General features: G+C 45.1%; 3 protein-coding genes and 1 long non-coding RNA gene across 4 annotated transcripts; 2 read left to right on the top strand and 2 right to left on the bottom strand.

Moving 5' to 3' along the window:
- The first annotated feature begins 59552 nt into the window (after positions 1-59552).
- LOC136481417 (ankyrin repeat-containing protein At5g02620-like) lies at positions 59553-62810 on the top strand. Its single transcript, XM_066478764.1, has 2 exons — positions 59553-60166; positions 61724-62810. Exons 1-2 carry the CDS (start codon positions 59569-59571, stop codon positions 62800-62802), a joined length of 1677 nt encoding a protein of 558 aa, XP_066334861.1. The 5' UTR covers positions 59553-59568; the 3' UTR covers positions 62803-62810.
- Positions 62811-66052: 3242 nt separating this feature from the next.
- On the bottom strand, positions 66053-68856 carry LOC136481416 (uncharacterized). Its single transcript, XR_010764711.1, has 5 exons — positions 68492-68856; positions 67715-67826; positions 67432-67483; positions 66910-67020; positions 66053-66266 (listed from the first exon to the last, which is right to left on the bottom strand). It is a non-coding gene; the product is annotated as an uncharacterized lncRNA (long non-coding RNA).
- Positions 68857-82408: 13552 nt separating this feature from the next.
- Positions 82409-83557, bottom strand: LOC136479317 (uncharacterized). Its single transcript, XM_066477223.1, has 2 exons — positions 82813-83557; positions 82409-82470 (listed from the first exon to the last, which is right to left on the bottom strand). Exons 1-2 carry the CDS (start codon positions 83555-83557, stop codon positions 82409-82411), a joined length of 807 nt encoding a protein of 268 aa, XP_066333320.1.
- Positions 83558-101728: 18171 nt separating this feature from the next.
- LOC136479316 (uncharacterized) lies at positions 101729-102118 on the top strand. Its single transcript, XM_066477222.1, has one exon. It carries the CDS (start codon positions 101729-101731, stop codon positions 102116-102118), a length of 390 nt encoding a protein of 129 aa, XP_066333319.1.
- Positions 102119-144179: the final 42061 nt, after the last annotated feature.

Genomic DNA, 144179 nt, shown 5'->3' with positions numbered 1-144179 from the left:
AGGAATAGTGTGCATAGTAGTCGTATTAATCTCTGAAAGCTCAGGGGCTTTTCTACAAAGCCACCGCCACGCGTGGGCCTCCAGGCCTTGGGCCGTGTAGGGCCATCGCGTCCCACGTGAGGCTACACCTGCATTGGGCTGCCGGGCCAGAATGGGTTGCTATCGGCCCTTTTCCTTTTTCTAAGTGTAAGGGACCGTGACGCCTAAGAGGGGGGGGGGGGGTGAATTATGCAACTTAAAACTCTAACTCTAAACTATGGCCTCTTTTTCTAACCTTTGCAAAACCTATGCAAAAGATAAACTATCTAAATGTGCAACTATGGTTTTGCTAGTGTGTTGCTATCTCTACCGCAAAAAGGAGTTATGTAAACAATGTAAATACGGAAGCTAAAGAGTAAGGTAGAGATATGCAAACTCCCATTGATGACTTTGGTATTTTTACTGAGATATCGAGAAACACGCAAGCTTCCCCCTAGTCCTTGTTGGAGGCCCTCACAAGGAATCCCTCACAAGGGCCAAGCTCCTAGTCGGGTAACTCTGTGGATAGCCCTGGGCCTTCCCCACACGCAAGTGGGTCTCTGGTGTGCCTCTCCCGGACCGCTCCCTACCGTCTTCACTATCAAGCTTCTGGCCCAACCACCGCGGGCCTTGTTCCCTTTGGTACACGGTGGCGGCCACACCACAAATGCGGTTGGTGTGATCTTGCAAGACTATAAGCCCCTCCGATGTACAATAATGGTGCGTGCAAGCAACAAGTGGTAAGAGGTATGCAAACCTCACTAAACACTAGGCCTAAACCTAGAGCAAGCGCATAAGTGGTGGTCTAATAAACCTAAGTACTTCACAAAGTACCTACGCTAATCACCTAATAAATCACTAAGCACTATGCAACTGGAGATCACTAAAATAGTGTATCAACACCCTTGGTATGTTTCCTCAGCTACACACCTCTAAGTGGTCGGTTGGGGGTCTATTTATAAGCCCCACTGAGAAAGTAGTCATTGGGATGAAATCCCGCTTTTCTGCTACTGACCGGACGCTGCTTTTGTCCTGACCGGACGTGTCCGATCGACCCAACCATTAGAGCGCGCGATCAACTAATCAAATGTTGATGGCGTCCGGTCACATGCCACCGGACGCGTCCGATCACAACTTTGCCGCTTTGGAACCTTTCTATACTTGATCGGAGGCTGCAGTTCCTGCATCCAATTGATTAGCCACCAACGTCCGGTCAGTGCTGAGTGTGTTGCCGGGATGATGAACAGTGCATCGGTGTGTCCGATCACTTTCACTCCTCAGCGTTCGGTCGCTACTGCTGACGCCTGCTATTGCTAAGCCTCTTGATCGGAGCATCCGGTCGCTATGCCGCCTGTGTCCGATCACTGCGTCTGGTCACCTCTATGAGCTCGTTTCTTCGCGATCTTGCGTCCAGCTTGGTTTCATTCTTTGTGCTTGGACTTTACTTGATATCTTGGGTCTTCTCTTGTGCTTCTAAGGTCTTGCTTATGGTGTTGATTGTGGGATCACCATGTCACCTTCGTCCAAGTCATGTCTTGCACCTTATTGAACTATAAAACAATCACTTGCAAATTCATTAGTCCAATTTGGTTGTGTTGGTCATCAAACACCAAAATCCAAAGTAAATGGGCCTAGGGTCCATTTTCCTTAAAATCTCCCCTTTTTGGTGATTGATGACAACACAACCAAAACAAGCAAATAAAAATTTTGGAATTTAAAAATTATTTACTTGCTAGGATGCAATGCAAAGGGCAATGTTATATGATGCTAAAAGATACCAATTGTAAAGCAAAAAAGTACCATATGTAAACATCTTTGGAAAATTATCTTGCCCTTGCAAATGTCCCCATGTGGCATTATGGATTTAAGCCTTGCTTTTTGGTCCTACAAATTCTCCCCATTACATAGATTCATCCATAATCCACTATCCTCCATTTCTCGGACCATTACTACTTGTAAATTATTATGATTGGGCTTGCATTTGGTCCTACAAATTCTCCCCCTTTGGAATCAAACACCGAAAAGGAAGACATTAGTAGCACAAGGGAGGGTAAAACTTTGTGATCCTTTGTATGTGGAGTGGAATAAGTCACAAAATTTGACTCTCACATTACATAGACTAAGCTCCCCCTAAATATATGCATACATATAATGAAGAATGTAGTTTATGCATAATTGGCAAATTAATGCTTCAAGGAAGTTTAATCTATATAATGCATGGAGAAAGCATATAAATACCAAAGTGAAATCAACATGATGATATCAGTTTAGAAATACCACATGTGCAAACCAATTTGATTTATACCACTTGCAATAGGTGGTTGATATTTGAAGTATGATGCTTAACTCCAGGGACTCCATTTTCCTTGCAATGAGACTACTACACACATGATAAGCTTGAAAAGGTGTTAGTCTCAAAGCATCCAACTTATAGAGTAACCTCCCCCTAAATTTATGCACACAAGTATAGAATACTTGTAGGAGACATGCACATTGATTTTAGAAAAAATACCACTTGAAAGATGACATCACATGAATGTGAGAATCATTTTCGAAGGTGATATTCAGGAGAAATTATCTACAATTTGGACTTTGGTACATATTAGATGAATAATTATAAAACAAGCTATGTACCATGCTCCTAAACAATTTAAACCATGTAGGTTTGCTCCAAGGGTCAAGAGTGAAACCGAGCAAGCCTACCATATGATTTACCTAGTGTATGCATGACAAAAGATTAAACATGCAAATGCAAACCTAGGCATGAAAAGGAACTAGATGCTAATTGAGATCACAAGAATTGAATCTTGATACCAATTGTAAGGAATTACATCTAGTTACCTAACATGGGAAGGAGAATTTGGGTCCCTAGTATTCACTAACCCACTTGGCAATTACTTTGTCCATAATGATGCACCCCATGAAATTCATCCATACTTTGCCAAGTCTCTAAATTCCCCGAAGTCCATTGGACTTCTCACTTCCCTTTTGGGATCCAAACCTTCTTGGTGCTCTTCATATTTGAAATTATCTCTTTTGGCACCCAAAAGCGTTTGACCCCATTGTTGGCTTGCTTGTTCACCTTGATGGCCACCACCTTGTCATTTTTCTTCTTCTTTAACAAGTATGGTGTGGAGGCCTTCTTGTCCACCTTGTTGGTGTAGGTGTTGGAGAGCTTGCTTGTTTGCTTTTTCTCTTCCTTCTTTGCTCCTCCCCCATTCTTCACCTTGCACTCATAGGACTTGTGACCTTCCTTGTGGTACACGTAGCAAACCACGATTTATCCTTCATCAAGCTTCTTCACTCCCTTGATGGTGTTATCTTGATGAAGTTGGCCTTGCTCCGTCTTGCCTTTCACTTGAGTCAAGTCCTTGGTGAGGCGAGCCACTTCTTGCTTGAGTTGCTCATTCTCCATTGCAATCTCTTGTGTGCATGTTTCTACAACAATTTTCTCAACACAAACTTGGTTGCACAAGGATTAGTCTAAACATAAATCATTGCAAGAAGTAGAGGCATCCTTTTTAGGCATGTCAAAGATAGAACTTTCTTTTAGGTGCCTCAGTGGGGGTAGAACCGATGACTTCAAGATTAGCAACTTTATTAGTTTGCTCATCACAATGTTTGCACATAGTTTCCATTTTTGCAAGCATCTTGTGAGTTAGCTAACTTTTTCTTTAATTTTTCATTTTTCTTTACAAGTTGCTCATCATTGATTGTGCAATCATTTGTGTTTGCACTAGTCTCAAGTTGCTCAATTTTAGTAGATCGCTCCATATTAAGATTGACAAAAGTTTCATATTGTTCAAGCAAAGTAGCATAAGCTTGTTGTGCGCTATCTAGTTTTTCTTTTAATTTTTCAAGCTTCTTTTGTTGACTAGTGTAAACTTTAGCAAAGTTAAGATTTTCTTGCACAATTCCATCATAAGAAGATAGCTCATCATCACTATCACTATTGTTGTCACTATCACTAGGGATAGACTTTTTGTTACCCTCGTGCCTTAAGGCACACACGTGAGGTGCTTGATGATGAGTGCTTGCACCCTCGTCTCTTGTGATGGTCTTCTTCTTCACTTAAAGAATCATCCCATGACCTTATTGATGTGAGGGCTTTGTCCTTGCACACCTTCTTCTTTGTCTTGGGTATGGGCTTGTTTGGACAAACTTCCACAAAGTGCCCCAACTTCGCCGCATCCATAGCATTCTTTCTTTCTTTGCTCATTTCTTTAATTGGTGAAGATGAAATCTTGAATTTGGATGGACACACCATGATATTAAGCCTTTGGATCATCTTCTCCACCTTGTTGCTCACTGTAATTTTTGTAGCTCCATAAGAATTAGTTGCAAAGGTATCTAAATGAGCCCTAGTACGAATATATGTATTTAATCAATAAAATGCCAAAACACCTTGGGGTTGTAAAACAAAAACATTTTTCAGAAACGAAGCCTTACTTAACAACGCGGATACGTAGCCTAGTGTGTTAGTCATTAGAGCTAGCCTGTTAGCTGCGAAGCATAATAGTGCTTTTAGAGTGCGGTTGCCATTGGTTAATTACGTTTTCTGCACTGCATCTGCGAATATCATAATAGGAAAATGATGGATCTTGAGTCGATCGGAGTAGCAGGAGGATGGTGTCTTGGTGATTGTGTTGCCATGGTGGAATGCAAATCCTTGGTTATATCTTACCTAGGCAAGCCCCAGTGCATAACCTCTATTATTCTAAACTTTATCTTATGCTTGTGCATTAAGTTTTAAGGAGTTGAATGAAATCCACTTGCATATATACATCCTTATCCTATGAGTCCTACTAGTATGTCAGGATTATGTAGATTGCTATGCTAAAGGATTCTGGTAGAAGTCAAGTGATTACCTATCACTCACGAGAGATAGGAAAGACATTGTTCTTATTATCACATAACTATCACATGGAATATATATGGATGATAATTGGAGACCGGGTGGGACTGTGCTTTAGATTTGGATTTGGACTTGGTTAGGCAACCGAGCGAGACTCCAGTTGCATTTGTCCCACCTGTGTCGATTGAGGACCATCCATTGCTATGGATGGTAGTGAGGCCACAGACTTATTATCCTAAGCACATACTTGCTTATGAGAGCAGGAAGGCTCGTTATGCTCTTGTCGTGGGTTTTGGCTCTTTCTGGACCAACTGATTGGAGGCGGGGAAAGGTAGACGTCTAAGCACCATGTTGAGACCGGGTCTCAAGTGTGGAGGCTTGGAGTCCAAGTTTGGATGGGGACCTAGACCCCTTGACAGGAGTGGAACGGGTTGGTCTTGTTTGTGCCTGGGGTACAAGCGAGGCGTGTGTTTTGGGGTACCCAGCTATGATACATTAGTTCACAAATCGTCATTTCTATGAGACGATATGACTTGGCTATGGTCTAGCATCGTAGTAAGAACTGGAATATGAAAGATGGTAAAATGGTTCTGATTGCTCACCACCCTGCTTGAAAGTAGCATATGTGCTTTCATAGAATGGATAGTTAATGAACTAATGATGACTGCTCATAAAATTTAATATAAGGACGCATGTTTAGTAATGCTTCCACATATGCAATAACCCACAAGCTAAATAAGCATTATATATCCTTGGAGTCTTTTATTTTCTTCCTATCGGGTAAGTCTTGCTGAGTACAATCGAGTACTCAGGGTTTTATTCCCCCTGTTGCAGGTGAGCGATGTATGGTAGATGACTTTTGTGTGTGGAAACCTCCTAGTGGGCTCAGAGAGGATTTCTTTCATGCTACGACCGTAGTGTTTATTTATAACCCTCACTAAAAGTTTTAGAAGAAAAGTTTTATGATTCACCATTAATCTTTATTTTCGCTGTAATTCTGATCATATGTTGTTCTCCGCTGCAAGATAAAAATGTAAACCTAAAATGTATAAACTCTTTAGAGGTAAAACTGTCTTAATTCCGCTATTGCATTCAACTTGTTTAAGTACTCTAACGTTGTAATAAAGTGATGTAAGAAATGGTTAAGAATGTTGTAAGCTTTATTCTCTTATTTATGATCCCGATGGAAAAAATATGGATTTTTGAGTTCTCCCTTAGGGTGTGCTCGACAGAACAGCACAATTTAGTGCAGTCTCTTGGGTACTTAGTGTCTAATGGAAGACAAGTACTTTTGAGAGGGCATTAGATTAGTTGGTTCTGCCACAACCATTAATTTGGTGTATTGCTTACAAAATATGTTGTGGTTGCATTGAAAGGCTTACGAGAGTATGTTAGTTTCCTTCAGAGTTTTGTATCTTGTGCTTATAGGCTGCTATAATTCAGATACTTTGTCTCTAATTGCCTTGGTGTGCTAGCTTTGCGTGGCTATTTACATTCATGGAGGTCTATGTGTACGGGCTGCTGAAGCATTGTCATTTTCATAGCTCATGTTGTCGCTTGACTTATGCAACAGAACATGCTCTTCCTACGTTCTGCTAAAGTTTTAAGCTATATCGCCATTCCTATTGCCAAAACTGGACTAAAACCTCAGATATCTGATTAGCAGTGCCATTTAACCCTACAAAGCGGTTGGGGTTGTCGGCTTTCGAGGCTATCCAAATAGAAACTGGGTATATATAAACTGTTGTCTCACATGTAATACATGTATAAACTACCAAACAAAAAATTCTTCAGATGTGCCTTTTAACAATAGTAATTGTCTTCATTTTTTGTTGTTGTACTGTTATCTCAAATGGATTTTGTTCTCAGCACACTCCTATATATGGCTCACAATTTTTATAATTTGACGTCACTAATCTCATTAGCACCAGCTTTATACACTCTGAATGTTGTTTTTTTACTTACAGATCGATCTGAAAAATATGTCACTTCATGAAGTGTAGATAGCTAACGTTGGGGAACACATCATTTACCAGGTGCATGGTTGTACCATGCTTGCCGGAAGAACAACAACACCTGATTTCAATTTCAAGGTTCGCTGCAATAAGGTAATGACCTGAACATTGTCAGTTGTTATTTTTGTGGCTTATTAGTGAATAGAGGGGCAAAGAAACTAAATATTTTTTTACTAAAATGTCAACTTATTGTATAAGAACAGGCTTTTGTCATAGTATACACGTTTTAACATGCCATTTATCTTCCGGCATTTGATATGCTAATTTCCCGTAGGTTGTCTTTTGCCTATGCATATCCTGTTTATTAATGCTACAAGACTTCTGAGCTCAACAAACCAGAGATTGAGCTACTCATATTTTGGTGTCACTATTCTAAGGTGTTTCAGTAAATTATGTGGTTGCAATATTGACTTCCATGAACAATCTGCCATATTTTAGTTTTGTTTGTTGTGCCTATGATTTTAGTTGCCCTGTTGACATTTTTGAAGAGATTTTACAAGCTGCCACTGCGTAAGGTTGTGATTTCCTATAGATCATTGACGAGACTCTTAGCATTGTGTGTCCTCTTATTGCAGGCTACCGTTTTACTCGGAAGCAAAGCTGACATTCTCTGTATAATTGTGGTACCCTAAGACAAAGGTGCTTAGTTTGTCCTTTGCTTCTATCTTATAGTTTCTTTTAAGCACAGGACTCATGCGTGCTTTCGGTATAGGGAACTACATCTGTTTATGGGATTTCCTATATCAGCATGACAATGAAATCGACTGGGACCTCCTTCAGTTGATAGCTCGAGCCACTGATATGGTCATCATTTATTTCCAGAAGGCTGCTTTCGTACGACAGAAACACTCTTTTTATCGTTTTAGAATCCTTTACATATACAACATATTTTGCAAGCAGACAGACAGGCTTTTCCTAAATTTTAATATCCCATTACAAGTAGGTCACAAAAAAATGTTGAGCGCGCCCGCACAGAGCAATTTGAAGATAATACTGACACTAGCAAGGTAAACCAATGTCCTATCCCTATTCAACTGTATTCATTGTCTTTGCAGGATTTGAGAACTCACTATTGTTGACACGGTTTAATGTAGACGGGGATCCCGATCTTCCGTCAGGTAATGGTAACTATCGTTGTGGTGGAGAATGACACACCGATCTGGCTTCAGATCGAAAGATCGAACCCTATAATCTTAGCACCACAGCTCCTCTGGTTATCAACCAAGTCATGGACCAGGTTGACCTCGCCAAGAAGGCTAATCCCTGCCTGCGCAACGAAGAACACAAGCAAGAACAAGAAAGAACGCAACCAAATTGCAGATGAAAGATTAATCTCACGAGTTGGGGTCTCACAAACCGATGAACGGCGAAACTGTTCTTGACAGAATAATCTAAGCAAAACCCAAAACCTAATGATGGTGGTGGCATATGATTATAAAGGTCTTAGGGTCGTCGCCTACCCTGGACACGCCCCCTAATGGGCCCAAACACGATACACGGTCCAATGGACCAAAAGAAGGTGTCGCAGCACCCTGGCAGATTCTGGACGCTGACTTGTTTCGACGATTTCCATTGATTCCGAAGAGGTTTTGACGTGAAACCACTTGGATTGGTTTCCTTATCAAATTATCTTTCCATCCATATGTGGATCATTGAAAATGGAGTCCGGATGCGTCCAGGGTGACCAGTTTAAGGCAGACTGGTCTTGGATTCTGAGGCAGACTCGAACTTGAGTTGCTTTAGGCCTCCACCTCGGGGACTCGAACCGAATTAGCCTCGGGCCTCCTTCTTGACTTGGACACCCTTGCTGGCCTCCTTCTCCTCCATCCCATGCACCAAACATGGTCATATGCATGGGTGTCATGTCCTCACCATCCTCCCCTTCTTGATGAAAAGCCGTCCTCGGCGTCAATTGTGCTTGAAACTGATCCTGCACAACATAAAGGAGAACGGGGTTGCGAGGACAAATAAAACTAAAATAATTATGAGAAGGAATGTGACCATGTTTCCAAGTTTCTAGCATGTCATCTCGCATAAAAATTTTAGCAAGCATGTAGACTCCATGATCCTAATGCACATGATGTATGTCAACACTATTCTGCAAAAGATTAGAACTAACCAAAGACAATGCAGGAATAGATGGTTGAGCAGACATAGGTAGCAACCAACAATGCTCCCCTTCTTGGAAGTGAACTTGTTTCTTTAAGGAACATGAGAAAATGTTTGTATTATTATGGCTGCCCTCTAAACGATCATAGTCTTGTACAACAAAAGGAGAATTCATATTATTATGAATGTATACTCGATGTATCATATATTGTGATGCATATTGTCTCTTGTTGTTATATCTGCCAATAACATGATATGTGTGTTTAGAAAACCAAGGGAAATCAGCATATTTAAAAAGGCTCTCTTCCAAATAATCTAGGTTACACAAAACATCAAATTCAATGTAACCCAAAGTATGTAAAGAAGACAACAGTTTGAACTCATCAATTTTAGTAGCAATATGAATAACATGTTTATTTTCAGCACAAGTCACTGGTTCCAAAACATGTAAAACTGAAGCATCTTCAACCAATTCATCTTTGTCATAAGGAACATCAAGCAAATTATCATGGGACAAAGATAAATCAAGGGAGGGTTCCACTAACAATTGCTCTATGACAGCATGGTTTGTGGAAAAATTTAGTACATTAAGACAATTTTCACCTTCCATGAGTGTAGGACCATGGGCATTACCTGTGTTCTCAGCAGAAGTAATAGGTGCATGGTGAAGTGATGGTTCTGAATTTGCATATGAGGTTGTGAGCTCCTCATTTTCTTCCACGTCATCCTCTCGCTTATGTACATTATTCTGCAGAAGGTTAGTCATAGCAAGAGGAATAACAATAGACTCTTCCTCTAAATGGTGCACCTCAGCATACGAAGTCAAAACAGGAGGTGGATTAACAAAGGTTTCTCGCATAAGAAGTTTCATATCATTCCAAGTTTGAGGTTTATCAGAAGGATTTAAAGACTCCCACCAAGATAAAGCAGAATGTCGTAAAACACTAGCTGCATTTTTTAGCTTCCTCCTTGGACACATAAAGCGAGTAGCAAATATGTTATCGATGGCAATTTCCCACTCCATGTACTCATCAGCACCTATACCATCATAAGTCGGTGGATACAAACAACCTATCATTGTAAACACAAAAACAAGGAACAAACGGTGAAAGTTATCCCTACCAAATAACTACGTGGTTGCAATGGTGTCACTTTTCACAGCAAGTGGAAACGTCTTACCAAGCTCTTATAAAGTTCTTACCAATGCAAGCAATGGCGGTACAACCGGCGGCTGGTTTGTGATACCTGTGAGGCAGTGGTACCGAGATTTCAAAGGTCTTTTTCTGTACCGATCTGAAGTATATGTGGAGCTTGGGAGGCACGAAAAAGAACAAATATATATATGTGGCACACAAGTCAGTGACAGACAGCAATATTGAATAAATGTCCAGAGCACTTATCCTAGTTGCTGGCCTATACGTGTTTCTATCACTAGTTGTGATAAACAAGAGAGGAAACAAGGATGAAAGAAAACAAGTATTAAAGGTAGCAACAGATATGAACAAGGCAAAAGATACCACAAACAATAGAGCTATTGAGTGTTCCTTATGTGCTCCTTTTCGATATCTTCTATTCTCTTTTACTATTTTTTTCTTTTATTTTTTGTCCAATCTTTTTTTCTTGCTTTTGCTCTTTTGATATTTTTTCTCAGCAAGGAGCACACAAGAATAAACCACAAAAAATTTGAGCTCAATTGAATAAAAGATGTGGCCTATAGAAAATTAGGACTCTAAAAAGCATACCAAAACTTGTGGGCCCAGAAACTCAATTTTCCTAATCGAATTTTGCAAATCTAATTTTTGCAAACCCAGCTATGCTAGGATGAAATAGATCTAAAATTTTCTAGCGTTCTCCATAGATATAAAATTTTTCCCGTTTCGAGTTCGGATGCAAAAGTTATGACTGTTTTAAGGAAGCTGCTCGAATCTGGGATTTAGTGGACACAAGATGCAAACCGATGGTGATACGGAATAGCGGCGGGTGAAGAGATCAACACAAACTAGAAAAGAACACAATCTAAACCAGCAACAAGACTTTGACCTAGGACACAAACTCAACAAAGCTGACTCTGAAACTGAATCATGCAAAGGCTATGGCGCGGATGGTTATAGGACAGGAAACAAATATGGCATTGGACTATGGGATAAAAGAAAAAACACTCGAACTAAAGTAAGACGCGAACTTGATGGTATACCTGAAGCTCTGATTACCACTTAATGGAGACGAGGGTCCCGATCTTCCGTCAGGTTTAAGATAAACAACGATTTGTTCGGAGAATGACACACCAATCCAGCTTCAGATCGAAAGATCGAACCCTGCAATCTTAGCACCATAGCTCCTCTGGTTATCAACCGAGTCACAGACCAGGTTGACCTCGCCAAGAAGGCTAATCCCTGCCTGTGCAACGAAGAACATAAGCAAGAACAAGAAAGAACGCAACCAAATTGCAGATAAAAGATTAATCTCACGAGTTGGGGTCTCACAAACCGATGAACGGCGAAACTGTTCTTGACAGAATAATTTAAGCAAAACCCAAAACCTAATGACGGTGGTGGCATATGATTATAAAGGTCTTAGGGTCGTCACCTACCCTAGACATGCCCCCTAATGGGCCCAAACACGATACACGGTCCAACGGACCAAAAGAAGGTATCGCAGCACCCTGGCAGATTCTGGACACTGACTTGTTTCGACGATTTCTGTTGATTCCGAAGAGCTTTTGATGTGAAACCACTTGGATTGGTTTCCTTATAAAATTATCTTTCCATCCATATGTGGATCATCGAAAATAGAGTGCGGATGCGTCCAAGGTGACCAGTTTAAGGCAGACTGGTCTTGGATTCCGAGGCAGACTCGAACTTGAGTTGCTTTAGGCCTCCACCTCGGGGACTCGAACCGAATTAGCCTCGGGCCTCCTTCTTGACTTGGACACCCTTGCTAGCCTCCTTCTCCTCCATCCTATGCACCAAACATGGTCATATACATGGGTGTCATGTCCTCATCACGGTTGAGACCATACATCCAACATATAATTCAGTCTTTAAACTAAAGCAAAAATAAATGATTTTCTAGCCCAAACTTACTTCCTCATGTTTCATTTTATTTTTTAACAAACAGATCTATTTGCTTCGTGCACTTTGGGTTTTCTTACATAAATAAAATTGTCCTTGTTAGTTGCACTACCCTTTTTACTTTTTCCACTATCAGTGCAAAACATGTAGCGCCGATCACTTCAGTCAAAAACTTTTAGAATTTGTTGATAGAAGCAGTCCATTTCAGATATGTTCAGAGGCCTGGTCATTTATCTAAACCCATACTACCTATGATACCAAATCTTTTTTCTGCTACCATGACAGATTTAATAAGTGTCTTGCATACTCCTCATGCTACTAACCATTTTCCTTATCCTACAGATATATGAAACAGTGACATGGATCTGGCATTCTGTGATATGAACAAGTTTATGCTCAGTGCATACAACAAGTTCCTGTTCACTTTTCTATATCTAGCCTATGTATGTAATAGTGCCTCTTGGATGGCAGCCCGTTTACATACTTCGAGACACTACTGTCCACTTATATTATGTGCTAAGTTAGATGCTTAGAACTACCTATACTCAGCTATATAGACCTATCTTTTGCGCATCTAACATAGAAAATGCTAAAGTTTCTGCTTCAGGAGCACAATCTATAATGTTTAGTTGTTTTGTTACCAGAATTTATGTTGTCTAAACAGACTACGTCTAACGAACGGCTTCCTATTGCTGACTACCTTGTGTTTTTTCTCTTGCACGATCTCCAATATTTGGCAAAAGGTATGGCGGCTTGTTCCAACCATTTATAGCCAGCTCAGGTTAGTGTCCGTTTTTACGCTCCTCTTATCTATGTTTTGACCTTGCCTATTCTGGGTTTGCCTTTTAGCTTACATGACGACTGAGTTTGTTTACTGATGAAATTAGCATACTTAGTGATTCATGCTTCTCCCTACCATTGCATGTTCTATGGAGTGAATTTAGCTACTGCTAAAATTTGTGCCACCATGTCTGCAGTTAGGTTGCCTCCTATTGTCATCTATAGTCTTTAGACCTTCTAGACTATGATTTGTGATTTTTATAAAAAATTCTGGTTACAGCGTTGTTCATACCGTCCTATGGCCCTGGACGGTTGTTGGTATTTATTAACGTGTCACTTATTTTAAGTAGTCACCCTATGTTGTTTACATTCCTTAGCATCTTTTATTAAGTTGTCATCCCTAGTGTTGGTGCCAGAAATACTTGTTGGTACTACCTAGTGCCACTTCTAGAATGACACTAAGAAATACTTTAATATTTCATTTGACTAGAAAGAATATATATAAATGAAAGGAATCTGCAAGCGCACAGATAATATACCATTATAGCACTTTACCCGAGAGTATTATAGGTATCGTTATTTATATTTTTACCATAGGAAAGGTCTGGCACAAACATGTATTGATAACTTATACTATTGATGGAGAAGTAAACCATAACCAATATTCTACTCACAACAGGAGTAAGTCAGATAAATTATGTATATGATAAGTATGGATCAATGATAAATCACTCAGAGTACTCATTTCTATGGCATTAGCATGGTTAAGTAGAATATTAGAGAAATAATTCCAAAGTCATTCTTAATTATAAGTCAAAACATACATTGATTAGTAAATGACACCTAATAGTCATGTCTAAGGTCATCTTTATATCTACACATAAGGGACATTACTAAGGAAGATTAAGAACATAGCTTGTTCTTCCTTCATAACCGGACCCTACTTGCACCTATATTCAGGGAGTGGACTACAAATGACTTAACGGTAGTGTCACATTCGCGATCTACTACATGACCTAGAATATAGGGTGTATCTATAGGTAAACAATGTATAAGCACCACACTTACACAATGTTGACCACTCACCCCGTGTATACCAGAGCGAGCGCTATACGAACTTATGCATAAACATAATGATAAACTAGCTATACTAAGTATATAATCAAAGTAGGAGGTGGTGGAGAATCGACATAACAACGAGAGGCGGAAAGGTGGCCCTAGGGGACTGGGTGGCCTACAGGTGGTGGTGTCTCACCCCTCGCTTCGGTATGGAGTCCTCTCGAGTCTTCTAGAACCTTATGGGATCATTTTCGATGTGGATAAGCGCGATTAAATCTGATATGTAGGTCCACCATGACGGTTTTCTGGATAGACCCTGTAGAAAATACAGATTCACCAAAACTCATGGAATTTGTTAGTTTAAACCTCTAGACCTTTGTTGGTGATCATATTTATGCCCTTATGCATGTTATATTGATGGTTTTATAATGTTTGTTATCTATCATCAACAAACTCCCCTAAACTTAACCTTTGCTAGTCCCTAGCAAAGCTAAACTTAGTAAATGGATCAGGAGTTGCTATAATGCTTTCACTCCTCAAAAGTACACATGTGTTCAAACAAGAATTCTTCTTCGGATTAGAATAAAATGATCTGACTTTTAAACTTACCCATATTACCTTCAACCATGGCACTTCTTAGCATTCACTTGTGTGGGGGGTACGACCCTGGATACCCACGGTAGACTACATGGGCTCGGTGTGTACTGCAAGACATCAAGGGCGATATCGTAAAGATGCTACGAGATCTGTTAGGATATGTTCGATCCCATGATTCTTGTAATCTGTTATTACTTACCGGTTATCTCCTAGATCTAACCGACTTGTAACCCTACCCCCGGCTATATAAGACAAGTATGGGACCCCCTCAAAACACACGCAATATCATACGATAGCCAATACAAACCAATAGAAAATAGGAGTAGAGTATTATGTCACGCAGATAGCCCGAACCTATCTAACTCTTATGTCTCTGTTACCTTCTTGTTCTTGATTACATGCACCACTGTCGATCAATCTACCTTCGTGGGATATCCCTCGGAGGACTGCCGAGCATCTTTTAACGACAGTTGGCACTCCAGGTAGGGGTGTGCGTGCTATTTCCATGATGAACAAGATGGTACATCTTGCAGGCTCTTCGTCCTCTCCGAAGCCCAGCCAGATCTTCATGGTCGGATCGATCTCCTGGGTCATCAATGCTGACGGAGATGGAGAAATCATCGAGCTAGTGCAGATCGATTCTGCATCGACCACACCAGCATCTGCAACAGCAGATCTAATCTCGGAACTGCCTCTGAGGTCGTCTTCACCAACAACTCGCCGCCTGCTCCCCCGCTATCCGAGGAAGCAGGTCGACAACAATGATTTGATTGCATCCATCAATCAGGTCAGCTAGAAACTCACTGACTGCCTATCTCTCGTGGAATCAGCTCTGACCACTCTGGTTTAGGGCCAACCACCCTCCTATTTTGATCTATCGGAGGCTGATCAGGAAACTCTAAGGGTTACGGCCACCATCCATCAGGATGCCCGAAGGGGCAAATTCGTCGACCAAGTGGGAGACATCTATCCTCTCACCGACCCAATCGCCAACTAGCTCTCGCCGACTATCAATATGCTACAAATCAGCCCATGTCCTGAAGCATCCCTCCACACCATCCTAGAGGAAAATCTAGACTTTGAGTCCCAGGGCTCTATGGAGACTGTTGCTGAAACCGCCGCCATCCAACCTCCTTTCCCACCCTTCCATGGAGGTGAGATTTTTAATGTCAGCATCGATAGCCCTCCGTGGGATGGAGAAACTGATGAGGACCATGCAGCTCGTGTCAATAGAAATGCCAACCATGTGCAGCACTAAGCAAATGAGGCTACCATAATGCTAGCCGAGGCTACTCGCAATAGAGAACAACTCGACTCGCAAGGGAGACCACGTCCACTCCACCGCAACCTTGACGATGAATTCGTCCGTGTCGATGGCCACAATGTCTACAAGACCCCAAGCGCCAACTTGGCCGTGGCTGCAAATGAGCTCACTCGACTCAAGCAAACGCCAGAGGTCGCCAAGGTTGTCGCAATGCTTAAAGCTACGCACTGCCAGGTCAATGAGATCGACCAGGATCAGGGACCTTCCTACTCGTCAAGCTCAAATCGCGGATCCACCGCACCAAGATCCCATCGCCACCTCGACAGAAGCCGTTTCGCCAACCAGCATCGTGATGATGGACGACCCCTCTAGGGGGAGCTAGGGGGAACCATATCGACTACCCTCGCCAACATAACCAAGATGTCTGGGCACACATCAACTATCTCCAGGTTGTGTGACGTCATATCGATGGGCGCCATTTCTCTCGCCATGAAGAGGAAGTATGCCAGCGTCAAGAATATGAGCAAGTGTTTGGTAATCTAGATGCAGCCCTCCAGCCACTTAACATTGGCAATGCCGCCAATCATGACAGTGGTGATCTCGAAGGGCCCCAAGCATTCATGTGAGCACTTCAAACACTCTAGTGGCCCCGTGGTTTAAAAATCACCGAGGTTGAGGGGCGGATGAACCCCACACAGTGGCTACAAGCTTATACCACTGCTGTGCGCGCCACTGGGGGAGATACTAGTGTCATGGCAAACTATCTTCTCATCATGCTCACACCAGCTGCAATGAACTGGCTCACGAGCCTCACCTCAAATTCCATCAAATCTTAGGAATAGTTGAAGAAGGTCTTCACCGACAATTACATGGCTACGTGTACTCGACAGTATGAGGTGACCGTTGTCCCCTTGGTCTTTATAGGGTTAGTGCAGCATGACTGCTTCTATCAGAGCAGGCATGCTTGGTCAGATTCGATCTCTCCTTGTTCCTCCTAAGAGTCAGGATGGTGGAGTGGTCATGAGTCTTCGTGTGTTGTGCGACTAAGGTAGATGGAGGGGTCATGGCGACCTTCGGCCTTAGTGTTTGGCCCGGTCCGCCGAGCTTAGCTAGGCCTTGATCGTTTGGGCTTATACTAGCTAGCATACCATGGGCCGCCCGAGCGGCTATCTAATCAGTGCCTTGAGATACCCAAGGTATCATTACCCTCACAGTAGCCCCCGAGCATTTTTATGATCATGAAAGCATTGAGATGCGTGTGTGTGGAGTGCAGGTTCATAGTTGTGGCTTGTTCGAGCTTCATCGCTCGACCCCTTGCGGGCTAGTGCGTTCAATGAGGTAGGTGGCACATGACTGCTAAGCCCTGCCATGCTAGTGTGCTGTGTGTCAATGTTTGTAATCTAGGCAGGGACAAGTGGTCTTGTCAATGCTGTACTGGCTCTGCCTTTAGGAGGATCTCGATTTCCATGACCTTACGTAGGCATCTGACATTGGTTGTGGCCTCCCATGTTGTGCCATGTGGCGTGGGTGCCTTAGGCTGCTTAGTCCACCCTTGGGCCTATTAATAGGTGCCTTCTTACCATTCGAACCACCTTCGATCGTGTCTACGTATCGCTTTTAGCTCCCTTTGAGAAGCTGAGTTTGAAGAGAGGCGAGGGAGAGAAATTTGAAGAGAACCATGAAGATCCAAACATGGGACCTATTGGGGGTCATTTGTGGTGGTCGGAGGTCGGTGCTGTCCCTTCCAATAGCTGGTGCTAGAAGGAGACTTGCGAGCGGGGGAGGATTGAGGCGGTGTTCAGGCCAACTATAGGCCCTTGTGATTCTAGCGCTTCCCTGAACCCATATGTTTGGGGTCACTGAAACACGAGCACCAAGGACTGCAACCATCTTCCCCTAGAGCCCATAGGTTGCCCCTAGAAGCTGCCTGTGGTTTAGGGGAGACGTTGCCATCCCTTGGTGTCCCTAGCATGCTTTTTGAAGCATGATGGTGGTGGCCTATGGGCTTGGTCTCACCCCGTCCTCTCCTCCCCGCGCCTTTCTACCCTGGAGGCTGTGGTGCTACAAGAAGGGATGCAAGGCGATTTCTCTTATCTTCCTTTCCACACTTGTAGCAAGCGCCTCTGGGGACCTTGACGTCGCTGCCTAGGTGACAGCGTCATCATTCATTAGTTTTTCAAGTGGTTCAGCCGCTCTTGTACTTTCAAGGATTAAGTGAAAAGAACACTATTTTCTGTGTGTTTGAGTTTCCCTTGTCTTTGTAGCCCCCAAGCCCTAAGGTTGGGGTCATGTTTTCTATACTAGGGCCACTGGGAGGCCTTTCTTGCCTCGATGATGTGAGGGAGCACCTCCTCACCCTCTTTCTACGCAGTCATGAGGTTTTCTGTGATCATGCGGTGGCTCGTAGATCTTGGACCGAGCCATGACCACATTTTGGATTTTATGTTGCGCCACGAGGGAGGCATTGCTGCGCTATGCTAGCTATTTGCTTTGTTGATCTCTCCTAGAGAGGTCATGGACCTCTAATGGTTTGTGAGTCTCTAGAGCTAGCCTTAGGTCTTGGACCTAGGACATAAGGAGGAGTTGGTCGTCGCTTGGCCTTGACTTCTTATGGGGTCACGGGGACCCAACTCTATTTTTCCCTAGCGTCCTTGCTAACGTCAAGAGGTCGTGTCACCTTGTGATAGGCAGGTTTAGTTTCACCCCACGCGGGGAGTGCCTTATCCACCGTAACCACGTGGTTGGAGTGGTACGCCTCGTCGGGGTCGATGGGTAATTTGAGCGAGACCTGATATCCTCCCAGATCGACATGGAGTTTGGCTGCGCCTTATTGAGAGATGTCCTATAAATCATCGGCCATCAAACCCATCATTCCCTAATCACCTATACAGCAGTCAGAGGGTAAGATGCTTCCCCGCCTAGAGGGGGCCAACTTGGGTGACTTCAAAGCGAATGACTCAAACACATAGAGAGATGGTCGTGTGACTTCACACCACTGATTAAAGCCATAGAGGCTCATCTCACCCTACCCCAATCCCTTTGTGGCCTCGAGCCCTTCAAAGGACCAGCCTAATAGTGGGTTCCCTAAGCACTACGTAGGGTCGTGATTGTGGTGGGTCATTCTGCGCATGGATTCGAGGGGCGGTTGGCCTCCCTAGTCACATCATGGCATAATGGCACCCACTCACATGCAGTCATGCGCCATGGAACATGGGCGCGTTAATCAAAATGATATGGAAAGAGTGGGAATGTGTAAGGCTTAGTTGGTTCTCTCTACTATGAGGGCAACTGCCGCTTCGCGCTACCTCCAATCGCTCCTCCTATGCTATGGGATTTTCAAGATGGTTAGTAAATGCGAGCGAGCATGTGTGCGACCGATCTCAGTGGCTATAAATAAGGAGAGGTGGTACAGTGGCAGAGTCATCTGCTCCTGGGTGCCTGTTCCGTTACTTCTTCCTCCTCGTGCTTGTGCACTCTTAGCTTCTCCTTCCTGCCAAGCTGATGGATCATGGCAAGCGCCCATAGGAGGAGTCACCCGAGGCCAGTAGGGCACCACCATGCCTCTAAGCTTGTCTGCATGAACAGGGGTGAGTGTTCAAATGATGCTTGAGTTTAAGTTGGACCTACATTGCTCGCATGCGCTTCTAGACCACCTTCCACAACATGGCGGTAACTAGAGGGTCGTCCCATGCTTGTCGTGCTATGACCCCACCCACGGAGGGGTTAGGCTCATCATCCTCATCATCATCGTCTTTAGATGATTAGTAGGAGTTCCATTAGCTCATCTGCACGTCGGATGAGGCCCAATAGTGATACCCCAACACCACCCATGAGGTGAGTCGACTAGAGCGCTACCTTGATGCCGTCAAGGTGGCCCTCAAGGCTTCAGAGATGGAGACCACCACAACATAGGCGGCAACCACCGATGCCCAGGCCCATGCCTTAGGTAATAGCACTCTTTGTCTTGTTATCTTGTTGCCAGCGCTGGAGGAGCAGCTGGTGGCCTCCCACCATGAGATAGAGGAAGCCCACCTCCGAGAGGTTCTCCTAATGGAGGACCATGAGCTGGTGTCACCCTTGCCACCATGCAACTCTATACTGGCCAGTACTTCCACTAGGTGGAGCATGGGTTCCTGGCCCATGCCATGCTGGTGGAGCGGGCAGAGCTGGTCGGCAACTTTGCCATGGCCGCCATCATGGCTATTGTGAACATGGAGGACATCCTTTGTGGCACCGGCCAAGGGCCTTAGGTTGTACCTAGGGCCTTTTTTAATAAAGTGGTCTTTTTAGCTTGTGTCCTCTACTTCTTGATTTTGTCCCTTTTTGGCGCATCATCATCTAAACCATGGTTGCTAATGATTTTATTATTCGAATGTTGTAGTCACGTAGCCTTGCCCGAGGATTGACCCATGGGGTTTAGCCTAGTATGACTCCATTTTCGTGACTGTGGCATCTGTATGATAGGCCTAGCAGCACTGTTCCTTTCTTCAACCTCCTTTCTTTAGGTCGTGAGGATGCTTCCCTTTCCTTTCCTTTCATGCGGGAGCTCAGCCTCGCCTAGAGCCAGCTCTGAGGGTTTTGCTTCACGCGGCTCATGGATGCATGATACACTATGGTGTGGCCCCTGCAAGTGGGCCATGTCATCTGACACACGCCGATCGACACGGGTCACTCAGGATGGAACACATCGCCATAGTGTCGCTTCAATGTGCACTCCTTGACGTGTTGTGTCAACTGCACTGCGATCTCTAGGCGTAGAAAAAGATTCACATGAATGATATGTATAAGAGTCTAGCTAGGGTGACTCAAGTTTTGGAGTGACTTTGATGTGAACATTGGGTGCTCACATGGCTGATCATGGCCCTTTGATCCCCACGGTGTTTGGCACGGCAAGGCTTGGAACATGTGCTCATCGATACAAGGAATGCATTGTGCCGCAAACCCTCTGGGGCTCATCAATTGCATCATCCTTGTGCCAGCTCATTGTAGGTCTCATCGCACACCACTGTTGAGGTCGCTGGGCATGACCTCCGCATGCTCCCCTACCGCGTAGGGGAGTCATGTTCGGGCCCAGCCCTCGGGGGTTGGCATGCGGCTATCGTGATGTCGTAATTCTCCTGTTTGGAGAGGTTGTCCTATTGAAGGTCGCCTCCTATGGTGATGATCTTATGAGGACCGGGCATCTTAAGCTTAAGGTAACTATAGTTGGGGACGACCATGAATTGGCATAATATGGTCGGCCCAGGATGGCGTGGTAGGCGCCAGGGAAGTCCGCTATCTCAAAGGTGAGCATTTCTGTGTGGAAGTTGGCTCGATCTCCGAATGTCACGGGCAAGTTGACCTGCCCGAGAGGAATGGCTTGAAGCCTAGGTATGACTTAGTGGAATGGAGCACCGGATGGCTAGATCACCGCTTGCGATAGCCCCATTGTGTTGTAGGTCTAGGCATATAGGAGGTTGAGGTCGCTCCCACCATCCTTGAGGACACGAGATAGGTGGGTCTTGCCGATGATCGAGTCAATGACTAGGGGGAAGCATCCTAGTTACGGAATGTGATCGGGGTGATCCTTTATATCAAAACTGATCACAGCTTCTGACCATTTCAAGGAAACTAAGACAGCTTTGCCCAGAGTGGCCGCATTGACCTCCCTGGCCATGAGCTTTCACCGGCGCTTGGATTTGTACGTTGCTGGTCCACCAAAGATCATGACGCACCATTTTAGGTCGGGATACACATCCCCCTTCTCTTCATTGCTAGCAGATCCAGACAGCACGTTGATAGGCCCTAATATGGCTAGAGGGGATGAATAGCCTATTTAAAAATCTATAAGATCACTAGAGCAATTTGATTAGTATGACAAATAGCAAAATGCAAACTTGCTCTAGCTCTACAAGGGATGAAAGCCACCTATCCAACAATTCTAGTCACTATAATCACTAGGCACATAATTAGCAAGTCACTACTCACTCAGAGCTCTCACACTTGCTACACTAAAGAGCTCCACTAGATGAACTTAAGCAACAAATCAAGCTCTCAATTCTAGCTACACTAAAGAACTTGCTACAACTAGTTTGCGGGAAAGTAAATAAGTGAGTAGGGTGATTATATCGCCACATAGAGGAATGAACCAATCGCAATGTGGAGACAACCAATCACCAGGAGAAATCCAATCACACAAGAGACACAAGATTTTTCTCCCAAGGTTCACGTGTTTGTCAGCATGCTAGTCCCTGTTGTGTCGACCAACACTTGGTGGTTTGGTGGCTAAGAGGTGTTGCACGAACCTTGTCCACACAATTGGACACCATAAGAACCTACCCCCAAGTGAGGTAGCTCAATGACACAAGCAATGCACTAGAGTTGCCTTTGGTGCTCCACCGGGGAAGGCACAAGACCCCTCACAAGCAACCGCTCGAGGCCAGAGACAATCACCAACTCCGCTCAATGATCCTCCAACCATCGGGCCATCTAGGTGTTAGGAAACACCAAGAGTAACAAGCTCACAAGCAGCTCAAATCACCCAACTAGTGCCACAAAATGAAGCAACTCAGTGCAACGCACTAGAGGCTTTCCAATCTCACTCAAGATGATGAAATCAAGTGAACAAGTGAGTGGAGTGTGTTTCTCAGCTTCCAAAGGGTGTGCACAAGTGTATGAGGTTCCAAGAGAGTGGCCAAGGCTGGCCACACCCTCTATTTATAGCCACATAAGCAAATAGAGTTGTTTCCCCTTGGAGTTGATTTCTACGAGGGCACCGGACAGGGCGGTGCTTTCATCGGATAGGGGGTGATGATGCCCCAATGGTCAAATTCCGACGGTCGACCAACGGCTAGTTGGTCAATGGATAGGGGTGATGGTGGCACTGGACAAGGGGTGGTGGTGTCACCCTGGTCGAGCCCTAAAAACACCCCTCTCTGGATAATTAGGGCGGTGCACCGCCATCCCATGGCGATGACCAAGGCGGTGCCCTCTCAGCCCTAACTCCTTCAAGTCCTAGCCTCGGTTAAAAAACAGCGACGGCACCGGACAGCCAGTGATGGTGCACCGCTGTGCTAGGGGTGGTGCACATAGTCTCATCCAGTGACCACCCCAGCACTGCTGCTCTCTGCCATGTTTGGCCTATCACTGGATAGGCTAGGGCGGTGCACCACCGCACCCATGGCGGTGACCACTCGAGGCAAAAAACCTCCGTTAGCTACCTTTTTTATTCTCGATTCGATCCACAAGTAGTCTAACACTACTTTGCAAGCGATGCTAACTCTCAAAGTGTTTTCTCAAGAACATGTTAGAGCCAAGTTAGCATTTCTCAAAACATTTTCCATAAATATTTTTGCTTGCTCTCCGATGTGGACTAGGCCTAAATACAATGCATGAAGTCCAACACCTAGTGGCACTAGAAGACCGAAATGTCTAGTTAAGAACCCCTCTTAATAGTATGGCTATCTATCCTAAATGTGATCACACTCTCTACAGTGTCTTGATCACTAAAACAAAATCCCTAATTATACCTTTGCCTTGATCTCCATAGAGTTTTGTTTTTCTCTTTCTTCTTTTCTAAGTTGAGCACTTGATCATCATCACATGTGGTTGTCAACATAGAATTTTCGTCCCGTGCCGAGGACACACGTAGCAAGTTAGAAGGGTCTACTCGATGGAGCTATAGATCCGCCTAGCTTCAACGCAGGGATGGTCGATCCTACACACTCCTCCCGAGACAAGCCAGTCAATTTGACCCTATAATTGACAAGGAGAGAAAGCTTATCAATAATTAAGGGCAGAACTTATTGGTGTTGCTAGATAGTCCCGAATGTGCAGCTCTAAGAGCTGATATAAAAGGAGATCGACTAAATAGTCAATTCCAGCATATTCATGAGAATAAATCGGTTAAAGCTCATTGGGTTGTATAAGAAGAATCAGTTATCATTCAAGATAAATGTCGTTATTTGAGCAGATATTAATCAATGGCAATAAGATGTCAACAAGGATTGGTTTATGCTGAGCCAATGATTACAAGCAACCGAACCCCTTTTTATATAAAGAAACAATTCAACACCAATTAACCGTTTAATAAAGATAAATCTAATGAACATATTAGATCTCATCTATCGTTATGACCAGTGGAGCATAAGGCAGAATCATGCAGGCCGTAGAAATAACAATAGACTCGACGACCCTAACTCATTACTAATATCAGTAGGGCATGAGGCAGAATCATATAGGCCATAATACAATAATAAGATCATGGGGCTAACACATCTTTCAACCTATCTTTACTTCAACGGTCTCATGATGCGAACTGCTCATGAAAGCACTCAATATCGGCTAAAACAGTCGATTCAGGCATAGCGCACAGTTAAAGTCACGCCTTATCCGGAATAGACCTACCGAATAATGATCCTCACTCCACGGGGCTAACAGTGGGGTGTGAGGCAGAATCACATAGGTCATAATAATGAGTCATAGAATGGTTTTTGCTAGCCAATAAATCTACTCAAGACGCAATATGCTTCAACCGCACGCTATGCATGATCAAGATTGATGTAAAACAGCCGATAAAACGTAACTCATCGTTTAATGTACAGATTATATCAGTTTTAGATTAACAAACGATGGGCTAAATAGGATATAAGGCCGATCTAGATCAATCCCAATTGGATAGAGTTATATTGTTGCAATTTAGATGAATAATGAAAGTGTTAACACTGGATTTTGGTCGACTCTGGAGGATGACAGGTGGACCCGCATGCGGGAAGAAGGATATTCGGCAAACAAAACGAGCGGTCGGCTAAATGCTTGTGCAGTCGGTTACTTCAGAAGGTGGTGACTCCATTCGGGAAAGCAGAAGATGGCAGGCAAAGCCGACCGAAAAGATGAAAGTTGTAATAATAAAGGACTCTGAGAGTTTAGGGCAAGGAATCGTAGTTTCCAAGTTTATTTAAGAGTTCCTTTGTAAATCGTAGTCTTTTAGGACTCGGGTTTTGTCTAGGGTATAAATATTGACCCTCGACCATTGTAATAGGTGTTCACAACCAAATCAATACAACCGGCCCCATGCTAACTTTCGAGTCCTTTTGTCGTGTCGTCGAGTTCTTCGAGAGGAGTCATCGATCCGTCGACCTCCGTAAGTTTCGACAACCTTGTTATCATGTCTAGTATCATGCGGTGGATTTAGATGTGATGCAAGTAGTCTTGTTTGTTTTCAATGATCGTGCGGCGGATCTTTGCTTGACAATCAAGAAGTCTTTGCTTATGCTTTGTTTATGAGTAGATACCATGCGGCAGGCGTTTGCTCAATATGCTTAGTGAAAGCAAGACAGTTATCGGCTCTATTAGATACGGCAAAATCTAAATAGATTCATTAAGTTATCCTATGCTGCATGTTTTAAATATTTTATATATTTGTAACACACTTCTGCCCAATCTAGATTGATATTGTTCGGCCCTCTCTTATGGTTTTATTCGTGCTTCAATGATCATTGCTTTTCATATTACCTTTACAAATAGATAACATGCTCATAATGGCTAAATTATTTTAATCTAGATTGTCACATGTCGTGGGTTCATGCATGTTAATTACGTTTAAGCTTTAACGAAACTAGGTGTCGTGCGGCAGATGCAGGTTTTAGATTAGTTTAGTCATGTTTATTTGCATGTTCCTTCTTCATGGACCCCAACTCGACTGGACTGCTGAGCTTGGTTATGCATTAACTCATAATTAATTTCACTTGTTCAAACATGTCTTCCCATGCACATGCATTCGGCAATCGGATCTTTACGTGTGTTCATCTTACGATTAGTTGAATGGTTTATAAACTTGTTGGCAGACAGCTTCCTATAGCTGTATGTCGTTGTAAGTGGCTTCAGGGCTGTATATATGGAACTGTCTGGTCTCACCTGACATGTTCCGGTTTGGCATTTAACTATTTTATCCCTTGTTAGTTGTTTTCAGGTCAAACTGACTGGTATGTTTCAGATCACGAAGCACCCGGGGACCCGATTGAAGCCACGCTTTCCGGCTTGCTGTGTGTGAGGCACAGTGTGTCACATTTTGTGTCAACACACTTTTTGGCACGCCCAGTGGGACCATCTGTCAGTTCTAGATGGCGTCTGAGATCAACAATGATCATGTTCTGGATGTGAGCATGGCAGAATTGCTAGATAATTACAGGGATTTAGTGCTACAAGCATGTGAGCAATACCAACGGAAGTGTTTGATGTCTTTTTCCAAAAACAAGAGCAACAAAGTGTTTCAAAAGCAGTCAATGCCAAGGGTTCTTCTTCCACATCAAACTGATTACACTGAAGAGGATGATGCTCAGAAGATGGCAGCCCTGGTTTATAAAGCTATGGGAGAAACCATGACAAACCATCACACAACTTTTCTGAATACCTTTCGGGCAATCATGATCAGTACTTTTGGTCCAATGGTTGATAAATACTTTGAAGAAAATGTTGGCCCACTCAGTGGACCGACACTTTTCAATGTTCCAAAGCATCAAGAGAAGCCTGTTGGAAAAGAAGTAGCGTCGACTTCAAATATAGGTGGATTGACTCACACTGAAAAGCAATCACATCCCACCTATGGCCAGGTGACATTTGGTACCATAGGAGAAGTGCCACCTTCAGCTTATAGAGTTTCTCCAGCATCAAACAGATTGCAGAAGAATATGTATGGAGATGGGTATCAAGAATTTACTGATTACAATGCTATCAATGTTGTGCTAAATCCAGGGTATAGGAGTGTTTCAGGATTGCCTTCTAGAGTGCAAGTACAAGGGAATCAGGATTTAGGCATTGATGTTTTGATGCACAGGATGGCTGATATGATGCAAAATCAGTTCGGCTTGAAGCCAAAAAATCAATCCTATTCATACAAGTCTCCTTATCCAGAGTGGTACAACAGAGTGGCGTTACCTCCAAGGGTGAAGCCTCCAACAGATTTGACCAAGTTTTCTGGTCAAGATGATACTAGTACCATAGAGCACGTCAGTCGGTACTTAATGCAGCTTGGAGAAGCTGCTTCAGATGAAGCTTGGAGGATTTGATATTTTCCTTTGTCTCTTACAGGACTAGCTTTCACGTGGTTCACGTCTTTACCAACTCATTCCATTGGTACGTGGGTAGAGCTAGAGCAGAAGTTTCATTCATATTTCTACACGGGTACTAATGAGAAGAAGTTGGTCGATCTCATGAGTCTGAGGATGAGAACAAATGAGACACCATTGGAATATCTTCGTAGATTTAGGGAGACCAAGAATATGTGTTATTCTCTGAATTTACCAGATGATCAACTACTTGGAATAGCTATAGCAGGAATGTTGCCGAATATCAGGGAGAAGTTGTTCGGCATGGAGTTTGATGATCTTGGCCAACTTGCACAGCGTTTAGCAGCTATGAGTAATCAGGCCCAAGGATTCAGGAGAGATAATCGCTTTCAGAAGAACAATGCCACTAATGAGGTGTATCAAGGTTTTCTGGAGGAAGCGACTGAGTATATTGATGAAGATGAGATAGCTGCAGCTGAGTTGAATTGGGCAAAGGAGCCTACTCAAATTAGTCAACGCTGGTTGAAACAACAAAAGGGAACCTATGATTTTGATGTTACTAAGGCAGACAGGCTTTTTGCATTATTGATGAAGGAAGGACGCATCAAGCTGCCAGAAGGACATCCCATGCTACGTCCTAAAGGAGTGAAAGACAAAAGGTATTGTGACTTCCATAACACTAATTCTCACTCTATCAATGATTGTCGAGTGTTCAGAATACAAATCCAGAAAGCTATCCAAGAGGGACATTTGAAGTTTGATGGCAAGATGAGAATTGATGATCAGCCTTTTCCACAAAATATGATTTCTTTCTCTGTGAATATGGTCTCTGCCAATGATCTCAAAGGTAAAGGCAAGATGAAGGTGTTGACTTCTGATAGAGCAAAGAAAAGTGGTGCTGTTGACCCAGATCGGCAAGTCACCAGTAGAGAGCTGCAGCAACGAGTTCGGTTTCAGAATAGCCAAACCGAGAAAGGTCAAACTTTTAAACCCAGAGTTACATCACGTATTTTGCTAAACAAGTGGCAGAGAGAGCAAGAGAAGGAATACTATAAGAAGCAATGGTTTATGGAAGAATGCCAGAAGTATGAGGAAGAGGTATACCGAAGGGAGCAAGAAGAATACATGACAGAACAGGAGCAGTCTCATTGGGGTTGTTCATTCTTTAGGCATTGTTGGAATGAAGGCTTGAGGTTGCCTACTAGAAATAATTGTCCGGAGTGTAGTGCTCAGTACTCCGAGTATAGGCAATCTTGAGTCAACCGCCGTCCTGTCTATGAAAGACTTGGAACGAAGGTTCCTGAAGATGATCGGCGCTTAAAAATAGATGATTTTGAGAATCAGCAAAGGAAAAGATTTGCAGGTCAAGGTTGGATTCATGATAGGGTGCGTGATGAAGAAGCTGATTCCTATAGATACGTATGGCAAAAAGGACAGTGGTGTCCTCCAAGCCTGAGGAAAAGTCAGAAAAGAAGAGTTCAATGGTTGAGGAATAGGGAGTTGAAGCAGGAAGTTACCGAAACAAAGCAAATATGGCATCCTAAGAAGAAGCCTGATGGATGTGGTCCTTCAGCTGATGCTTGCATGGCTTTCTTCCTCCCATCAGAGTTTATAGCTCCCAAAAGCCAAGATGTCCAAGAAGAGGTGTACTATGATTTTGATGAAAGTGAATGTCAAGATTTGATGGCTCAGCTTGTATTAACACAGCAGGCTGTTTTTGACAAACCAATCAAGAATCGTCACTTGAGACCACTCTATTTAAAGGGATATGTCAATGGCAAGCCTTTAACTAAGATGTTTGTTGATGGAGGGGCTGCTATCAATATCATGCCTTATACTACCTTCAGAAAGCTTGGGATGACTAATGAAGAATTGTTGAAAACTGACATGGTGCTTAGGGACTTTGCTGGCAACCCTTCCGATACCCGAGGTGCTATCCATGTCGAGCTGACTATTGGGTCAAAAACTCTGATTACTACCTTTTTTGTCATTGATGGCAAGGGGGCATATAGTCTACTCTTGGGCAAAGATTGGATCCATGCTAATTGCTGCATTCCTTCAACCATGCATCAAATTCTCATTCAATGGATTGGAGATGACGTTGAAGTTGTACATGCTGATGATTCGGTAAGTGTTGCTACCACAGAATCTACCTACTAGGAATATGAAGGCATCGATTGTTTCTCTGGAAAAGTGTGGAAAGAAGGTCCTATAAATGTTTTCAGCGAGAGCCAACAGCCGATCCAAGCAATCGGCTCTCGTAGTAATTTTTAATGGGAAATCCTGTCGATGGCAACAAAGGAAAGTTGGGACGTGGTTTTATGTTGGCTGATAAGTTGGAAGAAATTGATGTTGGTGATGGTTCTAAGCCAAGGCCGATGTATATTAGTGCAAAGTTAGACCCAGAATATAAATCAAAGTTGATAGATCTATTGAAAGAGTTCAAAGATTGTTTTGCTTGGGATTACACGGAAATGCCTGGATTGAATCATTCCATTGTTGAGCATCGATTACCCATTAAACCTGGATTTCATCCTTACAAACAACCTCCATGGAAGATATACAAAGAGGAGGTATTGGCCGATGTGAAGAAGGAGGTTGAAAGATTAATAGAAGCAAACTTCATTCGGCCATGCAAGTATGCAGAGTGGATTTCAAATATAGTACCGGTATACAAGAAAAATGGAAAAATGAGGGTTTGCATAGATTTCAGAAATCTTAATAAGGCCACTCCCATGGATGGTTACCCAATGCCAGTTGCCAATTTACTAGTAGATGCAGCAGCAGGTTATGAAGTCATTAGTTTTATGGATGGTAATGCTGGCTATAATCAAATTTTTATGGCAATGGAAGATATTTCAAAAACAGCCTTCAGATGTCCTGGTCATATTGGTTTGTTTGAATGGATAGTCATGACATTTGGGTTAAAGAATGCCGGTGCAACTTATCAAAGAGCTATGAATTATATTTTTCACGAGCTGATCGGCAAGATTGTAGAGATCTACATCGATGATGTAGTGGTCAAGTCTAGAAATCATGAAGGACATTTAGCCGATTTAAGAAAGACTCTGGAGTGCACAAGAAAGCATGGCTTGAAGATGAATCCAAACAAATGTGCCTTGGAGTTTCGGCTGGTGAGTTTTTGGGATTTTTAGTTCATAAAGGAGGAATTGAAGTTGGGAAAAAGAGCATGGAAGCAATAGACAAAGTTGTGCCGCCAACCAATCTCACAGAATTATAATCATTGTTAGGCAAAATCAACTTTATAAGAAGATTCATATCCAATCTATCAGAGAGAGTTTTACCCTTTTCTCCTTTATTAAAGCTCAAGAAGGATCAAAAATTTATATGGGGTGACATACAACAAAAGGCTTTTGATGAGATCAAGCAATATATGAAGGCACCACCTGTGCTGGTACCTCACAACTTGACAAGCCTTTTAAGTTGTATGTGGCGGCCGATAGCCTAACAATAGGATCGGCCCTTATGCAAGAATTTGAAGGAAAAGAAAGAGTCATAGCTTATCTTAGCCGAAAGCTGCTAGACCCGGAAACAAGGTATTCGGCTACAGAAAAACTTTGCTTGTGTGTGTATTACTCATGTACCAAATTTCAGCACTATTTGTTGAATGCTGAATGCGTGGTAGTTTCTAGTTTTGATGTAATCAAACATATGCTATCAATGCCAATTTTGAATGGAAGAATTGGCAAATGGATTTTAGCATTGTCAGAATTTAATTTAAGGTACGAATCGGCAAAGGCGGTAAAGGGTCAAATTATTGCTGATTTTATTACCCAACATCGGGATCTTTCTGTTGAGGCGATAAGCATTGTGCCTTGGGCCTTGTTCTTCGATGGATCATCTTGTAACAAAGGTGGTGGTGCTGGTATTCTCTTGATTTCCCCACAAGGAAAAACTTTTGAGTATGCGGTTCCTATTGAATTTCATGTTACTAATAATCAGGCAGAGTATGAAGCGTTGCTTAGAGGGCTTCAGCTTCTTATAGAAGTAAAGACCATTGCTGTTGAAATCTTTGGGGATTCTGAGTTGGTGATTAATCAACTGAGTGGTCAGTATGAATGCAAGAACAATGTGTTAAGAGAATATTATGAGGAGTGTAGAGAACTTTTGAAGAATTTTCTGGTAGTAACCTTGCATCATATCCCTAGAGAGTACAATGAAGAAGCAAATAAGTTAGCTCAAGCTGCTTCTGGATATCGAGAGAGTCGGGAAGTTTTTGCTATAGAAGAAGGTGTTTTAAATACTGATCAAGTAGATGGTGATTGGAGATACGAAATTACCAATTATCTGAAAGGTCCATCTCAAAAAGTTTCCCAAAAACTCAGGTACAAAGCTCTCAAATTTGTGTTCCTTGATGATCAATTATATTACAAGTCCATCGATGGAGTATTGCTCAAATGTTTAAGTCAAGAAGAGGCCAAGAAAGTGATGTATGAGGTTCACGAAGGATTGTGTGGTGCACACCAGTCAGCTTATCGGATGAAGTGGATAATTAGGAGAACTGGTTATTTTTGGCCGACTATGTTGGAGGATTGTTTTGAATATTACAAAGGGTGTCACAATTGTCAAAAATTCGGCAATATTCAAAAAGTTCTAGCATCTGCTATGAATCCCATAATCAAGCCTTGGCCGTTCAGAGGATGGGGTATAGATTTAATTGGTCAGATCAATCCTCCTTCTAGTAAGGGACACAAATTTGTACTCTTGGCCACAGATTATTTCACCAAGTGGGTTGAAGCTATCCCTTTGAAGATGGTAACGTCAAAAAATATGATTAGTTTTATTAAGGAACATATAATTCACAGATTCGGGATTCCTCAAACTATAACAACGGATCAAGGAACTCAGTTTACTTCTTCAGAATTTTGTGATTTTGCCAAAGATATGGGGATTAAGTTGTATAATTCATCTCCTTACTATGCACAAGCTAATGGTCAGGCAGAAGCATCAAATAAGATTATGATTAAAATCATCCAGAAGAAGATTGATGAAAAACCAAGGAGATGGCACTTGGTTCTTAATGAAGCATTGTGGGCTTACCGAATGGCTTGTCATGGGTCCACTCAAACATCTCCCTATGAACTGGTTTATGGGCATCATGTTGTATTACCATGGGAATTACGGTCAGGTTCAAGGCGAGTTGTGTTACAGAAAGAATTGGTAGAAGAAGATTATAAGAATCTGATGATGGATGAATTGGAAAATTTACATTTGATTCGTCTCAAGGCATTGGAAAATATTGAGAAAAATAAAATACGCGTTGCCAAGTATTATAACAAAAGGGTTAGGCTGAAGCAATTCGCAGAAGGAGACTTGGTTTGGAAAACTATATTGCCAGTTAGAACAAAGGATAGAGCGTTCGGTAAATGGTCTCCAAATTGGGAAGGTCCTTTCCGAATAGTAGAATGTGTACCTGGCAATGCATACATATTGAAGACTTTATTTGGGGAGGAGTTTACCAGAGCTATCAGTGGAAGATTTCTTAAGAAATATTACTCCAGTGTTGAGGTTGGTTCATGAATGTAGATCAGAAAAGCCGATAAAGGGAAAATGGCCGATTGCTTTTTCAAACGAATAAAAATATGTAAACATAAAGTTGATTGATCAAGGGACAGAGGATATCACACTTAAGTTTATTACAAGCCCAATGTCTACTTATTCAGAAGCTGATTGATTGCCTCTATGGCTTCAGTCCTGATTCAGCTAACATTATCTAGCACTTTCTGATCCTCATCTTCAGAACTCTAGATGCTGGATAACTTAGTTTTGATTTGCTGATCTTCTTTGATGGTCGAAGTTATCTTTAGTGAAGCTGCTTCTATGTTCTTCGGCAAATTAGCTATATGGGCCTTGTGAGACTGAATTGTGGCATTCAGTTCGGCTAGTTGAGCTTCTAGTCTGCTTTTTTCATCCTCCATGGCTTTCAGTTCAGGCTCCAAGGTTGTCAAGGAATTTCTTGTAGTCTGGATATGAGAGTGAAGATCTTTAATCTCCAGCTTCTTCAAAGATCTATCCTTCTGCAAAGCAACCCTCGAAGATATGTTCTTGGTTGCCCTTCTCACCATGGCAAAGTGGTCATCAAGATGGGCTGCAGATTCTAGGGGGGGCCTTGAGAGCAGAAGGGATATCTTGATCAATGAGTTCAAGGAGGTCTCTTATCTGATCTGCATCCTGAACCAGACTAATGGTATCCTTGTTCAGTAGAATGATCACCTCTTTTAGCCAAGCCTGATTTTCCAGCGATAAGGTTTGTTGAGAAGTAATCTCTTCACCTTTCTCAATGATGTAGTCCTCAATAGAGAAGGAGTAGCTGGTGGTCGGTTTAGTGATGTTCTTCTAAAAGAAAAGAGAAGAAAGGAGGTGTTAGCCGATTGGGTGAATTTGCTAAAATATAGTGTAAGACAAGGCATTACCTGCTGAACTGATTGATCATCAGGATGGGTTATACCCTGGCTTGCTGGAGGACTTGGCTGAATGTTCAGAAGGGACGGGTTTGGAGCTTGATCAGGAGAAGTTTCCCTTACTAGTTCATCTAAGATTTCATCTATTCTCAATAAAGTAAATGATAATGAGCATAAGGGATAGATGTTATTTAAAAAAGAAAAAAAGAGAAAAAAAAGAATTGGTTGAACGATGTTACCTATAGTCTCATTAGATTTATGAGCCTTTGAACCTTCAGCTTCATGAGTCTCTGAAGCTTCACTGTCATGGATTTCTTCATGTTCGGTAGAAACTTCAGGGGTTGGTTTTACAGCTGCTGAGGTACTGCCTAGTCTGGGAATTTCGATTTGTGGCTGCAATGGAAGTAATAAATATAGAGGTGGTCAGGTTTACTGCTAAGTGGGGTTGTTAACCTGATAGAGAATAAAAGGTTCATACCTTAAGAGATAATTTGACTTTCTTGGTCCTTGGTTTCTTGGGTAAGAGAAAACTTTTAGGTGTTTTCCTTTTGCTTTTTCCTCTTGAAGATGCAACAGCTGAAGTAGCAGGAGTTCTCATGAGTGCCTTTAAAGGTACTGAATCCAAAGTTGCAGGAATTTTCATGAATTCCTTTAATTTTGGGGCATCAAACCCCAGAGCAGGCTTGGGACCAGCCGAATAGTACTGGATTGCTTTGGCTGGGGGAGTAGACTCAAGATCCTATGCATAACCAGATGTTAAAATAAGAAGTGAATTCAAGAACAGGAAATGATGAGCATAATGAAATTACCTCACTATCAGAAGTAAAATCGGGCTGCAAGTTTTTGCATAAAGGATGAACTGATATATTGAAGATATGAGCATGCCATTCTTGCCATCAAGAGACAAAGAAGGGATGAGCAACATCTATTTGCCCAAATGGAGATAGTTCGTATGTTGGCAATTCCCATCCTAATTCAAAGATTTTCTTGGCTTCCATTCTTTCTGTTATTACTTTCCTTGACTTTATGATTGTTGAGAAGAGGAATCTTGGGGGCAGCTGGCCACATCCTAATTATCTGGCCACCATATTTGGATAGTAGAATTCATAGGTGGACTGCACTAACCTCCCATGATGAAATTTGGCTGGCAGAGTGCAAGGTTTGATAAAGGAGTTGAAGATCTCCGTGGATTCTTGACCTGAACAACTAGTTTCATAGCTAAACTTGCAGGGCAAAGTCAAATTTTCATTTTCTCTGTAAGGAAACCAGAGCACATTGCCGAATCCTTTGAAAAACAGCTTGAAGAAATGACCAATGTCTATGTCAATGCTGATAGATGATGCTGCTTCCCCATAAGTCTGACAAGCCTTAACCTTTGATGTACTGCCTTCAGCATAGTTAACTGAAGGAAAACTTAGATTGAAGAGGCTCATAGAGGTTATCTAATGCATGTATAGCTGGAACCACATTTGAATTAGCCACCAGGGACCATTTACACAAGAGATTTTTCCACCTTGGCACATCTGAAGAGTAATCTGATGCATCATATGATAAACAGACCCTAAGAGATATTTGCCTAGTGGGATCTAAGTGCCTGCAGCTAAGTCTTCAGCCATCACCATGTGATTCAGGGTTGGTTCATTGGATTTTCCACAGAAGATGAATCTGCATAGCCACATATTCATGAAGGCTTTCAACTCTTTGTCAGAGATGGTGCCAGATGCATTCATGTAGTTCTAGATGTATTTGACCCATCCACATCCAGAGCTGACGGCTCTTTGATTACTTTTGCTCTTGTACTTATAAGGGTATACTGGTAGTGACACGTTCAAGCCAGTCATCATGAACACGTCGGCTAGAGTGATGGTCATCATACCATGGCCGAAAATGAAGGCATTAATGGTGTCAGACCAAAAATGGGAAGCTGCTATCAAAAGGGAATCGTTTCTGGGTGTTTCTGCTAAGGATAATTCTAGACAATGACTGATGTCTTGACTTTCCCAGTGGCTACTGCTTTTCTCCAGCATTCTCCTGTACCAATTCCGCCATCCAGCGATTGGGGGAAATGGCCAATTCTTGAACGTGTTTGGCCATTGGTTTGGCAAGGTGATCCCAGATTTGAAAGGGATTCTTTGGGTTTCCTTCTCGATAATTTCAAAAGGGTCAGGATTTCCCATTGGACCGAGGAAATAGGAATCGGGGTTGGCAGCATAGAGGATCAAAATCTGATTCTTGTATTCCTTTAAAGGGTGATTGAAATCAAAGAGGAATAAGCTAAAAGAAGAACGGGAAGATCAAGTGGAAATTGCCGAATATAAGTGAAGTTTACCTCTGGAATTTCATCCTGGGTTGCCATTGAAGATTCGAAGTGGGTCCGAGGTTGCGCTGAAAGCTTGAATTTTTGGACAGCAGCTGCGGTGTTGAACGGTGCTGACCTAGAAGGAAGAAGGAGCTTGTGGTCAATTTCAGAATAAAACAACTTTTATCCCGAAATTGAGGGGGCATGTGTTAACACTGGATTTTGGTCGACTCTGGAGGATGACAGGTGGACCCGCATGTGGGAAGAAGGATATTCGTCAAACAAAACGAGCGGTCGGCTAAATGCTTGTGCAGTCGGTTACTTTAGAAGGTGGTGACTTCATTCGGGAAAGCAGAAGATGGCAGGCAAAGCTGATCGAAAAGATGAAAGTTGTAATAATAAAGGACTCTGAGAGTTTAGGGCAAGGAATCATAGTTTCCAAGTTTATTTAAGAGTTCCTTTGTAAATCGTAGTCTTTTAGGACTCGGGTTTTGTCTAGGGTATAAATATTGACCCTCGACCATTGTAATAGGTGTTCACAACTAAATCAATACAACCGGCCCCATGCCAACTTTCGAGTCCTTTTGTCGTGTCGTCGAGTTCTTCGAGAGGAGTCATTGATCCGTCGACCTCCATAAGTTCCGACAACCTTGTTATCATGTCTAGTATCATGCGGTGGATTTAGACGTGATGCAAGTAGTCTTGTTTGTTTTCAATGATCGTGCGGCGGATCTTTGCTTGACAATCAAGAAGTCTTTGCTTATGCTTTGTTTATGAGTAGATACCATGCGGCAGGCGTTTGCTCAATATGCTTAGTGAAAGCAAGATAGTTATCGGCTCTATTAGATACGGCAAAATCTAAATAGATTCATTAAGTTATTCTGTGTTGCATGTTTTAAATATTTTATATATTTGTAACACACTTCTGCCCAATCTAGATTGATATTGTTCGGCCCTCTCTTATGGTTTTATTCGTGCTTCAATGATCATTGCTTTTCATATTACCTTTGCAAATAGATAACATGCTCATAATGGCTGAATTATTTTAATCTAGATTGTCACATGTCGTGGGTTCATGCATGTTAATTACGTTTAAGCTTTAACGAAACTAGGTGTCGTGCGGCAGATGCAGGTTTTAGATTAGTTTAGTCGTGTTTATTTGCATGTTCCTTCTTCATGGACCCCAACTCGGCTAGACTGCTGAGCTTGGTTATGCATTAACTCATAATTAATTTCACTTGTTCAAACATGTCTTCCCATGCACATGCATTCGGCAATCGGATATTTACGTGTGTTCATCTTACGATTAGTTGAATGGTTTATAAACTTGTTGGCAGACAGCTTCCTATAGCTGTATGTCGTTGTAAGTGGCTTCAGGGCCGTATATATGGAACTGTCTGGTCTCACCCGATATGTTCTGGTTTGGCATTTAACTATTTTATCCCTTGTTAGTTGTTTTCAGATCAAACTGACTGGCACGTTTCCGGATCACGAAGCACCCGGGGACCCGATTGAAGCCACGCTTTCCGGCTTGCTGTGTGTGAGGCACAGTGTGTCACATTTTGTGTCAACAGAAAGCAATAAGCAATATCGGTAACTTAATGAATCTACCAAAGACTGCCATTCTAAGGTAGAGCCAATAACTTGACCTTAATCTAGTTCATGCAGTGGGGGTCAACTGGATCGATATAGCCATACTTGAACTAGGCAAGAATCGATAACTAACTTATATCAGAGTCACAGTGGAGGACGACCGGATCGATGCAGCCATACGAACAGAGGTATAAGCCATGACGATACTTACAATAAGCAGTGGAGGTCGACCGGATCGATGGAGCCGTACTTGCTGAAGAACTCGCCGGGATCTACTCTACTCCTACTCCTAAGGGGTGGCTGGAGCCAAAAAAGTAAATGACTTGTATATTGGATTGATTGTTGTCTTTTACGATAGCTGGGGTTCGGTATTTATACCTAGAGCCTAAAAACGAATCCTACTCGAGTATGACTCAGTACAATTTTTGGTACGAAGAGAGCATTCTTATTTTAAGGTAACTTGGACTCTAATCTTTCCCTTTTTATAGAGTCCGATATATATCTTCTCGATGCCAATCGTATCTCATCATCGTTATCTACTGACGTCATTTGGAGAGAACTGATCCCAGCGTCGCATTCGACCCGGCAGATATCAATCCCTACTCAATCGATTTCTTGATTAGCACAATCTTGGAAGCCTATGAGTTCCCGCGTTCTTCTCCCTAATTTTGGTGTAAACACATGCCCCCTAATTTTGGGATAAAATGATTTTATCCCAAAATTCTAGTTCATCGGTTCACCATGCCACAACTATATTATCCCGAGATAAACATGCGTCTCCTGATTTTCCTGCCTGACTTTTATATAATCATCCCAACAGTATCCTTTGTAACCTACTTGGCCTGCTCGCTTTCTCCTTCTTCCTTAAGCCAACTTTAACAGCCGACGCTGTCATCGCCAAGGCCCCAAACCCTCTCAAACCACCTGTTCTAACAAGCCATCATCCAAGCGATCCTCGCCAGATTTAAACCAATTTTCGACCGTGATGGCGACCATCTACCATGTGCCTGAGATATGTCTCCAAGTTTCCATTCTCCAATTATCAGCCGCTACTTTGTATTTCTTTTTTCCTTGAACTTATTTTGTCCAATTTCTTAGGAAATGAGGAACGAAATTTTGATTCCATCAGCCATTTCCCCCAACATCTATTTTCTTAGGCCTATGGGTGATCCTGGCCCATCTAATTTCATTTGCCAAGAAACCAACCAAATCCCCTTCAAACATTCTACAGTGGATTTGTCTTCTTGGAATACCAAAACTCTCTTCAAAAATTGGCCAAAGACACCTAAGGGATGGAGAAATTAGTTCCGCAGGATGTCCGAGAAAAAGGGTGTAGATTGGAAACTTTATGATCTGAATCAATGCTTGACTCTTTCATTGTCCAAGATGGAGAGGAACGACTCACTTCTGATTGTTGCATCTTATTTCTGGTCCAATGCCCTGAATGCTTTCATCTTTGGTCATGGCCCAATGACTATTACCCTGGCCGATGTTTACATATTGACCGGCCTCAGAATAACCGGACCAATGCAGTCTTACGAGTACTTGAGTGTTGGCTCCAAGAAATTAGCCAAAATAATAGACTACACAGGATGGGCCGGTTACATTCTAAACCATGTTGAAGATAGATCAGCTATCAGCGAAAGGGAATACATGACTTTTCTGAACATGTGGTTGGAAAATTTTATTTTATGCGAGTCATCTTGTGGTCCAACCTATAATCACAAACTCATGGCGGAGCACCTAGCATTAGGCAAGGATGTCCCTCTTGGAAAATATCTGCTAGGGGCTACTTATCATCTAATGTACCAGGTGGCTGCTCAATTACTAAAGAATGAACCAGTGCATACTGTCGGCGGCCCCTAGTGGCAAATACAACTATGGCCTAACTTGTATATGCATAAGTTTGTGAGGCCTGATCTCAAAAGCCTGAGTTTCCCTTCTTCCAATTTTGATGAAGAATATAGGTGAAGAAGGAAGAACTCGGCAATGCATGAGCTATGGTGAAGCCGTATCGGCCATAACAATTGATTTCGATATTGGCCACCTCTTCAAGCAGTTTTACAGAGGATTTGGTGTAGACTTCTAGATTTGGTTACCGTATGATGATGAGAATGATGAGCTGGCTTTCCCATTCAAGTTTTGATTTGAGTCGGGTTGTTCGGACGATGTAGCAGCTGCAATCTTCAATTCTTTCTTCAAGCCATGTGTTCTTCTAGCCGAGTTTCGTCATGACCGTGGTAAAATGGCCACAGGCTCTTTTATTCCAGGCAATCTTCCAACATATGAGTTTTACAACCCATTCTTTGTGGCTTGTCAGTTTAGTTTTGGTCAATTGCCTCCTCAGCTATTCTTCAAGGACATACTAAGGCCTCGAGAAGATATCAGTGAAGTGCTGGAAGTCAGTATAGTTTTTCAACTAGGATCAGATCTCCCTTCACTCTATTTGCATGATTGGATTAGAGTCAGCCTTTCTTCTACTCCCTTCGACTCTTGGTGGTGAGAAAGGCGCTCCCATCTTTTCTGTGGATCAGTCCATCCTTTGTGTATATCCCTAGATGGAAAATTTACTTCTGACGGAGAGGTAATTTGCTATTTCTCTTCAAGAAAACTGCTTGACGAATTCCTCTATTAACCATCCTAATCAACCTTTTTTAGGATGTTGAATTTGATCCTCCAAACTTGGATTGGAAGGGGCATCCTATAGCTTACCAGCCACCGTGCCCGGTTTCGAGAATGGGATCGGCTGCACCTTCACTGAAGAAATTGATGAAAACTCATGTTGCCCCCATAATTATGACATATCAATCTTCTAAGTGCAAGGTGGCCCAAGGGGCAACCCAGAAAACCACTACTAGGAAGAGACTCCATAGAACGAGACCATTAGCAGCTCAGGTAAATAGTTTATCTTCTTCTCAAAAAATGATATTTACTTGCTGACCTCGTCCCTTCACAGCTATCGAGCATTGCATCCCAACCTGTTCTGGGTGTGGAACTACCATCCCAGGCGTTCGACTTAGCACCAACTAAAATCCCATCGTCTGTTCCACGAAGGGAGCCAATCCCGGTTGAAATAACCGATACTTCCACAACAACAGAAAATGTGAGTTTTGACTTCGATGCTTACCGGGGTATTTTCTTTTCATTCAGTCTTTTACCCTTCAACTGATTTCCTGCTGCGCCAGATACTTCCTAACAAAACACTTGTGCAAGATCAGGAGCCTGACAGTCTGCTCAATGATCCTATCGACGTTGAAGGTGGTTTTGCCGCCACCAACACTCAGACTGTTGATTCCCCAGACCGGCAAACAACTGATGGTGAGGGAGTTATTTGTTCAATTTATCTCTCTACAGTAAACATGAACTAAAAATCTTCCAATCTTTGTAGATGCCGATGTTGAGATTTCTGAGCCGACTCAACCAGATATCACTGGTGTTTTGTCACTCGTTCCTTCCCTTCAAATAGAGGCTACTACAGAAAAGGTGTTGTACCTCATCTTGCCTTGTTCATTCTATTATAAAGTGATCTAATCCTCCTAATCAAGTCTTCCCTACATAGGCATTCGATCCCCCAGCCCGGAGCTACTCTCTCAATCTTGAGGAATATCTTAATGAAGATGAGATCAGATCGTCAGCTACTTCCTCTAGCGAAGCTCTATCGAAGGAGACCAGAAATCGGCTAAGACACATATTGCCAATGCTTGAGAAGAATGTTGTCGATTTGGTCCAAGATATTGATTCAATGTAGAGAGTCTTCTTGGCTATAAAGGGCGATCCATCTCCAGCCATCTCCAGAGTTTTATCATATTTGTCTACTTTTGAAGATCAAGCCCTGAAGGTGAAAAAACTTAGAGGAATCTATCCAATCGTGAAGCTTTGATGGCCAAGGATAACTCTAACAGGCAAGAGGCTAAAGAGTTGATGCGGCTGATTATGATTTGAAAAATTCTTCCCTCAAGACCAATCCAGAGCTTTCCCAACTAGAAATCAGGCGTGCTAAACTTGAGAAGGAACTAGAAAATGTGAAGGCTGCTATTGATCGTCGTAAGTCTACTCTGGCCCAAATACCTGATGTCATCAAACAGAAGAAACAGGAACTGTTGGCCAAAGTGAAAGGAAGTAGAGCCATCTGTCGTAGTCTTGAGAACACTCCTAGAACAGCCGAAGAATACGAGCAAAAGATTGCGGAAGCTGATGTTGTTCGACTTGAAATATTGAAAATTATCCAGGATGTTTTGAACTCATAACCCGTAGGTTAACACATGTATCTTGTCTAAAACTAACAATAACCATACTTTCCTGTTGTCTCATTATATCTCTTGTTTCGGCTAAAGAGCCGATTTAAAATAGCTGATCCTAGACTTCTGATCTCAATCCAATTGAGCCTGAAAACATGGCTTTCATTAAGAGAACCCTCTGATTTTCTGCCTTCAGTCACCCAACATCATATTCTCTTTGACATTAGTGAGGCAACGATTCACCTTCTATTAATTGCGGTTGTCTACCGCACTTCCCAAGGCGTTCACCTCTTCACTTCGTGGCTTCAAATACTAGCCGATGGTTTTGGCCTCGAACACATCTCCACTCGCAACTGTTCCTTTGCACTTCTCTGCCTTCCAAAACCCTATAGTGGTTCCCTTCCCTTCTTGTAGATCCAGTCAAATCCATGGCCAGTGAGGATAACCGCGGCAAGCAAGCGATGGAGGAGATCCCGGAGGGGAATATGCCGATGAACCAGCGTCTTTGACGCATGAGGTGAGGTTGACATTTCCCGTTTATGATGTTGAACTATTCTGACTCACCTATAGGTTTGTTGTGAATGACAGTCTCCGTCCTCTCCCCAGGGCTAGTGGGCCTTCTGACGCCGCATCTTCTGTGCCGACCTCATCGTCGGATTCTTCTGACTCCTACAATGGCGACGACACCCGGCGCTACCTTTATGAGTGGAGGATGGCTCAGAATTGTTATTCTGAGGCGACTTGCGAGAACGACCAACTAGAGATTCGCCTCGGGGTCTCTCAGGCCACCCTTCACGCGACTGAGGAGGAGGCCAGCACTGTCCGAGCATGGCTGGCTGAGTCTGACGCCATGGTGGTGGGTAAGACAAATTCCAAGAACACCTCATTCTAATTTCTATTATCTTTATCTTGATAATCTTTTTTTTCCTATGACTATCAGCCCTGACGGTGCAATTAGAGTCTCTCCAACTGGCGACGAACGTGGCCACGAATGCTATCAATGCGTGGGGTTCCCCTATTGACACTTGTCTCCAAGACATCCCAGTCCACATTTGGGAGATCACCCTCCACGACATTCGTCATGGTGCGGCGGTGGCGCTAACCGTGGCACAAGTCCAAACTAGGTACGAGCTCTACGCCATGGAGACTAGTTTCCCAATGGGTGACGGCCCTGTGGAGCATGAGGACCTGCTCAAAGAATTCATCATGGCAGCAGAGGCCATAGTAGACATTACATCCGCTTAGGATGTGGTGAACAAGGTCTTTGATTAGTCTATACTTAGGGTAATCTGATGAACAAAGACTCATGTTCTTTCATGTATGCGCCTCAGTGCAATGCCCTTATGTATGACTGTTTTTTGCTTTTTGTTTTTGCTCTATAGGTGATACATATCGTATCGGCTTTCATTGTCTTTGAAGATTTTCATTTTTTGAACTAGAGGTGATACCCTCCTGGTGTCGGCTATTAGAGCCGAGAACGAATCGGCTATCAAGCACTGATCAAATGTTAGGATAACACCCCATAGAACTTTTTAGGTCAAAGGTCAAATGATTAATCAACCTAGGCCAAGCGTCCTATTAAGTGAAATAGAACTTCTTTAAGAAATCCATTAACTCTAAATCATGCTTACACTTTGACTCAGCATTCACATACGTTGGCCTAAATCCATCTCCAAGGCTCAATGCTTATATTTCCTTTAATCTTACGGCCGACGTGAAGCCGTGACTTTTCTACTAAAACAAACTCTTAGAGCCGATCGCTTGCATCGACTGTTGGCTTTCATTGCTGATCTTAATGAAGCCTTCTTCCCATGACTTGCCAGAAAAACATTTAAAGTCTCCTAGTTCCTAAAAGACTGGATCGGCTGTTGTGATGCTCATAGACTCATCAGCACGAACTAGTTTGACATCATCTCTATGCCATTGAATCAAACACTGATGCATGGTCGATGGTATACAGTAGTTCGCATGAATCCAATCGCGACCGTGGAGCGAACTATACGACCCTTTTCCATAGATAATGAAGAATGTTGTGAGCAGAGTCTTGCTTCCGATTGTTAATTCAACGTTTATTGCCCCTCGGGTCTTAGACGTATTACCTCCGAAGTCTTTAAGCATCATGTCAGTCTCCATCAGATCTTCTGCTCCTTTGTCAAGTTTATGAAAAGTAGTGTAAGGCATAAGATTGACAGAAGCACCTCCATCCAACAACATCTTGTTCATCAGCTTCCCATCAACAAGACCTTTTATATATAAAGCTTTTAAATGCTGATGTTTGACTGGTTTGTCAAATATTGCTTCTTGTACAACCATTAACTTGGCAACTATTTCCTCATACTCTGATTCATCAAAATCCGAATAAACTTCTTGATCTGCCAGAGCTCTAAATTCTGATGGCAACAAAAAAGCCATTTGGATATTAGCCAATGGTTGCTTTCTATCGGCTGTCTGCTTGGTATGCCATACTTGAGGTTTACCGGATGCCTGAGCCTATTCCATCTCTTTATTCCTTAGGTGTTGCACCCTTCTCTTCTGGCTTCTTGTTAAACCTCCTAGACACCATTGGCCCTCCTACCAAACATATTTTCTTTTGTTACCTTTCTCTTCATGATCAGCCTAGTCTTGGTCAACAACTCTTTTTCCAAGTCGATCATGAACACTTTTATTTTTTAAGCGCCAATCCATGTTATTACGATGATATGCATCTTGAGCATGGATAGACCGACGGCTGGTTTGAGATTGCCTATACTCCCGATATTGATTGCTACATTCTGAATAGTCATGTTAGGTAGGCAACTTCAAATCTTTCATTTCAACAATATCTGAAGAAAGGACAATTCCAATATAATTCGGATTGTTTCCTTTCATACCTCGCTTCTTTCAGTTGATGCTGGTACGTTTGATCCCTTAACCAACGCTGATAATCCTTTTCTTTCTGCCGCTGCCACTTATTCAATAGAATCTGAGATGTAACCCACGACTTTGTTGTCTCTGCTTTTGTTGTCTCTCCCTACTCGTATCGGCTCTATTGCTTGGCACGACATCTCCTAATCTCTCTGTACTCGTCAGCCGATATTTGCATCTTGGGATCGACTGCTCCAGCTTCTTTTGATTTGGTTGATGTTAGGACCTTAGTTTTCCCTTTCAATAGCCTAGCATCAACCATGTTTAGATCTCCTAGGAAAGGATTATCATCAACTTTCATTTTCTGAGGCATATCAAATTTGAGCCTCCCCTGCTGAAAAGCCCTCTGTATATGCTGCCGGAAGATTCTGCATTCGTTGGTGAAATGAGAAGTAGCATCATGGAATTTGTAGAACTTCTTATTCTTTAATTGATTAGGGGGCAACATGACATGACCATCGGACAACTTGATCTGCCCTTTCTTAAGTAAGAAATCGAAGAGCTTGTCTGATTTGGTGACATCAAAGTCATATTTCTCCTCAACTCCTCTTCCCTATGGATTTGGCACCATCAGTGTCTTCTTGCCCCAATTCCACTCAGCTGCAACAACCTCTTCTTCTTCGTCTTCATAGCTATCATCAACTAAGTATGGATCATAAGCTTCGGCTACTGTGGTACTCTTCTAGAACCGGGTATCTTTGCGTATATTTTGGAATTGGCTATTGAGTGTGTTTACACAAAAATTTGGAAGGAGTCACAGGGACCCAAAAGCTCTCAGGATTGTATCATCAAAGGATCAGTTGCGGGCGGATCAGAAATAGCTGATTCAGACGCAAAATCTAGGAATCATCTTTCTTTGGACAGCGCCAGCAGATAACGATGGAGGCTACGCTCAACGCCAGGACAAAAATGTGTTGGACTCTACAAAAAGGGAAAGATTAGAGTCCAAGTTATCTTAAATTAGGAATGTTTTTATTATGCCAAAGATTGTATTAAGTCGTACTCGAGTAGGGTTTGTTTTAGGCTCTGGGTATAAATACCAAACTGCGGCTATTATAGAAAGGGAACCAATCAATCAAATACAAGTCAATTACTTTTTTGGCTCTAGCCACCCCTTAGGAGTAGGAGTAGAGTAGATCTCGGCGAGTTCTTCGGCAAGTATGGCTGCATCGATCCGGTCGACCTCCACTGCTTGTTGTAAGTACCGTCATGGTTTATACCTCTGTTCGAATGACTGCATCAATCTGGTCACCCCCCACTGCGGCTCTAGTATAAGCTAGTTATCGACTCTTGTCTAATTCAAGTATGGCTTGTGTGATTCTGTCTCACACCCCACTGCTTGAATTGGATCAAGGTCAAGTTATCGGCTCTATCTTAGAGTGGCAGTCTTTCATATATTCATTAAGTTACCGATATTGCTTATTGCTTTCATTGTTTATCTAATTACAACAATATCACTCTGCCCGATTGAGATTGATCTGGATCGGCCTTATATCTTGTTTAACTCATCATTTGCTAATCTAGAACTAATCTAATCTGCATCTTAAGTGATGAGTTATGTTTTTATCGGCTGTTTTGTGTCAATCTTAATCGTGCATAGTGTGCAGTTAAGGCATGTTCGATCTTGAGTAGATCTATCGGTTAGCAAGAACCGTTTTATGGCCCGTCATCACGGCCTGTGGGATTCTGCCTCTCACCCCACTGTTGGCACCGTGGAGTGGGGATCGTTGGTTGATTGACCCATTTCTAAGAAGGCATGACCTTAACTGTGCGCTATGCCTGAATTGACTGTTTAGCCGATATCAGATGCTTTTATGAACAGTTCACATCACGAGATCGTTGAAGTAGGGATAAGTTGAAAGATGTGTTAGCCCCATGATCTTGTTATTGTATTACAGCCTGCATGATTCTGCCTCATGCCCCACTGATATTAGTAATGAGTTAGGGTCGTCGAGTCTATTGTTGTTTCTTTGGCCTACATGATTCTACCTCATGCCCCACTGGTCATGGTGATATATGAGATCTAACATATTTATTAGATTTATCTTTATTAAATGATTAAGTGATGTTGAATTGTTTCTTTATAAGGAGTTCGGTTACTCATAATCATTGGCTCAGTATGGACCGATCATCATTGATATCTTATTGCCATTGATTAATATTCGTTTAAATAATGCTTATCCTGAATGATAACCGATTCTCTTCACACGACCCCATGAGTTATAACTGACTTATTCTCATAAATACACTGGAATCGGCTATTTAGCCGATTTTCTCTCATATCGGCTCTCACAGCCGTACATTCAGAACTGTCTGGCAAAACCAGCAAGTTCCACCCTTAATTACTGATGAACTTTCTCTCCTTGTCAATTACAGGGTCAAATTTACTGGCATGTCTCGGGAGGATTGTGCAGGATCGACCACCCCTACACTGAAGCTAGGTGGATCTGCTCCATCGAGCGGACCCTTTTGGCTTGCTGCGTGTGTCCTCGGCACAAGACAAAATTCTGTGTCGACAGAGTGCTACTATTCATTGAGCCAATTGACCCAAGTTGTCAAATTCTTGTCCCAGCAGCTTTTCTTTCCACATCGGTAGCATTCCTTGAACAGCTAAAGTAGCTAGTTGATCATCGGCCAAGTTTAAGGAGAAGCACAAGATCCTAGTTTCTCGGAATCTCTGAAGAAATTCAGTGCCCGATTCATTAGTCTTTTGTCTTATAGTTGTAAGATCGGTAATCTTCTTTTCTCTAGTCCTAGTGTAAAAATATGTATAAAATTTCTTCTCTAGGTCAGCCCAATTGGCAATGGAATCGACTGGCAATGATGAAAACCAAGTGAAGGCTAACCCTGATAAGGATAAGGAGAAGAAACGAACTTGATGGGCATCCTCAACTGATGCTTTGCCTAATTATATAAGATACCGACTGACTCACTCACATGTTCTATCATGCTTGTACTATCTTGGCCAATAAACTTAACAAACTCTAGGAGCCTGTAATTTGTGGGAAGAGCGACCAAATCATACAATTCTAAATATGGGTATTTGTATGAAAAAGTCGGCCCTTTTGGCTTTAGACCGAACTAATTCTTCATCATCTCGGTCACCCTCAGCAGTAATTCATCAGGTTGCGGATTTGGATTTCTTTGCACTTGCTGACCCATCTATGGATTGAAATCTCGTGTGCCTTGGTATCCTGGATTTGGCATCATGTGAAGGGTGTTATAATTTGTGCCATAGTGATACCCTTGTGGAATCTCAATCTGTTGGGCCCTTTGCTGGCTTGCTGCTTGAAGTCTCTGATTGTAGACATAAGGATATATATATCTACGGATCCTTTGAATTGATGGTGCTATTTTTTGAGCCGACGACGGTATGTGGCCTGATGTGCCAAAATTGATCACCTAGTTCTGACTTTGCCTCGCTGACTGTTGCACAAGCTGTACTGATGGTCCAGGATTGTACTGTATCTGATTTGTAGTAGTTCCTTGAGCCTGTTCAGATGAACCCTGCACTATCTAGACATCACCATTACCAGCTGGTGCTGCTTCTTGATGGCTGGTACTGACTTGATTAGTCCCTTGGGTCGACGGATCTGGAATGTTGTAATAAGCTGGTCCGCCTTGACCAACTGGAAATCCATGAATCGCCTCTCTCATGGCATGTGGAATATGTCCCCAAAAGCTTCGTTATGGCTTGATATGGTATCACGAATAGATTTGTCTACAACTTCCTTAAAGAAACACCTGTCTTCATCTTCAGTTGTATCTATCTACCCGTGTAATAGAACTCTTGGTAGTGGAAATTTCTGAACAATTGTATTGTCATGTGTTTTGGTGTAGGACAACAAACATTTATTCTGAAACTCTTCTGTAGCTTTGCTGATGATACCCTTATCCCCATCAGGTAGAGCTTCATAATGCAGCATAAGGATGTCGTTGTTGTTATGAACCGCCATGACGATTGTGGGGTCCCACTGGGCGTGCCAGAAATGTGTGTCAACATAGAATTTTTGTCCCATGCCGAGGACACACGCAGCAAGCCGGAAGGGTCTGCTCGATGGAGCTATAGATCCACCTAGCTTTAGCGCAGGGATGGTCGATCCTACACACTCCTCCCAAGACATGCCAGTCAATTTGACCCTATAATTAATAATGAGAGAAAGCTTATCAGTAATTAAGGGTGGAACTTACCGGTGTTGTCAGACAGTCCCGAATGTGCGGCTCTGAGAGCTGATATGAAAGGAGATCGACTAAATAGTTGATTCCAGCATATTCATGAGAATAAATCGATTAAAGCTCATTGGGTTGTATAAGAAGAATCGGTTATCATTCAAGATGAATGTCATTGTTTGAGCAGATATTAATCAATGACAATAAGATGTCAACAATGATTGGTTTATGCTGAGCCAATGATTACAAGCAACCGAATCCCTTTTTATATAAAGAAACAATTCAACACCATTTAACCATTTAATAAAGATAAATCTAATGAACATATTAGATCTCATCTATCGCTATGACTAGTGGGGCATGAGGCAGAATCATGTAGGCCATAGAAATAACAATAGACTCGACGACCCTAACTCATTACTAATATTAGTGGGGCATGAGGCAGAATCATGTAGGCCATAATACAATAATAAGATCATGGGGCTAACACATCTTTCAACCTATCTTTACTTCAATGGTCTTGTGATGTGAACTGCTCATGAAAGCACTCGATATCGGCTAAAACAGTAGATGCAGGCATAGCGCACAGTTAAAGTCACGCCTTATCCAGAATAGACCTACCGAATAGCGATCCCACTCCACGGTGCTAATAGTGGGGTGTGAGGCAGAATCACAAAGGCCATGATAACGGGCCATGGAACGGTTTTCGCTAGCTAATAAATCTACTCAAGACGCAACATACTTCAATCGCACGCTATGCACGATCAAGATTGATGTAAAACAGCCAATAAAACGTAACTGATCGTTTAATGTATAAATTAGATTAGTTTTAGATTAACAAATGATGGGCTAAACAAGATATAAGGCCGATCTAGATAAATTCCAATTGGACAGAGTGATATTGTTGTAATTTAGATGAATAATAAAAGCAATAAGCAATATCGGTAACTTAATGAATCTACCAAAGACTACCATTCTAAGGTAGAACCGATAACTTGACCTTGATCTAGTTCATGTAGTGGGGGTCGACCGGATCGATGCAGCCATACTTGAACTAGGCAAGAATCGATAACTAACTTATACTAGAGTCGCAGTGGAGGTTGACCGAATTGATGCAGCCATACGAACAGAGGTATAAGCCATGACGGTACTTACAACAAGCAGTGGAGGTTGACTAGATCGATGCAGCCGTACTTGCTGAAGAACTCACCAAGATCTACTCTACTCCTACTCCTAAGGGGTGGCTGGAGCTAAAAAAGTAAATGACTTGTATATTGGATTGATTGTTGTCTTTTACAATAGCCGGGGTTTGGTATTTATAATCAGAGCCTAAAAATGAATCCTACTCGAGTACGACTCAGTATAATTTTTGGTACGAAGAGAACATTCCTATTTTTAGGTAACTTGGACTCTAATCTTTCCCTTTTTGTAGAGTTCGATATGTATCTTCTCGATGCCAATCATATCTCGTCATCATTATCTGCTGATGTCATTTGGAGAGAACCAATCCCAGCGTCGCATTCGACCCGACAGATATCAATCCCTACTCAATCAATTTCTTGATTAGCACAATCTTGGAAGCCTACGAGTTCCCACGTTCTTCTCCCAAATTTTGGTATAAACAGTGGCCATCTTAGCATTTCATGTGATCAACATCACCATTTGAGTGCCACCATGCTCCTCAGTTGGATTGCACCAACCTAGCTCATATCATCACTCATGACAAAGGTTAGTGCTTAGGTTTCATCAATTATCCAAAACCAACCTATTTACAAAGATATTTAATGAAATATTTTTGGATTCATGCTGCTTGCCCAAGCATATTACCATGTGTTAAGATTATGGACAAGTTTCATAAACCCAAAATTGGTAGTATTAGCTCCCTCTACATATGTGCTAAGATTTTGGATTTGAAAGCTTGCACATATGCATGGATTAGAGGTTTGGGAGAGTAATAGCTACCAAATAATGCTAAGGTGTAAAGAATGGACCTTTGAAGTGTGATACCAATCAGAGTTGCCAATATACACCATCCTTAGCACCATTAGTAACTAGACATTCACAAAAACTAGAAAACCCCGTGAGATCAACATTATATGAAAAGGGTCTAGTTTTTACATGACAAGCACAAGTCTAGTTACCTTCCTATGCATGCTAGTTTTCATTTCATCAATCATTTTATATGATCTAGCATACATCACACAAGCATGGATATAGAATTTAAAACTTGTGCATGCAAGCAAATATATGTAAATACACATACAAATGCAACATACAAGTTTATGAGCTTGCTCCCCCTACTTGTGTGCTTCAAATTTTAATTGATCCCCTTAGAATGCCATTTCATTTGTTTGCTCCCCCTATCTTTACTATCTTTGAGAATTTCTCTCCCCCTTTGTCAACAATTAGCACTAAAGGTGAGCTCAAATTTTAGATAGGTTGTGAAACCATGTGAAGTGAGGATCATTTTCCCAATTTGGTTCAATCTAGATCACTTGTAAAAGATATTTAACTCAGTTTGATCCAACGACAAGCTTCTTCACACCTTCAAAAAAGGGTTATCATGCATCATGTTGAGTTAAACACTTATAGCTCATTTTCTAGATTAAACACTAGGTTCACAAGCCCACAAACATGTCATATGCTACCACTAGATCATTTTAAGCATACAAGCAATAGTGGTACCATACAAGCATCAAATTCATTTGATTTTCATAAATGAGCCTAAGAGATGTGAGGAATGACTAGATGCACTAAACAAGTCCTTAGCAATGGATGAATGACATGTAAATCAACCCGTACCTTGCTTTTGCTTGAAGGAGAGGCATGTCCTATAGTGGGGTGCATCAACACATATTTGAGAAGTCAAGTAGGTTCAATTTATTTCTTAGCTTGCAAAACCTCTTCTCATCAAGTGACTAGGTGAAGATATCGGCAAGTTGATCATCGGTGCCCACACTCTCAATGCAAATGTCCCATTTTTGTTGGTGATCTCTTATGAAATGATGGCGGACATCAATGTGATTTGTTCTTGCATGTTGAACCAGATTGTTCATGAGCTTGATTGCACTCTCATTGTCACATAGCAATGGCACTTGCTTGAACTTGATTCCAAAATTACTCAAAGTAGCCTTCATCATAGTAATTGTGCACAACAACTACCGGTCGAAATGTACTCTGCTTCGGCGGTTGAAACTACTACACTATTTTGCTTCTTTGATGACCAAGACACAAGTGATCTTCCCAATAGTTGACGTGTGCACAATGTGCTCTTTCTCTTAACTTTGCATCCCGCATAATCGGAGTCTGAATATTCAATCAACTCAAATCTTGCTCCTTCAGGATACCACAATCCAACATTTTGTGTATGCTTCAAGTACCTCAATATTCTCTTTTTTGCCTTCAAATGACTCTCTCTTGGTGAGGCTTGAAATCTAGCACACATGCATACACTAAACATTACATCCGGTCTTGATACGATCACATAGAGTAGACTTCTAATCATAGACCAATACAATCTTTTGATCCACCATGTTGCCAATAGCACCACTATCCAAGTATCCATTTGTCCCCATTGGTGTACTAATTGCTTTAGCATCATCCATTCCAAACTTCTTGAGCATGTCTTTGATGTACTTGCCTTGACTCACAAATGTGCCATTCTTCATTTGCTTGATTTGAAGACCAAGGAAGTAATTAAGTTCTCCAATCATGGACATCTCAAACTCACTTGCCATCATCTTTCCAAACTCCTCAAAAATATCTTGATTGGTTGATCCAAATATGATATCATGAACATAGATTTGCAAAACAAACAAGTCATTGACAAGCTTCTTGGTGAAGAGAGTGGTGTCAACCTTTCCCATCTTGAACACCCCCACGCTATTCAATATTAACACGGCCACTTTGCGCACTATTCTTACTAGCAGCACTTATGCAAGGAAGCCCTCGCATTAACCCGTATTCGCATCAGGGAGGTTCCTAGGACTCCCTGAGCTCGTCGGCGCGGCATTGGCCGGCACTGGACAGTTACTCTAGCCAACTGGTGACCCCTACGGCATGTCTATAGGGCCGATGCTCACCTGTGGGCCCACACACAATAATGGGCAGCGATTAGGAGACTAGAGATGAACTAGAGCGGCTCCTTCACGTCGGCGGGCAGTCTGCAACTATGATGGCGGCGTTTTGGTGAGCTATGGCCCTGACCGAGGTGATGGTTCGACCAGGGACTACCCAAGCAGGGCTGGCCACAGGGCTGGCCACACGTGACCGAGCGGTGCGGCGGCGCATCATGGCGGACATGACCGCATTAGCAGTGCTAGGGTAGCGGTAGAGGTAGTACCCTCGGCTAGGGTAGATAGCGGTGTAGAGCCACAGGGGGTGCAGATGCGACGATAAGGTGATAGGAGCATAGCGTGGCCACTGCGGCAGTTGTTAATGGCAGCGCGAGGTAGGGGAGTAGGGGCATAGAGGCCAGTGGCTCGCTGTGGCCAGCCTCAGCCAAGCCAAGGCAGGCTCGGTCGACTTAGCATAGAGGCATGGCGCGCAGGACGCGATCATGTGCGCTGCGCTGGGTGGCCACACGCACAACACCATGCAGCCCGAGGCTGTGTCATGCATGAATTTTAAAGCGACAATAAAAACTAAACTATTGAAGTTGAAACTAAAGAAGTCCTATTAGCCAACCAACTAGAGCTAAAACATGACACCACCTCTTAACTCAATTTTACAAGATTAATTCCCAAACAAAGTCCTGTCAAACTATCTTTAGACTTGAGGAATTTTCTAAGTCTTGAGCTGGATTCAATTTCAAGTTCCATTTCTAAGCTATTAGAAATACTAACTAGCAATGTTATTTTTCTACAGCAAGAGTTGCATTGTCATCTACAAAGTTTGTACTTCAAACTTTATTTAGGTGTCACACACAAGTTCTATAATATTTTTGCTCAATAAAAATTTGTTTCCAACCCTACTTGACATAACATGAGCTCTTGAATCAATTTTCATTTAACATTTTTATTATTCATTTTAGATTACAAGAAATTTATCTACACACTCTATCACAAGCATTATCACATAAACATGATGCTCATGACATGATTTAGTAGTTTGTTTAGGCCGTAACACTAAGGGTGCTACATAGGACAGCTAGTGATGGTGCACTGCCATGCTAGGGGCGGTGCACATAGTCACGTCCGGTGACCACCCTGCCTCTGCCATGTTCAAAGGATAGGCCAGTGCGGTGGGCATGGTATGGAGGGGTAGGAGGCCAGCAAGGGTGTCCAAGTCAAGAAGGAGGTCCGAGCCTAATTCGGTTTGAATCCCCGAGGTGGAGGCCCAAAGCAACTCAAGTTTGAGTTTGTCTCGGCCTCCAGGACCAGTCTGCCTTAAACTGATCACCCAGGACACATCTGGACTCCATTTTCAACGATCCATATATGGTTGGAAAGATCATTTGATAAGGAAGACAATCCAAGTGGTCTCACATCAAAAGACCTTCGGAATCAATGGGAATCATCGAAACAAGTCAGCGTCCAGAATCTGCCAGGGTGCTGCGACACCGCCTTTTGCTCCGTTGGACCGTGTATCGTGTTTGGGCCCATTAGGGGGCGTGTCCAGGGGGTGACGCCCAAGACTCTATAAATAGCAGTCATTGCTCTCCTTAGGGTTTGGGTTTTGTTTAGTTCTTGATTTTCTCATGAAATAGACATCGTTTTGCTGTAGCTGTGCCGCCAAGGCTGCTTGTTGTGAACCAAGGCCCCAGTTCTTGATCTTGTTTGCCTGTGGCGATTAGTCCTTTTGAATAAAGACTTGAACTCCTTCTTGTTTTCATAAGCCTCATATTTATTTACAATTTTAGATTGCGTTCATCCCGTTCTTGCTTGTGTTCTCGATTCCCTTATAGGAAAGCCTTCTCGGCGAGGTCAATCGCGTTCGCGTGGTTGATAACCAATAGAGCAGTGGTGTAACGGTTGTGGGGGTCCAAATCAATCTTGGTTCGAAGCCTAGATCGTGAACATCGAGTCTCCACCAATCGATGCTATCATACCTATCAGAAGATCGGGCCTAGTCTACATCAGAGTCTCACCTGCCTTTTGCTTGCAGGCCTTCTAAGTGCACGTATGTGCCCTAAAAATTCCCTACAAAGATGCACTTGAAGTCTGCCCATGAGTGGATGTTGTCCATAGGGAGATGCTCGAGCCATGCTCGGGTGCTTTTCGTGAGGTAGAGTGGCAAGTATTGGATGATGAAGAGATCATTGTCTGCCTTGTCTACTTGACAGGCGAGGCAGAAACCCTCTAGCCATACGGCAGGGTTGGTGTCCCCGGAGTACTTGACGATGTTCGGCGACACGTAGAAACACACCAGGAATAGCGTCTGTCGGATCTTCTTCGCGAACGCCTATAGGTCGTAAGCATCCAGGCTTGGATTGCATCGAACGTCTTTGGATCCTAGGGTGTTGGCCATGGTTGTCTGGGTCACTATCATCATAGTATGGTAGATTCTTGCCCGCTAGGTCTGGCCCCAAGCATCGGTGCCTTGGGCCGGGCGGGCATTGTGGTTTTTGATGTAACGGCTGTGCGCCAGGGAAGGCTCCTGCCTACACGTGGCCATGTCATCGCTGGGTCAGAGCATGCTCAGTGCATAGCGCCCCTCAGGGGCGTCATGCGCAGAAGAGATGTGCACGAGGCTAGTCTTGGGATGCCCGCATGATCATGGTGGTCGTTGCGATGTTCTGGCTAGCCTGAGAGAAGACAGGAGTCTCCCTTCTACCCTGCTGGATTTGGTCATACACATGATGTGCCCACGCCCGTGTGCCCTCAACATCAAGGTGTTGCAGGCTAGGGCATCCGTCGTCGCATCGCTCGTTAGCCTACAAGGCTATGCGAGCCCTAGCTCATTCCAGGCGCTCCTAGTCATACTCCGCCTGTTCCCCGAGGGTGCATGGAATCGGATAGGCGTCGTCCTTCATGCCTTCTACCGCCACTGCCCCATCCTCACAGAGGTGAAACATGTTGCATTCTCTCATTGGATGAGCCCTAGCTCGTTCTAGGTGCTCCTAGTCATAATTCGCCTGTTCCCTGAGGGTGCGTGGAATTGGATAGGCATCGTCCTTCATGCCTTCTATCGCTGCTGCCCCATCCTCACAGAGGTGAAACATGTTGCATTCTCTCATTGGATGACAGCTCCCCACAGAATCAGACTTGGAGTTTGTGTTCCTTGGGGTCACCGATAGGAGATCATAGACGAACTCTGAATCTCGCTCCGTCATCCTGACAAACCTAGAAGAACCTAGCGTCATCACATGACCGTTGCGCCTAGCCAGCTCTTGCTCAAAGAGCGTGATCGCGTCCCTCATTCCAGAGGGCAGTGCGGTGTTGGGGTTCCAGAATTCGGCCTCTAGCGGCATGGGTCCACTCCCTGAGAGCTAGGCGAAAGCATTCGCCAACACATAGAAAATGCATTGGCTTAGCTCCGGCTCTGGATTCGCCTCGAGATAGGCATCAATCCTGCATGCTAGCGCATCAGGATTGGTGATTGTGGGACAGGCGAGGGCCAGTCCGTGATTAGGCGTCGAGATGTGCGGTGGGGCCGCATTTCCTTCACTAAGGCATAGCTAACCCATGTGGTCAGCCATGAAGTCTAGGTCCCTGAAGCACAAGGCTTGGCCGAGGAGAAGACTGTCAATGGGTGCTGGCCCGTCGATGTTGGCGAACTCGAGGCTTTCAAAGTGGATGCGGCCACCGAGGGCTACGCCAAGAGCAAGTCCGACGTAGATGTAGGGTGCCATCACTTCCTTCAACAATCGAGAGTGCGCGACTGTCCCTTACCTGGCGTGCCAACTGTAGGTGTTTTGTACACCGGACTAGTAAATTTTATACAAATGTCGTGCTACTCCAGAAAGATGATGATAGCATCCAAAAGACACGAGGATTTATACTGGTTTAGGCCAGAGCCCTACGTCTAGTCTCAGAGATCGAGTGCAAGTTCCTCGCTTAAATGCTCTATAGTTCTTACAATGGGAGGTGCAAGAATGGTGGAAGAAGTAGGAGAGCTAGAGCTAGGAGATGGACTGCCCGAAGGAAAGCTTCGAGAGCCCAGAGAGAATGGAGATGATCTAGATGCCCTAAAAGGGGGCCTTGGTTGCCCTTATATAGAGTCCAGGGCCAGGTTACAAAGAAGGAGGTTCTCCCAACCGAGGGGTCGTGAGACTGAGAGAGGAAACCTAGCTAACTTGGCTTGCAAGTAACGTCATCTTGTGCTGCATGTCTAGATGTGGTTGTCATCATGGTCTTGTGCCCATGTCGCGGCATGGTGTGGCGTGATGCTACTGTGGTGGCACTGTAGGCACAGTGGTGGTTCGCCAACCATCCTATGCGACATGGTCTTCGTCGTGGCCTTCATCATCGCCTGATCTCCTAGGGGTGCCATATAGGAGTTGGTAGCTGCCCCTAGGTCATCGATCGTCTCGTTAGCTTAAGGGGTTGGTGGCCTCGTTCTCGGGCTCCGGGGTCGTGGTTCCCGTTGGCTTGGATGGCCTCCTAAGTCAAGGCCATCATCGTGGATCCCATCCCATAGTTGGTGGGATCATACATATGTCTCGTCGGGCTGTATTTAGATAGCGGGTCTCCGTACTAGCCATCATCGCTTGGTGGTGTTGTCTTGTCTACACTGCATGGTGTAGGGGTGGCGTCTGACCGGGCCGAGGTGACCATTGTCCCCTCGATCCTTGCAGGGTCAGTGCGGCATGCCTGCTTCTGTTAGAGCAGGCACGCTTGGCCAGACTCGATCTCTCCCCGTTCCTCCCAAGGGTCAGGATGGTGGAGTGGTCGTGAGTCCTCATGTGTTGTGAGGCTAAGGCAGATGGAGGGGTCGTGGCGACCTCCGGACTTTGTGTTTGGCTCAGTCCGCTTAGCTTAGCTGGGCCTTGATCGTTTGGGCGTATACTAGCTGGCGTACCGTGGGCCGCCCGAGCGGCTATCTAATCGGTGCTTTGAGATACCCGGGGTATCATAACCCCGACAGTTAGTAAAGTTAAGTTATTAATTGTTAGTTTTATTATTAGCTAGATAGGTATAGTTAGTAAAGTTAGTTAGTATAGGTATTAATATTAGATTAGTTAGTGTAGTTTGTTAGTATAGTTAGTTAGAATTGTTGGTATAGGTATATTATATTAGTTAGTATAGTTAGTTGGTATAGGTGTAGTTAGTATTTTCATCCAAACCCTAGCTACCCATAGTTCCCAAATATACTTTTCCTCCTAACCCTAGCTACCAATCCTAATATTTGAATCACGATTCAAACAACAAATAAGAGCATCAATACCTTCACCGAGGGCGACGAGAAGCTTGGGGGAAGGGGAGTGAGGGAGGCAGCCGGAGAGGGCCGGCCGGCTGCCGGCCACTGGGGAGGTGGAAGGCGATTGCATGGGCGCCTGGAGCTTCCTTCGGCTCTGTTCGAAGTATGGTAGAGAGAGGGAGGGAGCCTCCGGCGCGACACTAAATCGGCCTAGCCACGCCGTGCGGGCTGGCGCGGCAGTGCCGACCACGTCAGCCGCCAGCAGGACACGTAGGTGGCCTTGACGCGCCGCCATGCACACGGTAATAGACGCGGCCAAATGTGTTAGATTTGAAAAAAAAATATAAACAGTGTCAAATTTAGAAATAGTTTTAAAAAATATGAAAAAAAAAATCACGGCCGTGGCAAAACCAACTTTCAACCTTTGCCGTGCCCAGCACCAAAGCCTGGAAAAAAAATTACGTGGACCCTGGGTCCATTCGACGTCCAATGCGCCCCTATGCTCAACGGCTCACGCGTGGCAGAGGATTAAATCGAGCGGTGGTGGGCTGGTGGCTCCTCCGCACGCACACCTCGGCTTCCCCGTGTAGCGGCTCGGCTCGAAGCGCAGCGCCACGTCGAGACATGCGATTTGGTCCCGCGACACGCGTCAGCTATCCGGGCTGGGGTCGCACGGGCGCCGGCATGGACCCAACGTCCACCCAATTTGGGCTAAGTTGTGTGGCCATCAGAATTTGAGTTTTCTATATTTTTTCTTGGAAAATATCTCGTGGACAAGACACAGTTGGATGTATCTGCAAGGTATGTCTTTTGCAAGTTTGGTCATATGCTTATCAGTCATCATTACTATCTCATCTTGTGGTTCATATGTGTATATTTCTCCACAAGTTATGGGATCCTAGTATTCAGAAGTACAGGGATATATCTACAAGTGGCACAAATGTGTGTTGTCCATCAGATACAGTGATTTCAGCTTGTCAATCTATGTCAAATATATGAATCAAGCATGGCTGATTTAAGTTTGGAAGCCCCTAGAATATCTGGGCCTATCCTCGATCAATTAGTGCTTGACACCATGATAGAAGAAGTGTTGTTTCTGCAAGTACTTTACTGTAAGCAATGACATGTGCAGTTCCACAAAGTTGCCAATTCTGTCATTGCAATTTTCTCATGAGGGCTTGGGATCTTGGTATTCAGGTCCTCGACTATGTATGTATGTGGGAAATTAGTGTAGCTTGTCAAATGACAATGGCTGCAATGAAGTGGTGGCAAGAACATTTCAGTCCACGGAAATCTAATTCAGCATCGTTATGACAAAATGCCAGTGTCACCTTGGAATATGAATGCATTCCGACCTGGAGATGACGTGCAGCAGCACTTTATTAGAATAAGCTTTGGTGTCATTAATTGCTCGTGTCTAATAGGTAGGAGTACAGCAAAAGCTTTGGAATAAAGGTACACGAACAAATACTAAACTTGGCGGGGTTTGGCGATCGAATTCCCCGGCCGAGCAGGTGCCGGCAAGCTGGAACATATACCCAGGCGCATTTGCCAAGTTACTAGACTCCACATGTAGGATTAGGAAGGGCGATTCAAAACATTGGCAGAGAGAGAGAGAGAGAGAAGCAAGGTATCGACCAAACCAAATCTCATCCACAGCAGCATCAACTTCTTCCACTTCCACATGTTGTAGTATTTCACTGGCATCGTCGTTTCAACTCTTGTATTCCTTTCCGGGCTTTCTTGACTTGGAATTGGAACTCCTATAGGACTATAGCTAGCGTCGTCAGACAAGATCAGAGCCATCAGCCATTGCACCGGCGTCACTTATGGATCCCGCGTTGTACAAGGCCGCGACACTAGGGAATGTGTCGACTCTAAGGAAGCTGGTGGCGTTCGACGTCAAGATCCTCAACTCCAAGACGCCCCAGGGGCACACCGCCCTCCACCTCGCCGCCTTGCACGGCCACGCTCGCTTTGCAGGAGAAGTCCTCAGCGTGAGTGAGGAGCTGCTCTTCACCGGTAATGTCGACTGGGACACCCCGGTGCACTTGGCGGCCAAGATGGGCAAGCTCAAGGTATTGGAGCTGCTCGTTGGCCTAGCACAGGCTTGGCCTGATGAGTACCCCGATGGTAGTGAAGACACCCTGCTGAGCCCTCTGACCATGAGGAACCGCGCGGGCAACACCCCGCTGCACGAGGCGGTGGGGAACCGCAGGAGCGCCGTAGCACTGGCGCTGATAGATGCCAACCTCCGCATGATCACCGTCGTCAACGAGCGCCACGAGTCGCCATTGGAAATCGCCTCCCGCGAGGGCCTCGTCGACGTCGTGCGGAAGATCGTCGACTTTGCTTGGGTCGACGCCGAGTTCGTGGAACCCTTCGGCGGCACGGCTCTTCACCAAGTCGTGTTGGGTGGTCACCCCAGTAAGTAAACATATCTATCTTCCTCTATTTCTCTTCGCTACTCTCTACCTAATATAAAGCTGTTTTTGGCTGAGCTTCTGAAAAATGTTTTTCAGATAAAACATGAAGAAGCAGCTATTTTTGTAAAGTACTCCCTCCATCCCAAAATAGAAGATGTTTTAGGATTCAAATTTTGTCCTAAAATATTTGACACTCACTTTCCAATACATCTTTCTCTTCTCTTAATACATATTTTTCTTTTCTCGATACATCTCTATCTTTATTTCTCTGTATCTCTCCCCTTGTTTTCTGTGCACAACACTTTTTTACCTTTTCTTAGTTCGCGTGCCCAAACCTAAAACGTCCTCTATTTTAAGACGGAGGGAGCACAATTTTAGAAACACTTTAGATCCTGCTTTTGCCTTTTTGCCTTTCTGCTTTTCAAAATAGATAGAAATAGAGAGTTATTTCACACCTATATAAAGGGGAGAAAATTTACAATGGTTGAAAAAAAAGGACCATCCATCAGGAAAAATCAAACTGTGCAAAAATAATAGTTACCAACGCCAAAGTAGTGAGAAGTACTAAAAAAAGTGGGGACGGTACCAAAAATAGATGGGGCTAGTACCTAATATTAAAGCTGCTTTTGGTTGAAATAACTCTATTTTATCTCTTCGCTACTCTCTACCTAATATTAAAGCTGCTTTTGGTTGAACCTCTGAAAAGTGTTTTCCACGTAAAACCTGAAGAAGCAGCTATTTTCGTGCACTACAGTTTTAGAAACACTTTAGACTCTGCTTTTGCCTTTTGACTTGCTGCTTTTCGAAATAGATAGAAATAGAGTTATTTCACACCTATTTAAAGGGGAGAAAATTTACAATTGTTGGAAAAAAAAGGACCATCCATCGAGAGAAATCGAACGGTGCAAAAATAAGAGGTACCAATGCGAAAGTAATTATAGAAGTACTAAAAAGGTGAGGACGGTACCAAAAATAGGTGGGGCTAGTACTAAAATAGGTGGGCCAAATCTTGATTTTTATTATTTATCTTTTTTTTATTAAGGAAAAAACTATAATTCAATAGGTTCACGGTGGGGTAAAATTGGGATATCCCTCCACCGGTTGAGAGGGCAGCAGCAGTGCGCCGGCGAGTTGACCATGGCCATGAGGGAGGTGAGAGATAAGAGATAGAGCTGACGTGTGGACTCAGACTTGTTTGGATGAATATGAGACCCAAACAGAGTTTAAGAACCGGAATGACATACTTTCTGAGTTCGAAGACCGAGATGACACGCCACCACAAGTTCAAGGACCAAGATATAAAGAATCTCTTGGAGTTCCTCTTATGGTTCACCGCACCGCCTTTAGGGCAATCTATATGTAAACCTCCAACCCTGTTACCATTGTGGTCATGTCTGTAGCCCGGCAATCATTCCACACAATTTTGATTCTCCACATTTTGTAGGTAAATGTCCAAAATTTTGCATAACACGCGGCCTTGAAATGTTTGAAATTTGAATTGGTTTTGAATTGTGTGACCGCCTCTAGCTAACTGTACGTGCCATTTGATGCGCTACAGGGATCATGGAGATTTTGCTGGAGAAGCGCTCTGATCTGATCAGCCTTACTGACTCTAGCGGCAATAACGCCCTGCATTACGCGGTGCAGAAGAATGACGCACGCGCAGTGGACATGCTACTTGACAGGAAGGTGAGCCTGGCCTACGAGCGCAACCACGTGCAGCAGACCCCGCTCCATGTCGCTGCGCGCTACGGCTCGCCGGAGGCCATCAAAGCTCTGCTCCGTCGGTGTCCCGACGTGGCAGAGATGGTGGACGACAAAGGCCGCAACGCCTTCCACGCTGCCGTCGTCAGCGGCAAGCTAGACGCGCTCAGGTGCCTGCTCAGCCGCGTCCGCGCTGCAGAGTTGCTAAACCAGGTTGACAGGGACGGCAACACGCCGCTGCACCTCTCTGCCAGCATGTTACACGTCCCTTGCGCGTTGATGCTCCTCGAGGACCGCCGCGTCGACCCCTGCATCCTCAACGGGGACGGCCAGACGGCGCGTAGCCTCGTCCAGGCCAACGCAGCCGGCGGCGAGAATGCGATGGATGCGTACGAGATGTACCTGTGGAAGCAGCTCAAGCGGCAGGAGTCCAAGAGGTGCCGCAAGCACCAGCTCCCGCCCGTCACCCTGCCCCGCCACAAGGGCTCCGGCAAGGAGGCCATTAAGCAGAGTGTCGGCATCCACCTCGTCATCGCCACCCTCGTCGCCACCGTCACCTTCGCCGCCACCATCACCATGCCCGGTGGCTATAGCCAGATTGATGGCACGGCCATGCATGCCCACCGCGGCGCCTTCAAGATCTTCGTCATCTCCGACACGGTTGCCATGTGTTGCTCCATCATTGTGCTCCTGTGCTTTCTTTGGGCCTGGCAAGACCCCTCCAGGTTCCGGATGAGCCTGTTCGTGCTGGGCCACCGGCTCAACATCGTCTCATGCCTCGCTATGCTCAGCTCACTAATGGCCGCCGTCTACGTCACTGTAGCGCCCATAGTACCGTGGCTCGCCTACTTTGTCATAGCCATAGGTGCCGCCACTCCAGTCTTCGTCTTCCTGGTAGCCGGCAGGCAAATATTCTATCCAGTTGAAGTATAACTAGCAAGTTTGACCCGCGCAATTGCACTGCAAATATACCTTTTTTTTTTTTTTGGTAACTTGTATTATTGGACTCTCTATCTAGTTTTACTATGTCCTATTATAAATCAATGGCTTCAATTCATTACCGTTTACTGTTGCCAGATAGTTGTTGTTGCTTAAGCTTCGTTTGGTAATTTAGCAAGGATCCATTCATTACCGGCGCGCTCACGGTCCGGGTTATCGTGGAATACATCCGTGTCTGGGAGATCACAGCTGATGTTCACTTGTCGCCAGGAGTGCCGGATCGGATTTTCTGGCGCTGGTCCAATGACGGCTTGTACTCCGCAGCCTCCGCCTATGCGGCCATGTTTGTCGGCTCCTCTCGGCCGCTCGGGGCAAGACAGCTATGGAAGACCAGTGCACCGCCACTCGTGAAGTACTTCTACTGGCTAGCTATGCACGGAAGGTGCTGGACAGCAGAGAGACGCCGCCGGCATGGTCTGCAAGCTTCTGATGACTGCATCCTTCGTGCCCAGCAACCTGAAACGTTGGAACACCTAGTCCTTGGGTGTGTTTACAGCAGAGAGCTGTGGTCAGCAGTGCTGAGGAAACTACATTTGGACACCGTAATCATGTTACGTGAGGAACACATCTTCTCTTGGTGGATTCGAGAGAGGAAAGCGGTTACCAAGGCAGCAAGACCGGGCTTTGATTCACTGTTCTTCCTCATCGGCTGGTCGATTTGGAAAGAACGCAACGCAAGAACTTTTGGGGGGACCGAGCGCACAACCTTTGGAACTACTGTCCAAGATCATAGAGGAAGCGAGGGACTGGTCGCAAGCTGGCGACAGGAAGCTAGCGTCGTTGCTCCAGCTGCTTTAGCTTGAGCATGCAAGTTAGTCGCAAAATTATTGTTTGTAATATCTCCTTAAAGGTTACCTGCTAAAGGCAACAGGAAGGTAATCCTCATTACCGATCCTGTTGCTAAGCGTGTGTCCTGTAACAAACTTTCTACTTCCTCTTAGTGTTAGTGAAATACGTGCCAAAGCACGGTCGTGAAAAAAAAACATCAATCGACTTTATTCGGGTATGTTTCGCACGGCTCCGGCTTCGGCTGCGACAACAGCTTCTATAGGATCCAGCGGAGCCTTACCAAATACTTTAGGATAAAGTGTCATTTTCTGATGAACGGTAGAGGAGCCAGAGCGTTTTTAAAACCTAGAGCAAGAACTAGAAAAAATGGATCCTCTTAAAGTGCTTCAGCTCCTCCAGAGGAGTATTTAGAGAAGGAGCCTTGTCAAACGGGTGCCATTAGAATCAGTGCTGAGAGGGCCACGGACGTATAGTAGTACTCCGGGGTTTAGTTCGATTTAGTGTATTCAGTTGTTGTATATATATTGTTTATTGGTCATGTATTCAACAACATAACCATTAGTTTTATTGATTAACTCTATAACTTTGGTGCATTACTTTCCATGTGGAAATAATGACATTTAAAAAAAAATAAATGAGACCCATGGGAGTTTTGTCCCAGGCTATTGAAAGATTTCTGAACGTTCATTTTTATTTCCGGACTCATGTTGTTGTCAATTCGCCAAAAGATTGTATTGTATAAAATTAGACGAAGCTTGTCAATGTCATGAGCAAAATTGTTCAAAGTCATATGGTTGCAACACTTGATCCCTTCCATTCGTGGGATATGTGGGTACAAGTGAAGTGATGCATTGTATTGCATCTTTGCATATGCATTATGAAGTAATTGGTATTTTATTCATAACCTTGCAATTATTAATTTGACAATCAAATTACGGTTTAAATAACTTTGTTGAAGCAGTTTACTTGCTGAGGTTTTCCATAAACCTCATATGCTTTGTGTTTTCTCGAGTGCTTGATTTGAAGCATTACGGGATGGGAATAGCAACATGTGTGCATATTCACGATATGTACAAATTTTTTGGATATGTGTTGTAATAATGTTAAAGTTTGAATGTTGGAGTTTCCTTTGTTATATGATCTTGAAGTTTGTAGATGTGGTTATCTTTTTCATCTATTTTGGATCTTAGACCTTTCTCTTATCATTTAATCTCAAATAATTCTTGCTTCCGTGTTATCTGTTTTATCCTTGTTCTTGTTGTAGAGTACTGTGGTAACACACCGGAAGGTTGTTGTGTTTCTGGGGTGTTACATTTAAACACTAATTTCCCTTTAACAATTTGAATTGTGAAAATGACTGGTATACTATGAGTAGTTGAGGCACAAATCACTAATGCTTACATGTTTAAGGATATGTGAGTATTTATTTGTGCACCAAGACTCAGTCAATTAATTGATCCTAAAACATAATTCTAAAAATCACAAGATTAGTTTCATTAATTTTTGTGTCTACTAGCTCAACAGGTCATGTATACGCATTTATTTTGTTTCCTGAAGTATCGCATGTCCGTTCAAAGATTTGTAACCATTTAATGTGTCATCCTTTAAGCCCCTCACTTATTGTTGCATGATAAGTTATTGGATACTTAGGCATTAATTATAATGAATCACTTATTCTCATATGCTATAAATAGCCATGTGCAAAAAGCACAATATTCCTTATATTTGCAAGTAGCATTGTAGCAACACTCAGTGCTAGCATCTTCAACACGGAACTAGACGAAGATGGCCAACATAAATTTCTACTCGTGGTATTTGCATTAGTTTTTGTCATGTTTACATCACATCAAGCTTGGAGTGAGCAGGACTGCCATGAGGATAAAGAAAAACTTCTTATTACAATATGTTGGGATACAGTCAAAATTGATGGTGCTTACGTCCCTCCAACTAACTTCTGTCATCACTTTGTCGAAAAAGTTGATATGGCTTGTGTATGCCGTTTACCCAGTCGATGAAGTTACAATAAGTGCGGTTAACACTACAAGAAACCTGTTAATACATGACTGTTAAATTCCATCACAGATCACAGAAAAATCGTCACCAAACAGCATTTGTGATGGTTTCAGAGATCGTCATGTATTGAGCGTCATGGATTGACAAGCGTGACGATCGTTTGAAAACCATCACAGGTTAACACAATCCATTGACGATTTCAGACCATCATAGATCAGCCCAAAGCCCACTTAGTCCAGCCCAAGCCCAATGTTCGTGACAGAAAATAACCGTCATGGAATAGATAGCCACACCATTATTACCTGACTTGGATGCTGACATCACAACTAGCTGCCACGTGTTTGGCACATCATTAATGCAATAAAATTTATCTTTAAGACACACCAATCATACGATGGACATTTATTTATTCACATAATAATGAGCTGATATATATGATGGATTCAACATATACAAACTTATATGCTTAAAATACAATATACATGATCCAATACAACTACGGTGGAAACAAGACATATTTTATGTTTATAAACTTCAAATCAGGCATCCATTAGCATCTTGATGAGCTCAGGCTGCTCACTAACATCTCCGAGTTCCTGAAAACAAAATTGGCACCGTGCTTTGTTAATATGTCAGACTTACCAATCAGACTACTTACACGGGCTGTGAATCAGCTTTAGTTTTAGACAAAAAAAAAAACTAAAGCTAATTCACAGCCTATGTAAGTACTGAAATTAGTACACGGACAACTAAAAACTAAAGCAGATTCAGAGTTGTGCAAGTACTGAAATTAGAAAATGGACAGCAGTATAGTGCAGCTTGGTTCTTCACAAAACTAAGCAGTAAATTGAATGCAACAGTAGCTAATTTACAACATTGTAGTGTCTAGCCATTAGCTAATTTCAATTTACAATAGATGCAAGAGCACATTGTTAAAATTAAGCTTGCTGATAAACTAAAGGAAATAATCATCTGCAACAAGAATAAAATTTGGATTGCAGCAGGTGCTAGGAGATATATTCCTGTTAGCATCAAACAAACAATCTGTACATATTATCTATCTAGATTGCAGCAGATGTATTTATGTAATCCAGAAGTAATGTCTTCAGTATCATGTGAGTGTATATTGTCCAAAGTTTAATAGAAGGTCATAGAAGGGCAAAGGTTGAGAAATACATTGATTCATAGCAAACATTCACAGATGTGTGCAGGGCTCTAGAGCAGTATTTGAATGCTTACAATGGCAAACTGTAGAGCAGAGGTGTATCCTTATTTTCTTGCTGTAGTAGCACACTAGCTGTTCTTGAATAAACTTGGTGCATTTGGTTCTTGATTTTTTGTACATGTCTCCTGAAAATGGCATGCATACAGCAAGCTTAGATACTGCAGCAAGGACTACTGGTATGTAACACAAATAAACAATACAATAACGATATGTAAGGCACACGCTCCATATTTGCATGTACACTGAATATTATGGTCTAAGTCTAGAGGAACCAACACATGGCAAACCTGTGTCAAGTGATGCACTAACAGAACTGAACTAACTCCACAAAATTCAGAAACTAAAACTCTGAATATTGATTGAACTATCTGCTAAAATCCTGAAACCTATAACAAACTGCAGAACAAGAATTCACTCACTGAAGACAAACCATAGCTGCTACCGAGAACTGAAAACTGCAGTGAGCTGCAGTTCATGTCAACATGCAAAGAACAGGAAAACTATCGGCTTACTAAAAACAATATGAGCTGTTGTACCTCTGCTGCCGGCCAGCTAATCTGAAGATCAAATGTAATTGCTTCCTGTAGCCTGAAAATTTGGTACGCAACTAATTAAAGTGATGCTCGATCTAGTCATGAAACACCTAACTCCTATTCCCCTCAGTTTATAAGTGGGTCTCCTGTATAATTTGGTACGCAACTAATTGAAGTGATGCTCGATCTAGTGAGGCAAATTTGGTAGAAACTAATTAAAGAAGTTGATCTGTAAATTGCACAGCACAAACAATCATTTTTTTTGTCGGTGTAAAGAGCACTGAACCTGATTCAGCAGTGCAAGAATCTTCTCTGGAGATGGTTGTCAGTCTATGCTGCTGCTCGTGCTGTTAGCAGAATGCTGGATAAAGTGAAGCCCGTGCTGCTCATTGCAAATCCTGTAATTTAATTGATTTATTAACTGAATGTCTGAATGCCCTTTGCAGAAAAGTAATACCCATTCAATGGTAGAAATGCGGCCATCTCTATAATTGGACATCACAGATTAAATGAAACTAGAATGGTTATTCTTGTTTCTAGCAGCAGTAATCTTCTCTCTTTCATACATTTAGTTCACTGGACTTGACCATATTGATTGGGAAATTTATACAGTCAAACATATGCATGCAGACATGAAGCAAACATTTGCTTTTCATAGATAAATTACTTGCTGCCTTAACGCAAACAACAATAGCCTACGTTTATCACTCCAGTACACTAAGTACCTACAGCTAAGAGCCATGAACAAATACTAACCACCTTTTCTAATGTAAAACACACAGGCTCTAACCAAATTACTTCAAACCTAGCACCATTTTCATATAGACCTTCTGTGCTAAAATCTACTCTCATGTAATCTCAACTCTTCCTGAAAAACAAAAGAACAAGTTGGATAAGTATTAAATAATTGGCACCTAACAGCCAGCACCAACATGCCTTTTCGATTCCACCTCCTATGGTGCTCCTGCAACAAATCCAACCTAGCCCCAAGCACCACTGCTCAAATCTAACCCAAAAAAATGGATTGCAAGAGAAGCAGAAGGGAGTGCTGGGTGCTACTCACCTGGGAGCCGATGGCGTAGAGGAGGGATGCAGGGGCCAGCCAGGGCAAAATTAGATCAGAGCCGCCGCCGTCACCAGAGGTATCCCCATGGTCGTAGTCCCAGTTAGATCCAGCTAAGCGTGTCGCTGCTGCACTTCCATTGGCTCTCGCCTAGGGTTTTGGTGCTAGCGACCTTGGGCATGGATGTGAGGGCACGAAGGTGGACGAAGACAGAGGAGGGAAGAGGAGCTGGGGTGCGGCACCGCCACCGGCCTCCTCCACATGCCACGCGCCGGCCTCCTCCCTCCGAGGGCTGGCCTGGGGCGCCGCCCTCGGCCTCCTCCATGCTGCGCACTGGCCTCTTCTGCGCTGAGCCCTGAGGTAGGGTCGAGGGCACCGGACGGGATGGGGACCGAATTTTTTACTATTTTAGTCCTTTTTCGAAAGTTTCTCACAAATAGACCCCTGATGGAAAGAATTAAGAAAATAGACCCTTAGCTCGGCGCCAGCATCTGATGGAAAGAATTAATAAAATAGACCCTTAGCTCGGCGCCATTGATGCTGGCGCCGAGCTCTTAGGCACGGTGGATGACCTGCCAGAGGGCTCGGCGCCATTCACTCTAACGCCGAGGCTTTAATACCTATTGGGCCCGCGCCTTTCTTCTCTTCCTCTCCCTCTCTCGTCCTAGGTTAGCCGAGCTCCGCCGCCGCCGCCCACGCCCTTGCCTCCACCGGCCGCCCTCGCCCACGCCGCGCCGCGCCCCAGCGGACAGCCCATGCCCCGCGGCCGCGCCGCCCTCCACCGCCGTCCTCGCCTTAGCCTCGCCTTGGCCTCCACCATCGGCCTCGGCCGCGGCCCGCCTTGCTGCCCTCCACCGCCGGCCTCGCCCCGCCTTACCGCCGTGCACCGCCGGCATGCCTCCCGCGCCTGTCGAGCCAGACTCGCCGCGCGGAGCCCCAGGCATCACGCGCCCGTCGCGCACCACCGCTATTGTCGGCCGCGCCACCGCCGACCTCGCCACCTACAACGACCGGCCGTGCCACCACCGACCTGGATCGTCGGCCTGACCCACGCCTATTGTACGTTAGCCCGGAAAGGTAAAAATTATGAATATGCAATGTACCTACTTAGTTGGTGAAAGGATCAAGATGCCCAAAAGGGGAGGTGAATTGGGCTAATTTTAAATTTTCTTGCAATAATCAAATCCTACGGATAGCCCAATTAACCAATTGTGCCTAGAAAAGTGTTTCTATCAAACTAACGCACAACGGACTTACAACCTATGTTCCAAACTTACTCTAGCATGACAATTCTATGAATGTAAAAATAAGTATTGAATTGCTCAAAGTAAATACTCAAAGTAAATGCTCGAAGTAAATAGAGAGAGAAGAACGCGGCGATGTTTTGCCGAGGTATCGGAGAGTCGCCACTCCCCACTAGTCCTCGTTGGAGCATCCGCGCAAGGGTGTATCTCCCCCTTGATCCGTGTAAAGATCAAGTGCTCTCTACAGGTTGATTCTTCGACACTCTGTCACGGCGAATCACCCAAAGCCGCTCACAACTTGAGTTGGGTCACCCACAAGCTCCACCGGGTGATCACCAAGCTCCCAATCACCACCAAGCCGTCTAGGTTATGGCGATCACCAAGAGTAACAAGCACGAACTCTCACTTGACCACGCGAAGCCTAATGAGAAGATGGATGCACACTTGACTACTCTTGATTCACTAATGAGGCTACTCTCTTGGATTCTCAAATCTCAATCACCTCACTAGGACCTTGCTCTTCTTGGCACTCACAAACATGTTTCTCAACTGTTGGAATGAGCAAAAGTGACTCCACACACGAGTGGAGCTTCTATTTATAAGGCAGCCTGAAAAACGAATCGTTATGAGCTTCTGCGGGGTGACCGGACGCTCCAGTCGTGTTGACCGGATGCTCCGGTCAGTTCAACCTGTGATCTAATGAAAATGTGTTGACCGAACGCTGGCAGGGTCCGGTCACCACTGACCGGACGCGTCCGATCGCATTAAACCCTTACTGGAACCTTACTGTACTCGACCGGACGCTGAACCCCCAAGGTCCAGTCAGTACTGACCGGACACGTCCGGTCGTAGATTCCCTTCTCTGGAACCTTACTGGAGTCGACCGAACGCTGCCTCTCAGCGTCCGGTCACTTGACCTCTCCAACGTCCGGTCACACCGAACGCAGTCAATTGATCAAATGAACTGACCGGACCCTGAGGCCAGCGTCCGGTCACACCGGAGCCAGCGTTCAGTCAGCATTTGACCCTCCATTCACTTCCAACTCTCGATCATATGTGAATGAAGTTTGCTCCAAAGGATCTTAGGCATTCGTAGGAGCTACCTAGAGCTAGTTTTAACAAGTGTGCACCACACCTAACTCACTAGACTCGCCTAGGTCAAGCTACTCGTCCATATCCCCCTTAATAGTACGGCCAAAGAAAAACAAAGTCCTAAACTACTCTAAGTGTCTCCAACTTCAATCGACACTTAGAACTAGTCATCCTTAACTTTGTCGTCCATCCTTTAAAAACCGAAACGATTTCCATCATAGGGGCATGACAACCTTGATTGCCCAATTGATCTCCATTACCATGACCTAACTTAATTGCCTCTGCAAAATACACGTTAGTCATAGTAATCTTGTATTGTCATTAATCACTGAAACCCAACTAGGGGCCTAGATGCTTTCAGTTGGCATTTGTTATTTACTAGTTAATGTGATGACTCAGGTAGTTGATTTAGTTAGTGATCTAGTGAGATATATATGTAGACAAATAAAAACATAGATACATAGGTATATAGATATAGTTAGATAGCTACTTAGATATGTAGTTACATATTTAGTTAACTATATATGATCTAGCTATTTAGTGAGTACACTGTAAAATATATACGTAGTTATTATCTTGATTACTTAGTTTGTAGTTAGAAAGTACTTGTTAGGTACTATCTATCGTCTAATTTGGACTAAAGGACATGTGTTTCGTTACGTATTTGAACTAGATGGACAACCTAGTGACCATATATCATGGAGGCACCGTTGAAAGCGATCGCTATGGATATGTTGAGTTTCTTGACATGCAAAGCGTGCCTGTGCTATTCAATGATAGGCCTTCATTTAGTGAGATGGTTGCAAGGGTTCGGGAGGAGCTGCATTGCCTTGGAGGTGATGGCATTGCAGTTGATGGTGTATTGCACCTAGGTTCTCCTCCGAATATCTTCAGGCGAATGATCTCAATTGGTTGTGCGGATTAGTGGGAGAACTATGTGAGATCGGCTATGAAGAGCCAGCTACAATGTTTGGACGTGATTGTACGTCGGGTGTTAGTTGATCCCATCTCTCATGGGTTTACCCTAGCAATGGATCATCAGGCACACATTGACCCTCCCATTCTGAAACCTTACCTGCATGTGCAGATTGCACCTACGGTTCCCGATGCTCAATCTGCCCCCAATGCGGTATTTGAAGATGGTTGTTAGACTCATGTTTCCATGGCAGGTTCTCCTTATGAGATCCCTTTGACACAAAATCATCCAAGTAAGTGTCTTAACCGCATGGTTTTTGGGAGCTTACCCCATTTCTTACATCTATTTCTTTCATTCTTTCCTCATTTCTGTACTGATGTTGCAGGAGACATTCCTGAGAATATGGATGTGCCCCTGTTGCTGCTCAAGTGCACTTTAGAGATGAATTCCGTGGCTCCAATAGTGTTGAAATTATGCATGATTCAGAGCCATATGAGATGGCTAGGGCTCTTGATTCTAATGATGATCGCCCTATTGGAGAGCTGACAAAGAGTGATGTTGAGATGATGAGGCGTATCTTTCCTAGCCGCCGTGATCCTAGAGTTTATGAGTTCAGCGATCTTGCTCATTCCGATCAGGCGTTTGTAGAAGGACATGATGATGAGCTCCTAGAAGCTCCTGAGGCCGGTCCTAACATGGTAATTAAGAATGTGAGGGTGTTCAATGACCTCCCTGTTTTGAAGAGGTGGTTGCAGGCTTTTGCAGTGATACGAAAGAGGCCTTACAGGGTATTGCATTCATATGCGGAGCGCCGTTACACAGTTGTGTGTGACAAGGAACACTGCCCATGGAGGGTTTGTGCAAGGAAGCAACAGGTAACCGGAAAATGGAAGATCACAAAAGTTATCGGGCCACACAATTGTGCTGACCATGAGCTGACACTGAGGCATCAGCAGTTGACATCTACCCTCATTGCCAAGTGGTTGATGGTAATTTTACAGGGAGAACCCAACATGAAGGTGAGGACAATTATCAGGACCGTTGAGGCATTGTATGGAGGATATGTGATAACTTATGGTAAAGCATGGAGGGCTAAGCAGCGAGCGTGAAAGATGATATATGGAGACTGGGAGGATGGGTATGAGCAGCTGCCAGTTCTTTTCAATGCAATCAAAGTGATGAATCCAGACATGCATTATGAGTACATCCCAAAACCTAATGCATGGAAGGATGGGAGGTAGATATTCTTCCGTGCCTTCTGGTGCTTCCCTCAGTGTGTCGAGGCCTTTAGGCATTGTCGTCCCATCTTCTCCATTGATGGTACATTCTTGATTGGCAAATACCAGGGCACACTTCTTATAGCCATATCCTATGACGCGAACAACAAGTTGGCTCCTTTGGCATTTGCTTTGGTTGAGAAGGAGAACAATGATAGTTGGAGATGGTTCTTGAGGCTAGTCCGGATACACGTGGTTGGCCTGGCAGGGAGGTTGGCGTCATATCTGATAGGCATCAGGGCATACTTAATGCCGTGCGAGAGCAGATAGAGGGGTATGCACCTTTGCACCATCGTTGGTGTACTCGGCACCTTGCCGAGAATCTACTCCAGAAGGATGGTGTCAAGGGTAACTTTGATCTGTTCTAGGAGGCTGCTCGACAGCTTAAGGATAAGTACTTTAAGGAAAAGTTGGAGCAAGTCAGAATCACATCAAATGCAGAAGGTAGACAATGACTCACAGGTTTGATAAGGGATTTGGAGAAATGGATGAGAGCTCACGACGCCGGTGGATGGAGGTATGAGTTTCAGTGCAGCAACATGGCAGAGTCATTCAATAAGTTGCTATTGGGGATACGTGGTATGCCCATGAATGCAATCATTCAATTCACCTTCTATAAGCTTGTTGCCTAGTTCAATGATAGACACACCCATGCATTGCAGTTGCGGAGTGATGGAGAGATATGGGCTCCAAAACCAAAGGCACACCTAGAGAAGGCAAGAGAAAGGGCTGGCACACATGAGGTTGCATGCTTTTACCACGCCATAGGGACTTATCAGGTCAAGCATAGGGGTGGTACAATGTCCGATGGCGAGGTCCGAGAGTCGAGGATACATGTGGTTGTCCTCCAAGATTTCAAGTGCACTTGTGGTAAACCAAGGCAATACCACTTTCTATGTTCTCATTTGGTGGCAGCAGCTAGGCATCGCAACTATAATATCGAGAGGAGGATACCTCATAAGTTCAGTGTCGACACGCTTGTGCACACATGGAGCCCCGCTTCATGCCTTTCCGGGACCCTAGAGAGTGGCCTCCATATGATGGGCCCAAGTACATTGCAGATCCAGCTTACCGTTGGAACAAGCGTGGATCAAGGCAGAGGATGAGGTACAGGATGGTTATGGATCAGATATCCGAAAGAATGAGGCGTGGGAGAGGAACTCCATTTGTTACTGATTCCGAGTAGTACGAGTGCGGCAAGTGCGGTAGACTTGGCCATAATTCATGAAGTTGCCATTGGCAGATTAGTGATGTGCGACTATTGGTTCATTTTATTATTTTATATTTGTCGTCTTCATTTAATTAATTATGCATATCTCTTTTTATGCTTATATTTGTGTCAATTACTTATACATTTCTAAGTTCATGTTTCATTGTATATTGAAATTCTAATTCATTCACTTTTTTGTAGGATGGAGCAATTCCACCTGCTCGACCCGACGTGAGGCGACCCACTGAGGACGTCTCATAGCGCTGGGGCAGGTAATAATCTATAAGTTTTGTTCAAAATTTGGTGAACGTACATGTGTTTGTGAAGTAATAGGAGACTATGTTTTATTAGATGCAGGACCTTCCGCTCCTTCGTCCTAGAACCCACAGTGAGTTCTTGGACATGCGGTACGACGACAAGTATACTCCTTTCCTGCAAAGAGCTGGCCTAGATGTCATCTCTTTTCAGGTTCGTCATGGGTTGCCCAAGTTCAACTCAGCGGCCATAACTGCGTTGGTTGACAGGTATTAAATTGAATCATTGCCTCCATTCATGGTCATTTGTTCATGTGATTGACTTTTTGACAAGTAATATTGCTTTGTCTTAAATATAGGTGGCGGCCAGAGACTCACAGCTTTCACCTACCTTTCGAGGAGATGACAGTCACACTCCAGGACTATCAGAAGAGGCTAGGCCTAAGGATTCATGGCAACCCAGTCATCGAGCAGTGCAGGTCAGAGGGCTGGAGAGCATGAGTGGAGGCCTTCCTTGGGTGTGAGCTTGGCGAGCAAGTGGCTCGCACTTCTAGAGTTCCCATCTTCTAGCTACGGGAAGAGTTCGCACAGTGCCTTGAGGAGGCAGATGAGGAGACAGTTGGGTACTACTGTAGGGCATGGATCCTACACCTATTTGCCTATGTTCTCTTCCTCGATGCCACTGGTGACAGTGCGTCCTGGATGTGGATCCACTGCCTCGGTGACTAGGACCAGGTGGGTCACTATAGCTGGGGCTCTGTAGTCTTGTGTTTTCTATACCGGCAGCTGTGTGAGGGGTGTCATCGGTCTACGTCAAACCCATCACTTGGTGGATGCGTGTACCTGTTACAGCTGTGGATATGGGCTCGTCTTCTAGTTGGCTGTCCTGAGGTTCTAGATCGTCGTGAGTAGTTCCAAGGTCAGCCTCCAAGATGGCAGCTGACGTGGGCGTACCTTTGGGACTAGGCTAGGGTTCCATACGTGAGGTTAGACCGGGCGTACATTGAGTTCACCAATGAGCTAGACACGCTGACGGCGTCTAGTGTAAGTAAATTTTATTTCACATGCTGGTTTGAAAAGGATTAGTATACCATCTAACATCTTGTTTGGATATGTTGCAGGTAAAGTGGGAGCTGTACGGTGGAGACGACGACTTCCTTTTTAGCTGAGCAACGTTTGTGGGGCCGACAACGACTTCTATAGGATGAGGTGCCCTCTAATCTGCTTCTATGCTATCGAGTTCCACCTGCCAGATAGGGTTGCACGCCAATTTGGAGTGAGACAGCTTTGGCCTACGGCTCTGTTCTCGACTAGCGTTGACTTACACAAGTAAGTGTTTTGATATTTCAAATGTCTCATGATGATGGTCCATTTCTATCAATATGGTGACACGTACATGGATTCAAGTAACGATGACATACGTGTAGGTTGGATCGTCAGAGGAACAAGAAGATTTTTTACTAGGAGAGGCACCACCAGTCCTTCATTGAGGAATGGGAGGAGATGCACGACAACGTGGACGACAACAATGAGCTACACACGAACCGTTAGTTCAGGCGGTACCAAGCTTGGTACCAGCGTGCGACACATTGCAGGCTGAGGGTATAGTGGACCAAAGCTGACTACACCGACATCGAGTCCTCCGACGATGAAGACACGGCATACGACCAGTCAACTCGTGCAGGAAGGTGGGTGGAGGCAGGACCGATCTTGGATAGAGTGGTAAGCCAATTGCCTTATTTTTGTACGTTAAGTTGCATAACAATACATTAGGCGTTCTTGGACCGACATTAGGAGTTATCTATTGTAGTTAGTGCCACCTTCGAGCCGTATCACCCTTATAATACGTTAGATTCTTGTACAAAAGAAAACAAAACCTATTGCTATCTATTTAGAAGTATTATTACTGAGAACTTTGTTGCAGGCAATACACTCAAATGCTCAGTTGAAGAGATTGAGCGCGTTCAGCCGAGAGTCAATGATGACTACATACTTGGCTTCCTGGATGTAAGATTAAAAATATTCTTTCAAACATATCATTAATACATTAGATTCTTTTAGTTAACATAGTTTTGTACAACAAAGGTTGTCACGTCATCTATGCCGTGCGGCTGGTCGTTGTGGTTGTAGGACAGACACGACGCAAGATGTGTATGTTCCTTCCGCGGGCAGAGGAGGCTTGGGTTCCTCTAGTCAAGCAGCTATAGGGGACGGGGACGAGGACGAGGAAGACGACGACAACGACGTGGACAAGAGGCACGAGGAGCTTGGCCCCTCTCAGCTCCATGACGTTCCCTCGACTCATCCTACACCGCCTCTAGGCACTAGGCGATGCCGTCCACGTGACCCTTACACTCTAGGTACGAGCGCTCTCAGTCACAAGAGTAAGGGCAAGAGTAGGAGGCAGTGAGGGATGTGGTAGTTGTTAGTATACACTATTATGAATTTTGTATTTACTTTTCTATAACTATTTGGGACTGTATGGACATTATGGACTGTGTAGGACATATTATGTTGGTTGTGATGTTCGTTGTGGTTGCATTTTGCTCCTTGGATGATTAAATGTTTGGAATATATAATGATGTCTCTCTTTGTAACCGTGGATGCTCCTAAAACAAGAGAAACTCTTACGAATTTTTTCTATGAAACAATTATCATACTACACTGCTAAAAAGGCACAAATGTAGTACACAGATTAACTATAAATTTATTAGAAAGTGTATAATCCAAACGTATCGTACATACGCTTTGTAGATGAATCTAGGGTTACCAAGCAACAGTGAACAATTCTATGCTTTTCAGATAATAAAAATAGACTTTTCAGATACAGGGACAGCAACGATTTATCACATCACTGACATAGTACTGGCATGCAAGGAAGCACAACTCCACTCTATCTCCACCATCCATCTTATGACTATTTGATCCAAGGGCTGAGGTGAAGAGGCACACGGATCACTGACATGGCACACTGAGAGGCCTCCATTCCTCCTCTCAACCTATAAATAACCACTCACTCCCTCTCATTCACACATATAACAAGGAAGAAGAACACTCCTCAACATTTTCTTTCGTTGCAGTACCAATGTCTGGAGGGTCATCCAAAGAGAGAGGAAAGGGGAAGGGAACTACGTGGGGGTGGGAGGGTCCTCTTGGTCCCGATTTCTTTGAGGAAGCTCTTTATGAGAGGTTCCTAGTTGAGAGCAAAAGTGATTTCACCAAAGAGGCACCACTGAGAAGATACAATGAAAGAAAAGAAGAGTGGCCAAAATGCATACATGGTGAGGACTGCCTAGTGCAGATGTTTACTGAGGGAATAGATGGAGGTCGTCGTTTCTTCAAATGCCCGCGAGCATGGGTAATTGCTATTACTATTTATTTCTTCAATATGTTTCTCTTGTATATAACTTACATGACATACTTATTGTAGTCTTCCTTGGCCGAAGAAAACTATGGGTTCAGTAGGTGGGCCGATCCTTGACCTATTTATCCGCATGCGGAGTACATCTACTATCTACAGGACCATATCTTTGATCTAGAAAGGGAAGTTAGTAGCGGTTACAAGGACGACGATAGGACGACAACAACAATGGTGCCGATTCACAAGAGGCACTCTACAATGATCTATATTGCACCTGGCCTAACCACAAGAACAAGGGTCCTCCCCCATCACCCCCGCCACCACCACCAACAACAACGGGAGGCTACTATGGAGAAGGTGCAACACAATTTGCTATGTGGCCATACTACTAGGATGACTTTATCTTTTTCATATACCACATCTATGTGTTTGTTGTTTGGTTTAATTACCTAAGGCATGTTAGGTTTAGTCAAAGGAAACTCTGTACCCAGGTTTGGTACATATAGACACATGGCATTTCATGTGTTTCATGTGTTGATTTATATAATGTCGTACGTTGTTAGGTTTTTTTACAACACGTGTTCACATTTCAATACGTTCGTATCATTAAGCGAAATATTAAGACCATAAATAATGAAAACAACCAAATAATGAAAAGTTCAATACTATGCCACAATACATAACATATTAATACTAGAAGTACGTGCCGACAGTAGACATAGGGGCAAATGCACTTCCAAATCCTCAGTCTGAAACGTACTGAGTAAGCAACTCATCATCCGAGTACCAGTCCTCTACCACAACCCTGTTGCTGTGGCTAGGCTCACCTGCATTGCTCTGACGCGTCGTCATCCTCCTTCGCCTGTAAGCCCGCCTCTGCTAGAGCGATGAGCTCGCTTAGTCTGCCAGTGTCGTCATCAGCCTCCTTCGCCTGCATACCCGCCTCTGCTAGAGTGATGAGCTCGCTCAGTCTGCCAGTGTCATCCTCAGCCTCCTACGCCTACATGCCCACCTCTACTAGAGCAATGAGCTCACTCAGTTTGCCAGTGTCGTCCTCATCCTCGTCCCCCTCATCAGATAACACAATCGGTGATTGAACGGTGCGACCAGCTCGCGATCTATGCTCATCTAACTTCTTCTCCTCATATCTTGCACGAGCCACCTCTATGGCATGTTCCTCGCTGCAACCAATCCCTTCATGTATAAAATGCAATTAGTTAGCAACGCGATTATATTACATTTAAAATCAGGCAACGAAAAAAAAGGTTTCCAAGCACTCACTGGCACATAATGTAGCAACATGCTCGTTCAAGACCTGCATCTATACTCTTGTCTCCTCCCTTGCCTCATTCCTTGCCCTCTCCTCCTCTAACGGCATCCGCCTCTCCAATCCCCATTTGTTAAGCCCAACATCAATCGGGTTACAAATACCACGCTGTCTAGCAAACTCACGCATCTTTTCTTTGTGATGTTTAACGAATAGGTTGACGTAGTCAGGTCCATATCCCCTCTTCTATGCAATTAGTTGCCTCTTGTTCAGTTCATCCAAGAACTTAGCTTGACCATCATAACATTCCCACCAGCATTTCCTAGTGCTCTGTTCAAAAGAAATATTATATCATATATGTCTTAGCAAAAGAAACAAAATACGATTTCATGTTTACCAGAAAAATAACGAACCTCATCATACTCAATCATATGGCCGCAATAATGGCCTATTCCAAGCTCCGAATGATGGACTAGGCCATAGTTGGATTTAACACCACATTCGCACATGACAAGAGGTGCTTTGTAGATTACCCTTTCTTTCTTCTTTTCCTTAACCCTCCGCGGTTCTTCCGGCCATTGGTTCTTAGGACCATACAACCACTCCTTGAAACAACACTTCGCCATTAAAAACACCTAAATAATGAGAAATTAGTACATGAACATATATAGCTCAAGATTTCAACACATACACTTTGCACTTACTTCATGCTTGTTTGGACACACAAACTCCAACGTATTCTCAAGGTTTATCACAGCTCGATCTCCATAATCGCACAGAGGAGGTTCCTCTAGCCGTCTAACTGTGGCTAGGTGCTTCTCCTTAGCCGTCATTGGTGGAGGGTTAGGGGGTGGAACCCATCGCTTGAAGTGCTCACGTGGATGTCTCCCTCTAAACCGATCGTCAAAAAGGAGGTACCTTGGATCAAACTTGTCTGCACCGTCGATCCACTGAAAAGAAAAAGCACCTCTCATGGTCCTACACAATGAGATTCCAACAAAATATTAGTAGCATACTTACACAAATAAAGAAAAAGGATAGTGGAAACAATTTCTTACATTAAAACGACTGCATGTGTAGAAGCAACGCGCCGCTGTGTCTGGATGTTTCGATTGAAAAACATGGGCTGGGAAACCACAGTCACAGTTAGGGACAGGGAGGTCAGGAGGGACGGGGGCATCTTTGCTAGACGCGTCGGGATATAATTCTTGAGGACAACCCCGTTTTCGCTAAAACTCCTCCCAAAACATTTCTTGCATCTAACAAAATGGATGTAATTTAACAAACATAAATCAAAACATCACAAATAAATATCAATGAGAACCATAACTACAATACAACCAATTTTGTTCTAAGAACCGAAAGCAGTTAACATTAAACCCTAAACCTAGGGTTTCCCATTTGATGCACAACAATGAACCCATAACATAACTACATGCGCCTAGGTTTGCTAGCTTTTTCCACGCCTTGGCATCATCCTACGGTTGTATAATACATATATTGAGGGATACAATGAAACCCTAAGTGATGACGATTCTTAGGTTGAAAAATCCGACTAATATATACCGAATCGATGTGAAAAAAACTAGGAGGGGAGCGAGGATACCTTGCTTTCAAAGATCTACAGATCAAATCAAGGTTTTCAAGGTCCAATATGCCGATTCGTGAGATCGGGTGAAGTGGGGAGAGAAAAAACCCGAGAGGGAGGAGAAAGAAGAGGAAGAACGCTCGGGCAGGAAGGTTGGGCCGGGGTTAAATGCGGGGAGCTCGGCGCCAGTCACTATGACGCCGAGCCCTCTGGCAGGTCATCCACCGTGCCTAGGAGCTTGGCGCCAGAGACGCTGGCGCCTAGCTCGGTGCCAGCATCAATGGCTCCGAGCTAAGGGTTCATTTTCTAAATTCTTTCCGCCAAGGGTCTATTTGTGAGAAACTTTCAAAAAATGGCTAAATTATAAAAAATTCGGGGATGGGGGCGGTGGCTCGTGAAGAGAAGGCAGCTCAGATAGGGAGAGGTAGGGGCGGCGGCTGGTGGAGAGGAGGCATCGGGGGTCTGGTTAGGGTTTTGGACGCCTTTATATATGCAAGCAGGTTTCGGGCCATGGGCTGGATATCCAATGCTGGCAAATCCCTGCAGATCCATTAGTGATGTTTTCTAAATCCGTCACAAGAAATCTGTCGTGGATTAAAGCATTTCGTGTAGTGTATACTTGTTCATCTTGCTCATGATTGTGGCAAGGCGTTGCCTGTTGGAAGCAAATGTGGAAGTAAGTACCTATATACTCGTGCCATTTTTGTATACAATCAATGTGTAATGTGAATAATACAATATAATATGATGTAAATTTCTTAGGTTGGACGGTGCCACCACATCGATCACCATAAGGGTGTATCCATTAGAATTCAAGATGAAGGCAAAAGGCTTAAGGAAGAATAAGAGATGAATAATATGTGTGTTTAGTATCATTTGCCATAAAATACGTTGGAAGTTGAAACTCATTTACAACACTCTACAATCCTTTCTTATTCTAGTCACTAAACAATGCTTTTTTGTATTCATGGTTGTTTCCAAAACTTATGAAAACAAAATTGTAAATCATATGAAAGTGGCATGAATGTACAAATATTTGATTCCATAAAGGAGCATACAATGGATTATAACACCACTCTTGCTCACCTAATTTCATTTTAATGTAGAACAAAATCATACAACATGCCACTTTAAGCTACATATTCTAAATAATATGAAACTACATATATAAAATTTTAAAATTACGCCAAGATACATAGTAACTAGGACTGGGTCGGATATCAAATTAACCAGAGAGACCATCAATTCACTGGTCTAACCATTAAGAATCAATTGAACCAACGGTTCAATAGTTTTGGATGAATTGAACCGATCACAAATACTACGAACCGGTGAAATATATAGTTGATATAAATAAGCTGACAAATAACACAATTACCTATCCTAACCATAAGTCCACAACACGTACATTTCAAAATCACAATGTGAGTATTTGACATCGTGCATCACATAACAAAATTCATACTTCATAGGTTCTCAACCTTCACAAGTCACAAGAAACTAAGCAAGCAATAAACAGAGAACATGCACAAGCTCACAAACAATGGCTACAAGCGCATAAAACATAACGTCTACAAAGCTTAAGACACAAGCCAAATAGCTAGAACAATGGTTCCATCTCCAGGTTCATGTGCAGCATTTTGAGGAGTTGTTTCAAGTTCTTCACCCCTTTCATTGTACATATAAAAATATGGAATTTCATGGTTAGCTACCATTTCTTCACTTTGTTCCGGGCATCAGTCTCTACTCCATCCAAATTTAGTGCAATATCTGAAAAATAATGTTAGGTTAGGCGCAAACACATGCACACTTGTATGTTGAACTTATATTAATTCCACAACAGTACATGACAATTGGCATAGCACATTACCAGTAGTGCATTGTGTACTTAATTCAGCCAATTCATTGCCAAATTCATTTAGTGTTAAGACAAGGTCAGTTATCTTCTACAATCCATGCTTCATTTCCCTTGGAATTTCCTTCAAACTAACTAATTGTGTCATAATTTATATATATTTCTTTTGCGAACAGAAAACTTTATTAAAAATTAAGTAATATCCTTACAAGAGAGGGAAACAATCCACTCTGGACAACAAGCAAAAAAACACTGACAATCCCTAAACCTAATAGCAAACTGCGCCAATTCTTGCGCCAAATTATTCTGCTCCCTTCTGATGTTAACTGTCTCAAGCATGCATAACTGGCCATCCACAGCACGCGTCTCGTCGATGATTTGCCACAGGATGGAACGATCACGGTCCGTGGCATGGAGCTTGGAAACCACTGTTTGGCAATCTGACTCAAGAATCATCGGGATATCTGGCCACCTGAGTGCCATATTAGCCCCCTCCAAGCACGCACGAGCTTCAGCTTCTTCGGCGTCCCTGCAATGAGATATAGTACGCCAAGCCGTCAGTTTGAGAATCCCTTCCCAATCTCTAATCACCACTCCCACAGCAGCATCTCCCGATAATGGATTAAAAGCAGCATCAACATTGATCTTGAAGGTACCCTGCAGCGGTAGCCTCCACTGTATCCTTTTCTTTACCCCTTCCTGCTTCTGAATGTTACCCACTGAGGGCGTCACACTGCGCTTTCCTTTCAGGTCCTCATGCCTTCCCTGTTGCCGGATAATGAGCAGCGAATCCATGTAACGGGTGAGGAAGGTAACCGAGCTAGCAATAAAAGGAGGGGTGCCTTCATGAATAACCTTATTACGGATGTTCCAAGTATGCCAGAATGGCATGAATAAATTAGCCAAAACCTCCAATGAATTGTTATACACGAGCATCAACAACCAGTCCGGTTCAGCCTTGGCTAGCTTCCGCTCCGACGGTAAGCACCAGTGAACTCTCATGGCTCGCCTAAGAGCCAGAGCATGGGGACAAACCAACAGAGCATGGTAGGTATTTCTTATTCACTCTCGTTGGTAAACCATTGTTAGCAATTTTCATAGTAATGACACTGACCTTTGAAGGCACTTTAACCTGCCACAACTTCTTCCATGCTGCTCGGCCTTGCTCTGGATTTGAACTAGTCCCAATGTCTCCAACTTCATAGAAATTCCGGACAGCCAGCTTGTATGCGCTTCGAACCGAAAAGATGTCGGTTTTCTCATAGTGCCAAGCCACAAAATCAGCTGTTCCATGTACAGGCAAATTAATTTTGAAAATCTCCGACGTATCACAAGGGTAGAAGTACCTGCGTACCGCCGTCTCATCCCACGAACCTGTATCATCAATGAGGTGGTGCACCCAACGGAGACGACAGAGACGCCTTGGACCAATCGGTTTCAGGCCATGACCCCTAGGTAGCCAGTTGTCGCGCCAAATCTGAGTAGACCGGCGATCCCCTATCCGATGGACGACTCCCTGTTTCAACTACTCCAGTCCATACTCAACAGCCCGCCAAGTCTGTGAAGCCTCACCCGCCGGTGCCTGATCCACTAACTTGTTGTTCAGATAATATTTAGCTTTCAAAATCCTCGCACAGAGACTATCAGGGAAGGCTAGGAGTCTCCACGCCTGTCGAGCTAGCATCGCCTGATTCATCAGCCTTAGGTCCTTGAACCCCATGCCTCCAAACGCCTTCGGCAACACCAACTTCTCCCATGGAATCCACTGCATTTTCCGCCGGCCATTTTTGGCACCCCACCAAAACGCCCGAACCTGCTTCATAAGCTCGTCACACAAGGTCAGCGGGAGTTTAAAAATACTCATGATGTAAATAGGAAGGGCCTGAGCAACCGATTTAATCAACACCTCCTTTCCGGCCGCTGAAAGATGTTTTTCCTTCCATGCTGTCATTCTCTTGTGAAAACGTTCCTCAAGTGGTTGGAACAACCCACGGCGCACACAGCCATTTGGAGTCGGAAGGCCCAAATATTTAGCCTCAAAATCCACCCTTTCAACTCCCAAAACAGTCCTAACTTGAGTCGATATAGCCTGATCCAAATTTTCATTAACCAGCAAGGAATATTTACTTGGGCTAAGCAGCTGCCCCGAGCACCTCTCAAAGGTGGTGATCACCGATCTAACAACCTGTGCCTGCTTCACATTAGCTCTGAAAAATAAAAGGCTATCATCGGCAAAAAGAAGATGCGATACACTGGGAGCTATCCGGCAGACTTTCACCCCTTCCAGACAGCCTAGACTTTCCTTGTGCTTCAGAAGAGTAGAGAAACCATCAGCAACTAGCAAGAACAAATATGGTGAAAGCGGATCACCTTGCCGTAGACCACGTGGTGGGGAGAAGGAGTGCGAAGGCACCCCATTGAAGCGTACTGAGTAGCGCACAGTCGACACACATGACATGATCCACTGTACCCACTGACTCTGAAAGCCCAGCTTCTCCAACAACCTTTTTAAGAATCCCCAATCCACCCGATCGTACGGCTTTGATAAGTACAGCTTGTACGCACAAAAGTTCTTGCCAATGTCCCTCTGTATAGCATGAATGCATTCAAAAGCAATTAGAGCATTATCTGTAATTAGCCTACCTGGAACAAAAGCGCTCTGTTCCACTGCGATGATACTGTCCAGAATGGGTCTTAGCCGATTCACCAAACACTTCAAAATCACCTTGTAAATGACGTTGCACAAACTAATCGGGAGTGAAATACACTGGCGGCCATTTAACTCGTCGGCCTGTGCCAGTCCGGTCCACGAACTTGTAAACGTGAAAAATGGGCCCCTGAACTTGTCAATTTGTTCACCGCAAGCCCATTTCCCATCCGGCGCGGCCTCCAGGTGACGTGGCAGCACGTGCGCCGTACGTTTCAATACCGAACGCAGGTGACAATATGCATCTAGGCCCCTCCGCATCTGCCCATCTCCACAATCCTGTCTTCTTCAAGTTCATCGTGCTGGGGGTGAGGCGGCGGCGGGGGCGCGGCGGCTTGCGACGGAGGCACCATGGCTAGCGAATCAAGGGCGTCTACAGCAGATCCAGCCGATATACCGCTGATCCAGTGCAGGGAGTGCGAGCGGGCAAGGGTAGTGCGCCGGGTATCGAAGCAGGAATGGAGCTTTGGGCAGGCGTTCTACTGCTGCCCGTTCTACAAGGTTAGTGGTTCAATTAAGATGAAGTTCTTGTTCTTGCTAGATTCGAAGCTGATATTAGGGATTTTTGTAGCGAGATGGAACCGGTTGCCCTTTCTGGAAGTGGGAGAAGGAGCACTTGGAGGTGGTGTTCGGCAAGAACATTGCTGGTGCTCAAGCAAGTCCCAGCAATGCAGGCACAACCCTGGTGGAATCCCCTGATTTGAAGATGAACACTGATGGAGGAGTACGCAACAATGGTTGGGTGAAGAGGGAAGCTGTATCTACTGAAATGGTGAAAGAAGTAGTCATGGTGCTGAAGGCTATATTTGTAATCTGTATTGCTCTAGTGTTTGTGCTCATTCTTGTTCTGTTAGTCGTGTTGGTGAAGTAGGTAAATATGTAATCAGTACTGTTGCTTTTGTGTTGTTGAAGGCTATCACAAGGATTCATGTTGGTTTTGTGTATTCAGTAATGTTGGATTCAGCAATCATGTTGGTTTTGAGCAACATTATGTTATTAATGCATATGTTCAGTAATGTTATCAAGCCATGTATGAAACCATCAATGAATAACAACAAGATGATATTCACAGATCTTGCAATGTCAATTCCTCAAGATGGAACCATCACAGGATGATGTATTGTCACAGATTTTGTGTCCATCAACCATTTACCAAGGACATTGAGACACACATGTCATTGTTCTAGATGTAAGGCACTAAGTACTATCTTTCTGTGCTTATATGGAAGAACCAAAAGATGTATCTATCTTTCCTGTCTGGCTGGAAGAACCAAAAGGAAGCAAAATAAGCCTAAAGCATCAACTAAGATGTTTTTGCTGCTGCTTTACAGGTTCACAGAAACTGGCACAGTGAGCCTATTGACCTATACAAAAGCATCACAGACCACATTCACAGGTCTTCAAGCCTTCTTGTCTTGGTAGTTGTATTCTTCTTGGTCTTGCCTTGCTGATTACATGGGCCACTCGGCGCATTGCGCTTCAATCTTCCTCTTCCAGTCTTGCTTGCAGTGGTAGGGGGCACTGGCCTCGTAGTAGGCTGGTTCCTCCTGATGAATGTGGAATCTGGCAATGGTTCCTTGTGAAGTTGTCTTTTGCTTGTTTGTGAGGACTGCATGGAATCAAGTTAGGTGTTTACAAGTTCAATTTGATAGAGTGGACGAAGTTTATGTGTACTTACATGGAAGCCTACAATGCCATGCTTCAGAGTGTATGAACTATTAATCCAATTGACATGCTAAATGAGTTTCACTTACTTGGCTAGTAACTGGTTCTTCAAAACCTTCAGCTGATCCTCCTTCTTGGCCATGATTCACATTTTGTTTGTTTTGAGGTTGTAGTTCAGGCCTGATCCTAGCCTTCCTCAGCTTGCAACCACCTCTGTTATGCCCTTCTGTTCCACAATAAGAGCAAGTAATGACAGTACCATGCTTGGACATTTTAGGACCAAACTTGCCCATAACTTCATGAGGTTGCTTCCTTCTGTTCTTAGGTGTTCTGTTAGTCACTAGCTTTCTCATCTTTCACCTTCAACCACCTTGTCAAGGGTTTATCCACTGGCATGATAACCCTAATCCGCATATGATCATCCCAAAATCACCCTTTAGAATCTCTGCCTACTACCACGACTTTACCAATATTACTCATCAAATTAAGCACGACATCCGATGGGCGGAGCTTACCATCATAAGCAGTAATGAGAAGAGGGTCGCCACGATAGATCCACGGCCCCCCCTACAACACATAGCTCTTTTTCCCCTCCGATCTCAACTCAATAAGGAATCAATTGTCCTTCAGCCTCTTGACATCAGGAACGTAGTTTAAATGCCAGGCACGCTTCATGGCCTCAAACAAACCCATGAAGCTATATCCACGTACCGTAAAAAAATTGGCCAACGATCACGAACTGATGGGCTGCCACGGCTGTGACAGAACCACCCAATTTATACAAGATCAAGTATAACTGCCCCCGTTAAGAATGTTGGCACACACATACTATCACTTATATAAACCCGGTAGTCCGTCGAGTGTCATGAAGGACCTCGATAAGCCACATCACAACCAAGATCGTACTTGATTAAGCAAATACATATCACATACTCAAAGTTCACAACAGAAATGATATTACAATTTGGGTTCATAATTAAACAATACAAAGCCAAGTTTCAAATCTGATAAGTTAAAACAACATAAGTTTGAAAGGATTACTAAACCATAAGTTCGAAACATATTGCTAGCTCAGTTGACACCCTCCAACAAAAGCATAGATGAGAACCATATACAGATCAGCCGAGCTCACTGGCACTTAATCATCACCTTTAGCAGGCTGAGAACTTCACCTACAATAGGGTGTGATAAAACTCTGAGTACTCAATTGTACTCAGCAAGATTTACCCGACAGGAGAAAAATAAAATAACTCCAAGGATATGCAAGGTTTATTTGGTGGAGCTAGTTGCATAGCATAATCTTTTGCAAAAGCGCTTACTAACATAAGTCCTTACTTTTAATATTTTAGCATCAAGTTTAGTGAAGCTAATTAAAGCTAAGTTTGCATCTATCCTATAACAATCATTTGATTAATAAGCATTATAGTAGTAACCATATTCAATTATCATGATCAACATAACCATCATGTTTCATCAGTTACTACGATGCCGGTGTTAGATTTGGGTTTCTCACTATCCGGGAGAGATGGTGATTCGAATCGATTTCATCCAGCTGGGAAAAGCCCGTATCACACGCCCCCACGAGCTAACAACGCTCGCGTGAGTCACCGTTCACTCCATTCGGCGGTGAGTCTGGACCATTTCGCAAAACTCATGATCCTGCATCCTCACATAAATTACCCATAGCCCGTAGCCCGTAGCAAACATGGTCTTGGACCAGTCCCCTTCCTTCAATACTCTCCTCCCAGCAATGCTAATGGTCCAATAACTCATCTCGAACGAGCTAATCGGTTTCATGGTAGGAACGAGTTATCTAGCTGTTATGTGAAGGCACGTTCAATCTCAATCCAAGGGCTAGGCAATGGTACGAACCTTAAGTGACACAGATGGGATCAAAGAACACATGCCTAACTGGCACCAACAATAACCACAGTAACACTGGATCCCGCCCGGTCTCCAATTATTCATTATCGCATGGTTCTTTTCCATGATAGCAAATATAGCCAACCATGTCAGAGTAACCACCTAAATCTCGTAGGTTACAACAATCACCTAACTTTTACCGGTCTAAGCATAGCTAAGCATAGAGCGACCTACACATACTAGTAAGGTTGCAGGTATAGTTATTGTGAACAAGGTAAATTATGCAGCAACGGGTTTCATAACAACTCTTATAACCTAATGCACAATACAAAAGATATACTCAAGTGTATTTTTAAAAGAAAGGTAGGAGACTTAGAATGCTCCAGAGCTTGCCTAGGTTTGAAGCACAATGTCAATTAGTTAGCTTCATCTTCAGGACATGATCAATCATCATCTTTAACTGCTGGACTTGGTCACCATTACACCATCTTTTGGTTGGCTCCAATACCACGTCCTTCATTTCTTTGCCTCATTCATCTAACGTACCTAGATGATATGTAGCAATGCAATACATGCATATAAGAAACAACAAAACCAAAACATCATGCAACAGTGTTATCCTAAATGCTAAACGGTAACAGTCGGTGTGGGGGTATTAACCCCTATACCCTTATGGCTAGGCTTGGGCCGGCCCAGACCAGGGGTCCGGTCCATTAGAAGACGATGTGCGGCCCGGCCGATCTGCTCGAAGTCCCACGCAAGAAATCAAGACAGACTTGGAGATCAAGCAAGATCTTGGTCGGTTAGAATAGGAATCCTTATCCGGCCACATATGGCAATTGTAACCGGTTAGGATTAGTTTCTAGATCTGTAACCCTGCCCCCCAGACTATATAAGGCAGGTAGGGGACCCCTCTCAAAAACATCTCTCATTGACATACAACAATACAATCAAACGCAGGACGTAGGTATTACGCCTTCACGGCGGCCGAACCTGGATAAAACCTCGTGTCTGTCTTGCGTCAGCATCTTGTTTATAGCTTGCGCATCTGTCTGCCGATAATCTACTACCTTGGGCATACCCCTAGGTAGATTGCCGACCATATTTCATCGACAGTGGCGTGCCAGGTAGGGGGTGTGCGTACTGCTCCCCAGAAGAACAAGATGGTCATCATCCCTGGATCCATGGCTACGCCAGGTTTGTCATGAGCTTCCGTCAGGATCCACGCCCGAGGGCAAATGATGGCGCCCATAACACTATAAGACAAATGTCGGTGCCTACAACACTGTTCGGGCTCTGACATACCTAGAAGGGCTTAAAGCGCTCGTCTTGTCATATCCTGGTGGTACTTTCCTGCAGGCGCATAGGGTATGGTCCTCGGTATTGTGGTGTTCTTGAGTGCCTCACCTTATCTATTTAGCGCATTATCGTAAAGGAGTTATGCACAGGGTGAGTTAGCCCTCAGACTTCGGGCGAGGCAGAGCTAGCCCTTAGACTTTGGGCAAGGCAGAGCCAGCCCCTAGACATTGGGTGAGGTGGAGCCAGCCCTCGGGGGTCGGACGAGGCAGAGTTGGCTCTTAGATGTCAGGCGAGATGGAGCCAGCCCTTAGACGTCGGGTGAGGCAGAGCCAACCCTCGGGGGTCGAATGAGGTGGAGCCAACCCTCAAGGGTCGGACGAGGCAGAGCTAGCCCTCAGACATCGGGCAAGGCGGAGCCAACCTTCAGACATCGAGCGAGGTGGAGCCAACCCTTAGGGGTCAAACGAGGTGGAGCCAACCCTCGGGGGTCGGACGAGACAGAGTTAATCCTCGGATGTCGAGCAAGAGGTGTAGTCATGTTCTTGTCTTGTTTGGATGTATCAACATTGATGGTTATTAGTTTCTCCTTTTTGGGTACCCTAGTATTGGTCCCCGACAGTAGCCCCCGAGCCCCTAAGCTATTCAAGTAGAATCGTCTGGGGGATTTTTTGACCTACCAGCGGGTGCACACGAGCGCAACCGGTTGTGTAGCCCCCAAGCCTATAGAGGAGTAGAATACTCCTTCAGATGTTTTTTTTGAAAGAGAGGATTCTGAGAGCCCTGTCCCTCTATTGTTGCCCACGGCATGCCCTGAAGATGGTGAGTTCTGTTTTGCCGAGGTCGGACCCTTCACGGGTGTGGCTGTGAGACTTGATGGTTTGTTAGCTGTTCACGGGGTTCTGGCTAGGGTCAGCCTGGCTGAGACTTGATCACGGGCTGAGACTCTAGCAAAGCTCATGAGCCTAAGTTTTAACCACTCGCGAACCCATCCTTTGTCGTAAGGGTGCCTTGGGATGGCCGTCGAAACCGTTGATGGGCTAGCCCTCAAACTCTTGGGCCTAGGTGGGCTGGAGAAACACTTTTTGACCCGTATCCCTTTTCTTGGTAAAGAGTCCTGGTCCGCCTGGGGAGGCAAAATGTCTGGTGCATCTTTGGAGGGAAAGGATAGGGATTACAGGCGCATATCCCATGACGTAACATGGTGGTGGATCATGGCAGATGCGGAGATCTAGGCAGACAGTTGTTTTCCGCACATCCATCGCCCTTATAAAACCAAAGGGTTCGCCCCCAGGGTTTCGTACTTTGCCTCCTTGCCTGTGCATCTACAACCTCTACCGCTAATTGCTTAAGCTCCCCGCATCCGCGTCTCAGCCGTCGTTGAATTCGCATCCACCCACCCTAATCCTCCAATGGAGCCATGGTGTCGCTCTGATATCACCCTCCAGTGCCTGGAGGGCCTCATTTGCCATGGTCTTCTTTGCGCGCAGACTGTCGTCGAGGAGTGGTAGCTGCCTGGCGATGAGGACGTGCCGTCACCACCCGACGGCTACGTCGTGTCCTTCGCTCACTTCCACGAGCGAGGATTCACCACCCTCGCCCACAAGTTTCTTTAGGGATTGTAGCACTACTACAAGGTAGAGCTGCAACACCTTAATCCTAATGGAATCCAGCACATTACGGCGTTCGTCGCCCTGTATGAGGGATTCCTGGGGATTAGTCCCTACTTTGACCTATGGCGGTACTTCTTCACTGTCACCCTCCTAAAGAAGTGGGAGAAGAAGCAGGAGCTGAACGTTCCGATGGGATGCGCTGGCATTCAACTCCACAACAACCGGGTCAGCAACTACCCACCGATGCGTCTGTCGACCTCCAATAAGGGGTGGCATTCACATTGGTTCTATGTCAAGAACAACGCAACCACCCTCTTGCTAGAGTTCACCGGGTGCCTCATCGAAGAGGTCCCATTCTTGTGGAGGAAGTGGGGAGTCCTGGGGAAAGACAAGAAGAGAATCTAGGACCATCTCACTGCCATCCAAATCCTAAAGGAGAGGGGCGTGAAGGGGTCGGGGATCATTGGCGCCTACCACATGTGGAGGGTGGTGCCACTGATGAGACACGTGCTTCCCCTACACATGATGGCGCCTAGGGCATCACTTGATGGGATGGCGCTCGCCGAGGGAGCGCTCTCCCCCTCCAAAGTGGCGCAACTCATCAAGGAGGCAATGGAGCCTTCATGGGACAACGTCGGTGCTGTCCTCGAGTTTGTGTATCCGGTGCTAGGGCACCCCCTAATGCGGCTAGAACTGGGGTACATTATCTTTGTAAGTTTTCTTTCCTTGTGCCCCCTTTTTAATTGTACTCCCAACCCCTTGATGCTGATATCAAGATAGGGGGACCAGCCAAAGAAACTCGTCATTATGGACCACCCAGCTTCACTACCGAAGGACCCGTCCGTGACGGCGACCAACCACGCTGAGGCCAAGTGCTAGAGGAAGGTGAAGGAGGATGAGAGGAGAAAGAAACAATAGAAGCTACAGGCACAGGAGCAAGGGGAGGACATGAACAATGATGATGATGACGATGAGGAAGACGACGAGGTACCTGCTGACACTGAGTGGGATGACCTAGAGAGCGAGGATACATTGACAGGTATCCACTCGTCCGTGTAGGGAACCTTCCCATTTCATGTAGGGGAAGACACATCCATGAGGCCAGAGGAGACGGGCCGGACCATCAGCCCGCCCTCAGAACCATCAGGGGCGCACAAATCTGCTGCCGTGCTCGAGGTGCCAGTGGAGGGGAGTGGCCTCGCCACCGTGCCTCAAGAGCCAATAGGGGTGGGCGGACCTACCGCCATGCTCAAGGTGCCGACGGAGGGGGGTGGCTCCGCCACCGCGCCCCCAGAGGCAAGGGAGGTGAGCCCTTCTGCTAAGGAGCAGAGGGCAGGCTCAAAACGACCCCACACTGATGAGGTAAAGCAAGGACCCAAGGGTTTGTCCCCCAAACATATCCTCCACCCGACAGTGCCGATGTAAGTCATTGATTCCTCTATTTTCTCTGTTTTTCTTTGTTTTCAGCGTGACTTATGCCTCTTATTTCTTGCAGCGTTTTGAGATGGGGGCAACTTTTTGGCATTGGTGCCCAAGAAGAGCATCGCCATTCAGACGAGATAGCGGACGTCGCCCGACGTCGCTCCTGTTTCAGGCAGGAGTGGAGTCGGTATCATAGCCTCGTTGGCCGGTCAGGCGCCACCCATGGTGGTGCCCGTACCCTTAGTGGGTCAAGCGGACATTGGGGCTGAAGGAGCACTCTCGGAGGTCGCTAAGCAACCGGTGATGGAGGTGATTCTGCTGCCGATGTCGGAGCGGACGGAGCTACCGCTCACGCATGTGGTGCTGGCCACGGTGGACATGACACCACCGGTCAAGGCCCTACTGACATAGGTGGAAGTGGCAGCGGCTGTGATGGGCAGGACACAACCGGATACAACTGTGGCGGCATCTGAGCCAGCAGCGTGCCCCACATCACCAGCAGCCCAAGTGAGGGCGCCTGACGTGGGTCAAACAGAGGGGGACACGGCCGAAGGGTCCCCAGTCATTGTGGTGGTGGCCGAGGGGACCGGCGGGGAACCATCCCTAGCCCTAACATCAGGGGGCAGCCACTCGCCTGCGCAGGATGAGCCCCTGCTCCGATGGGCAAGTCCGTAGGACCCATCGTCGGCACTCTTCACCCTCGATGTTGCTGCTGAGGGCATGGAGTGAGAGAGTCTCAACGAGGGGATTGAGGCCACGCTGGAAGCTCTGAACCATGCCAGGGGCGCCTTGTGTGATGTCGTCATTCCCACTGGCTAGGTACTCACTTGCCTCTTGCCCTCTTCTTTCTTCATCTATTTTTGTGTTCTGACCACCATATTTTTTTAGTCTCTTATCGCTCACAGCCAGGAGAAATCCTAGTTCCTTCATGAACATAAGGAGGACTGGGACCGCCTCGTTGAAGAGGCACGGCTACACAGGGATGTGACCACCCAACTTCGATAGAGGGTGGCCAAGTTGACCCCCCTTGCCGAGGAGGCAGCCAATCTTCGACTGTAGGAGGCCGAGGCCTGTCGGGACATGGAGGAGGCCGAGAAGGCGTTTGAGGAACTGTTGGCGAGGGCATGACAGGATGAGGAGGAGGCTACCAAAGTCTAGAAGGAGTAGGACGAGCTGCTCTAGAGGGACACCATGCCCCACCAACGGATCCTCGACCTCCTGGCCGAGGCAGAGAAAGAGCAGGGGCTCAAGCTAGGAGCTGAGGAGGGGTTTGTGGCCCTGTAGTAGAGGACGAACCTAGATGCCAAGGTGGTTGCTTGGCTGTGCAAGGAGCGAGATGAGCTGGGCCAGACCATGGAGAGGCTCTACTTGAAGCACAGCGTGACCTACGGGGAGCTCAACCAGGCCATCCAAGAACACGACGAGGGGCAGCAGAGGATCGGCTCCCTCTAGGCCGAGCTCTGAACCGCAATAGCATGGAAGCTAGAGGCCGAGAGCGTCTCCGCTGAGCTGTCCATGGAGCTTTCTGAGGTGTGGAGGATCCTTCAAGCGGAGAGCGACAAGCACGATCTCCTGAGTGCTGCCCTCGGAGTGGTCTGCGATGACATAGAGGTGGTGCGGCCAGAGAGGACCAGCTCGCTTGTGGCCCATGCCGTAGATATCATGGCATGGGTGTGCTAGCTCGAGAGGGAAGCTCTTCGCTCCAGGATCACCCAAGCCTTCGCCATCGCCCGCTCTCACTACATGGACATTATTGACTTGGAGACAATGAGCCTAGGCTTCGCGCCTGGCTACTAAGCCTCCGAGCTAGAAGATATAGAGACAGCGGTGGCTCCTCTCGCGCGGAACCTGGGGGACAAAGTTGAAGACATAGTTCTCCCCTAGAGGGGATAGTTAGTCAAATAGGTTGGATGAGCATTATTGTAATCTATGGACAAGTGCCGACCCTTAAAAATAAATTTGTAACTTCGTTTTGTTTGATTGAACTTGTTTTCTTCCCTTTTTGTATGCAAAAAAGGGGCTCACGTATTCTGACCCTTCTGTTCATTAAGACCATAGGGCCTGAGGTGTAAGGACGGAACTTTAATCTTGCTGGCGAGCAAAGACACCGTAGCCACCGAGGCATAGGCTTTTTGCAGTCCAACCAGACAAGATCAATTTATTCGTTTCCACAAACCTTGCCACTAGGCTTATTGTGAGGAAGAGGTCTGCTGCGGCGACTATTTTAGAAATGGTGTACTTATACCTTTATCAGCCCTTGAGTGAGATCTGACCCTTTGCCATTGCTAGGGTCGGATGTCACTGAAAATCGAGGAGAGGATAGTGAAACTTAGGAGAAAGCATCTCTTGTATTCGCACATACCCCTCCCTAGGATCTTAGCTATCATTCTGCGACCATGCGTTCGGTCTCCTTGCAAATCCAACCTTCCCCGAGCCCCCGCGTGTGGTGGGGATTCGGTCAAGGGTCGACTCATTTTTGTGACTGTGGGGGTATTAACCCCTATACCCTTACGGCTAGGCTTGGGCCGGCCCAGACCAGGGGGTCCGGTCCACTAGAAGACGACGCATGGCCAAGCCGATCTGCTTGGAGTCCCACGCAAGAAATCAAGACAGACTTAGAGATCAAGCAAGATCCTGGTCGGTTAGAATAGGAATCCTTATCCGGCCACCTATGGCAATTGTAACCGGTTAGGATTAGTTTCTAGATCTGTAACCCTGCCCCCCAGACTATATAAGGCGGGCAGGGGACCCCTCTCAAAAACATCTCTCATTGACATACAATAATACAATCAGACGCAGGACGTAGGTATTACGCCTTCACGGCAGCCGAACCTGGATAAAACCTTGTGTCAGTCTTGCATCACCATCTTGTTTGTAGCTTGCGCATCTGTCTGCCGATAATCTACTACCTTGGGCATACCCCTAGGTAGACTACCGACCATATTTCATCGACAGTGGCGCACCAGGTAGGGGGTGTGCGTACTGCTCCCCAGAAGAACAAGATGGTCATCATCCCTGAATCTATGGCTATGCTGAACGGCCTCACGTTCACCATCGGCCAGATCACCTGGACCATTGGCTCCGACAACTTCATCGCCATGACCACGGAGGAGGCACGGATCCAATCTATGTCGACCACTGCTTCACCGGCATCGGCTACGGCTCCGACCACATTGGATCTAGCTCTGGCTACACCAGCATCGTCTTCGGCCATGCCGACAACTCGTCGTTCGCTTCCTCACTACAAAGGGAGGTAGATCGACAACACCGACCTGCTTGACTCCATCGATCGAGTTGGCACCAAGCTTGCTGAAACCCTAGCTCAGGTAGATTCGATTCAAAATCAACCTACCGAGCAGGTAACCACTACCCACAACAGATCTTCCTGACTAGCTCGGGCCAGTCGTCCTGCACAACTTGGTACGGATCTTGTGGTCATGTCTACTCCTGAAGGGCGCTCCATTCGTTGTCGATCAGCCCCTACAATGGGTCTTTGGCTCTCCGAGTGCGAAGCCTTGATGGAGAATTACTAGGCTCAGCCCTACAGCCTACGCAACTTCATCAACATGGTTCGGATCGAGGAATATCAAGAAGGTTCGGTCCACATAGTTCAAGAGGACGGTTCAAGCTCCCCATCTAGCATCACATCTATTGGCTCCGTCCACACTGAGCTCCAGTGTTGTGACAATGAAGAAGTTGAGTATGATCTGGATATCCCAGACCACTCCCCGGGTTTCCCACGATTCCCATCTTTCCCACCAAGGCGAGGAGACTTGATCAATGTCGTCAGTAATGATGAGCCATTGGCAGTTGGCAAAATAGAACAAGAAAGGCTAGCACGCGAAGCACGCAATATTGACCAGTTTAATCGCCGATAAGCCAAAGCCAAGGCAGAAGAGGAGGCACGACGCATAAGGGTCTAGCCACGTGATCTTAACAATGCCTTTGATATGGTAGGGGACAAGCAGGTCTTCAGGACCCCAAGCGCCAATGTAGCTGTTGCTATGGCAACAATGCAACGACTACCCAATACCCCTAAAATCTAGGCAGTTCATGATGATGTACAAGCTTACTTGATGGCTACTATGGCCCAGACCACAGAGATTGCAAACCAAGCCCGGGCTCCGTCCATCTCAGTCGAATCAAGCCGCAGCCGCCAGTACTCAAGTCGCTCACAGCCACCCAACCAACGTGGCTCACGCAACAACGACCCATAAGACAACCATCAAGGCAGAAACGGTGGTCATGATGGTGGTCAGGACGACAACTGCCGTGACTACCGAGACGACAACCACCACGACTACCGAGACGACAATCGCTGAGACAACCACGACAATCGCCGTGATAACCGCGGCCGTAGGGTGAACCAGGGGGGCAATCGAGATCGCTGTGATGGTAATAACGATCTCCGCCATTACCTTAGAGAATGCGATCTGCGCGATCGCATTAACCAAAGAGCCAACGATCGTGCATCCCACGAAAGCTATCGCCGTATGGAATATGACACCACCCACGGCCCTCCGGGTTTGAAGCAGTTTACCCCTCATCTTCATCAAGTCATATGGCCCAAAAACTTCAAGCTCAAAAAACTCCAGAAGTACGACGGCAAGGAAAACCCCAAGTTATGGGTCATGCTCTACGAAACCGCATGCAGATCAGCCATGGCTGACGAGCACGTCATGTCTAATTACTTCCTAGTCGCCGTCAGCCATGCAGGCCACCAATGGCTAGTTAGCTTGCCGGCAAACTACTTTGATTCTTGGCAAGAGCTCAAGCAAGCATTCATCGACAACTTCATTGCTACTTGCGAACAACCCAGCAACAAATATGATATGCAGCAAATTCGAGATCGCGAAGATGAGCCACTGCGCGAGTACGTCTGACGCTTCTCGGAGATGCGCATCAAGGTCCTGTCAATTTCCGACAATGAGGCAATCGAAGCTTTCATCACTAGTCTCCGCTTCCATGATGCCCTAACGGACAAGCTCCTCCGCAAAAGACCTGAATCGGTCACAGCGCTCCTAGCCACTGCTAAAAAATTTGTGGATGCCGATGATGCTAAAAAGATAATCATCGAAGAAGCAGTAAGGGTTCTGCACTCCGACCACCCCCACACCGCGATGACTACCATGGCAACCGTGGTCAGAACGACAATTTTGATCACCGCAACCAGCGCAACGATTCCCGCGACCACCGTGACCAACGTAATCAGCGGCGTAATCGCCGTGACGATTACAGGGGCAAGCATGCTTGGCAAGATGACGGTGAGGTCAATGCCATTAAAAAAGGTGGCAGACGTCACAAGTACGTCAAGCGAACCGACCGTGTCCACACCATCATTAGGGGTAGAGTGTCCATTGAGACCAAACGAGAATGCAAGATGCTCGCCCGCGCTTGCTTGAACGTGGCCAATACCGACAACCTCATCGCCGACCCATGGCTCCCTCCTTGGTCTCACCGCGAGATCTCCTTTAGCAGAAAGGACCAATGAGCTGCAATACCTGAGCTAGGGCATTTTCCTCTGGTTCTCGATCCTTGTATCAACAAGGTTCAGTTCGATAGAGTGCTGATTGACGGCGGCAGTTCCATCGATATACTGTTCAAGAACAGTTTGCCAGCCCTGAAGATAACCCAGGCTGATCTCAAGCCATACGAGGCATAATTCTGGGGCGTTCTCCCTGAACAGAGCTCCACACCTCTCGGGTAGATCACGCTACCTGTGCAATTTGGTACCCCAGACCACTTTCGCATCGACTACGTTAACTTCGTGGTCGCCGACTTTGAAGGCACCTACCATGCTATCCTTGGCCGACCAGTGCTCACCAAGTTCATGGCCATACCTCACTATAGGTATTTGGTGCTCAAGATGCCTACTGAGAAGGGGGTTCTAACTCTCAGGGGCAACGTATACGCAGCTTACACCTACGAGGAGGACAGCTTCAAAATAGTAGAGGCTCACGACCTCTCTATTTGCATGGCCGAGACCACGCTCGATGCCAAGAAGACTCTAGCTGATCACATGGAGATTCCAGAGCTCGAGGCCCCACGCATGAACATCAAGTCCAAAGAGCACAAAGCGATCCAGCTAGTCAATGGCGATCCCAGCAAAACAGCCCTTATCGGGGCCAACCTGGATCCTAAATAGGAAGATGCGCTCGTCAGGTTCTTGAGAAGCAATGTGAGTGTGTTCGCATGGAAACCCGCTGACATGCCCGGTGTACCTCGGAACTTCATTGAGCACTCCTTAAATGTCGATGGCAAGGCCAAACCCATCAAACAGAAGCTACGACAGTTCGCTCGCGACAAAAAGGAGGCTATTAGGGTAGAAGTTACATGGCTTTTAGCAGCCAGATTTATCAAAGAAGTATATCATCCAGAGTGGTTAGCCAACCCGGTTCTTGTACACAAAAAGAATAATGAATGGAGAATGTGCGTTGATTACACTAATCTCAACAAACACTGCCCTAAAGACCCCTTCGACTTACCTCGCATAGACGAGGTTGTAGATTCAACCGCCGGCTGCGAGCTGCTTTCCTTTCTCGATTGCTACTCTGGTTATCACCAGATCGCTCTCAAAAAGGATGACCAGATCAAGACATCCTTCATCACGCCCTTCGGCGCCTACTGCTACACGACCATGTTGTTCGGGCTCAAGAATGCTGGGGCTACCTACCAACGCGCCATATAGGCCTGCCTCAAAGACGAGATAAAAGACGACCTTGTCGAAGCTTATGTTGATGATGTAGTCGTTAAAACCAAGGAAGCATACACCCTTGTTGACAACCTAGAGCGTACCTTTGCAGCCCTTAACACATTCCAATGGAAATTAACCCAAAGAAGTGCATCTTTGGTGTTCCATCTGGTATACTGCTCGGCAATGTCATCAGTCACAATGGCATACGCCCTAACCCAAAGAAGGTAAAAGCTATCTTGGACATGAAGCTGCCCAAAAAGGTGAAGGATGTTCAGAAGCTTACCGGATGCATGGCTACCCTTAGTCATTTTATATCAAGATTAGGCGAAAAAGGACTACCATTTTTCAAGCTACTCAAAGCATCTGAGAAGTTTGAGTGGTCGGAGGAAGTAGACGCTGCCTTTACACAGCTAAAACAATTCCTTACATCACCTCCGGTCCTCACTGCTCCCAGAGAAGACGAAACCCTCTTGTTTTACATTGCAGCAACTAATCGAGTGGTCTCCACTGCCATGGTGGTCGAGCACGACGAGCCCGGCCATGTCTACAAGGTACAGCGACCAATCTATTTCATCAGTGAGGTGCTCAATGAATCCAAGACCAGGTACCCATAGATTTAGAAACTGATCTACGCCATACTGATTACATTCCGAAAGTTGAAACACTACTTCAACGGATATCGTGTGGTGGTCATGACCGAGTACCCTCTGGGAGACATCATTCACAACAAGGATGCGAACGGATGCATCGTCAAATGGGCAATGGAGCTATACTCTTTCTCCTTGGAATTTGCAAGCCGTACTACAATCAAGTCTTAGGCACTTGTTGATTTTATCGTCGAGTGGACAGACTTAAGCACACCTGCCTCTCAGGGGCCCATGGAGTATTGGAAGATGTACTTTGACAGCTCTCTCAACATCAACGGTGCAGGAGCAGGAGTCCTTTTTGTATCCCCATCCAAGGAGCAGCTCCGATATGTCCTCAGGATTTATTTCTCGGCGTCTAATAATGCCGCCGAGTACGAAGCATGCCTACATGGTCTGCGCATCGTGGCCGAGCTTGGTGTCAAATGTCTCTATGTCTATAGAGACTTAGCACTAGTCATCAACCAAATCAACAAGGACTGGGATATGACCAGCGAAAAGATGGATGCATACTGCAAAGCGATCAGAAAGCTAGAAGGTAAGTTCTATGGCATCGAGTACACACATGTGGTCCAGGACAAAAATCAAGCAGCAGATGCGCTGTCAAAGTTAGGATCATCCCAAGCCAAAGTCCCACATGGTGTATTTGTTCAAGATCTGCTCACGCCCTCCATCAAAGAAGAAGATCCCGTGATTGACAAGCCTCCAGACCAGCCATTGGTGGCTATGGTTCCGGCGTCAAACACCACCAAACCACCTCCGACCACTAAGGATCCTGACTAGAGAGTACCTTTCATCAAGTACCTGATAGATGGTAGCGGTTACACCGATCGGACAGAAAACAAATGCCTGATGCGTCGCAGTAAGCAGTATCTGCTAGACGATGGCAAATTGTGGTGCAAGAACGCGAAGGAGGAAATCTTGATGAAGTGTATAACCTAGGAGGATGGTGAACGTCTCCTAGACAAAATCCACGCTGGCTCCTATGGCAACCACGTGGTCTCGAGAACGCTAGTTGGCAAGGCTTTCCGAGCAGGGTTTTATTGGCCGTCAGCCGTAGCCGATGCAGAGAAGCTAGTCCGCTATTGTGAAGGTTGTCAGTTCTTCGCCAAGAGAATCCACATACCAGCACATGAGATTTAGACTATACCGGCCTCTTGGCCCTTCGCATGCTGGGGACTGGATATGATCGGCCCTTTCAAACCGGTCGCTAGGAAATTTACATGTGTCTTTGTGCTGATCGACAAATTCTCCAAGTGGATAGAGTACATGCCCCTGGTCACGACATCTTTAGAAAAGGTTGTCGCATTCCTCGACCAGGTCATCCACCGCTTCGGCATACCTAATAGCATCATCACTGATCTGGGTACTCAGTTCACTGGGAACGCTTTTTGGGACTTCTACGATGAAAGGAGCATAGTAGCAAAATACGTCTTAGTGGCACACCATAGAGCTAATGGACAGGTCGAGCGGGCAAACGGTACAATCCTGGATGCACTTAAGAAGAGGATGTACAGAGAGAATGACAAAGCTCCTGAAAGATGGCTCAAAGAGTTACCAGCCGTGGTCTGGGTCTCAGAACACAGCCTAGTCACAATACAGGGGTATCACCATACTTTATGGTTTATGGCGCTGAGGCAGTGCTCCCAGCAGATATAGCCTTCAGATCAGCACGGGTAGAGAACTTCGACGAAGACAAGGCCAATGAAGTATGGGAGCTAGAAGTGAATAGTGCAGAAGAGAAGTAGCTCGATTCTTGTGTATGTATAGCCAAATACCTTGTTGTGTTGCGCAGGTACTACAATAAGAACATCAAGGAGCGGTTCTTCGTGGTCGGGGACCTGGTCCTGAAGTGGAAGACGAATCAGGCTAGTGTCCACAAACTCGCAACCCCATGGGAAGGACCCTTCATGATCAAGGAGGTTACACGCCCTACATCTTATAGGTTAGTTCGCCTAGATGGCACAGACGTACCCAATTCCTGGCACATCGATAAGCTTCGGCGTTTCTATGCTTAGCTACTAAGATATGTACCCCTCTTGTACTATTGATTTATTTCAATAAAGCTATTATGATTTCTCCGACCACTCTAATGTGTCATTTCGAAGTCTATTGTTATTCCAACTCTACGGGTTAAAACCGACCACCATTCCTTCTCAGGTTTTCGGAGCAGGCCCTGTCTCTGGTTCCTCCCACCGCATGCATGGGATCCACTCTCTACGCTATGGGTGATCAGCAGGTGCTCTCTGGTTTGACTTATGTGTTTCTACGTGTGCACAAGCTACGCACCTCACACTCCGACCGTAAGACAAACCAGGGCCATACAAACCTTTCAGGATGATGTGTCGACTAAACTGGTACAACTAAACAGAATGCCAACACGTTCTAACTTAGTTACATCAGCACGATATCCGAGCTTAAACACGTTTTCTACAAAACAAACAAGCTCATGTTGATATACAGTTATGTTATTACAAGCTTGCCTAAAAAGGTCCAAGTTTACAATAACACAACTACATCTTCTTCTACAGCTGTAGCCTACACTAATGGCTGGTCGAGGCACGCAGCACCTACTGCTTGCTGGGCCTGACATCGTGCTCGGGTCTCGAGGACTCTGGCATTGATCGAGCTGAAGAAGATGGCCCTGCCAACGCCTGGCTGGTCGAGACCGCAGGCTTCGCCGGTTGGCTTGAAAATAAAGGTGCTCCAAGCTGACTTGTTGATGACGTTCCTTGTACGGGTGGTGTCACACCTCCACAAAGGTTAATGTCACCAATTATTTTCGCCGACAAGTCCAGCTGGGTCATCCGTAGCTCCTCGGCCTTGTCTGAATCTACCTCCTTCGGGTATCCAACCTCCAGGCGCTTGAGATCGATCAGGGGGGAGTGAGCACATACCATGCTCAGCACATGTGCACCTATGTACTCTCCTGCCTCCTTCACGAACTCCTAGAACCATCCCCATGCCTTTTGGCATCTCTCGATCAATCCCAGCTGTGGCATCCTTGGTGCATCTTCTACTAGTGCCGGATCGATGAGGTTAAGGACCGGCAAAATGCCCTTTGCCACCTCCTGGCACCGGCTTTTCTAGGTGTCATGGTCCTTGATGATCTCTTGGCATTGCGCCTTCTAGCCGTCATGGTCTTTTATCATGGCCTCCAGATGCTTCTTTGCATTGACTTTTATAACAGCAAACCGCACACGCTATTAAAACTTCAGACCACGCCAAACTACGGCATGCAACAAAAATGAGCAAAGGGGTTTGGACAACTTACCTTTAGCTCCTCTGTCATCTTGGTCGTGTGGTCCCAGAGCTGTGACTAGTCTTGCGCCAGTTTTCTATTGTTCTTGTTCAGGCGATCACACTCCACGACCGCACGACTATTCTCCTCTCGGAGACGGATCACTTTAGCTTCTAAGCCTGCACTATAGCTGTTACTACCAACAATGCAACAACACTTGTCAGTAGTCGGTATGATAAAATGGTTACAAATACTTACATGTTGGAAGCGCGGAATAATGTGGAGAAGGCGCGTCTCTTCAGCCGTACTTGCTCCACGTGCTGTGCGGGTGACTCCTGGTCTCCCTCTACATCCAGCACTGTCGCTGGGCCTTGGTGCTCGACCCCTCCGCCGCTTGTCCTTTGCGCTGCAGTGGTTGGTGGCATGCTCGGTCGAGTTGTCGCTCCCATCGCCGGTCGCGTTCCTTGCCCATGTACTCCCGAGGTCGACCCAGCTGCATCCTTCACTGCCGTCGGTGATGTTGTTCCCATAGGTGCGGAGGAGACACCTTGCTCCATTGACTCTAGTTGTTTCCTCCTTTTTCGAGGGACAAGTCGAAAGGTGTCTGCATCCTCTCCCTCCTCTATGTCATCGTCCGACCAAGCAAAAATTGCCTACCGACGCTTGCTGGCCGGGTTCTCCTCCAGGCCCCCTCGGGCTCATTGATATTTAGCGCACCCCCGGTGAGCAGGGTGGTTACTGATCTCTTCTTCGACTATTTGGGGGTAGCTGGCTACTTACCAATGGCTTTGGCCACTGCCTCCTCTCCAACTCCGAGCATCGCCCAGTCGACGTCCTCATCTTCGATCACGACGCTGGTCTAGGTGGTGGGATCAGCTCCTTGTGGCCACTCTATTCTAGGGGGTGGCGACACAAACACTGTCGCTCTATCTCGACCATTAACCTGGGTAACAAAAGGGAGTGAACACACTAAGTTTCCACTTATCCTACCACAATATAAGACTATGGGTACAAGGCAAGACGAGTTACCTTTGGGGGAGGTCGGGCAAGCTTGAAAGCATGCTCGATGTTGCTCAATCTGGCATAATTTGGATCAGCTAAGTTAAATAGCTCGCCCATTCTGGCTTTGACTTCGATTTTGTCAAGCGCCTCCTGCCTCGTCCTTGTCGGGTCCGCGCTCCCTTGATACTCATAGCCCAGATGTACCCTCCTCTGGCAGGGCTGGATCCGTCGGTTGATGAAGCTCCCGACCACGCTCGGACCATCTAGTTTTTTTCATGAGATCACTCCAAATATTTCTAGAATCTGTTCCAGGTGCTCGGGCTTCTCCGACTAGCTTGTCTTCTTCTCCAGAATGTAGCCCACGTCACATAGCGTGATCGTGTTCGGCTCTTCACGAATGTAGAACCATTTCTTGTACCAATCGTCGAGCGACTTGTTCCATGGGTAGTGCAGGTACTGGGCTTTCATGCCATCACAGAGGTTGAGGTACACACCATCGGCTATCTTCGAACCACCGCTTCCTTTCTTCCATAGACAGAAAAGATGGCGGAAAAAATCGAAGTGGGGCTAGAAGCCGCCATATGCTTCGCAGAGATGTATAAAAGTGGCGACATGGAGGATCGAGTTGGGATGCAGATTGCAATTCCCAATCTCATAGTAAAGACAGAGCCCCTGAAGAAACGGATGTACTGGAGCCCCAAATCCCCATTTAAAGAAATCTTCGAACACCACGATCTCACCTGGTTGTGGATCGGGATACCCCTCGCCCTCTGACGCACGCCATCCTGCGAGCTCCTTGTTGTGAAGTACCCCCTTGGTGATGAGGTCTTCAATGGTCTGCTCATTGCTTTTCGATTTCCACCATTCCTTCACCATGACCCCTGCTTTCTTCTGCGCATCACTTTTCGCCATGACTTTGGCCTTGCTGGTGAATGGGGAAATGGCGGTGGATTGATTGGTGGCGATTTCAGATGTATTAGGGTTGGCGAGAGGAAGAAGAAAGCTGCGGTTGCGAATGGCAATGGGGTTCAGTAAATAATAACTTACCTATCCTATACTGTATTTAACCCAAGAGTTATGCCGTTTTGTCTGCCTGAGATTCTTGGGAGACGTGCGCACGCACCGCAGATGGTTGTTTTCACAGCCTCGAGATCTACGCCAATATATGCGCCTCTTCGTTGCCAGTGTGGGAGGGCCCACGCTGACGCACCTACTGACAGGTGCCACACAACTATTTGCTTGACAAGACAAAAAGGCAGTATGACGTGCTATACCCGTCTACTTTTTTGACCAGACGTGTCAGACCGGACTTGTCGGAGCAAATAAATAAATAAATACATGAAACAATAGTACAAATGGCATATGGTTTTTTGCCATACTTTTTGTGCTTGGGGATTATCCCGATCACCATCGTGCTCGGGGAGTATCCAGACCACCATCGTGCTCGGGGACTGTCCAGACCAGCATTGTGCTTGGGGACTATTTAGACCACCATTGTGCTCGGGGACTGTCCGGACCACCATCGTGCTCGGGGACTGTTCCGACCACTCTCGTGCTCGGGACTGTCTCGATCGCCCTCATGCACAGGGACTAAACTGACTACGGTTATTCTTGGGGATTCGTCGTTTTTCCTATGCTGCACTCGAGGACTACACCGACCACTCTCCGACCATTGCTCGGAGACCGCTCTCCTCGGCTACATGTGATTTGTACTCACATACAGTTGAGAGGCATTTATTTTTTCTCACTTAGACCTTGCTACAAGGCTGCTCCTCGCCTTCCAGCAAGCTCGGGGACTACATCGGTACGATGCACCGGCCGATGCATCTTGTATCGCCTGTACGACGATTGGATTCTCAACTTAATTGGGAATTCTTTTTAGACCCTGGCACCACATGCCTACGTCACCTACTACCAGGCTCGGGGACTAAGTGGGCACACTTCACCTTGCGGTGAATGTGTTTATTTTATCGACCCCTACGCTCTGACTATTGGCCATAACTACTACTGTACAAGGGTCACTTACATTTCTTTTCAGAAATACAAGTGGGCATACTTGATCAGGAAAGAAATCTTTTTCTTTTTTCTTTAGAGCACCATGCATTCTTCGGACAACCGAAATCTTTGGCTATAATCGTGGTCTACTGCTCTCTGTGCTGACCAGAATACTGGCACATTTGCTTGGTCGATGTTTTAACCAGTTGGAGATGACATGAAGACAGATTGCATTAGTCAAAGAAGATCAAACGGCGTGTCGCAACATAATACATGGTGCTCGGGGACTAGCTGTGGGGGTACTAACCCCTATACCCTTACAGCTAGGCTTGGACCGGCCCAGACCATGGGGTCCGGTCCACTAGAAGACGATGTGCGGCCCGATCGATCTGCTCAGAGTCCCGCGCAAGAAATCAAGACAGACATGGAGATCAAGCAAGATCCTAGTCGGTTAGAATAGAAATCCTTATCCGGCCACCTATGGCAATTATAACCGGTTAGGATTAGTTTCTAGATCTGTAACCCTACCCCCCAGACTATATAAGGCGGGTAGGGGACCCATCTCAAAAACATCTCTCATTGACATATATCAATACAATTAGACGCAGGACATAGGTATTACGCCTTCATGGCGGCCGAACCTGGATAAAACCTCGTGTCAGTCTTGCGTCACCATCTTGTTTGTAGCTTGCGCATCTGTCTGCCGATAATCTACTACCTTGTGCATACCCCTAGGTAGACTGCCGACCATATTTCGTCGACAGTGACTGTCACCCCGTCATGGTTTCCGCAACAGGAGGGGTTGAGTTAACGTTGCTTGCCTTGATGGATCGAGTGACGCCCTCGGTGAGCTTGTTAACGGGCATGATTGAATGGAATCTAGTTTTGTCGCTTGAGACAAGGTCAGCAAGTCCCTCGTGTGGCATTCCGTTGCTCCTGAACCCGCCTTCCAACAGATTCCCCCTCAATGGGGATTCTATGGGCTCGGCTGGAGGTTTGGATCGAACAAGAAGGTTGAGATGACCTTATCTGCTTCTAGGCGAGATAGGCAAAGGCCGCTAGGGCTCATCTATGTTTTCTCCCCTGGCTTTTGTTCGACATGAGGTGGCCGTGGGCCCTTCGTGAGCCGGCCTTCGAACCTCAGTCTCTCGATCTAGGATCAGGCCACTCGAGCCCACAAGACCCATGGGGTTTGATAGGGGTCAGCCATGTTTCACACGTCACCCTGTCCTCAGTTTCTGCAACTAAAGGGGCTGAGCTAACGACACTTACCTCGACGGCTCGAGTGTCGCGCTCGGTCAGCTCGCTAATGGGCATGTTCAAGTGGAATCCGGGTCTGTCATCCACTGATGGGGTTGGCAGAGCCCACATGTGGCATTCCACTACTTCTTAACCTGCCTCCTGGCAGATGCCTGAGTCATTTGATAGGCTCAGGTGACCTGTTGGCCTCTCCTTAATGGAGATTCTATGGGCTTGGCTCAAGGTTAGAATTGAATGAGAAGGTTAAGATGTCAGTGTCTGCTTCTGAGCGGGATTGGGCAAGGCCACTGGGGCTCATCTTGGTTTTTCTCCCCTGGCTCTGTTTGACACGAGGTAGCCTTGAGCCCTTCGTAGGCTAGCCTTTAAACCTCGGTTGGTCATCGCTCATATTGAATGAGACGACTATCGCTTCGTGACGCGACGCGAAGCGTTGTGATGTGGCAATCGCATATGTAATGCTTGGATGTATGAATGATTGAATGAATGATCATATAAAGAAATAGCAGGGGTCGATAATGTTACCTCGATGGCATGAGTGATGGGTTCTGGGAGTTCTTATCAGATATGTCTGTGTGGGGTTCAGGTCCGACGTTTGTTATGGGGCCGGTGTAACCTACACGAGCCTCCCATTCTTCCATATCTATCATTCAGCAGTGGCCCAAGCCGTTTGATCGACTTGGGTGACCTGATAGCCTCTCCTTGATGGAGATTCCATAGGTAGACCCCTCCATACCCTTCCTGAGAAGGTGGATGTTAAGGTTTGGAGTGCAGAGACAAAGACTCTAATCGCGCTGGTGGGCAAAAATGCTATAGCCGCTAGGGTGTTGGGTCCTAGCGGTCCGACCAGGCCTACTCAAAGTTTTGTGCCCGCACACCATGCCTCCAGTTTTTAAGTGTAAGGAGGGGTTGGGCAAAGAGAAAATGTCTAGCGAATAGACACTCCCGCCAGCCCCCGAGTGATGTCTGATCCCCTGCCATTGCTGGGATCGGAGGCTCGGTATCGAAAATAATACGTAAAGTAAGCAAGTAAGGGTGCTTGTCTCTCAACGGCGGTTATGAGCCGCTCGATCGACCTAGGCATCGGTTTTACCTCGATGGTAAGAGTGATGAGTTCGGGAAGCCTTCACTAGATATGAGTGGGATCCTATTTGCATCCTAACCGTTCCTCGGCCATGACCAAGCCATCTGATTGACTCATGTTACCTGTCGAGATAAGTTTTTTCTATAGAAATAGAGAATCAGGAGATCCTACGCAAGAATTTAGTTAGGCAGATAAGCCAAGCAGAGAAAACTTGTCACAAATGGATAAGCTCTTGAATTTTAGTGAAACAAATGGTCTCTTAGCTCTTCTCCCTTTTTGCATAAAGAGTTAGTGCATTCCGACCCCTTTCGTTTGTTAAGGTCATAAAAGCTTGGAGTGCGGGCAAGTCAATTCTGATTACGCTAGTGAGCAAAGACACCATAGCCGCTAGGGTGTAGGTATCCTGCAGTCTGGCCAGTTATACTCAGAGCTTGTTCCCATAAGCCTAGCTCTCGTATCAGCCCCAGAGTGAGATCCGACCCATTGCCATTGCTGGGATCGGATGTCACTAAAAATCGAGGATTTGGATAACAAAACTGATAAGAGAAAGTGTGCATTTATTAAGGGTAAAAGCGACGTAGCTGCTCGATGTTCCAGGCATTGGTGAAGACTTCGCTGTCGATGGTCTTGAGCTTGTAGGCACCTGGATGGAGCACCTCTGCAATGACTATGGTCCCTCCTAAGATGGGGCGAGCTTGTGGTGGTCTTTGTTGCTCTGGACGAGGTAGAGAACCAAGTCCCTAACATTGAAGGCCCAACCCCGCACTTGTCTGCTGTGGTACCGTCGCAATGCCTGCTAGTACTTGGCCGAGCGGAGGAGGGCAACATCGCGCGCTTTGTCTAGCTGGTCCATGTCATCCTTGAGGGATGGCTTCACCCCCCCATTCATCATACGCCCTGATCCTTGGCGCTCCATAGTCGAGATTGGTTGGGAGGATGGCCTTGGAACCGTAGACCATGAAGAAGGGTGTGTAGCCAGTGGCTCGACTAGGGGTTGTCCTCGGACTCTAGAGCACCAAGGGAAGCTCAGCGACCCATCTTGCGCCAAACTTGTTCACCCGGTTGAAGATCCTAGGCTTGAGGTCCTGTAGGACCATGTCGTTTGCGCGTTCTACCTGGCCGTTTGTCTAGGGGTGCGTAATGCAGGCCTAGTCGACGTGGATGTGATGTTCATCACAAAATTAGAGGAACTTCTTACTAGTGAACTGCGTGCCATTGTCCATGATGATGGAGTTCGGGACTCCAAAGCGATGGACGATGTCGAGGAAGAACTGCACGGCCTGCTCAGATTTGATCGTGGAAATCGGTCGAGCTTCTATCCACTTTGTAAACTTGTCTATGGTGACAAGCAAGTGGGTGTAGCCCATGAGTGCCTTTTTGAGTGGTCCAACTAGATCGAGTCCCCAGACTACGAACGGCCAGGTGATGGGGATCGTCTGGAGCACTTGGGCCGGTAGGTGAGTCTGCCGAGCGTAGTATTGACACCCTTTGTAGGTGCGTACGATTTTCTTGACATCGGTTACCATGGTAGGCCAGTAGAAGCCCTATCAGAATGTGTTTCCGACCAGGGTTCTGGGCATGGCATGGTGACCGTAGACCCCACTATGGATATCGCTCAGCAAACGCTTCCCCTGTTCGATAGGGATGCAGCGATGTAGGATCTCGGTGTGACTCCACTTGTAGAGTTTGCCCTCCACAAGGATGAAGGACTTGGAGCAGTGTGCGAGCCATCGAGCCTCTGTTTTGTCCATCGGTAGTGTGTCATGGGGGAGGTAGTCAAGGTAGAGCATCCTCTAGTCGATGATTGGATCCTCTTCGGGCTCTATCGTTGGATCCTCTTCGGGCTCCATGACTTCAGGGCCGGATGGAGCCGACGACTGGTTAGCCCCTGAGCCTATATCAGGTGGACCATCACAGGCCTATTTGGACCCCACATAGCGAATCGAGGGCTTGGGTTGGTCACTAGCGAAGACACCTATTGGCACCGGCTCTTTGCCGGACGCCGCCTTCGCAAGCGCGTTGGCCGCCTCGTTGAGGCACCTCAGGATGTGATTGTGTTCGAGGCCATCGAACTTGTCCTCTAGCTAATGGACTTCTTGGTAGTATGCAGCCATTTTGGCATCGTGGCAGCTTGATTCCTTCATGACTTGATCGACAACCAGCTAGGAGTCTCCCCGAATGTTGAGACGTCGGATGCCCAACTCAATGGCAATGCATAGGCCGTTGATGAGCGCCTCATAATTGGCCACATTGTTGGAGGAGGGGAAATGGAGATGAACCATGTACCTCATACAAACCCCAAGGGGCAACACAAAGACCTACCCTGCGCCAGCACCTTTCTTCCTCAGCGATCCATTGAAGTACATCATCCAATACTCTTGATCGACGACCGCTGGTGGCATTTGGACCTCGGTTCATTCCATGATGAAATCAGCTAAGACCTAGGACTTGATGGCTATTCGAGAGGCATAAACAATGCCCTAACCCATTAGCTCGAGTGCCCACTTCATGGTTCTTCCTGTGGCATCTTGGTTTTAGACGACCTCGCCGAGGGGGAACGACGTCATGACTGTCACTAGATGTGACTCAAAGTAGTGGCGTAGCTTCCTCTTGGTGATGAGGATGGCATACAAAAGCTTCTAGATTTGGGGGTAGCGGGTCTTTGAGTCGGATAGGACCTTGCTGATGAAGTACATAGGGCATTATACTTTGAGGGCGTGTCCCTCTTCTTCCCGAACCACTACTAGGGCGGCGCTGGCCACTTGTGTGGTGGCCGCGATGTAGAGCAGAAGGAGTTCTCTATCGATAGGAGGAACCTAGATTGGGGCCTTCATCAGAAGCAACTTGACCATGTCAAGTGCCTCTTGGGCCTCGGATGTCTATTCAAAGTGGTCGGCCTTTTTTAGAACTCGATAAAGGGGAAGACTTCATTCATCGAGGAGTGAGATGAAGTGGCTGAGCGCGGCGAGGCACCCTATAACTCGCTATACTCCCTTTATGTTCTGAATCAGGCCCATCCTAGTGATGGTTGAGATCTTCTCTGGGCTGGCCTTGATGCCATGCTCGGAGATGATGAAACCAAGTAGCATGCCCCATAGAACCCCAAAAACGCACTTCTCGAGATTGAGTTTGATGTCGTTTGTTTAGAGTTTTGCAAAGGTCTGCTCAAGATCGGCTGTGAGGTGATCAGCCCATTTCAACTTGACCACAATGTCGTCAACGTAGGCCTCAATGGTCTGCTCGATGAGGCCCCTGAAACACTTGAGCATACAACGCTGGTATGTAGCCCCAGCATTCTTTAGACCGAACGACATTGTGACATAGTAGAACAATTTGAAGGGGGTGATGAAAGCTATCACGAGCTGGTCAGACTCTTTCATCATGATTTGATGGTACCCGGAGTATGCATCAAGGAAGCAGAGGGTTTCACACCTTGAGGTAGAGTCAACTATTTGGTCTATGCATGGCAAAGGAAATGAATACTTTGGGCACGCTTTATTGTGACCCGTGTAGTCAACACACATCCTCCATTCCCCGCACTTCTTTCATACAAGGACGGGATTGGCTAACCACTCTAGGTGATATACTTCCTTAATGAATCCGACCACCAAAAGTTTTGCTATCTCCTCGCCGATGGTCCTACGTTTCCCCTTGTCAAAGCGATGCTGGCGTTGCTTCACTGGCTTGGAGCCTAGGCAGATCTTCAAGGCGTGCTCAGCGACCTCCCTCAGAATGCTTGGCATATCTGAGGGTTTCCACGCAAAGATGTCTTTGTTGTCATAGAGGAAGTCGATGAGTGCGCTTTCCTATTTGGAGGAAAGCGTAGTACCAATGCGCACCGTTTTGCCATCGGTGCCCCTAGGGTCTATGAGGACTTCCTTAGAGCCTTCTGCTGGCTTGAAGGACCCGGTTGACCACTTGGGGTCGGGTGCCTCTTCGGTGACCTCTTGCCTGAGGGCCGCGAGCTCTCCAGAGACGATGATTGCCATAGCATGATCGCAGCACTCGACCTCACACTCATAGGTGTGCTAGAAGGAGGTGCTGACGGTGATGACCCTGTCGGGGCCTAGTATCTTTAGCTTGAGGTAGGTGTAGTTGGGAACGGCCATGAACTTCATGTAGAATGGTCATCCTAGGATGGCGTGGTAAGTTTCATGGAACCCAAGCACTTCAAAGGTGATGGTCTTCGTCCTATAGTTGGATAGGCCCCTGAAGGTAACGGGTAGATCGATCTGCCTAAACGGCATGGCTTGCTTTCCAGGCACGATGCCATGAAAAGGCGCTCCGGTTGGCCAGATGCGTGCTCGGTCGATGCCCATAGCATCGAGTGTCTCGGTGTACATGATGTTGAGGTTGTTGCCTCCATCCATCAATACTTTGGTGAGCCACTTCATGCCAATGATCAGGTCGACCATGAGCGGGTATCTCCCCGGCTGTGGGACATTCTCCGGGTGGTCAGTTCGATCGAAGGTTATAGCGGACTCTAACCACCGTAGGAAGGTAGGTGAGGCTGGTTCGGTCGTATAGACCTCGTGGCATGCGACCTTTTGGTGGCGCTTGGAGTCATAGGCCTCCGATCCTCCAAAGATCATGAGGCAGCCATCCAGTGTTGGAAAGCCACCGTCTTTCTCTTTGGCATCATCCACGGTGGGGTTAGGGTCCTTTTCGTTCTCCCCTTTGTTGGAGCCTCCAGACAAGAACCGTCGCATGAGGCTGCAGAACTTGTACAGATGCTTAACCGGGAAGGCATGGTTTGGGCATGGCCCCTCGAGTAGTTTTTTGAAATGGTTCAGAGTGCCCTCTGTGGGCTTCCGCTCACCCCTACGGTCAGCGGTGGCCACGAGCAAGCCCTCGCTCCATTGTTTCTTGTTCTTCTTTTTGGCAGGATGATTGGAGGCGCCTTCACTGGCATCCTCGTCTTGCCTCGCCTTGCCATTGAGGCGATCGAAGATGGCTCTGACCGCTTCTTCACTCGAGACATGGCTGGTGGCAATGTCCAAGAGTTCCTTGGTGGTTCGCGGGCCCTTATGTCCTAGCTTGAGAACTAGAGACTCACAGGTGGTCCTAGATAGGAAAGCTCCTATAACATCAGCGTCAATGACGTTAGGGAGCTCATTGCACTGTCGGGAGAAGCATCGGATGTACCCATGGAGGGTTTCTCTGGCCTTCTACCGATAGTTCTTGAGGTCCCATGGGTTTCTAGGGCTTTGTATGTGCCCTGTAAGTTTCCCACGAAGATCTCCTTTAGGTCCGCCCAACTTTGGATTCTATTGGACAGAAGGTGTTCTTACCGAATCAGGCAAGAATAATGGAATGCTGTGGATAATGAAGTCATCATTATCTGCACCACTGGCTTGGCAAGCAAGCCAATAGTCTTCGAGTAATAGTTTGGGGTTTGTTTCCCTAGAGTACTTTGGGATATTGGTTGGTGGTTGGTACCTTGGCGGGAAGGCAACGTTGAGGATGTGTTGGCCAAAGGCCTAAGGCCTTGGTAGGCCGGGGCTCGGGCTTCGGCCCTCGCCACTGCCCTAGCATCCACCACGATGAGGGTGATAGCCATGTCTGGCTTCCTCTCTTGGGTCATCGTAGGCGCGTCTACAGGCGTCGAGGGTGTTGCGCGTGTCACGGTTGTGGCCAAGACGCTGACGCACCGAGACCACGGTGTGCTGCCTACTTCCTTATGGTTCTTGGTGGACCGACGCGTCCGTGTTAGGGCGCTTCGAGGGCGTGCACTGGCTGGCATCAAGCTCGCGTCACCGAGACAATGAGCTTTTGGCCTGCTATGCTACCGCACGCTCGAGCAGCGTGCGAATCTCGTGGTGCGCCCAACGATCCTCGAGCGTCACGGCCTCTAGAAGACCATGTAGCAAGGCAGCCGTAGCGGCAATTTTCTGGCTTACCCGGGCAAAGCGAGGGAGGGCATCATCATCGATGATGATCCTCCGGTTCATGTCATAGGCCATGGCACGTGCGTGCCCACCGTCTCCTTGGTGCTCGATCTCCCGATCGAGCTCTGCGCATTCCTGCTCAAGATGGAGTCATGCTTCCTCGATCTCTCAGTGTTGGGCATTCAGCTGCTCCACCCTCATGCATGGTGGGGCCACTGTCTCCCCTTTAGCCTCGTTGTTGAGGTTGTTTGCCGGGGTAGCATCCTCCTCAGGGACGCTTTCGACGTGTCCCTCGGGGGTACCCGTCATGAAGCATTCACAAGAGGGGTGATGGCTTCCCCTGCTGGAGTCAGAGCCAGAGGGTGACTCTGGCTCCTCTGCAAGGAGGTCGTGGAATGATTCCTCAATGTGTTTGATCACCCCCATGAACTCATTGTCCATGGGGGACAGGATCATGCGCTGGGCCACAAGGTGGCCAACAGTCTCTATGGCGTTGTAGAGACCGTAACACCATCGGGGCGCTCTAGATGATGTATTCTAGGGAGAACGGCTTTCCCCTGGTTAGCCATAGCTCCTCGAGCATTTTGGTGATTGCGTCGAGGCCAACGGAGTGGAAGGGTTGAACAACGATGGGTGCTCGCACCAATTCTCCCTCCACCATGACGATGAAGTCTAGGTCTCCAAAACGCATGTGTGCACCCGAGACCCATCTAATTCCATGGCTAGCCATCTATGGCCTGATGTTAATGTCGAAACACGCAAAGTCCCCTACCTAGCGCACCAACTTTCGGTGTTTTGAGTAAACACCAACGAGTAAATTTGTATTATTGCACGTTTGGCCTAGTGTGCTAAAAAGACACAAGGTTTATACTGGTTCGGGCAGAATGTCCCTATGTCTAGTTCGTGGCTGCTGCTCATGTTATTAGCACTGAAAAGTTCATAGTAGGGGTTACAAACGGGCGAGAGAGGGATAGATCCCAAGTCTCTGGTAGAAAGGTCGAATGCGTGCTGAGAGCTTGGTTGCTTCTTAGCTATGTGGCATCATGTCATTTTTCGATCCCCTTAGTGGGGTGCCCTACTTCCCTTTTATAGGCCAAGGGGGAGTAGGGATTACAGATGGGAGAAAGTAGAAAAAATAGAGGCAAAGGAGGTCCTTCAAAGATGTCGGGTCTTCCTTTTCCTCCATGTGGGCCCCATTGACATGGCAAGCAGTGCCAGGGGATAGCTCCACGCTAGGTGCATGCCCGCTGATCCTGATAGGGTCATGCTGGGCATCTATCCGCTGATGATGGCACTTGCTGGCATTTGTCAGCAAGTTGTCACATCCCATCCTAGCCCAACGGGCGGCGTGGCGGACTAGGGTGCTGATCCGCGACCATTCAGGGAGCGAATGGCGTAGTGACTGCACGTCCATTACTATAGGTGATGCAAGTTTCCTCCTAGACCATAGTGGTTTGTCGTGAGCTTCCGTCAGGATCTGTGCCCAAGGGCAAATGGCGGCACCCACAACACTATAAGACAAATGTCGACGCCTACAATACTATTCGTGCTCTGACATGCCTGGAAGGGCTTAAAACGCCCGTCTTGTCATATCCTGATGGTACTTTCCTACAGGCGTGCAGGGTATGGTCCTCGGTATTGTGGTTGACTTGAGTGCCTCGCCTTATCTATTCAGCGCGTTCTTGTAAAGGAGTTATGCATTAGGCGAGTCAGCCCTCAGACCTCAGGCGAGGCAGAGCTAGCCCTCAGACATCGGTCGAGGTGAAGCCAGCTTTTAGACACTGGGCGAGGCGGCGCCAACCCTCGAGGGTTAGACAAGGCAGAGCCAGCCCTAAGATGTCAGGCAAGGTGGAGCCAACCCTTGGGGGCCAGACGAGGCAGAGCCAACCCTTAGGGGTTAGACGAGGCGGAGCCAGCCCTCAGACATCAGGTGAGGTGGAGCTAGCCCTAAGATGTCGAGCGAGGCAGAGCCAGCCTTCAGACATCGGTGAGGTGGAGCCAACCCTCGGGGGTCGGACGAGGTGGAGCCAACCCTTGAGGGTCAGATGAGATGGAGTTCATCCTCGGACATCGAGCAAGAGATGTAGTCACGCTCTTGTCTTGTTTGGATGTAACAACATTGATGATGATTAGTTCCTCCTCTTTGGGTACCCTAGTATTGGTCCCCAACAGTTAGGGTCCAACTCAAGCTCAACATCGGCCATGGCAGCATTGCGGCGATGGACTCGCCATCTCCGATGATGGTAAGCCTAGTCGGGCTTGTCTATATCTCTAGGGTTCCCTAGTGACGGTCTAGGGTTAGGTTTCAGGGTTCGACAAGGTGGCAGCATAGCTCACCCGCATGTATGGCGGTTGTGCATCCAGAGCGCGACGGCGTGGCAGTGAACAGGCTGCTCCAGTGCAAGGATGCCCTATCTAGGGTTTGGTAGGGCATGGTGGAGCTGACTGTGACTTGGTCGGCTTGGTGGTTGAAGCAGAGGCGGCACAAACGATGCTGCCAACGCTGAGGATGAGCACGATGGCGTGAACTGGCGGTGAAGCGATGTTTCGACGCGTCTTGTGATGGAACAAGGAAAAGGACAGGTCGATGAGCATCATGGCGGCACAAGGAACACAGTACAAGGGAAAGGAGGAATAGAGAGCAATCGGAGCGAGCTGGCCATGGTCAGGAGGTCAAGGCGGCCATGGCGGACCACAGCGGCGGTGATCCGACGCATGGCTGATCCCGATGGAGAGAGGCAACATGAGCGAGCCAAGAAGGTGTGCAAGGAGGTTGCATAGCTATGAGCAAGAGGAATTGGAAGGAGATGAACTAGTGGCGACGAATTGCTGCCAACAAAACAAACATGGCCGGCGGTGGAGCAGAGAGGGAAGAAAAGAGAGACGGCGACCGATGCGGGCGTTTTAAAGGCGAGGTCGCCAATTCCAACTTGCCAATGCCTTCTCGAGCTCGGCCACATGGATGGCCACGCATCCAGGCAATGAATTGCTATCAACAAAATGAAGATGGCCGGCGAGGAAGCTGGCAGGTTACTCTACCTAGTGTCTACTGTAGCAGACTGAATGTCCCTTGTCTCCTCTCTTTTTCAACCAATTCCATACAACAACTTGATGATCTCCAAAAATAAAAGTTGTTCAACTATAGCATCTCTCCAACTTTGCTTTAAGGACTAGTAGCTAAAACTTACTGGTTTGAAAGATCTTGAATTTTGAAAATAGGAACATGAAACTAAAAACTAAATTCAAAATTAGAGTTACAAAACAGAATTGATTAACTACTTTGAGCAACTAATTAGTGGCTAAACATTGATCAAACAATCCAACCAATAGCTCAATATCAAAGTACAAACATCACACAATTTCATAGAAGCAAAGTTTCACAATTTTTATTCATGAAAATTCATTCAATAAATCACCAAAAATTGAATTCCATAACTGGTATTCAAGGACAGTCAAAATGGCTAAGTTTAAAAATCAGTATTGAATTCAAGCTTTGAGGTCAAATTCAAACATGTTTAACTTGGAAAAACATACCAACCTTGATTATATATGAAAGCACTCACTTTGTATAACAAAACTTAGATTGGCATATTTTTAATTGTTTAAAGAAATTTCAAACTATAAAATCACGAAGTTCCTTAATCAATGTTATTATCAACATTTCATGTAACATACGAAACACATCACAAGCGACATATGAATACTATATTTGAAACATGAAATGCATATATGCCATAATGCTTCATTGTTAACACTATTCATGCATACTTTGAAAATTTTAACATGTCAACAAAGTTTAGGTTAGGGCTCATGTTAGAAGAATTAAACTCCACACCTTGCCACCACTTGACATATCTTGTTTAAGTCTAATCTCACTACTTAACCAGTACTAACACCTGGGGTGTTACATCGGCATCCGCTGCGTCGATGTCAAGGACGATCGGCGGTGAGTCATCGTCCTCCTCCTCTAAAAGCAGCCCCTGATCTTCAATCTCCTCCTCATCCATGGCGGCGCCCACCTCTAGCAGATCTTTGTTCGCGTGAGAACCATCACCCGTCTCCATTGCTGTGGTCTGGGTTGAGACATCGCCTCCACAAACTAGTTTAGGTGGGAAAGATCACCAAAGATCCCCCTGATCACCCCCCGTCATCGTGGAAGAATGAGACTCCAAACCCTAGATGAAACCACTATGAGAGAAAACTTGCCAAAACCCTCCTATGCACCGAAGGGGTAAACTCATGTAATCAGGTAACCAGACGAGGAGAGGATAGACTCTCCCTGACATAGGGAAGGTGGACTTCCCTAGCAACTCCCATCAAACCCTAGTCGCCGCCAAGAGACTGACGAGTTAGGAGACGTAGTGCTTACTCTAGAAGAGAATAACTAATATATAGTAGAGGTTTCAGACCTAAATCCAAAATTTTTGGAAATATTCTCTAGAACAAAATTGAACAGCAGAGTGAAAAAAGGGAGCAAAAAAGGGGGCACATTTGTATTTTGATGCAATCTCATGTTGCAATGTATATAAACAATATCATTTAGCCATTGGTCACTACGCCAGATTTGCACATCACTGCCGGCATCGTCACTACCAGATTTGTGAGAACCGGTAGTGATGTACCTTCATTGTCGGTTTGTGGCTTCATTTGATAGAACCGGTTATGAGCTTGAAAATGAAAAAATGATTGGGGCTAGGCTAAAATCGGCAGTGAAGGACCACATCACTGTCGGTTTGTGGCTTGAACCGGTAGTGTTTCGGCAGCCACTCATCACTGCCGGTTTAAGCCAAGAGCTGACAGTGATTAGGCTCTATCACTGTCGGTTCTAGCCAAGAACCGGCGGTGATAAGCCTACAACACAAAAGGCTGCAGCCGTCCTCTCCTTCCTCCTCTCTTCCATCCCGTGAACAGAGGTGCGCGTTTGGACCCTTCCCTCCATTATTGTGGCTGCTCTTCACCATGAAGCTAAGGCTTGGATTTTGAAGAATGGCTTGATCTTCTTGCTTTAAGGTTAGAAACAAACATCCACTCCTTTGATTTTATTGCTTAATTAGCTTCATTTTGATGGCTACATTGCTTGATTCTCATTCTAGTTCTTTCTCCATTCTAGAGAGCACTTTTCCAATTGGACATTTGTGCAAGGCTCAAATTGTGGTGAATCCATCATCCAAACGGTTGGTGTCTATGAACACATTTAAATTCCTAGCTAATTACTCCATGGTGGTCAAGATCATCATTGTTAGTATGTGATGCTATAATTAGTTCTTAGAAGTAGAGTAGAATAGATGTTCTTCATTATTGCGCAATAATTGTTTTTTACTATGATTTTTAATTTACAGGGCCAGGGCTACCAATTTCAATTTTCTAATAATTAGTGTACAATAAAGTTTTCCAAAATGGTACTTTCGAGCTACAATTGTTGTCATGAAGCTCGATTTCTTATTAATTCTTTGTAATTACTGTCTCAGTATTTTTTGTGTACAGATGGATCGAGAGTGGATGCATCTGTCCTGAACGGACAAGTGGTACATGTATGGCATCAGCCAGTTTATCACTGATGCCAAAGCCCATGCTGGGAATGGGAACCCTGTCTTCTGCCCATGCAAAGATTGCAAGAATCATAGGAACTTTCGTAAAATTGAGTCTATACGATCGTACTTGATTACCAGGGGGTTCATGCCAAACTATACGATATGGACTATGTATGGCGAGGTTGGTGTGAATGTTCTACAAGGAAACGATGATGATGTGGACATGCCTGACGTAGCCATCCACAATGCTGACGAGGAACCCGGTGTCAACACGGAACCTATGGCCATTATTAATAATGTGTTTAGGAACACGCTAGCTGACGACACCAAGGATAATGATGGTATTCTCAGCTGCTACGTAATGTAGATACCAGATGTCTTAGTGAAAGACAGCTGAGAAAGCTAGAGAAAATGAGACAAGCTGGCAAAACACCATTGTATAGGAATTGTCCAATGAGCAAACTGGAAGTCGACATCATGCTGTTAGAGTTCAAATCGACAAACGGATTGAGCGATAAAGGCTTCGATCAGTTGTTAGGTATAATAAGGAAAATGCTCCTAGAAAAAAATGTGTTGCTAGAAAAGACATACTTGGCCAAGCAAATGATCTGCCCCATCGGCCTCGAGGTTGAAAAAAATTCACGCGTGTTCTATAAGGACATCGGTGGGTGCATAGGCTGTTTGCATGTGTAAAGTCAGCCAAGCTATTGCGCTGGTATGGCAAAGAGCGTAAGAAAGATACAATGATGAGGCACCCTGCTGATGGGCATGACTGGAGGACTATCAATACTATGTTCTATAAGGACATCGGTGGAGAGGTAAGGCACCTTTGGTTTGCTTTGAGCATAGATGGGATGAATCCTTTCGACCAGGTTAGAAGCAATCATAGCACCTGGCCAGTGACGCTCTGTATATACAACCTTCCACCTTGGGTCTATATGAAGCGGTCATACATCCAGATGCCACTACTAATCCAAGGCCAAGACAACCTAGAAATGACATCGATGTGTTTCTGGAACCAGTGATCGATGAACTAGCAAAGATGTTTGAAAAGGGTGTGCTGGATGTTTGGGATGAGTACAAAAAGGAACATGTCACGATCAAGGGAGTACTTATCGCTATAATCACCGACCTACCAGGTCGAGGTTCGTTGTTCGGAGAGAAGACAAAAGGCTATAATGGATGTGTCGAGTGCTTGGACGACACCAATGCGGTAAATCTACCAAATAACTCAATATGGGATACCATAGGTTCCTACCTAAGGATCACCCTTACCATAGGAATAGAAAAGATTTCAACGGTACTATTGAGAAACACTTAGCTCCAAAATATCGAGACAGGCCTATGATACTTCGAGAACTCAACAAACTAGAGGTTGTCCTTGGGAAGGGGGACAATGTAGTAGCAGCGCCTAATGGGAGCGTTTGGAAGAGAAAAATCGGTTTTCTGGAAACTACCTTACTGGCCATTTCTGAGTGTACGCCACTGTCTTGATCCCATGCACATCACTAAAAACATGTGCGCTAACACTCTTAACACCTTGATGGACACCGGGGGGACATTGAAGGATTCACTAGCCACACGCCTGGACATACAACACTTAGGAATCAGGAAGGAGCTGCATCCCATGGAGCTAGAGAAAGGCCAATTCGAACTTTCGGTTGCATCATGGACATTGAAGGAAGAAAATCGTGCGCTTATTTCTTTCTTCAATGAACTCAAAGTCCCAACGGGCTACTGTGCGAACTCGAAGAGGCAAGTGAACATGAGAGAACTCAAGTTCAACTATGGCCCTATGAAGGCCCATGACTATCATGTCGTTATGACTCAGCTACTCCCTGTTGCCCTACGTGGTATCCTCCCCCAAAGGTCTACGCCCCAATCATAAAGCTTTGCTCGTTCTTCAATGTGAACTCAAAAAAGGTCATTGATGTGTCCATGCTAGAGCAGCTGCAGCAGGACATAGCCGAAACTCTCGTTAGGCTTGAGATGCATTTCCCACCGACTTACTTTGATATCTCATTGCATCTGCTCATTCATCTTGTTGACCAAACTAGAGCCCTTAGCCCAACATACCTGCATCAGATGTTCCCTTTCGAAAGATTGATGAAAGTTTTCAGGAGGTATGTTAGGAATAGATTTAGGCTAGAAGGGGGCATGGTTGAAGGATGGTCAATGGAGGAGGCCATTGAGTTCTACACATATTATCTGGACATCAAAAGGGTTGGAGTTCCAGAATCTCATCACGAGGGAAGACTACATGGCAAAGGAATGATTGGGGAGAAATCTGTTACAGTAGACGACCCTGTTTTTTCAAATAGGCATAGTTCGCTATTCTCTAGCAAGCCGAGGGTGTGATGCCATACATTGATGAGCACAGGCAATCGCTGCAAACTCTGTATCCGAGCAGATCACAGTCTTGGCTGGATAAAAAACATAAGGAGGAATTTGTCAACTGGTTGCGACATTGCTTGCTTGGAATAAAGTTGGGTAATCAACTAGATGCCTTAGCTAAGGGACCTTCGAGTACATATCTTAAGTACCAAGGGTATGAGATCAATGGATTCACATTTTACACAAAAAAAACAAGATGAAAAGAGCACATACCAAAATTGTGGTGGTCGTTTTGATGCTCACGACGAAAATGACAACGTGTAGGCAACATACTATGGTTTCATAGACGAGATATGGGAGCTAGCCTATGGTCCGTTGAAGGTAGCTCTTTTTCACTGCCAGTGGGTCTGGCTCTAGGAAATCAACACTGATAGCGAAGAGTTCACTACCGTAGATCTCACTAAGACCGCATACAGAGACGACCCCTTTGTCCTTGCAAGAGATGTTATGCAGGTCTTCTATGCAAGGGACAACAAGACAAAAGGAAGGCTAAAAGTAGTCCTAGAAGGGGAAAGGAAGATTGTTGGTGTCGATGGAGTGACGGAAGAAGAAGACTACAGGGACTATCAGGAAATGCCTCCATTCAGGGCGAACGTACCCCTACCTATCCTTCAAGAGGGTGATGAACCTGCTTATGTACGGCTTGATCACAATGAGACCCTCATTGTTGATGCACATAAAGATAGTTAGATTATTATTAACTATGTAATCATTATGCACATAACCGTGAAGGATGTTTGATCCTGATGAAACTCTCATCTCCTCTCTCCTCCTCGTTAATACTCTGCCAACTCAGCAAATATGCCGACGTATCATAGCAATTAATGAGAATGAAAGTTATTTAAAACTACCATTGAGACTGACCTTATTACTATTTGAACACTCGATTAGACACCAGACGTAACATTTCTAAACTTTACACTCTGAATTTAAACACCAGCTAAATATAAATATATATGTCTAAACTTCCGATAGAAGGACATTGGGTCGGCCATTCTCTTTTGAGCTACTACTAGTAAGAGGGATCCATAGCTCCTCAGTGCCACTGGTCCCCAACCAGTTTGTAGTCTCTGCTCGCAATACTCGAAGGAGCCCAGCCCATAGTCAGCAATGAGCAAAGGTGTAGTAGCTCCATTCCTCCTCCAACCTTCATTGACCATTGATGTATGTGCTCCTGGAGATGTGAATGGGAATGCTTGTGGCATGTGTGTGGACTATTGAGTGATCCATTTACTTGATGCATGTACAGTTCCAGTCTCTAGATCAGGCCGAGATGAAGAGGAATGCTAAGAAGGCCACGGAGAAAGAAGGTGCACAAAGAAAATTCATTTAATAAATTATAAAATAGAACAAAAAATTTGGGCCACCTAGGACTCGAACACGGGTCTCAGGGGCTAAGTTGAGGGGTCTTAACCGTTGTGCCAGTAGGAGGAGTTAGAAAGAAATCTAAAAGTTATCCTACTTAACACCTAACAACTACACCACATCACTGCCGGTTTGGGAAATGGCCCAGTAGTAATGTTGTTTACACCAAAATTTGGAAGAAGATGTTGCAGGGACTCGAAAGCTCCCAAGATCATGTCACCAAGGAATCAATTACGTGTAGATCAGGACCAGCTGATTTAGATGCATAAAATGGAATCGGCTTTCCACAGATAGCGCCAGCGAATAACAACAAAGGCTACGTTTGGCGCCAGGACGAAGCATGCCGGACTCTACAAAAAGGAAAAGATTAGAGTCCAAGTTATCTTAAATTAGAAATGTTTTCTCTAGGGTCAGAAATTGTAATAAGTCATGCTTAGATAGGAGTCATGCATAGGGCCCAGGTATAAATACCAAACCCCGGCTATTGTAAAACCAATCAATCAATCCAAATACAAGTCAATTACTTTTTTCGGCTCTGGCCATCCCTTAGGGGTAGGAGTAGAGTAGATCTCGATGAGTTCTTTAGCGAGTATGGCTGCATCAATTTGGTCGACCTCTACTACTTGTCTGTAAGTACCGTTATGGTTTATACCTCTGTTCGTATGGCTGCATCGATCCGGTTGACCCCCACTATGGCTCTAGTATAACCTAGTTATCGACTCTTGTTTAATTCAAGTATGGCCTGTGTGATTCTGCCTCACACCCCACTGCTTGAATTAGATCAAGGTCAAGTTATCGACTCTACCTTAGAATGGCAGTCTTTGGTAGATTATTTAAGTTACCGATATTGCTTATTGCTTTCATTATTTATCTAATTATAGCAATATCACTCTGTCCGATTGAGATTGATTTAGATCGGCCTTATATCTTATTTGACCCATCGTTTGCTAACCTAAAACTGATCCAATCTACACCTTAAACGATGAATTATGTCTTATCGGCTGCTTTACATCAATCTTGATCGTGCATAACGTGCGGTTAAGGCATGTTGCATCTTGAGTAGATCTATTGGCTAGAGAGAACCGTTCCACGGCCTGTTATCATGACCTATGTGATTCTGCCTCACACCCCACTATTAGCACCGTGGAGTGGGGATCGATATTTAGTAGATCTATTCCTGGTAAGCCATGACTTTAACTGTGCGTTATGCCTGAATCGGCTGTTTTAGCCGATATCAAGCGCTTAAATGAACAGTTCGCATCATGAGACCGTTGAAGTAAAGATAGGTCGAAAGATATGTTAGCCCCATGATCTTATTATTGTATTACAGCCTACATGATTCTGCCTCATGCCCCACTAATATTAGTAATGAGTTAGGGTCATCGAGTCTATTGTTATTTCTATGACCTGCATTATTCTGCCTCATACCCCACTGGTCATGATGATAGATGAGATCTAACAAGTTCATTAGATTTATCTTTATTAAATGGTTAAGTGGTGTTGAATTGTTTCTTTATATAAAAAGGGGTTCAGTTAATTATAATCATTGGCTTAGCACAAACTGATCATTGTTGACATCTTATTGCCATTGATTAATATCTGTTCGATTAATGATATTTATCCTGAATGATAACCGATTCTTCTTACACAACCCCATGAGCTCTAATTGATTTATTCTCATGAATATACTTGAATCGACTATTTAGTCGATCTCCTTTCATATCGGCTCTCATAGCCACACATTCAGGACTGTCTAGCAACACCGGCAAGTTTCGCCCTTAATTACTGATGAACTTTCTCTCCTTGTCAATTATAGGGTCAAATTGACTGGCGCGTCTCGGGAGGATCATGTAGGATCTACCACCCCTACGCTGAAGCTAGGCGGATCTGCTCCATCGAGCGGACTCTTCTGTCTTGCTGCGTGTGTCCTCAGCACGGGACGAAAATTCTATGTCGACACACATTTCTGGCACGCTCGGTGGGACCCCACAATCGTCATGGTGGTTCACAACAACGACGACATCCTTATGCTACATTATGAAGATCTACCTGATGGGGATAAGGGTATCATCAGCAAAGCTATAGAAGAGTTTCAGAACAAATGTTTGTTGTCCTACACCAAAACACGTGACAACACAATTGTTTGGAAATTTCCACTACTAAGAGTTCTGTTACACGGGCAGATGGACACAAATGAAGCTGAAGATAGGCATTTCTTTAAAGAGGTTGTGGACAAATCTATTCATGATGCCATGCCAAGCCATAACGAAGCTTTCATGGATGTATTCCATAACGCCTTGAAAGAGGTGATTCATGGATTTCCAGTTGATCAAGGCGGACCAGCTTATTACAATATTCTAGATCCGTCGACCTAGGGGACCAATCAAGTTGGTACCAGCCATCAAGAAGTAGCATCGGCTGGTAGTATAGATGTCCAAACAATTCAGGGTTCATCTGAACAAACTCAAGGAACTACTACAAATCAAACACAGTACCATCTTGGACCACCAGTACAGCATGTGCAACAGCCGACGGGGCAAAGTCATAACCAGGTGATTAATTTTGGCACATCAGGCCGCATACCGTCGTCGGCTCAAAAAATAGCACCGTCAGTTCAAAGGATCCATAGAGACATAGATCCTTATATCTATAATCAGAGACTTCAAGCAGCAAGCCAACAAAGGACTCAGCATATTGAGATTCCACAAGGGTATCACTATGGCACATATTATAACACCCTCCACATGATGCCAAATATAGGATATCAAGGCATGTAGGATTTCAATTCATAGATGGGTCAGCAAGTACAGAGGAATCCAAATCTGCAAGCTGATGAGTTATTGCTGAGGGTGACTGAGATGATGAAGAATCAGTTCGGTCTAAAGCCAAAAGGGCTGACCATTTTGTACAAACACCCATATCCAGAATGTTATGATTTGGTCGCTCTTCCAATAAATTATAGGCTCCTAGAATTCACTAAATTCATTGGCCAAGACAGTACAAGCACGATAACATGTTAGTCGGTATCTTACACAATTGGACGAAGCGTTAGTTGAACATGCCCATCGAGTTCGTTTCTTCTATCTGTCCTTATAAGGGCCAGCCTTCACTTGGTTTTCATCATTGTCAGTCAATTCCATTGTCAATTAGGCTGACCTGGAGAAGAAGTTTCATACATATTTTTATACTAGGACTGGAGAAAAGAAGATTACCGATCTGACAGCCATAAGACAGAAGACTAATGAATCGGGCACTGAATTTCTTCAAAGGCTTCAAGAGACCAGGAACTTGTGCTTCTTCTTAAACTTGGCCGATGATCAACTAGCTGCTTTGGCTATTCAAGGAATGCTGTCGATGTGGAAAAAAAGCTACTAGGACAAGAATTTGACAACTTGGGACAATTGGCTCAACGAGTAGTAGCGCTTAATAGCCAATTTCAGAGTATGCGCAGAAATACCCGATTCCAGAAGAGTACCTCAGTAGCCGAAGCTTATGATCCATACTCAGTCGATGATGGCTATGAAGATGAAGAAGAAGAGGTTGCTGCAGCTGAATGGAATTAGGGCAAGAAGACAATGATGGTGCCAAATACTTAGGGAAGAGGAGTCGAGCAGAGCTATGACTTTGATGTCACCAAATCAGATAAACTCTTCGATTTCTTACTGGAGAAAGGGCAGATCAAGTTGCCTGATGGTCATGTCCTGTTGCCCCTGATCAGTTGAAGAATAAGAAGTTCTGCAAGTTCCATAATGCTACTTCTCATTCCACTAATGAATGTAGAATCTTCAGGCAGCATATACAGAGAGCTATTCAGCAGGCGAGGCTCAAATTTGATACGCCTCGGAAAATGAAAGTTGATGATAATCCTTTTCTAGGAGATCAAAACATGGTTGATGCTGGGCTATTCAAAGGAAAAACTAAGGTCCTAACATCAACCAAATCAAAAGAAGCTAGAACAGTCGATCCTAAGATGCAAATATCGGCTGACGAGTACAGAGAAATTAGGAGACGTTGTGCTGAGCAGAAGAGCCGATATGAGCAGGGGAGGATGTCAAAAGCAGAGATGATAAAGCCGTGGGTCACATCTCAGATTCTGTTGAATAAGTGGTAGCAGCAGAAGGAAAATGATTATCAGACGTGGTTAAAAGATCAAGCATAACAGCATCAATTGAAGCAAGAAAGGTATGAAAGGGAACAAGCCGAATTATATTGGAATTGTCCTTTCTTTAGACATTGCTGGAATGAAGGTTTGAAATTGCCTACCAGACATGACTGTCCAGAATGTAGCAATCAATATCGGGAGTATGGGCAGTCTCAAACCAATCATCGGTCTATCCATGCTCAAGATGCATATCATCATAATAACATGGATCGATGCTTAAAAAATAAAAATGTTCATGATTGGCTTGGAAAAAGAGTCGTTGATCAGGACTGGGCTGATCATGAAGAAGAAGGCACTAAAAGAAGATATGTGTGGCAGAAAAGCCAATGGTGCCTAGGAGGTTTAACAAGAAGCCAGAAGAGAAGGGTACAATGCCTAAGGAATAAAGAGATGGAACAGGATCATGCATCTAGTAAGACTCAAGCATGGCGTACCAAATAGACAGCCGATAGAAAGCCACCATCGGCTAATATCCAATTGGCTTTTCTGTTGCCATCAGAATTTAGAGCTCCGGCAGATCAAGAAGTTTATTCGGATTTCGATGAATCAGAGTACGAGAAGATAGTTGCCAAGTTGACAGTTGTACAGCAAGCAATATTTGACAAGCCAGTCAAACATTGGCACTTAAAGGCGTTATATCTGAAAGGTCTTATCAATGGAAAGCCGATGAACAAGATGTTGGTGGACGGAGATGCATCTGTTAATCTTATGTCTTACACTACTTTTCGTAAACTTGGCAAAGGACTAGAAGATCTGATGGAGACTGACATGATGCTTAAGGATTTCAGAGGTAATACATCTAAGACCCGAGGGGCAATAAACGTCGAGCTAACAATCAGAAGCAAGACTCTGCTCACTACATTCTTCGTCGTCGATGGGAAAGGGTCTTATAGTTTGCTCTTCGGTCATGATTGGATTCATGTAAATTGCTCCATACCATCAACCATGCATCAGTGTTTGATTCAATGGCATGGGGATGACGTCGAACTGGTTTGCGCTGATGAGTTCGTGAGTATCGCAACAACCGATCTAGTCTTTTGGGAACTAGGAGACTTTGAATGTTTTTCTGGCAAGTCATGGGAAGGAGGCTTCATTAAGATCAACAATGAAAGCCAGCAGCCGATGCAAGTGATCGGCTCTGAAAGCTTGTTTTAGAAGAAAAATCATGACTTCACATCAACCATTGGATTAAAGGAAAAATAAGCGTTGAGTTTTGGAGATGGATTTAGGCTGGCGTATGTGAACGCTGAGTCAAAGTGTGAGTGCGATTCAGAGTTAATGGATTTCTTAAGAAGTTCTATTTCTCTTAATAGGATGCTTGACCTGGGTTCATTAATCATTCGACCTTTGATATAAAAAGTTCTATGGTACGTTATCCTAACACCCAGTCAACATTTGATAGCCGATTCGTTCTCGGCTTTAATAGCCGGTACTAGAAAGGTATCGCCTCTAGTTCAAAAAATGAAAATCTTCAAAGACAATAAAAGCCAATACGATATGTATCGCTGATAGAGCAAAAACAAAAAAGCAAAAGCAATCATTTACAAGGGCATTGCACTAAGGCACATTCATAAAAGAACAGGAGTCTTTGTTCATCAGATTACCCTAAGTACAAACTAATCAAAGACTTTGTTCACCACATCTTGAGCGGATGTGATGTCCACGATGGCCTCCACCGCTACGGTGCAATCTTCTATCAAATCTTCATGTCCCTCAGGGCCATCACCAATCGGAAAACCAACCTCCATGGCGTGAAGATCATGCCTGATTTGGACCTATGCTGCAGTTAGCGCCACCGATGCGCCATGACGAACACCGTGAAGAGTAATCTCCTAGGCGCGGGCTAGGATGTGTTGGAGACGAGCATCAATGGGGGAACCCATCGCATTGACGGCGTCCGCAGCCACGTTTGCCACCGATTGGAGAGATTCCTGTTGCACCGTTTGAGCTAGCAATTGTAGAAGAATATCAAGACAAAGGCAATGGAAACCAGAATGGAAACATTCATGGAGCTCATCCTACCTGCTACCACGACGTTAGACTCACCCAGCCGTGCTCGAACGGCGTTGGCCTCCTCCTCAGCCACATTAAGGGCTGCTTGGAGGACTCCCAGACAAATCTCTAGTTGGTAGTTGTTCCGAATTGCCTCAGAATAGCGGTCCTCGACCGCCCTCCATTCTCGGAAGAAGCACCGGGCATCTTCATCATGAACAGAGGTTGCTAATCTCACCTCATGCGTTGGAGACGCTGGTTCATCAGCATGTCTTCTACCGGGATCTCCTCTGCCGCGTGCTTACCTCGATTACTTTTGTCGGCCATGAGAAATGATTGGGGCTATAGAAAAGAGGAAGGGAATCGCTGTAGGGTTTTGGCAGACGGAAGGAAGCGAAGGATCAGTTGCAGATAGAGATGTGTTTGAGGCCAAAGCCCTCGGCTTATATTTGAAGACATGAAGCGAAGAGGCGGATGCCTCAGGGCGCGTAAAAGGCAACCGCAATTAATAGAAGGCAAAACGCTACTTCACCAATGTCGAAGAGAATACGACAACAGATGGAAGATCGAAAGGCTCCCTTAATAAAGGCTGTATTTTTAGACCTAGATAAAATTAAAGCCAAGTGTCTGGAATCGGCTATTTTCAAAATCAGTTCTTCAGTCAGAACAAAGAACGACTTTCGGGAAGGCTGGAAACAAATTACCCTTAATGACTAAGGGTAAAAGGCTGATGGAGTCACCCTATAAACCCGCACATAGCCATAGTACAGTCTCTCCTTGGGAAATTTAAACTAGATTGAGGTGCGTTATGCCGAAGTTTACAAGAATTTTATGATGGATAACTTGGAAGATTTGTGCTACCTTCGGCTGCGCGCTCTTGAAAAGCATTGAAGCCTACGAACCAAGGATTGCGATGTTATGATTGAGAAGTCAGGAATGAGCAATTCTCTAAGGGAGGTTTGGTTTGGAGAGTAAAATTGCTGATCAGGTCAGAGGATAGCAAATCTAGCAAAAATAGTTGACTAATTGAGAAGAACCTTATCGGATCAAGCATGGTGCACTGGGTAATATATATATTTTAGAAACACTGAAGAAGGATTCGGAAGAGCAATCGAATAGGGAATATTTGAAGGAATATTACCCTAATGTTTGGATTAATACTGGGCAACCAATTTGCTCGATTAACAGCTCTAATAGCCAGTACCAGGAGGGTATTACTTCTGGTGCAAAAAATGAACCCAGAAGGGTAAAAGCCGGTGCAACATGTGTCGCCCATAGGAGCAAAGCAAACATGAACAAAGTGATGCACGTAGCCTGGAATACGAAACAAAAGAAGAAATCATTCAAGATAGAGGAATTGTTTGTTGATATCACATATTACAAACTACGAGCCGGAAAATACTTTGGCTATTGAATCATCGGCCTCAGGAGATGATTGACATCGAACCATGGCCAGAGCCAATTCTACAAGAGAGTGACATTCAGCAAGATTCTGGCCATGTCGATCAATGGAGGCAAGCAAATCTTTGTTGTCAATCCACCTCATTTGATAACAAGGGAGTTGGTGACAAGCTGTTGAAGAAGAGGACCCTAAAGGCCGAACGGAGTCAGTCATATTCTCTAAGGCAGTGGGGACACCATGAATTGCACCCTCCTACCGATGAAAGCGCTGACGCGTTGATGCAGGTTCATTGAGGGCCTCCTCAGCAAACTTCTTGCTATTCTCCATGATCTCAAGCCTATGAAGAAGCAGGAACTATATTAAGGACGTGGAAGGTTTGAGGTGAAGTGAGTTGTTTTTCAATCCCCAACCGTGGCCTATATATATAGCCCGGGAGGGTAGAGAGATAGATCTCACCAGCGGTGTGAATTGAAATTAGATATGGAAAAGGATCGACGCTCCGAGAATTCAGGGAACAGATAACGAAGAGATAACAGATCCAGACATATTGCTCTCCCAAATTATAGAATGCCATGGGATAGATCAAAAGATTTACATTGACCAGCAATCAACCCACCAAGGCCTCTTTGGATTGAAGGGAGTTCGAATCCCCATAGGGCCGAAAAGTCATCATAAACCAAGTCACATCGGCCCGTTAATAAAATTGCGACAGGGAAGGAAAAGGCCGCTTGTCTAGCAAATGCCCAGCTGATTTCTCGAAGCCGCTGGAAAGAAGCTTGTGGCTTTCCTGGCAGGCATTTGATTGAGCAAACAAGTGGAAAGCGTCCATGCATTTTAGCCTTTGCAAATACTGGAACAGCTCTGCGAGCATGGAGAGAAAACCCAGGTGATATCACAAGGATTCTTCTAGCCGTAGTAGCTGACTCTCTTGCTCGACAAGGTGCTAAGATGGGAGACATAATCACCCTATACACAAGAATTCTTCTAACCGCTCAAGATCTTCATGGCAAGAGAATGGACCATGGAGGGTCTGACAGAACTAGAAGCACTCGAGGGAGTAGATGGAAGCAAAACATGGCTGAATTGTTGAGTTGCTCTCGCCAGGGTCAAATGAGCTTTTTATAGCCGGCTCGGGAAGATGAATCTAAGTGCCCGTGAAGCAACGACGCTCTTGTGAAATGTTTTAAGGCATAGGCTCATGGGTGGACGCAGGCAACAACAAACAATGGACCCTAGATCAAGGTTCTCTACCCATGACTGTGGACCAATCAGGAATATAGACGTGATAATTTTGGAATAAAATTACTTTTATCCCAAAATTGGGGGGCATGTGTTTACACCAAAATTTGGAAGAAGATGTTGCAGGGACTCGAAAGCTCCCAAGATCATGTCACCAAGGAATCAATTACGTGCAGATCGGGACCAGCTGATTCAGATGCAGAAAATGGAATCAGCTTTCCACAGATAGCGCCAGTAGATAACAACAAAGGTTACGTTCGGTGCCAGGACGAAGCATGTCAGACCCTACAAAAAGGGAAAGATTAGAGTCCAAGTTATCTTAAATTAGGAATGTTTTCTCTAGGGTCAGAAATTATAATAAGCCGTGCTTAGATAGGAGTTATGCACAGGGCCCGGGTATAAATACCAAACCCTGGCTATTGTAAAATCAATCAATCAATCCAAATACAAGTCAAATACTTTTTTTTGGCTCTGGCCACCCCTTAGGAGTAGGAGTAGAGTAGATCTCGGTGAGTTCTTTAGTGAGTACGGCTGCATCGATCCAGTCGACCTCCACTGCTTGTCTATAAGTACCGTCATGGTTTATACCTCTGTTCGTTTGGCTGCATCGATCCAGTCGACCCCAACCGTGGCTCTGGTATAAACTAGTTATCGACTCTTGTTTAATTCAAGTATGGCCTATGTGATTCTGCCTCACACCGCACTGCTTGAATTAGATCAAGGTCAAGTTATCGGCTCTACCTTAGAATGGCAGTCTTTGGTAGATTCATTAAGTTACTGATATTGCTTATTGCTTTCATTATTTATCTAATTACAGCAATATCACTCTGCCCGATTGAGATTGATTTAGATCGGCCTTATATCTTATTTGACCGATCGTTTGCTAACCTAAAACTAATCCAATCTACACCTTAAACAATGAGTTATGTCTTATCGGTTGTTTTACATCAATCTTGATCGTGCATAACATGCGGTTAAGGCATGTTGCGTCTTGAGTAGATCTATTGGCTAGAGAGAACCGTTCCACGGCCCGTTATCACGGCCTGTGTGATTCTACCTCACACCCCACTATTAGCACCATGGAGTGGGGATCAATATTTAGTAGATCTATTCCTGGTAAGCCATGACTTTAACTGTGCGTTATGCCTGAATCGGTTGTTTTAGCCGATATTGAGCGCTTACACAAACAGTTCGCATCATGAGACCATTGAAGTAAAGATAGGTCCAAAGATATGTTAACCCCATGATCCATAGGTCGAAAGATATGTTAACTCCATGATCTTATTATTGTATTATGGCCTGCATGATTCTGTCTCATGCCCCAATGATATTAGTAATGAGTTAGGGTCGTCGAGTCTATTGTTATTTCTACGGCCTGTATGATTCTGCCTCATGCCCCACTGGTCATGATGATAGATGAGATCTAACATGTTCATTAGATTTATCTTTATTAAACGGTTAAGTGGTGTTGAATTGTTTCTTTATATAAAAAGGGGTTCGATTAATTATAATCATTGGCTCAGCACAAACTGATCATTGTTGATATCTTATTGCCATTGATTAATATATGTTCGATTAATGATATTTATCCTGAATGATAACCGATTCTTCTTACACAACCCCATGAGCTCTAATTGATTTATTCTCATGAATATACTGGAATTGACTATTTAGTCGATCTCCTTTCATATCGGCTCTCATAGCCGCACATTCAGGACTGTCTGGCAACACCAGCAAGTTCCGCCCTTAATTACTGATGAACTTTCTCTCCTTGTCAATTGCAGGGTCAAATTGGCTGGCATGTCTTGGGAGGATCACGCAGGATCGACCACCCCTGCGCTGAAGCTAGGCGGATCTGCTCCATCGAGCGGACCCTTCTGGCTTGCTTCGTGTGTCCTCGGCACGAGACAAAAATTCTGTGTCGACAGATGTACCCCATCACTATCAGTTTACATTCGAAACCGGTAGTGATGAGCTATTTTTGAAGTAAATTAATAATTTATTAAATAGAACAAAAAAATTTTGCCGCCTAGGACTCGAACACGAGTCTTGGGGGCTAAGTTGAGGGGTCTTAACTGTTGCGCCAGTAGGAGAAGTTCGAAACAAAACGAAAAGTTATCCTACTTAACACCTAACTTAACACCTAACTGCTACACCATATCACTGCCGGTTTGGGGAGTGACCCGGCAGTGATGTACCCCATTACTGTCGGTTTACAAGCAAAACCGATAGTGATGTACCCCATTCATTGTTGGTTTTTAAACTAAAACCGATAGTGATGTGTAGATGCTCCTCACAAGCCAACAGTGCTGTCACTGACCACAACAGTTGGAACACTGCTCCCACCTACCCCGACAACTTTTGTTCAGAAATAAAAATGTACCACGACTGCTAGCCCCTATAAAATGGCCCTCGGCTAGGAGCTAGCCTCTCCTTGCATGTTGGTTTCAGCCAAGCCTTATCAGCCATGATACAATGTTTTCCTCTCACAACAAACCACATATATCGTTATGCGTCGTAGTCCACCAAAATGGTGCACACAAGAGGTACTAGAAGAATGCTACTAAAGATAGAGCAACGCCGAAGATTAGAGATGCCACGAGGTTCACAGAGCCATCCGCTGCAGTGCGCATCTGGAAAAAGGCCATGTACAGATAAGGCGGATTCATCGATGCCACCTTGTCATCTCCAACTGGTATAGCTCGTAGACCACCTCGGTGCTGCTGTTTGCCCCTAGTTGGTGCTAGAAGAATGCTACTGAGGTGGTTACATTATAATGTGTAGATACACATTGATTGTAACATTGACCTATACGCAAATAGGTCTTTGTTATCGTATATGGAATTTTAGTGTAAGATTTTTGTTATCGTATATATAATTTATTTCTAATATTTTTGTTATTTTTTTGATGTATTTCATTACTATCTAAATAAATATATCATCGTTGTTAAAACTTTCCCACTATACTATCAAAATAAATATATCTTTTACATATATGCACCTTCACTGTCGGTTCTACTTATAAACCGGCAGTGATATTAACTTTCACTGTCGGTTCTACTTAAAAACCAGCAGTGATGTCCATGCCCCCCTTTATAAAACAAACCGCCAGCCACATACATTGATCCCACCCACCCACAAACTCTCACAGTCTCATTTCTCATGTTTCACTCTCACTTCTCAAGAAATCCACTCTCTCTACGTGATTTGATCATGGCTCCTGCATTTTTTGATGGTATTGATATGTTGTATTCTCCAATATTCTATCTATATTCATTTGATCTATATTTATATTAATGTTTCTTTGCATTCTACGTAGATATATATTCTTATTCCTTGCATTCAATCTATATTTAATTATGTTGCCACATTTTACTTGGAAGAATTTTTTGTGCATATATTTTATGTTCATATTTTTTGGCATTTTATCGATCAGGTGGTATGAACAACGGACCTCCCCCTCCACAAGAACCAGGTTTCCACCCTGGCGATGAGGCATTCGCTCCTAATGTGGCCACTCCATGGTTCCCTGTTCCAGCTATTGTATGAAATATTTTCCAACATCTTTTGTTTTTAGGCTAACAAATAGGTGTAATTAGTTTAATATCATTGTCACATACATATATGTCATAGACTATATCCCCAATAGATTAGCTGTGAACAACACTTAGCTGGTTCTTTATCTCGGACACCGTCGAGAACACGACATCTAATGCAAGTGGTCGGCTACGAACGCGTGAACTCAGTTTTTCCATCCCTTTGAGGGGTGCAAATCATCAGAACCATATCCACAAGACGGGAAGACAGAGCCCGGACGTGATAAGCGCCCAATTCAGTGCCATGCACATCTATTTAGAGGCATTTCGATGTGTTTGCTATGATGTGCCTGATTTCTCGCACTTCAAGGCACTTGCTTTGAATGTTGGTGATATCCCCATCCCGTAAGCACGCGAATGGTTTGCGAGCTACAACTGTGCGGATGTGGTAAAATGGTCACTTATACCTAAGTCGTGGTTATTTGTTGTTTATTATTGTAATAACATTCTCTAATTTTTTTTCTTTTTCTCCACATGCAAATTGCGCTCTAGGACCTTACCTATATTGCATGTGTCTTGTGGGCCATTCTAGACCAAGCTACGGAGCAACTCGGGTATGATTGGGACTTCTACAAGATAACCTTGGCTAGCTCACTGTAGAAGGACACTAGTACTATATAAGGATTACTAACCGAGGCAGTGGTCGTTCAGTAGGTTACATCTATGGCCGACCATTCTTTCAGTATTGTAAGGCACGAGAGAGTGCACTCATACAGGCATTGGACTTCATCGATACAAGCGGATACATAATCCGTGACATCAATTACCATATATGGCTACAGAGGCATGTTAGTGTACGTGGCCGGATCAAACCCGACAGTGATTCTGATAGTATTTAATGTTTATTAGGTTGTTTTCAAGGTCGTAGTTTAATTAGGTTCTAATTTTAATTTGTACGGCTTTGTGTGTTTAATCATTGTCATGCATGTAATTCGTGTAACATTTGTTGGGCAACTAGAAATATATATTCCGGTGTCGTATTCGTCTCAAACTTTTTCTTAGGCTTCCACATGCCACGTGTGAAGGAAATACCTAGTTTGGGATTTTTCGAAGATGGTTTGCTACTTTCTGAGGTTTAATTGAATTTTTATGCGATGACACTGTTTAATTATAGGTTGAACTGAGTCTACCCACAAAAAAATCTAGAATAGTGCTAAACTTTTACACAGGCTCTAATGTGCCCTAGGGATAAGAATTTTGCGGAGGTGGATGACAAAATCTATTGGGTCCAAGATGAAATTCACCCTCTTTTGTCTCATTCGGCACAGAGAAAAATATAATAAATAAAAAAACTTATCAGAAAAACCTCAGATCCTGTGTGGGGTATTAATTTGGGTGTACATACTTGCCAAAAGAATTTCAAGCCATTTCGATATAGGCGGAGTATACATGCTTCACAGAGGTACATGTGCCTTTTCATCGAACCATGACTATACACATAGGTTATCAAGGTTTCTGTGGTTCATAGACATTCCGGTGCCGTATTGGTCTCAAACTTTTTCTTAGGCTTGCACGTGCCACATGTAAAGGAAACACCTAGTTTGGGATTTTCCAGAGATGGTTTGCTACTTTCTGAGGTTTAATTGAATTTCCACGCGACAAGACCGTTTAATTATAGGTTGAACTGAGTCTACCCACGAAAAGATCCAGAATGGTGCTAAACTTTTACACAGGCTCTAATGTGCCCTATGGATAAGAATTTTGTGGAGGTGGATGAAAAAATCTATTGGGTCCAAGATGAAATTCACCCTATTTTGGCTCATTAGGCACATAGAAAAATATAATAAATAAAAAAACTGGTCAGAAAAACATCAGATCCTATGTGGGGTCTTAATTTGGGTGTACAAGCTTGCCAAAAAAAATTCAAGCCATTTCGACATAGGAATACATATGCTTCTATTTATTCAGTATATAAAAGAAATTTTATAATATATAAAAACATCACTGTCGGTTTCAAAAAACCGGCATTGATGAGAATAAACCGACAGTGATACTGGTTATCACTGTCGGTTTATTTTAAAAACTAGCAATGATATTTAAAAAATTAAAAAAATTATGCCAGCCCTCGGGTTCGAGCTCGGGTCTCGGGCTGCACAGTTCAGAGACTTAACCGCTACGCTAGTATAGGATGTGCGCTTAGTGTTATTTACTTTTTCCTTTTAACCTTTAGGTCACTTAATAAATTATGAAATAGAACAAAAAATTTGGGCCGTCTGGGACTCAAACAGGGGTCTCGGGGGCTAAGTTGAGGGGTGCTAACCGCTGCGCCAGTAGGAGGAGTTCGAAACAAAACGAAAAGTTATCCTACTTAACACCTAACTACTACACCACATCACTGCCGGTATGGGGAATGACCTAGCAGTGATGTACCACATCACTATCGGTTTACAATTAAAACCGACAGTGATGAGCTATTTCCCAAAGTAAATTAATAATTTATAAAATAGAACAAAAAATTTGGACCGCCTGGAACTCGAACATGGGTCACGGGGGCTAAGTTGATGGGTCTTAACCATTATGCTAGTAGGAGATCAAAACAAAACAAAAAGTTATCCTACTTAAGACCTAACTTAACACCTAACTACTACACCACATAACTATCAGTTTGGGGAATGACCCGGTAGTGATGTACCACATCACTATCGGTTTACAATCAAAATCGGCAGTGATGAGCTATTTCTCAAAGTAAATTAATAATTTATAAAATAGAACCGTTGAGGGGTCACGTGGGACTCGAACACGGGTCATGTGGGCTAAGTTGAGGGGTCTTAACCGTTGCGCCAGTAGGAGGAGTTCGAAATAAAACAAAAAGTTATCCTACTTAAGCCCTAACTTAACACCTAACTGCTACACCACATCACTGCCGGTTTGAGGAATGACCCGGCAGTGATGTGCCCCATCACTGTCGGTTTACAATCAAAACCGGCAGTGATGAGCTACTGGTATAAAAGAGGCTCGAGTTGAAATTATCCAAACTCATTTCAACCCTACGCCATCCCCTCCCCCACGCCGCCGGAACACCGCCCCACATCATCCACCGCCCCAAGCCGGAGCACCGCGCTGTCCGTGCCCTCATTCCTCATCCACGATGCCGGCCGTGCCCCTCCTCCTCCATGCCTGCACTCCCACTGCCGAGGCCTTTAGGAGCACGCGGACAGCTGCTTTCCCACCCCCACGGTGAGTGCGTGGCTCACTGCCCGCTATGTGTCTGATGAAATGTCCCACGGTGTCCCACAGCTGCTTACTTGAATCAGTAGAAGCTTTTCATTTACCAAGTACTACAACTTATTGTTTGATATGATAATTTACTTGCCATAATTTATGTTACTGCTACTTTATTGCAATGCTTGCATATAGTTTGATCATGAATGTCTAGTATGTAGTGCCACCGATGCTCAATGTTTTTGGAGGTGAGGATGGAGTATATATATTTTAGACCTATAGAACTAATATATGTACATCTGGTTAAATAATATCTGCTATACTCTAATTTTTAAAATGCAACAGCCCCCTACACCCATCATTGCTAAAGAGCCTCTTGTCTAACATGCTTAGGAGCATGGTACAAGCATCTGAGTTTGTCAATCAGGCAATGTAACATGCATATAACTATCAAGTCCCATTGTTTCTGTACAAAGCACTACTGAGCATTTGAGGGATACTATTGCAAAGCCAACTAACAGAGAAGTAGCTTATTTCTTAGCCACATCAACTGAGGGCCTAGGCCTTCAACGCTAACCGGTCTTGCCATGGAACCGCCCTCTTACCTTCACTTGCAAGAGAGTTTCTTGTATCCCTACAAACTGATAATTTGACATCAGCTGTCATCATATCTTCGTCCACCCTGACCTGATCAAACTTTTCGACTTTTGGATGGCCCTGTTGCCCCTGGCGATCATTACCCACATCAGTCTGCAAACAAGAAAGCCCTTTTAATTGCCATAAAAACACTTTTCTTGTACATATTATGTTAATTCATGAACTCCATCACTTTAGTATCAAATTCAACTTCTAGCAATAGAGATCATATTTACGCCCTTTTCCTTCCATTGTCATGAAACGTCGAACCACGGCCTCATTGGTCACTTTCTTCATTTCTTCTTTCTCTAGATAGCAAATAAGTCTATGACTCAAGTGCTAATCACCCATGTGATTAGACAAAGTTGTTTTGAAAATCTTCATTCCCGAAAAGCATCTCTCAACTGTTGTAGTAGCGACAGGCGGTACTAGCAAAGCAATGCACATAATAAGTTGTTTTACTTTCTCTCATGATCAATGATTGCAAAGTGAGTATTTTATGTGCATTATGTGATTTAGTAAAATAGACTTTGTAGCCCTGCAAAATTTTCATTTGAAATGTCACCTGGATTGCTTGGAGGATGAGTAACATTAAATAGATTTAGTTTGGCCATATAACTTGAATAATAACTCTTGTTCAGTGAGTTACCATTACCACTTACCACATGCCTAATTTACTTAAATGTATAGGCAACCATGGCATGGTATGTAGTGCATGTTGGTCACATGCCTGTGATTTATCGAACCTGGGAAGATTGCTTTGCTCAAGTCAATCGCTACCCTGGTAATTTGCACAAAAAGTATAACACAGAAGTTGAAGCTTTGAGGGCCTACTATAGTCATCTGGCCTACCTTGCAAACCATGGGCAACCGGCCTACTATGGTCCAATGAATGCAAACCATGGCCATCCGCTGGCACTGGAGATTGAAGAGAAGCCACCCACTGGAGATGTGAAGATTAGGAGAATTGCTCCTTGGTCTTGAAAAGATGTCATGCTTTTATTTATGGCGATGGTCATTGCTTTTCTTATTTGGAAGTTGATGTAGGCTTAGTTTCATATAACAGTTGGTGGACTTTGTTGTATGTGGTCAATCAAACAATGAATTTATTCTAGGTGAACATATGCTATTATTTGACTTTGTTGTATGTGGACTTATTATTAGACTTTGCATTAAACATATTATATATATATGAACATATGCTATTAGTAGTTGTCCGCAGCCAAAACTAACCACAATCGTGTCACAGCCATGACTCATCGTCGCCTGTTACCCCATCGCTGAAGAACAGATCGGCAACAAGAAGCGGCTGATATCGCTGGGACGAGAGAGCCGCATGATCCGACAAATGGTAATGGTGCCAATCAGGACGGTGAGAACGAGTAGCCATGGACCCAGTCCGACCTGCTCGATCTGGGTCAAAATGACCAAGATAGCCAGGTAACTTTGGTATCATGTGACTATGTAGCCACACACGCTAATCAATTGAGAGGGTCATAGCTTACTTGGTGTCTCTAGCAGGAGCCTCTGCTGGCTGAGGAGCCAGAGGGTTTAGGTAGAAGGAAGGCTAGATCCAAGCAAGGCGTGTCAAAGATTCCTGTTGGTAGGAATGCACACTGGCACATTACCGAGTTCGATGAATTCGGGGATCCACTCTCATCACCTATAGCTTTGACCAAATACAAGACTATCCTCGGGTTACTTGTTAGGGACTTTATCCCAATTAGGTACAGAAAGTGGATTGGGAAAGATGATGACCCATGGAGGGTTATCGAAAGCGAGAAGGATTACATATAGGATATCAAGATCCCAGAGTATTTCACTTTCCCAATGGAGTATGACAGGGAGTTAGTCAAGATAAAAGCAAAAGAAATCATGGGGACATGCTTCAAGAATTTCAAGGGGACATTGTATAAGAATTTTGTCCTCCAAAATAAAGAGCCAGATTTTGATGTGGATAGTTTTACAAGTAGAAGGACTTCTGGCAAGATTTCAAGGAATATAGGTTATCCGAGGAGTACTTAGAACTGAGCAGGAAGAATAAGGAGAACTCGCAGAAAGCAACGAATCCTCATCATCTCAGCTCTTGTGGCTACGCCAAAAAGATGCCAGAATTTGAAGCAGAACTTCAAAAGATGGATTGCCTTGCTGAGGAAGGCGTTCAGGTTGAGACCGCCGATTGGGAGCCTAGATCGGTAATATACTATATGGGGAGAAATGTATGCCACGCAGAGGATGGAAGCTTTAGCTCCACAAATCAACCCATGAGCGAACTCATCCAGAGGATCTCCCAGGTAACTGAGGAGGTGAGGCAAGGGACTCACACTTCTAATAGGAAGAAAGACGTGCTCACCCAACCACTCGGAACCAAGGAGCACCCTGGTCGCACTAGAGGAACTGATGTTGTTCCTTGGAAACTAGCATCCCCCCAAGAATCTAACAATTACCGGAGCCGCTCGAGGGGTAGAGCGGATCAGAAGGCAGAGTATTTGAGGCGACTAAAAGAGATGAATGAAAGAATGGACGCACGGATTGAGGCGACTATTGAAGCATGAGTCCAACAAATTTTGCTGTCCAAGGGGTCAGGAGTACCACAAAACCCTACTCCTACTATCTTTAGCCCATAGTTTAGGGGTCACAGCAGCTGTGGATCAACCCCGCTCGACGAAGAAGATGCGAATGTGCCTCATTCGGTGATGGCATCACTGAACCCGTCAATGTCAAGTTCTACATCCGTCAGGAATGGACAAAGAATAAGGTGGCGCTCGGCTAGGCCAGGCCTACGGGAGATGGGACCATTAATGGCCGCCCAATTCCATAGGGGTACGCTCATGTCACCATTGATAGAATACTTAATAAGAAATATAACAAGATACACATTGAGTACCCCATAGCGGAAGACAGGCCAAAACTTGGTCATAATAAGGGCTCTCAAGTGGCCTGGCGTAAGCGCTTCATTAAGCTTGACCACCAATTGTCCTCTGATGATGAGGACGATTGTGAATCTTTGCCCACCCACGATGATCACTCACCATCTCCCAACAGAGATCACTCCCCTCCTCATCCCTTGCCATCACCCCCGAGAAGACAGAGGTCTCCTTCTATTCCTCCTTGTCCGACTCCATCTTCATCAGCCCCGAGAAAAGAGACTCCTCCTCCTCCATCTTCATCAGCCCCGAGAAAACAAAATTCTCGTCGTCATCCTCCTCCTCCACCACCTCAGCCCAAAACAAGATCAAGGACATCCTCGCAGTCGCGGAAAAGGTCCTTGGATTCGGTCGCTAATGCTCCCAAAGTGGACCAACAAAAAAGAAAAAGGTCGTTCAGTGGCAGCGTTACAAACTTGATGAAAGGAAAATTTACAGCACACATCTCGAAGGAAGATTGTATTAGTTTCTTTAATCTATGTGCCTCACTGCCTCCGTTTTTGTTGAAGTCCGAATTCGAAAGGCAAACACAGAATCAGTATGCTACAACAAGAGCCGATGAAATACACAATGAAGATTTAAGGAAGATACAGAAGTTCGTCGAAGACAACCTCGAATTAACCATGGAAGAGGCCGCGACCATCTATTATGATGTACAAGGGACGGCAACACCGGCAATGAAGTATGAAAGGGGCAATCTTTTGGTTCCCGATGATGAGTATAAAAATTGACAACATATATGCGCCAGTTGCATGAATATTACATGGCTCAAACAACAGAGATGGAGGACTTTGGTTTTGAGGTTATTATCCGTTTGCCACATGTTTTTAATTATCCTGAAGGAGAG

Source organism: Miscanthus floridulus, chromosome 9, assembly GCF_019320115.1.
Source record: "Miscanthus floridulus cultivar M001 chromosome 9, ASM1932011v1, whole genome shotgun sequence".
In the NCBI taxonomy this organism is placed as follows: Eukaryota; Viridiplantae; Streptophyta; class Magnoliopsida; order Poales; family Poaceae; genus Miscanthus; species Miscanthus floridulus.
The sequence above is the reverse complement of the archived record's forward strand: the minus strand, read 5'-3'. Positions and strand labels throughout refer to the sequence as shown.

Excerpts from the sequence above, each read along its gene's own strand:
- LOC136479316 (XM_066477222.1), top strand. The coding sequence starts at position 101,729 with ATGCCCCTGGTCACGACATCTTTAGAAAAGGTTGTCGCATTCCTCGAC.
- LOC136479317 (XM_066477223.1), bottom strand. The coding sequence starts at position 83,557 with ATGAGAGTTCACTGGTGCTTACCGTCGGAGCGGAAGCTAGCCAAGGCT. Across the intron at positions 82,471-82,812 it reads TGCTATTAGGTTTAGGGATT|ATATTGCACTAAATTTGGAT; the intron begins GTCAGTGTTTTT and ends ATTATTTTTCAG.
- LOC136481417 (XM_066478764.1), top strand. The coding sequence starts at position 59,569 with ATGGATCCCGCGTTGTACAAGGCCGCGACACTAGGGAATGTGTCGACT. Across the intron at positions 60,167-61,723 it reads CGTGTTGGGTGGTCACCCCA|GGATCATGGAGATTTTGCTG; the intron begins GTAAGTAAACAT and ends GATGCGCTACAG.